Genomic DNA, 143,353 nt, shown 5'->3' on the forward strand with positions numbered 1-143,353 from the left:
AGAGGGAGAGAGAGAGGGAGAGGGAGTTTCGGGTGAATGAGCAGACGGGAAAACTGTTTTCACATGGAGTGTGCGCACACGCGCACACACACGCACACACACACACTCCAAGAGAGACACTCTTGGACAAGCTGAAAGACAAATACTAGACACCTTCACTCCCATACACAAACACACACAGGCAATGGCAGGTCAGTAGGTTGTGCCGAAGTGAATTATGAGCACTACTTGGCACATACAGCGTGGCTGAAGTGATGTTGGCATGGGTGTGCTAAGGCGGTCAGGTCAGACTGGAGCTATCTATAAAGAGCTATTTATCTGTCTGTGTGTGTGTGTGTGTGTGTGTGTGTGTGTGTGTGTGTGTGTGTGTTTACGCAAGAGAGAGAGTGAGAGAGAGAGAATACTACAGTAGCAAAGTATGCAGAGGCTTTTTATTGAGGTATAGGGATAGACTGACCAGATGTCTGATTAAAGCTAATCTCTCAGCAGAGACTTTAATGGCTTAATATGAGGAGCAGGCAGGCTCCAGTATGAGGCCTCTCGAGAGCCGTGTCTCAGACACACAGATGGAAAAGACCAGAAGACTGACCTTTCTGTTTCCATGCGGAACTCTTCCATCATTAACCAATATATTCGTGTCACAGATCCTATAGAACATGAGTGAACTGACTCTACCTGTGTACCTCTCTACACATAGCCTAAAAAATGTCTTATTCAATCATCAACTCTGCATCACACCACAGCACCGCATCTACTGTCTCTAGTTTTATAGCATCTCATTGCTTTCTTTTGAACATTAAGTTAAGTTATATTGAAAATTGGTTCTCTGCATTTTACTCATCTGGGTAGTGTACACACATTCATACACACACACACACACACACACACACACACTCAGAGTAGAGGGCTCACTAGGAGCACACCCACACTAGGAGCACACACACACCCAGAGCAGTGGGTAGCCCTTAATCCGGCGCCCGGGGAGCAGTTGGAGGTTAGGTGCCTTGCTCAAGGGCACCTCATCCGTTGATATGGATGTAGAGTGCTGTTCAATCACTCCCCCACCCACATTTTTCCTACCAGTTAGGGATCAAACCGGCCACCCTTCGGTCCCAAGTCGGATTCCCTAACCAGTAGGCCACAGATGCCCTATCTGTAGTTTCTTTTGTGCTAGTTAAGACATACACAAATCAGGACGTCTTCTGGTGTTACCCTCTATACAAATTGTCTGCAGATGTGTCCAAGTGCTCTTTAAGAAGATTTAGGAGGCACATCCTCTACTACCAGGGGCACGTGAACAGGTAAGCTTTGTAAACATAAACATGTGATGTGACCGCTTAAGCAGGATAGGATTAATTTGTATGGGATAGCAGGATAGGCTTTATCTGTGTGGGACATCAGCTACTGTAGGTGTCCTCGGATGACTGCATCTGTGTGTATTTGTGTGTGTGTGTGTGTGTGTGTGTGTTTACATGTGACATCTATTGTGAGTGGGTGCACATCTATTATCACATCTATTAACAGATACATCTATCTATCTAATCTAGTTATTAATCTTTTCAATTATCATGCTATATTACTTTATATTATGTTAATCTTGCCACTTGGCACTATGCATCCAAAAATTCATGTCAATATATCCACATTAAATTTCAATTTGAGAGAGAGAGACAGAGAGTGAGAGTGTGTGTGTGTGTGTGTGTGTGTGTGTGTGTGTGTAAAACACTCATAGGGTCTCCTCCCTTTGATGGATCACTGTGGTATACGGTTTGTGGGCGTGAACGAGAGCCGTCATGTTTATTTGTTATTATCTTGACCGTTTCCAAGTTACGATGTAAAAACTGAAAAAGAGAATGAGCGATAGATAAACAATGTGGAAAGACGAGGAAGGGGAGGAAGTCAGACTGGGCAGGGCACCTGTGTAATGTTTATAATTCTAAAGCAGGCTGGCTGAAACTTCAGCTGTTTGATGTTAATTTCATTCATTACAGACTTGGGTGTGAGGGTGTGTGTGTGTACACAGCAAATGAGAGGGAGCAAAGGTTTGTGTGAAAAGAGAGAGAGAGAGAGAGAAAGAGGAAAAAAAAGAGAAAGATAGACAGAGCGTGAAAAAAGAGACTCTTCCTTATCCAGGAATCCTAAATGACAGGATAGAATGGCCATGGCCGCCTGTTGCCCGGCGACAGACACCATGGATATAGCTGAAGGAGAGAGAGAAATGGGAGAGCGGGGGAGTAGAGGCAGCAGAGAAGAGGGGGAGAGAGAGGGAAGGAAAGAAGGTGGCAGAGGCTTAGGTTAACAGTGTACAGTACGTACCCAAAACTAAGGGGACAGAAAGGCAGACACTGAAAGAAAGACAGAGGCCAGACAAGGTTGATTTGCCAGATCCAGAATTTGAACACCCTACTTAAAACAGGATGAAAGTGAAACGATACTGGAGCGCTTGACCACCCACTCTTAACACAAACTTATTTGACTAAATGAGACACACAGGCGGTACTGCTCATGACAGAGCATCACACCTCCCTGCGCTTAATGTCTCTTATGTTCTTAAACCATCTGCCAACTGAATCACCAGCACATTTGACTAGAATTTGCATGGTGTGTTTACCAAATAGTATCCATCTGGCAGCCCAAAGGCTACGGTGGCCTGTTGGTACACACAACACCTACATGATTCCTACCCTCCATATGTGCCGGTTTTCCATTAACATGTATAAACAACTGTCATTTTCTTTCCCATTTGTACACACACACACACACACACACACACAACTGGCAAACACACAAGCAAGAACACATACAAGCAAACACAGGTCCATCCACCACGCACGCACGCACGCACGCACGCACGCACGCAAACCATCGACACAGGCAGCTTTAGACACGCACACACGTGCACACACACACACGCCAGGACCTGCTTGAATTAAACATGACTATGACAGCGGCGCTCTGCTGTCTGAATTCTAATTACTCCACCGGTATTGAGAGGGCAATCATGCACACACAGCTAAGGGCCACTTTCACAGCCACACACACGCACGCACGCGCACACACACACACACACACACACATACTCTCTCCCTCACACATACTCTCTCCCTCTCACACACACACACACACACACACACACAACCAGACACCTATAGATACAGAAAAACCACTCGATACACAAAAGGGTCACAAAATAAATACCACTACGGACTACATGACTACACTCTTCATTATCTATTTTAACTTTCTTTCTCTTTCACTATCTCCCTCGCTCATACACACACAAATAAAAACAAGCGCACACCCGAACCAAATAAATCGATATAAGATATCGATCTGATCTATAGCACTCGTGGCGGCACTGAAGTCCTCAGGCCTGCTAATGATTTGGGGCTAATGTTCTCTGTCAGTGACAATCACCAGCAACAAACATGTTAAAGCCCAGTCGCCCTGTGTGTGTGTGTGTGTGTGTGTGTGTGTGTGTGTGTGCGCGTGTCAGTCATCGGGGTGAGAGCCGTGGGTGGTAGAGGGGTATTCAAGCATTACACCAGTGCTTGGCTCGTTGCCACTCTGCAGGACAGAAAGCAGGGCCGAGGTCAGGCAAGGGACGGGAAGAGCGATGGAGGGAGAGGGCGAGAGAGAGAGAAAGAGGGAAGAGGAAGATGGAGAGAGAGAGAGAAAGAGGGAAGAGGAAGATGGAGAGAGAGAGAGAAAGAGGGAAGATGGAGAGAGACAACACAGAGGGAAGCCAGAAAGACAGACAGGCAGACACGCAGTGTGAGAAGAAGGAGACAAGTGGACACTAGTCAAGAGACAATGGGGACAGAGGTGTGTGTATGTATGTGGTGTTGGGGGGTGGGGGGTTACATGATGAGGAACAGATGACCAGACAGAAAGACAGAGGGGTGCTGGGGCGATGCCGGTAACAGTAAGTAAACGCAATCGAGTAGGAGTGGACATCCTCCCGTGAATGAATAATTAAACACAGTGGACTTTCACACCTCTAGTCAGAGATTTGGGGGAGAGAATGCTATCGCTAAAGCTAACAGTTAGCCGTCATTAGAGCATTCCTCAACACCGGACGCTGACAGTGACCTCAAACCCAGCAACCAAGGGATTCTTGAGCAGTTTATTTAGTTATTACAGCCTGGTATGACCATAAAACCCTTTTGTTTTCTCACCTGAAAATAGTTACTCATTGATGGAGCGGCTGTTCCATGACATCAGCCGGTAAAGGAGTCTCTGCAGTTTGTCATTACCATTCATTGCTCAAGCCAGTTCCATCACGTCAATGTTATACACCCAGTACCAAGTTTGACCTCCACCTATGGTATCTGTAGCCATCAATGTAAACTTGTTTAGGAAGACTGATGACCGGTGGTGAGCAGTCTGCCGGTCTCATGACCTGGTCAGTACAGTCACAGAGGCTGGGGATTCTTAATGGGAGTATGGTAAATCTGCTGCAGACCCACACAACAGAGACACACTTGTAACAGAAACACAATAGAGTACTATTGCGGAAGACTATTGTCTTTCAGAGCCACATGCTGTCTACATAAATTATACACAAAGTCGCCATGCCAAGTTTGTTTCCCTCATTCACAACTTGCTGAGTATCCACCAGCTCTGATGACGCCTCAGTAGTAGGCTATGTTGGGGAAGTCCTCAAATACAGCGGGACAACCCTTTTGGGAAAAACAAACAAACCAAAATCATAGTGGACATCTGTTTCAGAATAACTACAGTGCTATAATGGCTAAGGATTCGTGAGGGTGTGTGCCTTCACAGCCCCTCTGCGCGCGTGTGTGTGTGTGTGTGTGTGTGTGACTGACGCATCACCTAGCCTTTAACCAAGCCTACACACAACAAACACACACACGTGTTCGCTCTGGAAGAGCGGCCTGTGTACCCTTGCCCCATCGACATCGACAGCGCCCAAGAGCCCCCACGCCCAGAGCAAACAGGGCAATTATGACAGCAAGGTGCCAGAGAATCTCCCTGCAGTGCAAACAAAAGTCAGGTGATGAGTGTGACCAGCAACTTTACAAATGCTACACACTAATGACATATGGCCACAAACCTCTGGAAGTCCCAGAAACACACTATAAAAACAAAAACAAAACAAAAACACTATAACAAAAACAAATCTCCGGCACAATGTATGACTGATGTAAAACTTTTAATGTGTAAAAAATGTACAGATCAGAGACAGATTGTACTGGTACTGTTGACATAATTTAAATGCAAGTTAGCTTTAACCTGGTGTGCACATAGAATATTCTCATGCTCCAGAGTCAAACCATGTCTAATGCTTAACCATGATGTTCCACTTTTGTAAAACTGTACCAAGAACAACTACAGCAGCAAACTAGCCAATGGGATTTCCTTGCCTGTTTCAGTTTGAAAACCATTTTTAGTTACATAACCCCAATTTATGCTTTAACAGCTTAACCCAATAATCTAATTACAGAGAAATCTACGGTCTCAATTACAAATGACGGCAACTCTAAGGGGGTAACTCTCTATTTAACCAGAGGCCTGTGACGGATAAATGAGACACACACACACACACACATGCATGTACATTCACATAGATTCATGAATATACATGACTTAAGAGTTAGGCTTAAATTATGCCCACAAACACACAAAAGCACACATACACTCATATATGAACACACTCTATATGAAGGACTGTATGTGTGTACAGACATAAGCATGCAGACGCACAGATGCACGTACACACACACACACACACACACACATACACACACACAATCTGCTTTAGGCTCTAGCCCTTGCAACTGCTTGCCTGCCTGTATGGTTTCCTGCCTATAATGACAGATCAGCGTGCTTCCAAAAGCCTCAGACCAGACCACAACAAGCAGCTCCGCCCTTTCCATCTCTCCAGCGGCAGCCAAAGCCTATACTGCCTGGACAGCACAAGCACACAGACAATAGGGTGCCATCCAGAGTCATCCGTTATCAATCTGGATTCACTCCAAATTACATTAATCCACATTCATATTCACTCCACATTCATTCTCAATCTTAATCATAGTAATTCATATTCACTCCTAACCACATCAACACACTTCAAAATGCTTTTTCACTGCAGAATGTGGATGGAATTCCCTACTGTTCTGGCACAGAAAATCCACATTACAGGGTTTGCGTTTGTCTTATCAGAATGGCCCACGACATGCTGAGTTTGCGCCTGACGTATATAGTCCCCCTCCCCCTCCGATCCCATCACGGCAGAGCTCGAGGTGCACCACACAGCAAGTCACGAGCAAACACCAAGGAGCAAAGGACAATCTTGATTAGCCCAGCCCAGGCACAATGCTTCGGCTGGGAACAGGAGTGGGAAGAGGCGGCCTGGAGACTGGAGAATGAGAGGAACTTTAAACCTACTGCAGCCATGGCCACAGCTAAGGAGCTCAGAGGCCAGAGTAGTGGCGGCGGCATCAGCAGTGGCGGCGGCGTTCCAGTTTGGGCCCTAGAATTCCATGGAAAAAAAAAAAAAAAAACCTCCCTCCCCTCCCTCTCACAACCTCACTGGTCTGTCCCAGGAACTTTGTCAGAAACGGCTGGCCCACAAAAATGTGTGAGAAAGTTTAAAAGAGAGGGGGAAAGGAAAGGGAGTGAGAGGAGGGAGGGAGGGATGCAGAACGATGGAGAGAGACAGCATGATGCACACTTAGGCCACAAATATGAGAGGGAGAAAGATACAGAAAGAGAGGAGAAGAGAAAAGAAGAGAAAGAAACGAGAATGAACAGAAGAGAAGAGGGGTTACAGAGAAGAAGAAAAAAGGGACGTTTTTATGACTGTGAGTGGTAGCGATGGAAACCCGTGGTGAATATTTCTCCAGCTGCAAGTCTTCACCGTGTGCTGCTGCAAAGTGTCACACCGTTTGATGTGACTAAAAATCCCCTAGCAAACCCTTCCTCTTGCAAACAGGGGCCTCTGCAGCCCACAAACACCACTCCGAGACGTCACCCATCCCTCAGAGGCAGGGCCCATACACTCCGCCCAGGCGTATACAGGGCTGGAATTCCACACAAATTGCCCTTGATGCTTAAAAAAACCCAGTCCAACCTTTGCCACAGGGAGAACAAAACAAAACAAAACAAAACAAAACAAAACAAAAAAACAAGTCTGTGTGGAATGCAGGGACACAAGGAGGCATAGCTTATTCTCAGCCAATTGTGACAGTGTTATTAATTCAATTGGGTGTGCAAGGGACTAAAAAAAGCCACACAGGCTCTTTTCTCTTTCTCCCTTTCTTTCACACTTACATAAAAGTGCGCAAACACACACATACACACACAGGAGATCAACCCTAGCTGGCATCTGAGCAGGCGCCTCTCGTTAATGCCAGTGTGCATCTCCATGGTTGGCAGGAGAGTTCTTCTCCCCCTCTGGGTGTGACATGAGCGTTGGTTGGGGCGGGAGAGGCGGGGAAGGACGTCAGTAATGCCCAAAAGCTTTGGGGCAGAAGGATTAGGCCAAGCCAAGCAGTCCTCCCATGGCCCAGTGCTGCGTTTTTTGTTTCATAGCCATGAGCAACAAAACTGCCCTGTGCTGACTAAGCTTACTGTATTTATTGAATGAGGTTGGCACTATGCCTCATCATGTTTGGTTTATATTCGGCCTCTAAAAGATAAATAAATAAGTAAACAAAAGTGTCACAAGCTCTGGTGGTGGTGGGTGGGAATGGAGATGCTGATTGTTCTTTATTTTTCATGATCTATCCTTATCTGACAGAGGAACTGATACTAGTCCGCCGAGACGAGACTTGACATTTCTCAACATATGCCTCACCCAAAACACAACTTCCCTTTAACAACTGAAAATTACCCACTCATCTTCTCCTAGACTGCTTTGTGAGCAAGTGTTTGGCTGGTCACCTATTGTGGCAAGCCACAAAAGCCTTCCAAATCCTGCAAGCTCAAAACCTCCCATGTCTCTCTCAGTGTGCTCAGATCATGTGGCAGTTTCTGGCCACTCCTTGCTCTGTTCAGAATTACACATGACTACAGAATGCACATATCTCCTCTAATTGCCCCCACACCTGTGTCACATGACCACACCAGGACAACACCTCGTTCTCAGTCAAAGGAACAAAAAAATTATAACAAGAAAGTCTGCAGAATGTCAAATAGCCACAAGACAAACAGCAGTGAGAGAAAGTCAACAACAGAAACCATTTTAGAAGCAATTTCATGATAAACCGCAAGCTGTTATTACAACATTTTCAGAGAGCTGGCACTTGTAGCTGCCCTCCCTCCTTGAGCCTAAGCAGTCCGTCATGGGCTTTTAATCATTAGCAGCTATACACATTGTTTGGATCACAGGGTCACTTAACAACACTGAGAGGCGGGTAGGTGCCTAAAGCACGCTACTAAGCTCCTGTGGATGTGAGACCCCAGGGCGATGAGCCATGCCAGATCCGGGCCAGTCCTGTGCCTGATCTGGCCCCCAGAATCTGTGGATTGGTCAGGTTTTCCCAGCCAAATCCCCTGGATCAGGTAGCGGCTTGATGAGATTGCCCAATCAATGAGCCTCAAGTCCACCCTAACCCAGTAAGGCGGCAGCACAATGACACGCTTCGGCTGGACGGTGGTCCACAACGCTGCATACCTGTAATCTAATGAGACTCTGCGCAATCTCTGGCCTCTAACAAAGCTACTCACGGGCCAGGCAGCAACCCCAGCCATGAGCTTTGGGTGTTCTGCAATCTGCACTGCCAAGCATGACCTACATGCAGCTAAATATGTGAAATATCTCAACAAAACAAAATGAAAACAAAACAAAAACCTAACCAATGGCATTTCATCCAGAAGAAATGGGCTGTGTGTGCATTAACTAAAAAGCCTAAAAACCGGGTCAAGTTAGCCTTGCATGCTACATGAGCCGGTGGTTCAGCCGGAGTTATCACACATTTACGATGCACACAAAACAGATACAGATGGAAAGAATGTGAGCAGTTTGTGTTTTTTTAACTAAGCTTGCTTGTTTAAAGCTATAAACTCCTGCTATAAACAGTGAGGCTACTTTACCTTTTTGCCTGTGGATCCAGATTTGGACAGGCAGGAACGGCCAAGTGACAGATAGCCACCGATGACCTCGATCTCATCTACCGCCGGGTAGCGCTTCTTCAACAGCGTGCCCAGCTGGGCGTAGGGGGCCTGGGAGGCCCCAGCACCCGCCACAGGTGACCCAGCGGCTGAGTCCTGGGGATCAGGCGAGGCTACCTGTGGCTCCTGCTTGCGTTTTGGCACCACCGTGAAGGTGTTGCCCTTACGCTTCTGCACCACGGGGCTGGTGGTCGGCTGACCGGGAACGGGTGCCGGAGCAGGTGGTGTGGGCTCCACGTCCACATCGTCGATGTTGGTGACTGGAAGTTTCTCAGCAGGCAGTGGCGGCTCCTTCCGGGCAAGGGGTGGAGGAGATGGCTGGGCCACCGGTTCAGGTGGTGGACTGCTGGGCACGGGCTGACCGAGCAGGAGCTCCTTTTTGGCTGGCCTGGGACCCCTCTCAGACTCTCGCTTTTTGGAGACGGGCGGCGTCGGGGGCGGCACGACCCGACTGGTTGGCACTGCTGCTGCTAAAGTCGAGTTCAGGGGGGTAGGGAAGGTGGTCGGCTCGGAGGGCCGCTGGGAAGACGGTGGGGGGGACAGGACCGGGCTGGAGGGCGTGGTACTACCCGGGGAGGAGGCAGAGGAGACAGAGGAGCTGCGGCGAGTCTTGGGGATCACTGTGAAGGACTTGCGGGACTGCAGGCGCAGGTTGGCGAGAGCGCGGGCCTGCAGGTCGCCGGTGGGGACCAGGGAGAGGTCCGGCCTGGGGGCCGGGCGGAACTCGAAGGTGGGGGAGTCCGGCGGCTGGAGGGAACCGGGGCCGTCGTCTGAAAAGTCGGCACGTGCACGGACTGGAGAGCATGGCACCTTGGGAGGCTTGGAGGACCCATCTGTTTGATCCCATTCTCGCTCACGGATGGGCTTGGAGGAGCCGGCCCTGTCTGCCTCCTCTTTTGGGTTGATGGTGATCCGGCGACCACCACGGCTGGCCTCTAAGCTCCGGAGGAGGGCAGACACGGGATGAGGGGAAGCAGGAGGGCTCTCCACATCAGAAAGAGGAGGCTGTGCTTTTGTTTTGGAAGACTGAGAAATCTGTGGGCTAGACGGCACTGACCGGTCCAAGGTGTGTACGGGCGAGCCCGGCAGAGGGGACGTGATTGGCTTTGGCACCAGATCTGGCTTTGGTGAGGGTCGGGATCTTGGCCTCACGGAAGTAGAATCTAAGTCTAGGAGGTTCTCAGTGCTCCGCGACCTGGGTTGCAGTTTACCGTAGTTACGGTCGAATTTCTGCAGCATGCGACTCACCCTGCCCTGACCGTCGACAAGGTCGGCCAGTTCCGAACCGTGACCCACAGTGCTTAAGTTCTCCTCGCTTTTACTTAGTGCTGTATCATAAATAACTACCTCCTTTGCGCGTATCTCAGCAACCGGACTACCTCTCCTTTCTAACAGATCGTTAAGAGAGCTATAGCTACTTACACCGTTCTGCTGCAGTTTAGATGCATGTTTAATGCCGCTTCCCTCCGGAAAGTAATCAGGATCGGATTCTATAATGATGATGTTCTCTGCACGAATAGTCCGAATCCCAGGAACACTGCCATACAGTTCCAATATGTGTTGCATGGGACGTGAGCTTTCCCGGTCCAGTTGCTTCTTTCGCTCCTTCTCTAATTTAATAAAAGGGTTTTCCTCCAACGGACCTAAACTCTCCTGTAACACTAGGCTCTCTTCAGTTCCGTTGTCCCTTACCTTACTCTCCGCTGATTTCGGGTCGTAGGATTCTATGGCCGTCCACAGATCTTTTGTTTTCACCGGTGACTGCTCCGGGGATTTGGGGGTGCCGCTGCCACGCTTGCTACCGAAAAACTGACTGGCAGGGGTGATGGTATAGTTCCCGTTAGGATTAGCGCCGCTGGCATCGTCCTTATTTTTAGATCCGCTATTTCCTGTTACCTCGCCATTAACACGAGATGTGGCTGCGCTCGGTGAAGACTCGCCACCTGCTCCAGACCCGCTGCCTTTTGCTTTCCTCCGTTCGAGGATCTCTCGTTTCCAGGCCGGCATCCTCGGGCTCTCCTGCCCGGATTCTTGGCGGAGCACACGAACGTCGCCTCCGCCCGACATTGCAGGAGAAAAAGAGTATCTCCGGAGCCTGGGTTCTGATGTTCCAGGGCTGGAACGAAACGCAAAATCTGCTGCCTGACGCTGTACCTGCAGCACCGCTATCACACACACGCACACATCTTTCAATCGCCTTCTGTGTTCCCTGCGATATCGCCCTGTCTACGGACACTACCCCGCCCTCTGCACCTGTAAGCCTTCGACGTCACCCTTGAGTCGGAAGATCTGAGCCCCAAGAAGGCATCTCATTTGGTCATATGAATCTGAACTACACCCCCTCTTTACATATCAAACCACCCACCCAAGGAAGACACTCCCCTTTCTATTGTGAACCACAGAGAAAGACATGCCAATCAAATGACCTAGGCTCAACCCACTTTATATCAATTAACTCTTGCAGTGCTGATACATTTCTTATAATATTAGCTTGACTACGTTAGCCTACAGGCTTTCTGCGTTTCCATATTAGAAAACTAAAATGTAACAATACATTTTTACATTGCATTAAATCAGTTTCCTAATTACAAAACGTGTTCTGCAGTTATGTGAAAACAAAACATTCACAATTAATGTATTAATTCACATTAATTTGAAGACGACAGGTAAGGGAACTATATTCTATCAAAATTAGGCCATGTTCTTTCAAGTGCCAATAAGTCTTCATGACTTCTAAAATAGCCAGTGAATGAAATAATATAGCACTTTAGGACTGTTTACATACCTTAATTGTTTATTTGTAACAAAGACACAACCTAACGTGATTAGGCATGATAATTCCTAATGAGATTAGCCTACTACTGTATAAATACATATTGCATTTCCTGCCTACAGGAACAGCTTTTACAGCTGGGTCTTTATGAAAGATTTATGACGACGCTGTTCTTACGAGCACTGAATTCAAATGAACTACATTAACACTGTGCTAGAGGTAGTCGAGGAAACAGACTGCTGCGTTCCAAACAACTCGGAAGTCGGATGTTTCTTGAAATGTATCTGATGGATGTGCATTATAGCCTACGATAATGTTTCTTGGGAGAATAGGAGTTGTAGGCATGTTATCAAATAGCCTAGAACAAGATATCAGTAGCTACCTACTTCATGTACAAAGACAGAGATAGGCAACTAGGTTAAACTTTAGGGCCTAAAGAGATTGCTGTCCTTGCCCATTCCGATTGTTTGCATGGCCCTTAATTAGCCACGCATTTTTCCATGATGATGGGAAACGTGAACGGGAGATATGAGACAACTCAATTTATGGATAAGACACAAGATGGGCAAGGCAGTCACAGTCTGCACATTTGTGAGTTCTGTCCAAAGTTCAAAACATATAAAAGTACCAGTCAGGCAGTTCATCACCTTTTCTTTGCGTCATGTTGCTTTACTAACTCGACTACAACCGATGTGGTGGTATGGAGAGAACAGATGTCATTAACAAACAGAACATTAGCCTATGACTTAACAAATGGTCTTACTACAATTCATAAAACGTCAGTGAAATAGCTTACTTTAATTTAATTTCAAAACACAATGCATGCGGATGAAATCAATGAATATTCACACGCAAATAAAATCAGACTAGTCTTGTCCTTGAACCACCAACAGCCTTGAAACACCCAGAGGTCTGTATTCATCGACCCTATAGCGCCATCACGTGGACCAGTAGAAATCAACAGCCACACAGAATTTAATTAACAGGACAACTCATTTAATACTTAAATAATCGGTCCGTCGTCGATACTCAGTGATGCATGTACAATCCAGATGAGCACAAACAATAAAGCAAATGAAGAAATTGTACAAATAGCACAAACACTAAATAACCAAAGGCATTAATGTCACTTTATTTACAATTTATACAAACATTTAGGAAAGCACTTCATGAGAAGAGCACAATTAAATAATCATAAAGAAAAGTCCAATGAAAAGACTTTAGAATCTCACTTGGAAGTATAAGGACAAAAACAAATATAGAGCAACCAAATTGTACATTAAAAATACATTATCCAGCTCATATGAGTGACACGACAAACAAGTATACATGCATACATCTGTCCCATTCTTCTCAACCTCTTATGGCATTCACACCCGTGGGCCTTTTGCACCCCAAACAGTCAACTATGCTCTGACCATGAAAACCGAAGTGGCTGAATGGACTGTGTGTGTTCAGCATGAGGTTAAGCTCTCTCGGTGGCCAGTTTATCCCATTTGCTCAGGACTGGCTGTCTGTCTGTAGAGTTGACAATATGGGTAGGAGAGGACAAAAAGCCTGTGAGCCTGTACTGCATGACCCTGAAGTCCATTACATCCATTCCATTTACTCATCAGTACCTCATCATGTAGTGTTTGGGCGGAGAGGTGGACAAAGCCAGCTGAGTCCTTACTGGGTTGTTGACTAATTGGGCTGGCGGTAAATAGCCCTCAGACGGCTGGTAATGCCCTCGAGGGTCAGTTGACGCGGCAGGCGCGGATCATGAGCAGCTGCAGCAGGATGAAGATGGGCGAGACGATGAGGCCGAACCAGAGCTCCCGCGCCTGCTCCTGCTCTGCGAGCTTCTGGCACAGGAGCACCTCGCACACCAGCTTGAGACTGAGCACGGTGAGGACCCACAGGAGACGGAGCACTGCCAGACGCCGGTCGCCCTCCTGGTACAGGCGGATGGACACGATGGTGGTGAAGTAGGTGCTGAGGCCATCGGCGGCAAAGAGGGGCACGAAGACCAACCACCAGCTCACGCTCGGGGTGAACTTGTCGACGCGCAGCGCCACCAGCACACTGAAGACTAGAAAGGCACCCAGGTGCAGGAACAGCTCAAAGGTGGCGAAGCCCAACCACTGGACCAGCTCCCGCAGTGAGAACAGCATGACTACCGTGACCAAGGAACGTTTAGGTAGTAATTCTGGGCCAGTGCTGCCACTGGACTTAAGTGGTCAGAGGACTCAGTTTGCGGATTGAGATGGGTGCGGGTTAGTGAGCATTGGGAGCTTGAAATCTTTGAGCATCACTCAATAGGCGTAGTGCTGGTAACTCCCACAATCCGAATCATGATCAGAGAGGCTGATCTTCCGCCCCTTGTCCTGCGCCACCTGAATACAAATAAAGTAGCGTTATGACAAAGTAATAACACATTGAGAATACACTCAAAGCACAAAACGTTTAACGTTAGACTACTGTCGATTCCAGCTATCTGTTGTGTTTCAGGATCTACGTGGATATTTCATTAGTATTACTATCTTTTTATATTTATATTTCTTGTATTTAACTACATGTAATGAAAACATGAATACACCCTTTGATATGATTAGGATGATTCGGCGAGTCAGACAGCCATGGATTTCAGTACTGCGAAGGTTATTCTGACAGGAGTAACGTTAACTTATGTTAGCAAACGTTAAGCATCAAGATCTCCTTCTGCGTCTAGCTACCCCTTTTAGACAGACACTAAGTTAACTCAACAAATGAAAATTATTCACATACGTCAATAAAGTGTTAAGTTAGCTCCTACATACCTATTATGTGTCATGCTGGTGGTGGTGCGTTTAAGTGATGCAGTATCGATAGCTAACGTCAAAGGGCTAAACAGCTAGCTAGCTAGCTATCCTAGCAAGCTATCTCTTTCAAAATGTGAGTAAACATTTCTCATTAATTACCACAGTGAAAAAAGACATTATGGTACTCTACAACTGCACAAACTATGACAAAGACACTATGATATATAGAAAATCTAAACAACATATTCCAAAGAGTAGATAGTAGCCACTTATTTACCTTCCGTCTGTCGTCTCCACATTGTATTACCGCGAGACTGTCAGCAAACGTGAATTTCGTCCTACGGTGGCCGAGAAGAAGAAGCATGTTCTTCATTCGAAACACTTGATATCAAGGGTAGGAGTGACAGGACCACTTGTGTTGTGAGTAAGATTTTCTTTGTACATTTACGACGCACTCACATTTCAAATGATCTATGTATTTTTAACAATGCACGTTTAACTATGAAATAGTTTGGAGTCAATCATGATTTAGCAAGCAAGACAGTGAAACAACCTGAAAGTTACCTGTGATTAGCCAACACTGTTAGCCAAGATCAAATTCTGCAACAGATAATTTCACTGACGTTGTTAGCAGCCTAGCCACCAGACAGCGAGACTATATTGTAACTTTATAAAACTGTCACTGTTACATGCATGATCAACCTGACACAAAGTAACGCACGTATAACATCACGTAATGCCAGCTAGTGTATTCACTCTAGCAGAGTGTTGTGGAAGACTTGGATGAACGGCGTAACGTAACATTACGCTTTTGCGCGAGATTTAGAAGCTGTGTTAACGAGTATAATAGTTGCCCACTTTTGCTGTGTCTAGTTTTATTTTTAGTTTATTATTAGTTTATGTCACTTTGTACAATTTGTAAATATTTGAATTTTTAAAATGCGTATGTTGGAATGCCTAGACCAGGGGTTCTCAAAGTTTTGATTGGTGAGGGCCAATTCAGGAACCCAACATTAACTGAGGGGAAAAACTGGAAAAAATCCCATTTGTAATCATTTTAATGACCAGGTTGCATCTCTATAGTTTATATTTATTGCATTAAACACATTTTAATTCATAACTGAGGATAAACCTGGCAAAACTTGTGAAAATCGTAAGAAAAATTGCAATGCACACACAATCCCTGGGGTTCTCTACCCTCTATTTCTTTGAGATATAACTGTTCTGGTTGCAGTCCATTTCAAGTACAAACTTATTTAGAACAGTCTCAGTGTGCCTTGTCAGCATAGGCCTTATTCAAGGCCAATTCCAGCTACCAAAGCACCACAGGAAAACCTGACGGCCACTAAATGGAGATTCATACTTTTCAAAGCACACAGTACAGTTGTACAGTTTTACAGATGTTATCGCGGGCCGCTAAAAATGTTTCCGCGGGCCGCCATTGGCCCCCGGGCCGCACTTTGAGAACCTATGGCCTAGACGCTTTGAAAATGAATTTCTCTCATTCGTCAGTGTACGGATGCGCATGACGAAGTGACAGCTGGAAGCTTCCATTGTGATCTTTACGCATGCTTGCTTGTATTTGAGTAGAGGAATTTTTTGCATTGTGAGTCTTGTCAAAGCAACTTGCTCATTTTCCCTTGAACGTCTTTGATCATGTGTAGAAGTAAGAAGTAAGAATGGACATATATTACCTTCTCAAGTTGTTCCTAATGCTAAATATGTTTAAATAAAAAAAATCACAAATGTAGACCACCTACTCCTTTACCACTCTTAGACTTCCCACATATAGATGAGCAAGAATGAGGAAGTTAACAATAAATCCCTGCTCTGTTAAGGAAATGTCAACAGAGTTTTTCTAAGCAGCCCACTCTTTTCTCATTCCAGAACAATGATGCAGTCAGCAGAATCTCTCCTCCATAGTGGATACTTCCACCCTACGCTCAGATACTGGCAGACGTGTGCCTCGGACCTTAAACCTGACAACCTCATCTATCCCATCTTCGTCACGTAATGTTTCTTTGTTTAACAATGCCTGTAGAATAATTTCAGAATAAACAAGAGGTTACTTGTCAGTTTTCTTTATGTTAGTTAGATTATGTCAGCTGAGTTCTGGGGTCATGTTAGTGATGTGTCTTTATTCGTCACAGTGACAGTCCTGATGCAGTAGAGCCCATCGGCAGTCTTCCTGGACAGGCCAGGTGAGTTTCCGAAAGCTTTTGTGTCCAAAGAAAGTCGTCATACAAAGCACATCAACCTGTTTATCTCACAATCAAGTCCAGTTGGGGTTAAGTGCCAAAACTATCATCAAAACTGTTCTCAAAACAGTAATAATTACAGTTATAGAAACACAGTGTAGGGAGAAAACACAGAGTCCAGGGATGCCCTGTCACTGGCTGGAGTTCATTGATAAATAAGGCAAGGCAGGGTGGCCCCAATGTTAGCCTCCAAACCCTGATAAGAAGAAAAGCCGTTAATTTTTTGTCTTTTCCAACTGCCCACAATATTGTGTCATGCTGACATGAATGAAATAGTTTTATTACATGAATTTATTGAGTACTAACATATTTACATAGTCATTACAAATCCATAACTTCATATTAAAAATATATATACATTAGTGTTTCATACATGGAGTGACTAAAGGATTTAAATGCATATAAGTACACGATGTCCTTATCTCATCTGCTCAGATACGGTGTGAACAAACTAGAAGGAATGCTTCGCCCTCTTGTGGAGAAAGGCTTGAAGTGCGTGCTCATTTTTGGTGTGCCTGTAAAAGTGGACAAGGTGTGGTACTTATCGCATGCATGCACAAAGCACAACTTGCTTACAAAGTAGATTGTACTCCTGAGCTTGGCCCCATGGTAACTGACATGTTTCCCTCAGGATGATCGGGGTTCGGGTGCAGACACTGATGACACCCCAGCAGTTTTAGCTGTGAAGAAACTGAGGGCCACCTTCCCAAACCTGGTGTTAGCCTGTGATGTGTGCCTCTGCCCTTACACCTCACACGGCCATTGTGGTTAGTAGCTCCATTCTCCATTGCCCGTTTATGAACACTTTTGTCTCTGTTTTTTCCCCTGCAACCTCAATAAGACCTTGGTAATCCTATACGTATTAAGTCACTAAATAATACTTGCAGTGTGAGAGGTGGTATGAATAGAGCCATTCACTAAACAGCTACTTTTTGTTTACCCTCATTGATGATGTTTTATCCACTTGTTTCGTTGTAGCCGACCTTTGAGAGTCTCTCATTTCCCCCACAGGAATTCTGCGTGAAGATGGCACTTTGGACAATGGTGCCAGCTGTAATCGCCTGGCCGAAGTGGCGTTGGCCTACGCCCAAGCTGGTGAGTCACTCATTCTCTTTTTCTACGTTTACATTTATTAATTTAGCAGACACTTTTATCCAAAGTGACTTACAAAAATGAGGAATAACATGCAACCTACAACGCAGAGACCTTAGATATGCGAATTCATACTGCATTAATCAATACTATTACTAGAAGATGCAGATGGTACAAGTATTAGTCAAAGTGTAGATCGGTGAGACCGTGAGGGAGAAAAGGGAAGTGCATAGTAAGTGTGTGTTTTCTCAAGCCTGTGGTTGATGAACAACTTCCCTTTTCTGACCCTTTATGACCTCACTCTGTCTATCTCTGTTGATGTGTCTGATTGTGCCTCTCCCTCCTCACACAGGGTGCCATATAATCGCCCCCTCAGATATGATGGATGGACGCATTGCAGCCATCAAGCAAGCACTTATATCCAACGACCTCAGCAACAAAGTAGTGTCTAAACCAGGGTTGCAATCTGCCTTTTTGGGAATCACAAAAATCTCTAAGCAACTTACATGAGTTCTCCTCAAACCCTGAACTAAAGTTTCACAAATCTTTTTCAATTTTAAAGGTTTCAGTACTGAGCTACAGTGCCAAGTTTGCCTCCTGTTACTATGGCCCCTTCAGGTAATTGTTTGCACACAGCAAGCGGGCTTATCTTTGGATGTTGTCAGAGATCAAAGCGTTAGCCCCCTGTAATAGCCTGGTCTGAGATGCGCCGTTCTGGGTTTATGTACTCAGGGATGCAGCCCAGTCCAAGCCAGCATTTGGAGATCGGCGGTGCTATCAGCTGCCCCCTGGTGCCCGAGGCCTGGCACTGCGAGCATGTGTGAGTATTCATTACCAATTCATATGTATAGATGTATGATGATTGTGGATGGATGGATGATGATTAAGGCATTGCATATACAGCAATGTATTATAACAACATAAAACTGTGGTACAGTACAAAATAATTTTAGAACAAAAGTGTAATAATTTAGCACTTTTTGAGGTATGTTTTTTCCCATGAGCTACTACTTTTGGTATTCAAATTAATTTCAATAGAATATAGTCTATTGTAAAAAAAGCCTTCACAGTACAACATTGCCAACAATATTGCCCAAAGATGGCAGTTAAAACATTAGCAAGCATTTGTCAGTGCCTGGGCTGTGGTGTGCACAAGGTATTAAGCTTACTATCTTTAACCAAAGCTCTCTTATACTTCTTTAAATGAGGAAGAAGGTTTAAAGAACTTCAATAAAAATAAATGATTTTCCTCTTTCTCAGGAGCGTGACGTGAGGGAGGGGGCAGATATGCTGATGGTGAAGCCTGGCATGCCCTACCTCGACATGGTCAGGGAGGTGAAGGACAAGGTCTGTGTACTGCGCTCCATTACTAAAGAATCACTTCATTCTGATTCCTTTAGAATCCTACATACATACTATAAAAAAAGATTGGTTAATCAGAAAGAACCTTTTGTAGTGCTTCAAAGCAGTGGTTCTTAACTGGTTTGGCCTTGAGACCCTCAATTTCGTGACCCATATTTTTAAGCCTTAAAGCCAACTGATATGGTGAGCTATGTGGTAAGATGCGCAGAGTGCCTGTACTTGTTTGGAACATGATGATGTTAGGCACATTTGCAAAGTCCTCAAGGTCCCACATTAGATCTGATAGGGTAGCATTTTAAAGGAACACTCCACCCAATGTCAGTAGTAATTTATGTTCTTACCTTAACTTTCACGAGTTGAGTCATACCTCTCCCGTGTCGTACGTGTACGTGCACTCAAACGCTCTGGTGCGCGGCGCAAATGTGTTAGCATGTTGCTATGCTAGCGGGCTCAGACGTAGCCATAGAGGGAGGAAGATGCCAGTAATCAAAAACATCCACGTTTTCCCTACTTAAATACAGTTGCACGAGTAGTTGATAAAAATGTGTAAGGTCACACAACATGAAACGTGGCGATTTTCCAAGCGAATAAACAGGAGAACTACAATTGGGAGTACTACAAAATACTACACTTGGGAGTACTTCGGCCTAGCGTAGTAATATTAATTAACACCTAATTGTTATGCTATATTATAGTGATGAAAAGAAGCATTTCAACACCTTTATTTTTTGGAGTGTAGGAAATGACTCCAAACTCATTGTTGAAGGAAAACATCTTATTCATTCATGCCACTCATTTCACTTCCCTTTGGCGTTTCACCTGTGCAGCATCCCAATCATCCACTGGCGGTGTATAATGTGTCTGGGGAGTTTGCTATGTTGTGGCATGGAGCCCAGGCAGGGGCCTTTGACCTCAAAGCTGCTGTGATGGAGGCCATGACTGCCTTCCGACGTGCGGGTAAGACCAGGCTTTCTTCCAAGGATGGCTGTAGTTGATGATAAGCAGTCCCCCAGAAAGATAAGGCCAGTTTCCCATTCATGGAATATAACCTGTCATGAAATTCAGCATAATCTCCCATATGGGGATCCTATCAACATAACACACAAAAGTCCATGCGGGTGGGGTGGGGGTGGAGGTGGAGTAAATCACTGAGAACCATTCCAGGCATACAGAACAGAGTGAAGGAGGTACTTTGAAACCATACACTGTATATAGCGAGAGTTTGAGAAACTCTTGATTCAGTCTGCAACATACTGGAATACTGGCTTTTTACTGGAATAAAGATTGAATTCTGCATCAACCAAAGAAACATCCTTTTTCCTATGAACACCCATGTTTCTCTTACAAACTGAAAGAGAAATTCAATGGAGATCTCCATTGAGAAATGCTTTTAGTATATGACAAAGCTTAATCCATGTCCAGAAAACTGGTCCATAGAATATTTTTTTCCTTTTTTTTGGCCCGTAGTTTTTGGACATTATCGGTACTATTGAACAGAAACTTCGGTACTGGACAAAAATTATATAGGAGATGAATGACTACTACACATATTACTTAGAGCACTGCTAGGAACAATGCCCAAAATGCTAATAAAGGACATTTTCTCAGACAAATGTTCATTAATTTGTTCTCTTGTATCGTTTACAGGTGCTGATATCATCATTACCTACTACGCACCTCAGCTCCTCACCTGGTTGACAGAGTAGAAACAGAAAGGACCAAAGCTTGCATTTAACAGTCATTATATACATGCTAAAAAGAACGAACAAAGGGGGTTAAAAATCAACTGACGGTGACACATAATCTTCTGTCAGATATTGTTTTGGTGTCTTCAATGTCATATTTGCACTCTATATTGTTTTGCTTAATCATTTTTGTTCTTATTCTGTCATAGAATACTGTTATACAGTAGACACTGGAACAGTGTGTTGATCGTCAAAGTTCATATAGCACTACAAAAAAAGAGTGTGTAAGATTCACTGAGAATATATTGCCTGTGAAACATAGACATTAATTTGAAGGACAACCCATGGCATAGCCAAATGTTTCAGAGTAAATTGTGGGCTGTGGTTTATATATCTGTGGTTTTTAACATTCTTTTAATGCTTACTACTTATGTAAACTCCATTATATGTGTCAGCTTGATGCCTACAATGTTGTAAATCATTTCCAAGAAGAAGACATGGCAGAGTAGGATATCACAGGATAATCTGTTGATATTCAAGCACATATATTTTCCATTCTCATCGCTAGCACTACAACACCAAACAGAAATGTTCTATATTTATGGATACAGGCAACTATACTGGATAATATAGAAATAAAATTGCAGTGGCAACTGGGATTTGGTGTTTTTTTATTATTATTTATAGGTATATGACATCTGGGCTGTTTGAAACATCAGACATGTCCACCTCCTGTAGAGGGAGTTTATAGACAAGTCATCATTATAAACAGCTCAGATGAATGTGAGATGACACGACAAAGAGATGATGGAGAGTATCTTTAGTCTTTACTGTAGTTTATCCGAGATGGGTCTTTAGGAAGGGAGGTGGGTGAACATGAAGCACCACTGGGCACACAATACACCTCCTGACCTAAAGAGTAAGGCAATTATCATTAAAATGCTTCTTTCATGAATAAATCAGTGTTTAATTATAGATAAATGCATTCATTAATAGGCTAAAACTGTATGGTACAGTAACTGAATTTGTCTTAATAATACTGGTGCATGAGGAAACGATTATGATGAAATATTTTTACTGAAATAAATAGAATTTAAGTGAACTTACACTTGGGCTTACGTGATGTGCCATGTCAACCTGCCGAATTTCCCTTGTTGGAACAACCGAAACAAGCAGACAGCCGCTCACCAATGCATGACACGGCTAATTGGTACAAAACAAATCACAGAATAACTGCGTTCATCATTTTCAGTAGTGCAGAATGTATTAAGGCCTATGTAGCTGGATGCCAATTGAATAATAAAATCGTTTGTGTCGGACGCTGCGCTGGCGTTCGTTTCCTTCTTTGATCAAGTCGTAAAGTGATATGACCTGGATCAAATTTCCACAGGGTTGCACAGAAAGATTAAAGACGACAAAGGGAAGGCTATTCATAGGGCACATATTAATGCTGTTGTCTATTATATTAAGATGTCACACATTTCATAAAAAGAACGCAACTAAGAATTCACAGATATGAAAATTTGTAAAAATGGATTTGAGCAAAAACTTGCGGCTACTTACCACTGAATATAAGTCACAGCACCATGTCTAAATTCAAAAGACTGTTGTTTCTAAACGAAGAAACGAGATGACGGCTGTAAAATGGATGCTTTTCCTTAAGTTTCAGCTGTCCCCTTTTGCTCTCTTGACCGATTAAGACACTCACTGACCGATCGTCAACTGATAAACAGTGCGAATTCAACCAATCGTAACGTCATCAACCTAAATAATTATGCAACAAGTCCTAAGAGGTAATAGGTCAGTGATAAACAGAGGAGTTGTTAGGTAGGACGCGAAGCGAAGCTCGTGATTATAGGCTACCCTAGGCTTCTGTCATAACATATATATATATTACTCTTAGAAAATATGTTGCAAAATACAACCCCAAGACAGAAAAAGGTGGGACGTTGTATAAAATGTGAATAAAAACAGAATGTAACTATAGAAAATGTAATTTCGAGGAAATTACCAGTGCATGACAAAGCAGAAATACATTAACATAAAATGCAAAACAAACTTTTATTTGGAAACAGTTGTGGGCAGAGGAAACAGTTGGCGGGATCATAGTTGATGACAACTGACAGTTGCAATGGCTGAATAGTTAAATAGTTGAGTAGTTTAAATGGTTAAATTATTTAATAGGGAATTATTGTAGTGAGGACTTTTATTTTGAAAAGTTGTGGGAAGTGCATGTTGTGTGTGATGTCTGTATGCTACTGAGACCTTGAATTTCCCCTTGGGGATCAATAAAGTATCTATCTATCTATCTATCTATCTATCTAAGAGGAAACAGTTGGTGGGAGTCACAGTTGATGACAACTGACAGTTGCAATGGGTGAACAGTTAAATAGTTGGATAGTTTAAATTGTTACATTATTTAATACATGGATTTCTATGCAAGTCACGAAAACATGCATGCGCAACCAAGAGGCAGAAAGCACCATAGAACAGCATAGAGCAATGCAAAAAAGCAACAGAATAAAATTAGTTTTTGTGCTGAAAACTGCACCAATTTGAAATCACGATGGTTAGAGAATGTTAAATATGTTCAATATCCCTAACGGAATGCATGTCTTCGCCAAAAATTAAAAAATACGATGTTATATTAATAATGGCAAACTTTGACATATAGTCTGAAATGAGATGTTATTATCATTGAGACAACAGGGGTATACAAAAAAAATCAGATTGTAGCTTACAGCAGCCGACTATTTAGGTTAAATTTATAACGTTGTGGACGGCCACCAAGCTTCTGCCCCACGGCTGCGCGCGCATCTACTTTTGTTGGTAAACGGGAAACCCGTGTATAGGGAATTATTGTAGTGAGGACTTTTATTTTGAAACAGTTTTAGGCAGAGAAAACATTTGGCGGGAGTCATAGTTGATGACAACTGACAGTTGGAATGGCTGAACAGTTGAGCATTTTAAATTGATTATTTAATTAAATTGAATTAATTAATATTAATAGATGTGCATAGGTAGGCAATGGATGTTGATAGACAGATATTTTAATGGATGAAGTGAAGAAAAAGAAGTGAAAGAAAGTGGGGAAGAGAAAAGTGAGCTATCCAATTCAATGGAGAGACACAGAGAAGAGGTTCCATTGAAGTTGCTGCAGTCGGTGAGAGAGCTCTAAGTCGTTAATTGGCTCTGTGAGGGGGCCTAGTTGAGCAGCTGTTAGTTGATACAGGTGCAAATCAGTCTGATTAGCCCATTGTGATGTTATAGTGCCAATGCAAAGTCTATGGGGAAAAATAAGCTTGATTTATGTTAATATCTCAAAAAGTATAAAGTTTAGAAAAACGAAAAATACATTCCTCAAGTGTCCTTTTCAAGATCTACGTTACAAGGTTTGAACAGAGTTTTTTATGTTAAACAATTGAAGCTGAATTAGACGCAGAAATTTGGTGGGAAGAAGAAGAAGACGACTTTGGATAACAGAACAGTGCCTTTTCATGCACTGTAATAATTTGCAACTCTCTTAAACTCAAATTTAGTTGCAAAAAGGACACAGACAACATATCAAATGTTGAAAATGACAAATTTGAAAATTTCATGGAAAATATATGTTAATTTCGAATTTGATACCAGCAACATGTTTCAAAAAGTTGGGACGGGGTAACAAAATGCTGGAAAAGTTGTGTAATGATAAAGAAAACAAAAGGAGGAATATTTCACAACTAATTAGGGTAACTGGCAACACGATTGGGTATGAAAAAGAACATCCCAGAGAGTAAGGGTCCCTTAGAAGTAAAGGTGTAGGGGTATTCATCACTCTGTAAACCTGTGTGCACAAATGATGAAACAATGTAATTTTAATGTTTCATAAGATAAAATTGTGAAGTATTTTGGGAGTTTATCATCTACAGGACATAATATCATTAGAACATTCAGAGAATCCAGAGAAATCTTTGCAAACAAGGGAAAGAGATGAAAAACAAATTGGATGGCCGTGGTCTTTTGGACCTCAGATGGCACTGCATCAACACCAGACCTGTTTCCAGACCTGTCAATGTTGGGGCTCAGGAAAACATCTGATAACCATTGTCTATGTGCACAGTTTGATACCCAATTCAAAAACTACAGCCAAAATTGTAACAATCCAAACAGCCAACATTGTATTGAGACATGATACAGAAAATACCACCGTCTTATCTGGGCCTAAGCTTGTTTAAAATGACTGAGGTATGAAAGTAATTGTGGTGAATAATTACTTAATATTAATCTTAGACTGGCAAACTTCAGGAAAACTCAGGAATCAGGTTTATTCTGTTACAAGCAGAGAGGGTACAAAAAATGGTCTATGGTCTATGTAGCCTGGGCCATGGCCTTAGACCATTTTCTGTTGGATCACCCTCTCTCTCTCTTCCTCAGTTCTCCATCCTTCTAATCTTAGTCTGACAAAACATTGCAGTTTAGTTACTTTTGTATGGGTTAAACCAGAGACTTTCTAATGTGGAGACACAGCACTCAAAAAATACTCTATAGAAATGCATGGGGCTAGTTTGTCACGCCAATATGGCCGTTGTCTACACATATCCCACCCCTTCCTCGGCAAAACGTTGACATGTGAATACATTGAGCCAATCATATGGTGTGTTGTGAAGACATCGTGCCAATCATGTGTTGTGATCTCGCCACTGGAGCAAGATTGGTGTCGTGAAGCCTTGCGCAGGCGCAGTTCGACCCAAAGACTGTGCCCGATGAGTGCCCATAAAACGTTGGTATATGGCCGCCGAGTGGAGGGACTTGCCTAAAAGGACTTTGGTTAAACAAAGGAAGAATTTGGCGCCAAAACAAGCCCACATGGTTGGTTCTCCACTTGGCATCAGACACACCTACTCACACCTACTTCACACCTATCTGAAGAACATGAGGAGAGATATCTTATATATCAGAAATATCACTAAGAATGTTCCAAACATTCTCACAATTAAATCATTACAATCCTTGTACTGAGACTATTACAATGGTACCAAACATGAATATATTTACATTTCATGACACATGGATACAGTATATCAAGGTAACATCCTTTGTCTTGTGGATCTGATAGCCCTTAGAACCAGTACATTAGCATTTCATTGAGGGAGGGGAGGGTGTCTTTATTTTAAAACCAAGAAGGGCCACATGGCTAACTGAAACTAGTCTAGAAATTAAATTATTATTAATTTTAACCGTAAAATTATTGCTATCAGGTAACATGGAAAAGGTTCCTGTGGTTAGACCAATCAAAATGTGTTATTCTTTTTTGAAATCATGGACTCATCAGAGCTAAAGAGGAAAGGGCCTATCCAAGTATCCAACCTATCCAACTTGTTTTAGTGCTCAGTTCAAAACCCAACATCTGTGATGGTGTGGAGGAGCATTAGTGCCTACAGCATCTTGCACATTTGGCAAAGCACAGTCAATTCTGAATGACAGGTTTTGAGCAACATATATTGCCATCCAGGCAATGTCTTTTCCAGGGAAGACCTTGAATATTTCAGGTAAACAATGGCAATGGCAAAATGAATTCTGCACATATTTAAACAGTATTTCTCCATAGATTATAAGTCCAGGTGCTAAAATGGCCTATCTGCAGTCCAGGTTTGTCAAATTAGGTGCATGATGGAATGAAAAACATGACTTACAGTATGATACCCCATACTGTTGAGCAACTGAAATCCTATATCGGGGAGTAATGGGACAACATTGCACTCTCAAAACTCTAGCAATTGGTCTCCTCAGTTCCTAAACAATTTTGTTGAGGTGAGGTGAAGAGGTGAAGCAGCACAGTGGTAAACATTCTCCTGTCCCTACTTTTTTTGAAACATGTTGCTGGCATCAAATTCAAAATTAACATATATTTTCCATGAAATAGTCCAAATGTTCATTTTCAGTATATTGTCTGTCCTTTTTGCTGATACATATTGGTTTACGAGACTTGTATATTATTACATTCTGTTTTTATTTGCATTTTACACAATGTCCCAACTTTTTCTGTTTTGGGGTTGTATAGATATTGGTTTTTATTAAGCTGATTGTAGTAGTAGTCCCCCTAGGTGGCGATATAGGGCGCCCCCTATAGGCCATATATCAAGAATAGGTTGCATATATGCACTAAATGCTTACACATGTACTACTTTTTCTTGCATATGTACATGAAATGCTTGCGCACACACCACTTTTTCTTGCACATGCACATGAAAAGCTTGCACATACACTACGTTTTCTTCCACATGCCAATGAAAAGCTTGCACATAAAACAATTCTGTCTTGCACATCCCCATCAAAAACCCACACACATATTACTTTTACTTCGCACATACACCATTTTTGTCTTGCACATCGACGTAAATTGCACACACACATACTACTTTTACTTCACACATACACCACTTTTGTCTTGCACTTCCACGTAAAATGCACACGCATACTACTTTTACTTCGCACATACACCATTCTTGTCTTGCACGTCCATTTAAAATGCACACACACACACACAAAGTCTACTGTACTTTGCGCACACACACCAATTTTACTTTGCACGTAGGCCAACTGTTACACTTTTTCGACTGCGGCCAAGTTTCCGAAGGGAGGGGATCGTGCTCTGCATTCATGGTTCCCTCAATGAACTGTAGCTCCCCAGTGCAGCACTCATGCAGCCCCAGACCATGACACTCCCACCACCATGCTTGACTGTAGGCAAGACACACTTGTCTTTGTACTCCTCACCTGGTTCCCGCCACACACACTTGACACCATCTGAACCAAATAAGTTTATCTTGGTCTTATCAGACCACAGGACATGGTTCCAGTTATCCATGTCCTTAGTCTGCTTGTCTTCAGCAAACTGTTTGTGGGCTTTCTTGTGCATCATCTTTAGAAGAGGCTTCCTACTGGGGCAAGAAGAGGCCTGTTCTGAGTGGAACCTGTCCTGTTAAACCGCTGTATGGTCTTGGCCATCATGCTGTAGCACAGTTTCAGGTTGTTGGCAATCTTATTATAGCCTAGCCATCTTTATGAGCAACAATTGTTTTTTCAGAACCTCAGAGAGTTCTTTGCCATGAGGTGCCATGTTGAATTTCCAGTGATCAGTATGAGAATGTGAGAGTGATAAGACCAAAATGTTAACACACCTCCCCATTCACACCTGAGACCTTGTAACACTAACAAGTCACATGACACCGGGGAGGGGAAAATGACTAATTGGGCCCAATTTGGACATTTTCACTTTCACTTCAGGGGTGTACTTACTTGTGTTGCCAGCAGTTTAGACATTAATGGCTGCGTGTTGTGTTATTTTGAGGGGACAGTACATTTACACCGTTATACAAGCTGTACACTGATTACTTTACAAAGTGTCATCTCTTCAGTGTTGTCCCATGAAAAGATATAATAAAATATTTACAAAAATGTGAGGGGTGTACTCAGTTTTGTGAGATACTAACTAGTATCAAGCCTGAGAAACTGCCTCCGACTACAGGAGCTGCAGCACAGCACTCTTTGTGGACATATCTCCAGACCAGAGATTGGCTACTGCTATCACTGGATGTCCTTGAGTATGGATGGAAACAAGGACAACACGGTTATGCACCAGTCCCTACAACAGATCCTGATCCTGGACTACCTTCTGATGTTTGTCAGCTGTAACTGTGCAGGGGACTGTGACACTCTCAGGTGCTGCTGTAAAAAGCAAGGAGTCAAATGTATTTCTGCTTGTGGGAACTGTCATGGTAACTCTTGCCAGAACATCAACCAGCCAGATTAATGACAGGAGTGAGGGAGTGCATGGGAGTTGGATGAGGTTTGTTACATTTTAAACCGATTAAGGAAGTTTTGTTTTGTAATTGTTAAATAAAACCACTTGTTATGTATTTTTTTATGGACTTGGAGTCATTTTTACTCAAAACGAATGGCTGGGATATTCAGCACCGCTAAAACCCCCTGGTTAGACATCTCAAAAGCTATTGGGAGGTGACACCTATAGGAACACATAGTAAAAAAAGCTATTGGTAAGACTTTTTTTTTTGCAGATTGATGAAAGAAAAGCCTTACTTTCCCTAACCAATAAATAAAGTTGAATTAAAACAATTTAGGCCTGATGGAAAGTATTCTAAAACTAAGTCTAACGCACATGGTTAAAAATGTCTGTGACTGATTGGTCAGAGTTTAGATTTTAAGCCTATTGGGGGCAGGGTACTTCTCAAGTGGGCACCTGATTGCTATAGAAATCACATTAATGAACATATGAGAGATCCCTATATTGTTGGTCAGTGGACGTTCCATATCGTTTTTAGTAACAGTTATCTTTATAGGCCTATTCACCCCTTGCAGACACGTGACTTAAGTCACGTGACGGCTCCATGCTGGACGGCAAAAAGATGGGAGACGGACGGCAAATTACATTATGTCATAAAGATTATGATGAACTGAACACCATTACTATAACATCTTTGTAGTTCAATGTATTGCTGTTTGGGGTCTGATAGTCAAAGAAGATGCCAGTGGTGTTGTTAGATGAAATGGGTCATGATCGCAAATGTAAAGTTATTAAAACTGGTGGTAACAGCAAGGGGAGATAACGTTACGTTAGGCTACTGTAATTAACATTATGGTAAATGAACACCCATAAGTATTTCTGGACTAAAATATTGCAAAGCGATTTGGTTACTTTATTTGTCTTGCTTTTATCAGTTGTAACATAGTCAAAACGTTAAGAATGTCATATCAGAACATGAAATAATAACTAGCTGCCACACTTAGAAGCTAGCTATTCTAGCTAACGTTTATCGTAGCTCATAGTGCTAGGGCTAATGTAACTCGTCAGTTTGTACGTTGCCCAGCGAATAAACTTACTTCTTACATGTCTTAAGTTAAAGAATTGAAAGAAATAGGAAATTTAAAAAAAAACTTGAACGGTATTATCTGTTTACATTCAGATCTTGCCAAAGACTTTGCCTAAGTGCTATCTGCCGTCCTGTTCAGAGTTGCTATAGCAACCGCTGCTGTGCTTCATACACTGAGGAGATAAGCATGCAATTGTGGTTGAAATACTCCCGAAACACAAAGAAAACAAACCAAAATATATCTATGCAAGAACATGGGATGTTGTATTCCAAACAATAAGCCAACAGTCGTGGAAGGGCATTACTACGGTTAAATCTCACTATAATCTCCTAGCTGTGCAATATGTCCCATTACAACCCATTGATTTGATTCGTGTTCTTGCCGTCCACTAGGCTATTTTGCTGTGGCGCAAACAAAACGTGACGTCACTTGCAAGGGGTGAATAGGTCTTGGTGTGTACAGGCCTTTACTCTTGAAGAATGCTATTGAAATTGTCTCCTTAATTCCAAATGGAGACACAGTTGACTAGTAGATTCCAGTGTAGTTAAGAGCAGGTAAAAACTTGAGGCTGGCTTGCGAAAGAATAGTTCTTTATTCTGGATGTAACAACAGAGTTGTGGTAGTTCTGTTGTACGCACAGCACAGCACAGTGTTGCAAGGTGAAGCCAAGGTAATGAACTGAAGCAAAGATCTGGGAAACTCTTGGATAATTTATCATACCAGAATATACATTCATGTCTGGGGTCAAAGTGTGGGGGGGGGGGGGGGGGGTAATGATATAGCCTTATTCAATTAAGATGTCTCTTGTGGGGGAACAATTAGTTAGGTACACCATTTGCTATTGTAAGGTGACAACATTCTGTCTGCTTACAATAAACGTCCTGTCCCGCAGTATTAAACAAAGAACCAAAAGAATGACAGAAAACCACTAAAATCTAACACTCTGAAGTGCCAGACTTCCTTCTTTAATGGTCTCACCTTAATAAACCATCTGTATCTTTCTTCAGGACGGATTACATATCATTACTGATTGATCATCACAATACTTATAATCACTGACCACTGTTTTGTGAACCATGTCTCTGACTGTGGAGACAATGGAGAGTGGAGACCATTTCATGGTCCCAAAGACCCCTGTTGAAGGCAATGCCGAGATGCTAGTGGCAATAGGTACAGGAGATAACCAGGATGGGGATGCCCATAAACTGATACAGGATTTGGCTAAAAAGGGGGCTGACAAGCAAAGAGAGAAGAGAGGGAGAGAGAAGGAGAAGAAGAGTGAGAGACAGAGAGTGGCAAGTGGTTGGCGTGCCCAGTCGGTAAACTGTTTTGTATGTGGAGCAGTCGACCAAGATCAGGATCAACAGCTAGAGCAGGGACAAGTGAAGACTGGGCAGAAACCAGAGGAGAAGCAGAGTCAGAGAGATCAACTGGGCTCAAATGCTCCAAAGGAAGATAAAAAGAGAACTGAGAAGCAGAAGAAGCAGAGAGGGGAAGAGAGAGGACAAAGAGATGATAGTGTGTTTCCAATGGCAGCCATAATGACTGAGGTGGAGAGGTTGAGAGGAAAGAAGCCTATAAGGCCTCCCTGAAGAGGTTCCTGAAACTGCATAAGGATGACAGGAAACATAGAAAACCCTATAAGCGCATCCAGAGAAGCAGGAAGGTGGTGGAGGCCAACAAAGAGTGGAGCGCTCTTCCCAGGAAGTCAGAGGATGCAGACAGGAAAGTGGTGTTGAATGATGTGCATCTCTGTGATGAGTGGAACTTTGAGGAAGAGGCAGTGCCAAGCCAGAGACGCCTGAAGGTGATGAGACTACTGAGCAGTGGGTAGAGAAGGAGGAGCAGCTGAAAGGCAGGGAGTGTGCTGAAGAAGAAGCCTGCTGCTAGCCACTCAGATGTCCCCAAAGTTCTGCAGTTCCTCACCATTGCCATGGCTCTCTTTGTGTTTTTGTGGTGCTGCAGCCTAAAACACAGAGGATTCTGGCAAATCCACTTCCTGCGGGGTTGAGGGAAAAGGGGATGGGGGAGCTATTGAGCAAGTAAAATCTAATGAGAAACTTAGTACCAAAAGAAGACTGGGGAAAAGGAAGGGGAATGTGATAGTCAATTAAAGAAGAATCAAAAAAGGAACTAATATATTTTAGGATTTAAAAATCAAGACTGCATGTACTGAGAGATATCTGACCAAATATCAAGGCTCTGTAAAATGAAGGCAAAGCCAGCTAGCCTACAGACAGCTACAGAAAGAAAAAGAAGGAGGAATGTAGCAGAGGGGAAGAGGAGGAAAGCTGTGATGGAGGAGCAGAGGAGAGAAGGAGAAAGAGAAAAGAAGAGGAGGCACAGGAAAGTGCAGAGGAGGAGCAAGAGGAGGAGGAAAGAAGGAGAAGGAGAGGACACAGAGGATAGTGTCAGGTAAAAAGATAAATTACTGGCAATGTGAACTGGCCCTAGACTGGCGTAGACAGAATGTTCTTGGCTAGTCCAAAAAGTGTCAGTGTAGTGTAGAGAAAGTGAATAATTTAGTATGTATATATGTATATATACTCTTTTGATCCCGTGAGGGAAATTTGGTCTCTGCATTTATCCCAATCCGTGAATTAGTGAAACACACACAGCACACAGTGAACACACAGTAAGGTGAAGCACACACTGGAGCAGTGAGCTGCACTCGGGGACAGGGGCGTGCAGAGACCTTTGAAGGGGCAGGGGCATGGAACAAAATTTTCAGAAAACGTGTTAACTTTATTTAAAACTTAATTTTGATTACAACCCAATAGAGAATACATAGGCTACATGCAAATTATATCAAAATAAAACATCTTCCATCATTTAAATTCTAGCATTATGCTATTTCAATGATGATGGTGGGACAGGCTATTATATGGTTTAGCAATTTGCAAAGTAGTCTAATGTACTGATAAACATTTTATACATTTTCTTATTTATTTATTATGTATCAAGAAGAATGGGTGTAAATAGCAGACAGAACTAACACATTTTTCTCATTTCTCTCCTTGGTTCTGAAAATTCAATAGAAGTGCAAGTACTGTAGGCCTACTGTAGCCAGGGCACAGACAGATAGGTCTTTTCAGTTTTCATTAGGCTATTGTCTACACAGAGATCATAGGCTATAAGGCTACATCCTATTGATTAAATTCAAAGCTAATTTTAATAGCCTAGAAATCTAGACGCACCCTGGCAGCAAATATGTTATTGCCTAGTCTGGCTTGTCAGGCTATAATTTTAATGTTTATCACAGTGAACTAGCACCATTAGCAAGCTGGTGTCTTGCTGATTCACGTGTGAGTGTGGCCACTGAGTGAAATGACGCGTAATGTAGCCTACTGTAAACAGAGAAGGACGTGTGGAGTTGGGTTAGTTAAACAACTACAGTAGCCTATGTCGTCGGCTTATGACGATTTAGAAAAGGTTTGCCTACTCTGTTTTATTAACTAGGTCTACTAACCTAAGCTACTATAACATAGTAATCTAAATAAGAATATGTTATGAACCTTCAGCCTTAGATTTTCGAAGCTGCCAGGTTATTGAAATGGATGGACCATGACATGGTTAAAACGGGTTTAATAGCCTACTTCATTAAACATAAAACAACTTTAAACATTTTATTCTCTATCTCTTAGCTGAATACTATTGCATGTTCAGATAGGCTAACTGCCAAGTGACCTTACCGTGCTCCCAAACGTCTCCTGCAGCACTGTGCCTGCGTGCACCTTCTGAGAGTTCACTGAATGACGTCACGGATTGGTGGCCGCAAGGCATTTCAATTAACACAGAACATTTTTCTTTTTGTAAATTTCTAATTTCACAAACTATTAATGAGACATTTTAGCGAATATTCACGTTGGAACTAGCGGAAGTACTACACATTTTAAAACGTAAAAAACGGGTCTTGTCAAAAGGGCACTTGGACATCAAAGGGGCATAAGGGCAGGTGCTAGAGCCCCTGTAGCCCCTCTTCTCTGCACGTGCCTGCTCGGGGAGCAGTGAGGGGTTAGGTGCCTTGCTCAAGGGCACTTCAGCCGTGGATGTGGGCATAAGAGAGCTGTGCTCAACCACTTTCCCCGCCCACATTTTTCCTACTGGCCGGGCATCAAACCGGCAACCCTTCAGTCACAAGCCGAAGCCCTAACCAGTAGGCCACGGCAGCCCCTTTAGGGATCATTTTGAGACATTCTGACGTGTGAAACTACATTACTATAATAATGTTACTAAAATGATCCGTAATTACATGTTTTGCCAATTTCCTTATGTCTATCCTACATTGTGTGTGTGTGTGTGTGTGTGTGTGTGTGTGTGTGATGAAACAGGGACATACTGTAGAGGCAGCTGCCGTTCTTTGTGTCCATTTTCCCTTCACTGAAGGCTTTAACCCAGCAGGTATATTCATAAAATCACCAGCTTTTGCTCCTTGTCCCACTCCCACCCCAACATACCTCTCTTACTTTATGCATCCTTCTTGCTCCCACAGTCACCTAAAAAGTGGCAGGGAGGATAAATGGAGCCTCTTTATATAGAGGAAGGCAAACATGGGCAGTATTTTAATTAGATGTATTTAAAATATGTATTTAATTACTTTAGCAGATTACTTTAGCGGAACAAAATACTTTGAGGGATTGTATTTCAAATAGATAAATGCCTAAGAAAATTCTGTCATTTTTTTCTGAAATAAGCCAAAAAGTCATCACTCAGTTAAGTATATAACCTACCTATAACCATGGAAGTAGGGTATGTTTATAGTCCGGGAGCCAAAGGCTTTGAACCTGGTTTTGTCGGTTAAAGTTTCTTGTTGCCTAGGGGTTGCTTGAACTGTCAGGTGTGTCAAGTGCTACAAGACAAAAAAACAAAACAAAAAACAGATAAAGACATTAGGACTTAGACCTCAAATGACCATGACCTTTGACCCCATGACCTTGAGTACCTAATAGCTGAACCTCATTCTCACTACGGAACAGTTTTAAAACCAGTTAATGGATTTGACAAGGATTTATGTAAGGAATAACATCTGCTGAGTGTCCTGATATGCGGAAATAATGGAGGAGACAGAGGCAAAGACCTCCCGAATCCAAAACAGAGTGGAGTTTTCTCCACCAAATTCATTTTGTAAATTGGGACACCTAACAGGATGTTAACCTGTTTGTCCCCCATGTTGCCAGTCATGTATAGGCAATAGGCATGCATTTATAGCACAAAAAGGGAAATGCAGCTCAGTTTAAAAAGAAGCCGGTCTGTTCAATTTGTTGTACTACCTTCACTGGTTACGGAAAATGATGGTGGGTAGTTTGCTTTGTTACAGTTGATTCCACTGTTGCAAAGCTTGCTTGTTGTCAGTTCAATCATCGTTTACATTAAAATTGGATGGTGATTACATTTTTTAACCAGATCTACAATACTTCATAGGAGCCTCAGTGTACAGAATTAATAGCCCCCTACCAGCCAATCAGAAAATAGTATTTCTTGTCTCTTGGACCCTTGGGGATACATTTTTAATAATACACCTTGTAGGCCTACTGTAGTTTCTTTTAAAAGCTGGAATACCATGATTAGTGTGTCAGTATTTTTGTATTTTCAAATGACTAATTACTTGTATTTTAATTAAATATTTTTCTTCACATCAGTATTTTGTATTTTATTTTGTTACATTTCATGAGCCATTTGTAGTTTGTAACAAAATAGTTTTGGATGTATTTATGCCCACTTCTGGAGGAAGGTAGGCTTTATGGGCTGGGCTATGGAGGGTGTGGAATAACTTGCAAAAGACTGTGTAATTAGGCTACTCTGTGATTACCTATAATTATACACAATAAGAGCTTGCCTCATACTTTTACCCATTCCCTGCCTTGCACAACTGACAGACTGAGAAAGTCATTTGTCCCCAGGGCCATTGAACTGTTCAATGCCTCACTTAAGGGAAGAGGAGAGATAGACTTCTCTGCATAGTCTGTCTGCCTCTTCACCCCCTCCATGTTTGGTACTGTCTGTCCACTAGCCACTTGTACCACTGTCTTTATGCCTCACTGTTTGCGTGCTATATTAGCACATTAGCACATATGCATACCCCCCCCCCCCCCCCCCCCCCCCCCCGCTCCATGCCACAGCCGAACTGTGGCCACACTTATACATTTTCTTAAATAGTTAAATATATAGATATATAGACTTTACTTTACTTTATTCTGCATTGTTGACTTCATTTGCACTATCACCATGACCACTATCACCATTGCACTACCACCATGAAACTCATTCACACAGAGCACCTTAGAGCACCTTACCATACCTTACTATGCACAGAGAATCACAGGCTCAGTCCCTGCCTCAGTCATTGCAAGCGCCTCTGATTTATTAATCACCACTATGTGGATACTGTTTTTAGAATTGATGTAGATTAAGTGTTAGTTAGTATAATTTGTATTTTTGTAATTTGTATTTTAGTATATTTTTATATATTGTATTAAGTGTTAGTATAATTTGTATTTTAGTATATTTAGCATATTCTTTATCTTCTACTGTCCTTACTGCTTAGTTGTGTAACAGTTTCATTGTTCTCCACACAGCCAATGGCCTAATTGACCAAGTTTAGAGGTCTACTATCTGTCAGCTCGACTATTCATCTTTGCTCTCAGAATTTCACTTGATAAAGATGGTTATGGTTATGGTTTTGGGATTTTGCAAACGCCTTTGTCCAAAGCGACACACAAATACAAAAACAACATAATATTTAAACATTTAACAGGGAACAGATTAGAATGTTGGTCAAACTATAATAAGGAGAATAGCAATAATAAACAAAAATGTTGATTCAATCAATAGCCTAATATGAAGATAACCTTATATGAAGAGTTGGTGGTTATTATTATGATTATGATTCTTATTATTATTGGTAGAAGTAGTAGCCTAGGCTACTATTGCACTAGACTAGGCTATATTTTTGGCATACTTCATGACACATATAGGCCTATGATTGAACAAAAAAAGGTTATGTATGGATGAAGTTAATCCATTTATTATCTGGAAAGTTAAATAAAAAAAAGAACTAAAAATGTGAAGTAAATACAGTAAGTTCCACTATGATAACCATTTATTGAAGATACCATACCTTAAAATACCTTTAAGATAGGCTACCTGAAGACAGGCCTAGCACATCTCTGCTATCGACGAGCTGTAAATTGATTCGCACTGTCTGAATTAGGGAGAAGAATCGTCTCTGACCGGTGTAACAGTAACAGCTTGTTGTTGTCATTTTCCTGACGAGCTAGCCGATGCTAGCCTTTGTCGTATTTCAGTAAATATTGCTATTTGGCAGGTAAGTTTGCAACAGTTGATGATGGCTTTGGTGATATTAGAACAAAAACGTTGTGCTGACTACCATACCGGTGATGCACACCAAATTCGTTTTGTGGATATGGTTAGCTATTTGCCTAATCAGCTTAGCAAGATACCCAGTCGTGAACATTAGCCTAGCTAACCTTAGCTGTTCTGTTGGAAGTTTTGCAAGCTAACAAGACCGGTTCCATACGTTTAAATCTTGTCTGACATCAGGAGAATAATCAAGATATCAAAACTGCAAACTGTGATCTTTAGGGTGCCGTGGTTTATGAACTAGGTTATACGTGTCTACTATGTTGTCAATGAAAAAAAATCGTGGTATCTTTACTTGGACGTGTAACGTCACAGCTTTGTTTTCCTAACTAGCTAACTGGCTGTCGATGAAGCTAGCTATTCGAAAATAACATTTCATGTGCCAGCAAAATAATGTTGTACCCAAAAAGCAAACCGATTAGCAAGGGAGTGTCCGTTTAATTGTATTTACACGTCAGCAGGTATTTTAGACCATTGACATGAACATCAGCGTGACTTTTATGTTAGAAATATTTTATGATAACGTCAAGGGTCTGCTTGGAATGTTTTGCAAAGCTGGTTAGCTAGCTAGCCAGTTAGTTGAAGTAACCCGATATTGAGAGTACCATACCAATGCATTAACGTTAGACAGTTAATCGGGAAGAGCTCCAATTCGGCATTTGTTTTGCCTTGACATAAATGCTTGAAATGAAATGTGTGATTTGGGAATTTGTGCCAGCAATTATATCCTTTCCTTACATATCGGTGTTCTCTACCACATTTGTTTGACAGGACACCCATAGTAGGGAACATCAACCCATCGCTCAAATTAGCAGCGTGGTGTGGTCACAAGTTCGTGATGGCTCTCAGCTGTCATGGCTAAATCTAGGGAGTGGGATGGCTGCATTATACTTTTTGGGCGAAAATTTTTAGAGTCATAAAGAAAACAATTCATGTTTTTAATGTACACTAAACATTTTAAATAACATTTACAGACATAATGTTGCAGACTGCTTGAAATTAGTCTGTGTAAGCTTAAGTTCAAACCACTGGCAGCCTACAAAGAGACCACAACTTAGGATAGAACCTAGTATAGAACCCTTTCTTCTATAATCTTCTATACTCTTTGACACAACTAAATAGGATCGGTAAAAAAATATGATCAAAATGCATCTCTGTTTGACATCTGGCCTCACTATGAGCTTCTGTTGTTGTAAAGGCAGTAGTGCTTGGGTGACGTGCAACATACACATAACATATCAGGTCTGCTCTGTACAAATATCTTTTTATTTTTTTGATGTCCCAGGATGTCAGGATGGAGGACGTCCCTGCCCTGCCAGACAGCCTGGTGCTGGAAATTTTTCACCATCTTCCCCATAATGCAGTGCTGAAGGCTGGCCTGACCTGCCACCAGTGGTTGGCGGTCTCCCGGGATGAGTTCCTCTGGAGAGAGCTCTTCTACAGCTACTATCGCATCCCTCGGTCCGTGCCAAGGCATCCAGGTATAACCTACATCTTTATACCTTGGCTGGAGCTGTGCACTTCCAAAGGCGAGATGTTTACTGTTTATGCCATGAGAAAGATGTGTTTGCTTTTTTAAAATGATTATTATTATTATTATTATTGCAATCACACATTTTATAAGCTTTATTGTTTGTTTGTTTTTCTTTTCTTTTTGATCATGGTGCACTTTGAACTGCACTTATAGCAATGCTAAACAAATAATGATAATTCTTGTTATCTGCCTATAATTATTTTATTAGTAGTGGTCCTTTATTATGATGATGATGGATATCTTAGCTATTAGAAGGAGCAGTAGTGTAGGAGAAATCTCCAGCAGTGAGTGGTTCTGTATCCTGTATTCTAAATCATCTCCGTCTCTGCCCCCCACCACCCAGCGGCGGTGTCCTGGTACAGAGAGTTCAAGCGTCTGTACGACTGTATCCCGTGTGTGGAGGTGCAGACACTGAAGGAGCATCATGACCAGGTGCTGCACCTGGCCTTCTCCCACCGGGGCCACCGCTTTTCCTCCTGTTCCAAGGACTGCACTGTCAAGGTACGCCCCATCTGCTTTCATACGCAATTCATACTGACTGGTCAGTTGTTGTTATTTCAGCCTCTTATTCTGATTCGTTCTGTCCCTGTCCGTCTGCTGCCCACTGCAGCTTTGGGACACAGAGCGTCCGGACGGCACCATCGCACTGGTGCACAGCTCCAGCATGCGGGACTTCAACTGGGGCTACACGCAGTTCTCGCAGTTCAATGCTGACGACACCCTTCTGCTGGTGTCCGGGGTCTACCTAGGCCCCCACCACTCTTCCTCGGGGGAGATCGCCGTCATCAGCTTAGGTGGGTGCTCACTCTTGTTTGGTCCCTTTTTCTAGTCTTTCTGTCTCTGGTTATTGTCTTTAGTCAAGAGTGTAAACAACCTCTCTCACTCTCCCAGACCTCACAGCTCTCTCTGGCTTGTTCTTCTTTTCTTTATTTCCTTCTCTCACTCTCTCTCCCTTTCTATTCCTGTCTCGGTCACATTCGCAATACTGTTGGCCTCTATGGCTGAGGTGGGGCTCTATTTGATTATGTGTTCAGGCTCAGGACTTTACATCACATGACCACTGTAAATGAAATTAGTCAATTGCTTGATGTGAGGTAGACATTACCTTGTAAAATCAAGCATCAACAAATCAATGTAAGCAAACAAACACATATTCCTCATAAATGATGGTTAAAGGACTGTGCTGAATAGATTATTTCAGTTAAGATATTCAGTTTTCAAGGATGATTTAAAGCAGCACTATGCAAGTTTTTTACCTTAAAGGCGCAGTCAGGGATTTCACAGGAAGTTGTGTTTGTTTGTGTTTATGTTCATATTTAAATTTATTAGCAGATGCTTTTGTGCAAAAAACGTACGTTATATTTTAACCAAGGACCAAGGAAACATGCCAGAGAAGTAGCTCACATCAACCTCCAGTATTCCTAGAGAAATTCACGGTGTACTCACGGAATGGGAGCTAGTGGTCGTGAGGAGATGAATACTGAATGTGACAAAAAATGTTTTGGGCTTGAAATCGCGTAAAATCCCTGACTGCACCCTTAGTATAAAAGCTTTGAAGCCAATTTGATGGTAAACAAACTTAGGGGGTAGGGTAATTGTTCATCTAGCATAGCCATAGAGATATCCATAGAGCATAGCTGGTTAGCGACCCGCAGACAGAAAACCAGCCTTGGAACTTCAGGTCTTGTCGACCCGGATTCATCTTGCGAGAATCGTGAAACATTACCTTGTTGGTAGATATACAGGTAGCTCTTTGGAGATAGTCTTTGCCTGTTGCTAGTACTTTGGCTCTAAAACAAAAGCACATGCAGTGTATACAGAGGGAAGCACTCAAGCCTTGAGAAGTATTTACAACGACAAGGTAAAATATAAATATAAATTGCAACTCTAGGGGTAGCTCTAGAGTTGCCAAAAATACCCAAAACTACATTGGGCGACTTTAAGAAATAACGAATTAATCATTTGTAAATTTAAATTCTTTGTAGCAACAAGGTGTTGGGGATATATATAGAGTAGCCATTGAAAGTGTAGGTAATGCATTGATTTTATTGGCTGTTCTATGTGTGGCTGGTTACAGCATGTGTTATGTATCCTGTTGGTTGGTATGTTTAAATTGTAAATAACATTTCAGTAATCCTGCTGGTCACTGAATGTGCACACTATGCATTATACATTGTTTTATGCAAGTTAGTTCATATCTGTGTGTGTGTTTTGTTTGTAGAAAATTACACACTTCTGTCCCGAGTGCGGAATAAGCCCTATGATGTTTTTGGCTGCTGGCTGAATGAGACCCATCTAATTTCGGGCAATCTACACTGGATCGGTAACATGACCTCCTGCTCTGTGCTCTGGCTCAACAAAGCCTTCCAGGTCTGTTCTCTCTCTTTCTTTCCCTCTCTCACACTCACATTCACACTCACACTTACATTCACACACATTGCATAAGAGAGATGGACACAAAAGTACACATCCATATACAGTATATTGTATACACACAAAGATGCAGACACAGACACATCCTGTAGAGCCAGTCCTGTCCCATCAGATACGCATTGTTTGGAGAGTTGTTTCTGTTTCACATGCAGGCCACCCTCTCTGTGTAATCCATTAAAGGCTAAAACATTTGAAGCATGTTTGTGAGCAGTGTATTGTTTGGACTGGCTGCACTTCAGGCCGCCTGTATGACAGGCAAAGATGTAACTGTATATGTATGTATGTATAAGATGTATATTGCCAAATATTGACAGTAATTATGGCCTGTAGTCAAGGACAGTATTGACCTTTTAAGATATTTGCTGTATCACAAGAGAAACTTTGGTCTGATGCCTCCTTTTTTGAATGTGTACCTGCAATGTGTCATTCATCCACTAGAGGGATTCAGTCACCATGTTTATTGCTGATACTTGTAGTGTTATTACGCATGATTAGTTGCAATTAAATTACATATGATAGGGATATGGCATTTTGTTAGTTCCTTTGTGTGTGTAAGAATTTTTAGTGAAAAGTGTATAAATACCCTTATTTAAAAGGATTTTAAATAGAATTGTGCAGTATTGCTCTCTAGTGGTCAAATAGCTTACTACATGGACAGTAGTGTTCCTACTTATAAGTGGGTTAGTAGCTTGGGTGTATTATATATCCATGTAAGTTGCAGTAAGATTGTAGGTACCAGACAGATAACTATCTGACTATGAATAGTACCTAGGCCAAGTAAGTAAGGGACCAGAAATTGTTGAATGGCTTTGTGTTTTCCTTATATTTCTTATTTCCTCAGACTCCCCGACACAAAGACGCATATAGTTCAAACTCATACTGAAATGTAACTTTGTCTATTATAAAATATATAATAAATCTTTAACTTAACAAAACACTCCCACTCCTCGGACAGGATGTGGAGTCTGAGAACGTGAACGTGGTTAAGCGCCTCTTCAAGATCCAGAACATCAACGCCAGCACCATTCGCACGGTTATGGTGGCCCACTGCCGGCGCCACGACACGCCGGACCTTTTGCTGGACTATGAGGCCCAGTCACAGGCCCGCGCCCTGGCCCAGCAGGCTGGCCACAAGAACCAGCACCAGCCGCTGCTCTTTGACCTGGGCGGCACGGACAGCGAGGAGGAAGAGGAGGGGTGTGACGAGGAGGAAGACGAGCAGCAGCCGCATGGAGGTGTGAGGCCGCTGGCGGCTCACGTGCCCCAGCTAAAGCTTGCCCCACTGGAGCGCGTCATCCAGGTGAGGTTGGGGTGCGGGGAGCAGATGGCAGTGCACTTGCAGGGGCGTTACAAAGAAGGATGACCGATTGAAGTTTGTGTTCAACACTATTTGTAAAAGCAATAGGATGGGTATCACTTGCGCTTTAGCCCCTTGGTGCTCAAGGAACAGGATCATAGAATCAGCAACAGGCCCTTCGCCGCTGAACCCAGGGTATTTAATAGGTGCCAACTACCGTTTCAACGCACAGCGTCTTTCTCGGAGTCCCATTTTACTATTTGTAAAAGGTAAATATCTGGCAATTCGCTTGGTGTTATAATAGGAATGTAATAGAAATATGTTAATTGCACACCTAATGATGTGGGCAAATTATACTTTCTGGTGACTGTGTGTGTGTGTGTGTGTGTGTGTATGTGTATCAGTTATTGTTGCTTTTCTTTTGTATATACTATATACACTATGTGCTTTTGTGTCTCTTCCTTTTGCATATTTTTCAACTTTTATATTTTTTTCATCTTTCATTTTTATATTTTTTCATCTTTCTTTCCTCCTTGCCATTTCATTGCCTCACTCTTACACCCTGTTCTCTCATTTGGTTATTTCTCCTATTTCTCTTCTCTGGTCATTTATTCTCTGTCGCGCTGTGTGGTCATTTATTTTCTTTCCTCTTGTTTAGTCATTAACTCTCTCTCTCTCTCTCTCTCTCTCTCTCTCTCTCTCTCTCTCTCTCTCTCTCTCTCTCCTTCTCTCTTTCTCTCTCAGGGTCGGTGCAGTGGCGTGACTGAGGAGCGCGAGCTGGAGACTAAAGTGGCCATGTTGATGGGTCAGTCTCACACCAAAGCGTCCGATCCGTCTGCACTCTCCAACTGCGGCGCCGAGGGGTCCGAGGACAAGACCTACCTGCTCTTCACCACCGGCAGCCTTACCTACTCCCCCCACCAAATAGGTGTGTGTGTGTGTGTGTGTGTATGTATATAAATGTCCTTGTCAATACCCCTGACAAGTGTGTGTATGTGCATTTATGTACTGTATGTGCGAACATATTCTCATCTTCATGGATGTGTGTGTGCATGTGTTCTTATTTTGTTTTTGTTTTTATTTGCATGTTCAGGCTGTTACTTAACCTCACTATAACAATGTGGTAAATGCGTCTGCATTCGTATCTCTTCTACATGATCTAAAATCTGAAGTGGTTATTAGTTGGTTATTAGTATTAGATATTTAAATAAACACCTGAGAACTGAACTTCATTTGGCATATTTAAATGCTGCACTCTCCTTTCCTTGCCACAACATGATTGGTGGGCCTGTTGAAAAACCCTTAAAATATTTGTCCTTTCTGATAAAGATATGGGCACAGACATGGGTCCTGAAATTGTTCAGCGGTTGTTTACAGGGCCTTGGACAGGCGACTGATCTCATTCCAGAGTGTTTACTTGAAATTGTACCTGATATTGCAGAGAATTAAAAAAAATAAGATTGCATATTTATAACTTGAAATTGCGTATCAGAGCTTTAACCCATTCATACTTACTTAAGAAGTTAAGACCATTTTTGTTGTTGTTGTTGTTTGTATTAATGTCCTCTATTTTTGAAGGCATCAAACGCATCATGCCGGACCAGATGACCACCTGTGGGCCCGTTCTGGGCGAGGAGCGCAGCTCAGACGAGTTCTTCGACTCGCTTGATCACGTCATCGACATTCACGGCCACATCATTGGCATGGGCCTCTCCCCGGACCACAGGTGAGTCAGTTAGATGACCTTGGGGTCTTGGGTCTGTAATTTTCAGTTTTTAAATTACAACACTTACATGTGTAACGTGTCTGTTGACACTGAGAGAAACCACACATACTCCACTCTAACAAGAGAGACAGACACAAGCCAGAACAAATGTACCACAGCACTGGTTTCACATCCATGGAAAGACCAGGGGATATTCCAGAAAGGAGGTTTAACAAACTCTCTGTGTAACCCTGATCTCTGGGTTGATCAACCTGGGTTAGTTCAGTCTACACAGAGTTTGTTTACTCTGAGTACAGCGTGTGCCCAATGAATAGGAAAAGCCATCTTCAATGGAGCTCAGAAATGACAAGTCACCATGGCAACTGGTTAGAAAACTACTTCCTACGTCACTCCATTTAAGAAGTTATCCCTACGAGCACGGTGTACACAAAAAAGGAAAATGCAGGACAGTCATAGTATTAGGCTAAACTGGTTGTTGCAACAAATTATTACAATTGTTTGTGCTGTTAATTGTTTTATGAGCGCTATATTTCCTGACCAGTGAATTAAAAATGACTTCAAAAGCAGCACAAATTATTATTTTTTTTTATGGCATAAGCATCACAAACTGTAGCCTAATATTAGCCTACTATTTGTATAGGGTCTATTTTTAACCTAGGCTACTATGTTGCTGCACCTGTCAATGAGTTTAATAAAGTAGCCTTGATTCATTTTAAATAACATGTAATGGGCTTATAGGTGGAAAAAGTGGTGACATAGCCTATAGGCTACTAACCAACTGAATAAAATGATATGTTAATTACAAAATGATAACGTTTGATTGAGGTTAATATTTGTGATCTCAAAATCCTCCCTTGGCTTAGCCTAGGCTACGCAAATTAATTCGCCCTTGCGGGGCAATGACAGAGGAGAAAATGACAACCCATGTGTTCAATAACAGCTCAGCAGGAGGGAGGAGATATGGAGAAACACTGGGTTTGTTCCAGAAAACCTGCTAGGGAGCAGGATATGTACACATATTCACTGTGGTAACTGATCTAAAGTTTGAGTTAAGTTTCTTACTGGAACGGGAAACCCAGAGTATCCCTCTTCTCACGTTTAACAAACTCAGATTTTTTAACAAAACCTGCTCTCTGGAATAGGCCCCAGGGCTGATGAGTTGACTGTGCCATCTGTTGAAAGAAAACATTTCATGCAATAGATTTACAGTCATTGTTAACATGGAAACAAAAAACAATGGCACTGCCAATGGGGTGATACAATACAATAAGATCTTTCTATTTGGAGTCGCCCTGCCAAAACAATAACCTAGGGGGAAGTCTTAGGTCACCTTTGATTGTGTTATTGTAATGACGTGTCTGTCTGAGGTCATCGTGGTTTCTATTTTTAGCTCTCATTGACACTTCCTGTCTGGATTGTCAGACTGCAGTCTTAACATTTTGCTTCTTTACTAGCCAAAACATAAACAAATGTGTCACTGTTTTAGTGTGAGTAGTGTAGGTATGTGGTTTCAGCAGACCGCAATCAAGGGAAATACCCCACACACCCACTCATCATACTAAACGGCTAGTCTGTTAATTTTTAGGAGTGACCAGACTGTTGCAATGGGTCAGTGCAATGTCAAATGATGACAAAAAGGCAATTTGCTGCCAAATGTCTCAGATCTTTTATTTATATAATATATATATATATAACAGGTCAGATCTTTATCAGCTGAGCAATTCCTCAGTGCAGGAGGTTTTACATTGTCATGACGTCTACAGATAGTGATGTAGCCAAAGGGGATTTCAGGAGCATGGGATGGAGTGTTATAATTTGACTGGCTTGTTATGTAGTCAAATATCAAGATTTGTTTTGCCAGCATCATGGACTGTACCTTTTGGAAGTCGTCATAGGTTGATGCCATAGTGACTTGCTAACTAAACTAAAGCAAAGTCCTTTTAGGCAAGTCCCTCCACTCTGCGGCCATATTGCAACGCACTTTGGGCACTTATCAGGCATATATTTCGGGCAGAACTGCGTTGCAAGATCGCAACACATGATTGGCACAGTGTATTCACAACATACCACATGATTGGCATGATGTATTCACATGTTAACTTTAGGTGGTGGATGGGCCGGGATATGTGTAGACGACCATATTTGCGTTAGGAACTAACCCCATACATTTCTATGGGAGATTCTTTGAGTGCTGTGTCTCCTCAATAGAAAGTCTCTGACTGAAGTCCTTTGGTGGCCCTTCTCCCCTCTCAGGTACCTGTACGTGAACAGCAGAGCATGGCCGGCAAACTGCGTGATCTCTGACCCCATGTCTCCGCCCCCCATCGCCGAGGAGATTGACCTGCACGTCATCGACCTGAAGAGCCTGCGCGAGGAGAGGCGGAGCCTCAGGGCCCACCGCGCATTCACGCCCAACGACGAGTGCTTCTTCATCTTCCTGGATGTCAGCAGGGACTTCGTTGCCAGGTAACCTGGTCTTAACACTCCCTGTGTGCACTCTGGGGTCTCCCTAGCTGATTTCTGATAAGGGATTATTATCCATGTGTCAAATATGAATTAGTAGTTAGTTGTAGAAGTAGTATTTCTTATTTCATTTTATTTTATAGGCAACATTTTTGGCAATGTAAAGTTTAGCCTTACTTGGATGAAATGGTTTGCAGTATCATATTGTGTCAACCAATTGACTAAAGCCAAATGCCACATGATCCACCCTCCATTCTCATTCTTGATCGCTCTGGCTCTGCCTCCAGTGGTGCAGAGGACAAGCACGGCTACATCTGGGACCGCCATTACAACATCTGCCTGGCCAAGCTGCAGCACACAGACGTGGTGAACTCCGTGGCCTTCAGTCCGGCCGACCAGGAGCTGCTGCTCTCGGCCAGCGACGACTCCACCATCAAGGTGTGGCGCTCGCCCCGCATGGTGCGCCTGGCCCAGTCCCCGTCGCGGCCCACGCGGCCCCGCAACATCCTCGCGTCCCTGCTCAGCCGCCGGACCTCCAACCTTAACACCAACGGCAACGTCAACATCAACATCAATGGCAAGCCCTGACAGAGCAGGCAAGCGAGAGAGAGAGCTGAGGAAGGCTTTGGGAGAAGAGGATTCCCAACTCACACTCCAGGAGGGTTTGGGGGAGGAGGGGGCTGGTGACGACTTCTTGACTCCATCCACATTGCTGCCTTTAATTCACCCCCACCCCTTCCCTCTGTTGAGACCGATGCCTCCAACCTCAGTTTCTTGCAAAGGCCCATGGGAACTTGGAGGACTACTGCAGGTCGGAGCCCCCATGAGGCGCACTTAAAACAGCTTCGCTCTTACTGCCAGAGGGGGAGTAGGGGGGTGGTGGGAAACATCTGGCAAGGCTGGACTGATCTTATAGAAATGTCCGGCTCTTGAGGTGAAATTAACCTTAGGGCGTCCTGGTTGTCCTGTGAAAGACAGGAAGTACTTGCAAGACCTGCAAGGCCAAGGCATCGGAAGGATTTCACAGAGCGAAAGACAAAAAAAAATGGTGTTTTTATTTTACTGCAATGATTACAGAAAGAATAAATCAGGTGTTCTGTCTCAGAGACAGAATGGCGGAAAATGTTCTCAGTTGTAAGGAGAGAGGGTAAGAGATGACGCAACGATGAAGTGAGAAATTTGTGTGGCTGAGAAACGTGTGTGCCGGATCACTTTTGTGTCTTCACGTATGCAGGTTTTAAACCCTTCACAATCCAACAGTGTTGAACTCCACTAACGCGTGCACGTGTGCATGAATGTACATTATACTGTTACAGCTTCAGGTTTGTTTTACTTTTCGTCATTTTTGTTTTGAGTTGTTTATAATGCTCAAATTTGGGTCAACACAAAGAAACCACGCATAGGATAAGAGAGGAGGAACCCAGGATAAATATAGTGAGAAACTATAGACACCCCTTTCTGTTCTCATACAGTCATATGGCTAAGCCACGGAATGCATTAAAGGCAATCAATCCTATTAGCCTAGTCTGTCATCTTTTAGAAGTACCTCATGACCAATCATCTGGATAGGTTTGTTTTTGTTTTCATATTCAATCTGGACAAAGGAGAAACAATCAACAAACCTTATGCCATTTCAACCAACTTGTAGCGCATGACTGTTGAGTAGTGAAGCTCATCAGTCCATCTAGGGCACAACAAATCTTATGTTCATTGCTGTTAATAAGATAACCCCGCCCTGTTAAAAATGTTTTGGTCTTTGCCTGTGTTGTGAAATTTGCCCTTAAATCTGTAAAAGCATGCAATCATTTTCCTCGTTTGGTGGAGTGGAGGCTTGAAGGTAAACGTGAGGCCCTCTAGAAGATCATTGGTAATTACATACCAACTCTTTCAAATTTTAAGCAAAGTGAGATTTAAAAAAAAAAAAAAAACGGAAAAAAAAACTTAACTCACGTGTAGTGATTTGGTGTGAGTGACAATTGTGTATTTTCCCTATTTTGTTTTAATGTTAGAAAAATATGTGGCTTTCGGTGGATTTGGTGAACACCCCAAAATGGTTTGGTCAAGAAATTTCTCCCTGGTGCTTTCTGCATCTTTCCCCTTCTTTAAGTATTTGTTTCCTCTTTAGCATGTTTGTCTCACTCAACCCCCATTTTTTGGTCACTGTCCTATCCTGCGTACTGAGAAATAAAAAACCCGCCTGTGTGATGTTTAAAATACTTTTGAAATAAACTATTTCACTTTTATCTCATCCTGCGTGATGGCTCTGAAAACCACATGACAAAACACAAACAGAACACAAAAACAATATTCTGGACCATAAACCTAGAGTTGTGAGTTGTTTATTTCAAATCTTCATTGATACATGCAGGTGTAAATCATGTATGATGTTATACACTTCTCATCTTTAGATGTTCACAAATTCTGAGCTGGTCTGGGTTCATTCATGGTGGGAGTGTGCCGTTAGATTCTGCCGTCTTCTCTCCTTCCTGTCTCCTGTATCTGGTGTTCTCATGCATTGCATATTTGATATTGTCGATTATTGATATTGCACATATAATATCCAGTGTTTTATAACTGACATGCTATGGTTAGTCCCGCCCCTCACCCGAGGCCTGTCCGGTATGGTTAAACCTGCTAGGACGCAAGGTTGGATAAATTCTGCCATCATTGCTCCTTCCTGTCTCCTGTATCTGGTGTTCCCATGCATTGCATATTTGATATTATTGATATTGATTCTGTTGATATCTCCATTTCTCCAAGTAGCCTTTTTTACTGGAGTCGTGAGGAGTGCACATATAATATCCAGTGTTTTATAACCGACATGCTGTGGTTAGTCCTGCCCCTGACCCAAGGCCTGGCCGGTATGGTTAAACCTGCTAGGGGACGCCTACCCGGTGTAGCCCTCAGAGTCCACAAGGCACTCAAGCCTCTCCACCTCGCCAAGGTCACAGCATATAGAGTTCAACAGTCCCACCCACCGCTAATTCCGGAAGTAAGACTTCAATACAATTTCTCCTGTTGAGCTCTATAGAGAGGTGGCATATTCCACACCACATGCACGACTGCAAGCTCAGGTACATGCAGATGGAAATAAACATCCCCAACAACTAAGTTTTAGATGCAATACAATAGCATAGTGAACATTTTCAAAGGCTGTGAAAATGTGTCACATCTAGAATACATCATAAAATCATGAAAACTCACTCATACATACGTGTTTTCAGGTTTTTCACATACTGTAGTTTTCTGTGCCTATCACTGTGCCATCCCATGCACTGCTACCCTCTATGGTGAGTATAACCCAGAACTAGGGCTACAATACAAAAATATCCGACTTTTATAAAATTGTAATGTTGGCCCCAGCCGTGGCGCAACTGGCTGGGGCACCGTACGCCGGCGACCCGGGTTCGATTCCCGCCCCGTGTTCTTTTCCGGATCCCACCCCGACTCTCTCTCCCACTTACTTCCTGTCATTCTCTACTATCCTGTCAATTAAAGGCATAAAAGGGCAAAAAAATATACTTAAAAAAAAAATTGTAATGTCAGACAGACATCAATAATACATAGTATATTATTACTAAAGACATGCAGTACAATACACCGTAGATTAGCCTAGTTTAATTACATTGTATAAGTACAAATGCATGATATATCAGAAATGTATATTACCTTCTAGCAATTACTGTGATAAAAATCAAGTGAAGCAAAAATTATGTGTTATTATGCAACAAATAATTCTCTTATTTGCCCCTTGATACTGTGCTTTGCATGGGTACATCATAAACCAAATACGGTATCATTGTGTAGCAATCACATGATTATGTTATTAACGATAGAAAGAGGAATAGATAAAAGAATAAAATGCATAACAAACAAAGTACATAAAATGAAGCTGTTTTAAATGAAGTTACCACCCCCCCCCCCCCCCCTCCAAAAAAACTCAAAATGCTGTTCACACAGTCACACAGTAAACAGTGACATAAGCCCTCAGAAAGTACAGCCCCAGTATGATTAATAAAATTCCCATTATGGATTGATTCAGTGAGTAGTATCAAATGGTCACATGGTGGTTGCTATGCTATAAAAGCTTGTGACCACTCATGGGAACCACTGGCTACTCTTATGAAACAGCCCAAGCATCACTGGTTCATCAATATAGTTCAATAAATCAAACATTTTTATTCCATTTGATATAATATTATAATGTATATTTGATTATATAGGCAGCAAGTAAGTACTGAGCTACCATATACTGTAATAATATAGTATAATAATAATAATAATAATAATAATAATAATAATTATGTGGATGCACCAATCTGTGCAGATTGATACAGGGCAGCAGACAGCATATCCTGTTGTTTTGTATGCTTTGTTATAGTATTCAAAATCAGTATTCATTTTTGTCGCTTCCATAGCAGATATAATGGGGGTGAAAGCTAATTCACTTAGCTAAGAATCTTGGTGGTGATCATTTGGTCTGCACAGAAATGATTACATCATGGCTTTGTATAGCAATATTTTTTTTCACCCATTCTAGTTTTGATTGGCAGCAGCTTCGCTGCATTCAACACTATTTAATGATCTTACATAAGATGTATGTATAAACATATACACATATGTATACACAAATCCATATAAATAAGACTCATATGTATAATAATAATAATAATAATAATAATAATAATAATATTATATAGATATATTACATATTAAATGCCATAATATATGATGCAATTGTGTCTCTAAAGACCTGTTAGGTCTACTATGGCTTTGATGAAGATGGTGTCATCTTTCACATACGAGTTCTTGGCCGAGGCCAGCTTGGCCAGTGGGCAGAAGAGGGGACAGCCGCTGGCAATGTTCATCTCACTGATGGGCCGCTGGAAGGACGTGGAGCTGGTGTCTGGTCGGAAGGCGTCAATGATGTGCTCCCTGTTGTTCTGGTCCAGGAGCATGAGGGTCACCTGGCGGAGGAGGAGAGGACGAGAAGGAAGAGCAGATGGTCAGTTGAACATCAGTGAGTGGGTAGGGCATCACAATAGTTATTTTAATTTTAGTAACAATTTTAATAAATACAATTAGCTAATCACAAAGGCTGCAATTAATCGTGCAACTTACAAATCTATCTTGTAACATATGACTTTTATAGTCATGTCAGACAGTGAAGGTCACCTAACAGAAGTGCTGTGCTTCTTATGCACTAGGCATGCACACTAATCAGAAGTGGGCCTACTTAAAGTGAAATTTGGAATATTGAACTGAACCTTGACTTTGGTTTGATAAAATGATATTGCAAATCAAATTACAATCATAATATTTGTCAAGTAAGGGGCATTTCCAGAGGGCTGATCCATTTTCATTTTCATTCCAGCAGACTGAAAAAACCCTACAATGCACCCATATATGCACATGTATTATATGTTGTGTTGGTAACACAAAATACTTTATTTACATAGCAAGTAAATAATGTATGATCTGTGATGGGTTTAAGGTATCATCGCGTAGTTTGTTTTTAAAGAGGAAAATCTTGTTTGTATTTTGGGTGTACTGCAGGAATATACATGCAACACAACATGACCAGTGACACAATGTAGACTTAGACAAACCTTCTGACTGAACGGCCACTTGAGGAGGGCATCGTACTTGCCACGCATCACCACGAAGAACAGAGACAGGTGTGTTCCTCTACCTGTGCCGTCTCCATTCAGGTAGAGCCTTAGGCACATCTTATAGCCGTACTTACTGGAGTAGAATGCTGCACAACAAGAGAAGAAGAAGAAGATGAAAGGAAGACCACCATGGCAACAGAAATATGGAGTCTTCTGTCATTTTATTACATTAATTTGTAATGCCTCTCTTGGGCAAAAGAAAGACAAGCAAAAGAAAAGCAAAAGAAAAACAAACTCACAATTTCCATATGTTGCACAGTTGCATATGTATTAATGTATTTGCATTATGTTAAGTTGTATTTGCATTAAAGTATGTGAAACTGTTGCCTCACCTGGAGAAAACAGTGCTGGAGATCGTCCTGCAAGAGCATCTTGTCTGCGATGGCTGAAGTCTGCAATCTTCCAGACGAACACACCGTCAAACGTGCAGTACTGCAGTTCGCGAAGAGTCTGTTCCGTTTCTGACAACTTCAGGTCCCTCATGGTCAGCTGACGTTCCAGCTGACGAACCTGCACCAAAACACACACACACACACACACACACACACACACACACACACACACAGGACCACCCCAAAGCACCACAAGACACGGAGTGTATTCAAGAGTGCACACCCACACCCACGCACACACACAAACAAAGCAAAAATTTTGAGTTAATCAATTGTTCAATGTAGATATCCCTCCATTCCCACCATCTATAACCTGGGCGAACCCAGACGACCCTTTGGCAAATTTGAATTTGCTGTGCAGGTCCGTGTGGCAAAGAGGCCATTCACTTCCGTTTCCAATGTTCCTAAAACTCAGGCACCAATCACAACTGTTGAAGCTGGCTTAACATGATGACATCGAAGCAGTTTTTGAAAAATGCTGGTTTGTTATTCATTGCTTTGCATATGTCATCTCCTTCATTGCTCTGATTGGTTTTAGGTCTATCCAATTGCGTGCAGAGACATTTTGATCAGCCTCCGGTAGTGACGCCCCTTGAAAATGGAAGGTGAATGAACCTTGTCCAGACCCAATCTCAGTTTCAATTGGGATAAGGTCTGGTGCTTTCCAGGATACACCATCAATCCATCGTTCAGTTTAAAATATAATCACATGTGTGCACGTTGGTCCGAACAATCTTCTCTACGTATTGGCAAATGGAGGCAAAACCACTCTTATGAAGGACAAGATCTGTCTGTTAAGTCACCAATGGAGTGAAGTGGATGTATGAAGCACAAAGGAGCAGTGGGCCTTTAGAGGCACTCCTCCTATGGATGTCAAATCACTAAACCTGTGCATCAATGAAGGAAAATGACTTTAAAGCATGTGTGAAAAACTTCAGATTTTATTTCAAAAGCAGGGGATACACTGTTAGTGACGAGGCTGAATGGTTCAAAAATGGCTCAAACTTCATGACCAAAGATGTCACAAGGTGAACACAGGTGTGTTGGTACTGCACAGTTGCATAGTGAGCCTTGCTCTCTGTGTCCATGGTAAGCCTACGACAATTCATTTCAGCTGAATCAGCTGAAGTTAAGAAAAAATGTCCATATCTCAGTTGACACTGAATAAAACGGCATGAGTATGTTGTTGATTCGTTCACTATGTCTAAACTACGTTTGTCAGACTGCAGTGTATCCCCAGCATTCAATCGCAAGAAATCCTTTCGCTTTTTCCATACTCATGGAAGGAAAAAAAACTCTTCCTCCTTCTCCTCCTCCTCATCCTCCTCATGTCCCACCTCTTTGTTCTTCAGCCACGGTGTTTCATGCCAACGTCGTCATCTCACCAGCAAAACGAGAGGATACGAGATGCACTTCGAGATGGAAAGAGCATACTGTCACATCTCTTAACTCAAATATGCACATTCTTCTACCCTTACAATAAAGAAACTAAATTTGAATAGCAGAGATGTGTTTGAGGGAAAAATAAAGGGAACTGCATAAACAAGTAAGTCAAGTTTCTATAAGCAGCACAGTGCAACAATTTGCCTTTTTGTTGAGCTATGCTCTTATCAGCCAAACTAGTTTTAGCATGGGCTTCAAATTTATTTTCAATGGTATATGGACATGTGAAGCCATCCAGGACATGCACTATGCATTTTCACACCACAAAAATGAAAGAAAACCTTTCACAGCATGACATTGCTGACTACATTGCCGGGAGACACAGTTAGCATGTTAACAATCTATAAGGTTCTGGGTGGCATTTGCAAGCCTTTTATGAAGCTAGATCACTAGTTTTAGACCAAAAGTTACATAGTGCTGCTTTAAACATTATAATGTCTGCAGTTATCATTCAGGACCTCACTGTAACAACTGCAAGCATAGAGATCCCTAATCGACTGACATGGCATGGTATGAACCACCCCCAACCCATCCACACAAATGCATAGACAGTGACTCTACCTTGTTGTGAAGGGAGTCAATCTTTTCTTGGTCGAGTCGATGCTGGCGTGCATGGGCCTCTTGCGTCAGCGACGTTCTCTCCAGCTCTCGGTTCAGCACGCACACAATATTCTCCAGTGCGGTCACCTTCAGCTCAAGCCCCACTGTGCTCTTCCCTCCTCTCCCCAACCCTCCACTGGCCACCGACGTCCCTTCGTCTGCACCCTGGTAAAGACCCAGGCCGTTGCTACTCCTCCGTCCTTCTCGTCCACTGAGCCCGTTGCTGCAAGAGGCCTTTCCGCCGGCGATGGCGGCTGCTGCGCCTCCGACGGCCCCTTCCTCAGGCGCGCGGTACAGGCCCAGCCCACCGCAGTCCTCCTGGTACTCACCGACGCCATCACTCTGCACACTGTTCAACGACGTCAGGGCAGTCAGAGTGGTCAGGACTAGCCGCAAGTGATCCATTATGAAGGACTGCTCGTGGTCATGCTGCTTCCCATTGTCAATCTGTGGGAACCAAAGCCAGTTGAATGGGATATCAGACATGAGTATGTAAGGTTTGGATATACGCTATCCACAAATAGGCATAAAGAATTTAAGTGTTTAAGTGTTTAAGTCTTAATATTGATAATTTTCATGATGCACTATGCATGTTTCCTCTTTCACTCAACAAATTAAAATATTATGTAAGTAAGTAAGTAATCAATTAAAGTCATTGTTTAATTAGATTTCAAAACTGGTTGCAAAAAGTGCAACATATAGAAAACACCAGTTGAATACATGCATAGGGTGTATTCAACTGGTGCATCATGTTAGCGCAACCATGATGCACAAGAGGGCACTGCTGCAAAAGCAACCTTAAGCGAATCTGAAAATGAAACTAGACACTCATTTCAGTCCAGAACAGTGAAGAGTGAGGATCGTCACGAGGTACGTAGTCACTGTTGTACAATCAGCTAACCACTAACTAACCAGCTAACTGTGGTAAATGTTAAGGCTGATTAAAATGTTCTGCATGCTTTGAATACTTTTTTACTACACATGGCTTCAACCTTGTTTGCGTACTAGTTTAGCCTCCAGTGCTATTTGAACTTTCCATGTAATAACAGCAACGTCTCAGTACATTATAATTTTCTTACCACGCGGTAAGACAAATTACCAATAGGAAAACTACCAGACCAAAGTTACAGAACAAAATACTGGGATCAAAGTGACTCACAATTCCCAGTTTTTAAAGTTTATACACTTGCTTCACGCTTGTGGCAATGACTCACAAAGTACAGAAGCTCTATCGGCAATTCATGGGAGATTAATTGTTAGCTTATCATTAAAAGGGCTCTGCTAAGGCAGCTACAGAGAATCGCTATGCGTGAAATTGAGACCAAAGAGAGAATCGGTTAAGTCACATTTCGAGTCTCAACCGGTCCAAGTATTTCACAAAGTACAAGTCAGAACAAGGGCATGAGGGACACGGTATGTTTCCTTAACAAATAGAACATCAAGGTCTTATTCGTAATCTCGACAACACAAAATATTGTATGAAGGGTTTTACACCATAACCGGCTGAATTCCTTTTTTGGAATGATATCTCATTCATTCATCACATTAGAGAGTAAGAAAAGAAAAGTACAGACTATAGAAAATAAATAACAGACTATAGACTAACTTTGCTCTTGAAACAGACAACCTTGCAAAAATAGTATCAGTGGGGGGAATTTAGCGGTAAATTTGTGTTCGAAGAAACGGAACTAGAACCCGAAAACAGAACACTCTGTTCTACAATAGGATCTTTTGACATAACACACAGCTGTGGGGGAAGAAGGGGAAGCACAGATGTTCTAAATAACATTGAAACTGCCTTTGGCCACACTCATGCATAGTGCTCATGCATAAACGCTGGGACTTCCCTGTAATGGCTTACAGCCCATTGCATGTCTAACATAGATTAACAGACAACCACAGCTAAGAGTGAATCATCTTTAACAGATAGATAGGGCAGTCATTGTTAGTTGAGGACAATAGGGTTAGGTTAAAAAGTAGACCCTTTATTTACGCACCACTGCTTGGCAGCCAACTTTGTTGAACTGGCATGCTGTCTTGCTCTTGGCACACGTTTTAATATGTTCTGGAAACTGTAGAGAAAAGAAAAGAGAATGTAAGGAATGTAGGTTTCACTATGACAGACATGGACAGTGAGGGAAAGTGAAAATATCTTTAGGGGCTTGATAAAGCTAAGCCCAGAGGGAATTATATCCATTCCAATAAGTGCAGCTATCCATCAAGTGTGTCATTGTGAAAACAGAAGAGAAACTCAGTTAGAGTACTCTATTTACACAGTAACAAGTATAAGCCAATGCTATTCATGGATATTGTTTTAGAAGGGAGAGGGTTTGTTAATAGTTAACTAACACACAAACCTACAGGGATCGGTTATCTAGCGTCTTCCTCCCTCCTTTATTTGCACAAAACAAATATGTGCATGCAAATACACACACCCAATGAAGCACTGCTCTGTACACCCACATCTTTCACACACACGCACACACACGTCAGCAAGGCCACATAAATGGTTGGTGAAGGCCAACACAACTGACCTTTTCTCGTGGGATTTTTTTCTTTCCGCAGTCTTTGCACTGCATGGGGTACTTTATACAGATCTCATCATGAGCCTGTGGGCGAAACATGAGAATCACAAGATGAGAATCAGGTCTAACAAGATGTTTCACCATATTTCACTTACACCACATTCTGATTCATATCATTCCCAGAACCCCTTAGAGGCTAACTGACATGAAACCGACAAATGCCTGACAGATCTGCCCAAACTAGCTCAGAGTGATCTATGAAGTTCCATCCATGTAAACTTCAAACTTGGAAATTCAGTTGGCTGCCCAAGCTAGCCTTGCCCAGTTAGCTACCCAGCAAAAGTAATGCCGTGAGTTTGTTGACTTCAATAGAAATTCAGTTGGCCAAATACTTCCTGTTCCAGGGAAACATACTGATCTGCAATGTTGGTATTCCGCACCATACAGGATGAGTACTCACTCACTTCCTTCAATATCTCTAAGGTCATGTCCATATAAATGCCCCACCCCACACCCTGGATTGACTGATTTATTTATTTGTCAAAAAAAGAGAGGCTGTGTCAGTGCTGTGTGTATGTGTGTGTGTGTGTGTGTGTGTGTGTGTGGGGGGGGGGGGGGGGGGGTAGTTACCTTTATGTCTTTAAAGTTGAAGGAAACTTTGCAGTATTTGCAGTTGAGGGTTCTGGCCTCACACTCTCTCTCGTTGTGTCGGTCTTTCTCGCTGCGTAGGATGCATTGCTGGCATGCTTCACAAGTGATCCGCTCATAGTCACACTGGCCTTCATGCTGGCCCTGGAGACAAATATGCCAAAAATGTGTGATTTCACATGCATGCCATTTTGAAAAGGTAATTTCATGTGCACAAAATCATCGGATTTCACATAGTTTTTTGTTTGTGGATTTTCCCTTAATTCTTCTTCAGTTTTAACCACAAACTGTCCTGTTGTTGGCAGTTTCTTTGCAAGCACAGCAGTACTGGTCATAAATTACTTCTGCTTTCGGAGGTTAGGTAGAGTGGTCTGATAGCTTTTGTACTGTACCAGAGTTGAGTAGTGAATGAGTGCAAAGTCAGTATAGTGTGAGTTCAGAGTTGGGAAATGTTTGAGAGTGCTGAGGAGTGAATGTGTGCAAAGTCAGTATAGTGTGAGTTCAGAGTTCGGATGGCCTGGGGATAAAAACTTCTCCTGAGTCTCTCAGTTCTCAGACTCTCTCTACAGGTTGCCCGCTGATCATTAGTGGGGTGTAACTGTAGTTCTGCTGCTGCCTTCTGTAATCCACTACCATTTCCTTGGTTTTATTGATATTCAGTGTCAAGCTGTTAGATTGACACCACTGTGCCACCTCATCAACCTGATCCAAGTAGAACTGTTCATTGTTGTTACTAATCAGGCCCAAGATCACTGTGTCATCTGCGAACTTGATGATGGAGGTATGACTACTGTTGGCTTTGCAGTCATGTGTGTAGATGTTGTACAGCAGTGGACTCAAAACACAGCCTTGGGGAGCACCAGCGCTGATGGTTAATGAGTCAGATGTCAGACCCCCCACTCTAACCACTTGTGAACGGTTGGTGAGGAAGTCAAATATCCAGTGACACAGGGTGGTGTTCAGTCCTAAGGCCTTCATCTTTGTGACCAAGGTGAGAGGTACTATCGTGTTGAATGCTGAACTAAAGTCAATGAACAGCATCCTCACATAATTCCCATTCCCCTCCTCCAGGTGAGTTAAGGTGGTGTGCATGAGGTTTGAGATGGCATCCTCTGTAGACCTGTTGGCTCTGTAAGCAAATTGGAGGGGGTCGAAGGAGGCAGGGAGGGATGAGCAGATAATGTTTTTCACAAGCTTCTCAAAACACTTCATCACTGTAGACGTCAGGGCTACTGGGCGGTAGTCATTCAGACATGATGGACTTTTGTTTTTCGGTACTGGAACAATAACAGACTGCTTGAGGCAAGTAGGAACTGTCTCTTGAGCCAATGATGTGTTAAAGATATAAGTGAACACAGGAGCTAACTGAGCAGCGCAGGATTTCAAAACCCTGTTAGAAATTCCATCCGGTCCAGTAGCTTTTCTACAATTTACCCTCCTAAAGGCATTGCTCACATCGACCTCAGAGACACAGAAAGGTGCATCCTCATTTGCTTCACATGCTGCAGCTAGTCCAATATAGTCTGTGTTTTTCATGTCAAAGCGAGCATAAAAAGCATTAAGTTCATCAGGGAGGGCTTTACTCACATTCATCATAGAATTCATCATGAAGGAATGTTTTTAGCAATCTGCATACAACTGCATATGACTCTTCGATGAACAAACTTAATTGCAGTCTCTTTGTGCAACCCAATTCTTTTTTTATGCAATGTGCGTTTCACAATCACATGGTTGTGTAAAAGGTTCAGGATTACAGCAATGGAGGTCATTCATGAACTTTGTTTGCTATGTCCTTTAGTTTACAAGCAGAGGTAGGATGGTTCTCATCATAATGAATTCCTGGTTTCTGCTGGATGATTTGAAAGACCTGAGTATCTGGCTCTATTAAAAGGTACTTCTCACAAACCTAGTTTTTTGTGGTCTACAGAAAAGCACGACTATCCCCTTTAATTGTTATGATGGTGTAGTAAGGCTGCACACTGAAGCAGGGAGTTTCCAAGGGATCACAGAGGGATATGATACTAGGAAGATGGAGGGATATGTCCTTCCTTTTTGAATGCATTATGGTGAATGTTCTTCTAATCTTGTTCACGTGATGAATTTTGTATCTTCGGTGTCTAAATGGTGAGATTTTAACACACATGCTCTTCTCTACACCAAGTTGTCTATTCTCTGAATAACTAGGCAGGGAGGCGAAAGCAGACAAGCTTGTTTTTAAACAGAAAGCAGACAAGCCTGTTTTTAGCAGTTCTCTGAACCATGGCATTTATAGAGCACACAATAGGTTTCGTGACAACTTGTCGTTATATAAATGTCGTGTAGTTATTCACCTAGCACTCCTTTGTTTAACATTTGACTAGAAATGACAATACATTTGAATTATGTGGCATGAGGCATGGTCGGTGAATTTGAAGACAATTTTAGCAGTAAGGTTTTTCCCCTCGGATAGCAAGGGTTAATGCAGCTACCATACAACATTTTAAGTGGTTATTACAAAACCGAGGGAAGGCCTTTATCCCCCTCAAAGTATAGTTTTAGTGCCGGTTATGAGTTACCGGAATGAAAGAGCTAACTGCAGCTGCTTCAGCTGCTATGTAATTGTCTATTAAAATGTAAACTATGCAGTTTCAGGTATTTTTGGTGACTCTAGAGCTGTCCCTAGAGTCGCGATATATTTATATTTTACTTTGCCGTTGTAAATAGCCTACTTCTCATGGCTTGTTCCCCCTGTACACAATGGAAATCCTATTGTTGTGGAGGCAAAGGATTAACAACAGGCAAAAACTATCTCCAAAGAGCTATATCTACTGACAAGGTAATGTTTCACGATTATCGCGAAATGTCTTCGGGTCGGCATTTCTTTAAGTTGCATGGCTTGTTCTCTCGTTAGCAACTCACTTCGGCTATGCTAGGTGAACGATTCCCCTATTACAAGTTTGTTTACCATCAAATTGGCTTCGTAGAGTTTATATTGAGGTAAAAAATCTTGCACAGTGTACCTTTAAACTAAGGGCAAGAATTATGAGTATGGTGCTTATTAGTTGGTTGACAGTGAACTGCCCTGGCCTAGTTGTAGTTTTCTTCACACACATAGATCACACAAGGAACTGGTCAGGGCTGTAGTGAAGGCTAAATGCAAGTAGACACAGTTTATCCACCTCTAAAAATTCAGAAATAGAGTTTATCCACCTCTTTTTAGAATTTATCCACCTCTCAAAAGAGTTTATTCACCAATTGAAACTTTTAACATTCAAAAATCAACCTGTATTATCCACATTCACAATATGTACACTTATCAACACTCTCGGAACCATTTTATACAACTGGTATTGTTATAAACATTGGACAATAACCTCCATCATCAAACATGTTCTGAATGCCTTTTTTAAAAATCCAATACCGCATGGCGGATATTTAAAATACAATGCATTTCAATGCAGTGAATGCGCTACCTGTACTAAAACAACCTTGTATTGAATTGATGAATGAGCAAATGACTTATGGTTACTGCTTTTGTACTGTACCAGAGAGTTGAGACTTTGTTCTCTTGACCGTGAAAACATAGGGTTTAAAAACTTTGCATGGTCTGTCAGTTTCTTCCACTAAAGAATGTGAAATCAATCTTGCATGAAGGAATGTTTTTAGCAATCTGCATACAACTGCATATGACTCTTCGATGAACAAACTTAATTGCAGTCTCTTTGTGCAACCCAATTCTTTTTTTATGCAATGTGCGTTTCACAATCACATGGTTGTGTAAAAGGTTCAGGAATACAGCAACGGATGTAATTCAAGAACTTTGTTTGCTATGTCCTTTAGTCTAAAAGTAGCCTGATATACTAAACCTATCAATGACTACAGCTATAATATAACCCTTGAGCTTCACTGCTTTGATAAAATTCAAACTGAGCCACTGTATGGCTTTATGTTTCCTTCCTTGAGCTTGGGAGTTTCCATTTGCTTATCGGGGTATAGTTAAGTGGGCAGGGAATGTTCTAGATCAGAATGTCTGGCGCCAAGTTTTTTAATGACTAGGCAGTATGACTACGTTTTAATGGTTACAGAGAACAATGTCAAACAACCGCACTGTTGAAAATGTACACAGTTTGAACCTTTTTAAGTGTGCACACTAGAAACAGCATGAGGCCCTGGTTGGTTGAATCCTGCTGAGAATGGCAGTTAAAAGATTGCATGATCAGCCGGTCGGACCAACCTGACCTTGCAGTATACCGTTTTTGCTTTCAGAGTGGAAGTATTCTCTTTAGTTTACATTTTTTTTGCCTCTGGTTAGAGGAAGGATACAGAAAGCCATTTCCTGTTTTTGCATGCATTGCTTCTGCTCACAGCCCACTGAAACAGCAGAATTCTCTGAGCAAATTCAAACCATAACAACTCTGTCTACTTCCTTGCTCTCTCTCTCTCTCTCTCTCTCTCTCTCTCTCTCTCTCTCTCTCTGTGTGTGTCTGTGTTTCGGCGGACTTTTAGGGGATTTCCAAACCCAACGACTCAACTGTGTAATTTGATCTTTCACTTTCAATCCTCCTCTTCTTCCCCTCCCCCTTCCTCCCTCTTCATTCCATTTGCCTCTCCCAACACACTCTAATGTGGGCTGATTGACTCATGCACTTTTATGATTAAACACTCGGTCTCACACCACAGGCCTACTTTACACAGGAAATAACAGGGAGGTTTTGTATGGTGTGTGGCATGCAACTGAATGCTTCACTGTGAAACATAAATGACTGTATATAGCACGTATGGTCTGCCCACTCCCCGTAGCTACATGAGCAATGCACAAAAATCACAAACCACATTCCAGAAAACCAGCATCCACGTAACCAATCAACTGCTTGCCTCACCCCTAGACATTTTGAGGCACAAAAAAAGTCACACTTGGCGGGAAATATTTCAGTTGTAGTGGGTGATAGATGGGGTGGTGAACACACACAGCTTGTAACATAGCTTTACAAGCAGTAGCAGGACTTTTGGCAGGACATTCTGAAGCCGGTCTTTTACACCTCTGCTCTCTTAAAGTATAGATAATAGAATAGCCTAGCTCCGTATCTCACGGTTCCAGCAGCTTGACAAACTAGCTGCAGCCAAATTAGCAATGTTCAAAAGACTGTCTTTTCCTGCCACCTTTAGGAATGGACCTAGGCTAATATAATTTGTGTTTATTTGATTTTATTTTGTATTTATCCTTTATTAAACCAGAGTAGTCACATTGAGACAGAAGTCTCTTTTTCAAGTGAGCCCTAACCAAAAAAGGCAGCACCTATGCACAATGAACAAATTTCAATCGTTCAATCGTATACTTGTCATCAAATCAAGAAGGATAAATGGATACTTTATGATCTGACCTCTTACATGTTCTAAGAAAACAGAAGTGTCTATGATTCAACTGTATTCTGTAATCTGAGATGGAAATTTCTACATGCTAACATTTTCACATCTGTTCTCGTAACGCCTCTGGCTCTGCTTAACTGCAGGCTTGGTTGTTAACAACTAACATTTCGTGTGAGTGCATGCACATGACTGAAACTGGTAGGAAGGTCACAGTCAGTATTCATAAAGCAATAAGGTTAAAAGTTACATACTCAAAGTCAAAACTGTCTAGCTTATCTATACATTAAAGTGGAACTATGCAACTTTTTTGGCTTAAATTACCTTAATTGATCAGCTTCGGAGTCATTGGAATGGTTATTTGACTTATTTCGGGTTGAATGACGGCTGTCTCGCGTCCCCCTAGCGCCTCTGATCGGAAAAACCGCACATGCAAGTTTTGTGCCACCGGGCCGGTGGCACTGACAAACAAAAAGTCTTCAACCTCGCGATCATGAAAAGGCAGACTGACCGACTGAGTAGTATTGGAAAATACAGTATACACGCTAAAGCTGTAGGGGAAGCTCTGCAGAGAAATTTGCAAGCGTAAAACGAGCAAAAATGAAAAGCGAAAACGAAACCGGTGAAGAAATCGACAATCCTGCATAGTTTCCCTTTAATATAGCAGAGGTGTAAAAGTGCGGCTTCAGAATGTCCTGCCAAAAATCTCCTGCCTCCTTCGGACGTTTGGTTCTAGAGTGCTAATAGCTAAGTGCTATCTGCTACAGGATTCGGAAGTGGACTTTTTCCATGACACTTGTTTTGTGGAAAAAAAGGTTTTATTCGTGATTTAACGGAAAAGTACTACACTACCTAAAATACGAACATGTAAAAGCCGGTAAAAGCAGAGCCTTTGATTGGTAGCGATCGCTGTGGCCATGGAAAGGTTTATGCCACTGTTACCGCACCTGTCATCTCGTTACTCGCTGGAATCAAGATGGATACCAAGGCTGTCAAAACTGATGTGTGGCCGTCCGATAAAAACTGTTTTTTTTTTATTTACTAAATGGAAATGGTAAGAAGTTCTTAGAAGGAATCTTCTTGTGTGAGATTCAAATCTTAGCATGTTAAACTATTGTTAGGCTGCAATGCAAATGTTCGTAATGTGTAAGTTTGAAAAAGCTCATAGGATGAGAAGATCCATCACAACCTGCATTGTGTTGAACCCGCACGGTTCAGCCCTGCACACGCCCGGACTCGAACCCGCGAAACAGCAGCCACTCAGATCGGGAGTCGAGCATGCGGTCATTCGAGCTAAAAGCCCAGGCTACTAGCTTTCATGCCAGCAGCACTCAGGCGTCAGGAGTGAGGTTTACCAACGTTCCACCCGCACAGCTAAGCTAGCTGGCATCCGTTACATTTAGCTCAGTTAGCTCATTTTGAACAACTTTCCAGCAGTTCTAAAGATCAGGTGATCCAAAGCTGTGATCATGCTTAACATGCATTATGTGCTTAAGGAAGTTGGACAAAAAATCCCAAGGGTGTGAGGCTGGCCAATATGACAACTGAACACAAACGCTCATCTGATACAAAGGGACACCATTGCAATCTCTGGATACACACAAATCATGACAAAGCATTGTATGTGAGAAAGATCTTCACCTCAAACTCTTTCATGGTCCCAGCCCATGTGCAGTCTTCATTTGGGCACTTTGCTGGAAGACCATCAATCTCTCGGCGCGCCGCATTGTCTGGAAACGCCTGCAAACAAAGGAATGGTGTTATTATCTTTAAGGTATGATTACAGTAAATAAAACATATCTGTGTTCTGAGTCTAAGAAACTGTACAGCAGAAAATCCCCCACCCCCACATAGGATTTTGTGCTGAGGGGTAGAGAAATCTCATTATCGGAGACATCTACCATCTACAGCAAGATGTTCTTGCTGTCACGGCTAAAATAAAAACTTACTTCTTTTCCATTCAGCATGGACTGAGACTCTTCAAATATACCCTCCACACGACATGCTTCACAGGGTTTAGGGCCGGAGCTGCATAAAAACATATAGTCATGTATGGTGTCTGTGTTTTAAAGCCTTCCAGTTAGGAGCAGCAAAGACGGACAACCAAATTAATGCAAACTACATTTCTCTTGGCCAGATATATTATGCTTGAACTAGTCAACTAACAATTTTTAGGTGTGATTTAATGGAAAAATAAGCTTTGTAAAAAAAACTAATGATAATATGGCCCATTAATTTGAAGACATCAGTTTGCAAATGAACACATGCCACAAAAGCCCAAACGACAAAAAACAGCCAAAAATAATTCCACAATTTTGCAACACAGAAGGAAAAGTACTACAATTTGCAGTACAGAAATTCCAAGAGTTGAAATAGTTGTAATGAGGAAGCTTCACTGAAATATAGAGGAAATGTGTCAACATGACAACAAACACCGCATTTACAACCCCACAAAAATAGAATGATGTTCAGTGGTATGGTACACCTGCGTGCTAGAATGGTGCATACCTCTGCCAAGCTGTTTGGATCTTTAAAAGGTACACTATGCAAGATTTTCATCTTTACAAAGCCAATTTGATGGTAATGAACTTGCAATAGGCGAATCATTCACCAGCATAGCTATACCGCATCGATGTAACGAATCACTACTGAGAAAACCAGCCATGCAACTTCAGGAACGGCTGCCCGAAAAAATCGTGAAACATTACCTTGTCAGTATATAGCTCTGTGTTTTTGCCTGTTGTTAATCCTTCGCCTCCACAACAAAAGCATTTTCATTGTGTACAGGGGGGATAAGTCACGAGAAGTTTGCTATTTACAACAGCAGAGTAAAATATAAATATATTACGACTCTAGGAGGGAGCTCTACAGTCACCAAAAATACCTAAACCTGCATAGTGTACCTTTAACAGATCCTCCACCAAGGAGGTAATGTTTTCACATCTGTCCATTTTTGGTAGGTTTGTTAGCAAGACTATGCAAAGCCTACAGTCCCAATTCTTAAGAAACTTGGCCCAAAGAAGAACCCTTTACATTTTAGAAAAGTACATTTGTACATGTACTCCAGGAATCGTGTATATGGCAATGTTGGTGAAAGTAAAAGTCTCAGTAAGCCTGCGAGTCTGAATCAGTTCAAAATATAACAGGTTCTTCCTTCACCCATGCTTCAGTGAGCTGTGTGGATGCTGTCGTTTGTCACCATCGAACTGTTATGCATACGTAATAGGCATCATGAGATTAACTCATGGGCTCAGCAATACTCATTATCATTCAACATTTACAGCTGCATTCACAGGGCCAACTCTTTGCTCTTTGATACAAACAGGGCTTAGTCCACATCTGAAGAATGCAGAAATAGTTGTGGTTTTCCTTAGACCACAAGGAAGACAGACCATTCAAGCTTTTATCAGATTAGCAACTATCCAAACGCCAGTGTCACAGACTGCAAAACCACCGGTATATGAGTCATTCTGCACCAGCAAGCTAAGGGTTGTGCAAAAACACTCCTGATACAACGATTTGAAGAAAATAAATAAAGGGTCTACCACTGGGAACCAACACAAGGTGGCACATGGTCATAAGGGATTTTTCTGAGAAGCCTTGTCCCTCAACCAGATCTTATCAGACAGTTTCTATCTCCCATACCAGTTCTCCTATTCCTAGGAGATCAGAGACTACAGCATTGGTGAAGGCTATAGTGTGATATGCCATCCCCTGGAACTCACTACTTGGGCACAGTCAGCAGGAAAGTCCGATGGCAGATTGACCAGCCGGTACGGTACCGAAATCTTCCTACCTCACATTTTCACTTGGGCTTCAGCACAACACTTTTTATGAATCTCTGAATGGTTGAGCCAGAAAAAACAAAAAAAAAATTAACCACTATCAGTTTTGACGGATTGAAACGATAATCGTATTCTCATTGAATGCATAATTTGTATTGCATTTTGGACATCTATTATGGCACTTACACATTTGATCCAGCTGGTGGTGCTATATGCAATTTCACATTTTCTGGGGGTGTTTGAAAGGTTCTGTATGCCTTTTAAAAAGCTAGGTCACTAGTTTTGGAATCCGTAGTACTGCTTTAACACTGGTAGTGCTGCTTTAACACTGATATGATCATTTCTTAGCACCTAAAGTCCTAAAATGCCCTCGACCAAAAGCTACCTGGACCTCGGAAAACATGGCTACAACCAAAAAACCAAAATCGTGAGCTAGAATACGAATATGTGGACACGAAACACCACCTTCTGAAGCTGCCCTGTCTTTTGTCATTCCCAGTAAGTATACAAGTCCAAATGTACTCATCAACTGATCCTTCCAGAAAGACTTAAAAACAATTTTACACAACAATTTCTCTATTTTTTGTATTTCTATGCAACAGAACTTCCTCATACTTTAAATACACCCTGGGTCTTGATAATTGAGCGTGAAGGGCAGGTGAGGGGTTCAACCTTACATTTCACATCTGCCAAGATTTCCATCTCACTTCTGATACAGTGCAGGATTTAAATAATGCACTATATACTTTATTAACAAAGCAAAACAATTATCTAGTGTTTCAAAGCAAGGTCTTGCTCGGTTATAGGGTAATACCCTTGAACCAGTCCATGATAGCTTACTTGTTACAATTAGGAAAATGTTTGCGTGGTTATAGGGTAACTACACTTGAACCAGTCCATTGACTGAAGTAAGTTGCATACAGAGTTAATAGCTTGTTACAATTAGGAAAATTCTTTAAGGATAAAACTAAGAAAAAGTTGATTAGGTCACCCATCTATTTAGCTAAATGGAAATGTAAGTGTGCAACTGTGGCGTAGCACACTCACCAGAGAAATATATCCTGGCGAGTATCCTACTGAGGAGGAGGTCAAAAGACGAAGCCGTCACATAGTGCTGCATCAAAGTAAGTGAAAGGGTGGTAGTGAAGTGACTGAGCAACAAATGAAGCCAGCTACATGAACAGGATCAGTGGAGCAACTTCCAGCAAGCCCAGTGATTGTAGGACAACTCAGGTAGTTAGAAGGAAAGGAAAGGGTTGCAGACTGAGGAGTTGGGCAACATCCTTGGGTACCTGGTGAGCTGATTGAAGCAAAATACACAGTAACGATGGCCGCATTGTGCTTGAACTGGCTTTCTTAGGATGTTGTTACAATGCTGGCACTGGTACTTTTTCTCCATGTGTCCAGTGAGAACGGACCGACTGATCCCCGGCAACGAGGAGTCCAGCGAGGAGGGCAAAGAACTCCGTGCCATCATCATCCATGCATCCAGTGCTACAGAGGACCCTGCAAATGAAACAGACAAACAGAATGTGTTACTTATGTACTTGTGTGGGGGGGAGGGGGGAGATATTGTAAATATTGAAAATATTGTAAACAATGTAGCCTAATTGGCTAGCTCATCACAGTCAAGGGGGTAAGCGAACATTCGGAAACCGTCACTTTAACAGCGAGTAACTTTACATCTGAAGCGTTGTAAACCTTTAAAGGGACACCAGGCAACGTAAGTCGGTATATGGTTAAATGACTCATTACAGGGCGAATGAAGACTCTCTCGCCCGCCCCTACTGCCTGTAGGAAGAATATCCCGCTTGCAAGTTCGGTGTATCGTACCTTCAGTCTCACAAAGTCTCAGACATCGCGAAAAGCAGGATCAGTTTACATCCTACATCCCCAGCACAGAGGCAGGCTAACAAAATGCTAGCGATTCTTGCAAACCTGTGTATAATGGCAGAGTCGGCGAAGAAGCAGCGAAAACCCTTGACGGAAGATGCAAAGAAAAGAGCTTCAGACCGAGCGAGGGCTCGCACACGTATCGACACATACAGACGCTAGGGGGAGCTTCGTAGAGAAGAAACATCAGGCTTGCCTGGTTTCCCTCTAATTGAACTATTTCTATTTCCTGAGAAATTCAAGATTGTGTGATTGGCGTCATAACCTTGTACACAGTAAAATTGTAAGAGTTGAATTAACTCTTAGAGTGTTGATTTTAACTCTGCCACAGATAACATTATGGTCCCAGTCCACAGAGTGTCATTTCAACACTGCTCCCAGAGTAACATTTTCAGAGTTACATTAACTCCCTAGAGAGTAAAATATTTGCTCTGTTTAACACTATAGTACGTTAATGAAAATTAACTCTAGGGGCAAAACAACTCTTTGCAGTGTAAATTTCATATTACTCTTAATAGTGCACGGGGCAAGGAGAGGCAGTGTAAGGTAGGCCTTTGTCTTTGGTAAAGTTGCACATAATGTTAGCTCTACAATGAAAGAGCTATGAAGTTATTATTTCTTTATTTATGTTTGGACAACATAGTTGCATCAACCGGTTGTAATCTTCACATGTGTGTATCGATTTTTATGTGTTTTCGATTCACGGTGTATCGTTACATCCCTACTAATCTCTTTTAGACAAACAATGCGTCTTTTCTCCCCATGAATATTATGCAATCTCTACATAAAAATGCCTTTGGTATAGGCTACCTGTTGGGTGTTTCACCTACTGTAGTGAATGAGCATCCTACTTCACCTAACCTTTACAAACTGATATAATAATGTAAAAAAGTACATGAAGTAAGTTGTAGCCTAAATAATAAGTAAATAACAAGTAAGTTATAAAGGTAAAAAAAACAATGCATTCAGCATTCATGCTGTATACATTTACACATTATTCCAATTGCAGTTTTTAATATATTTACAGGCGCTGCAGATACATTTACACTTATATTTGTTCATTTGGCAGATGCTTTTATCCAAAGTGACTTACAGCAATAGAATAACATATAAGATAGTGCAGAGGAGACCTAGCTAGGAATTACCACTGTATCTGTCAATACTAGTACTAGAGGATAGGAGTGTCTACATTATAAGTATACTAGTCAAAGTGTGGTAGGAGGAGGAAGTGGTAGAAGGAGGAGGTAGGTGGATGGGGCCAGGGTAGGCTTCTGTGTCAACCAATGCTACTTATATTATGCTTAAGTTTGTGTGCTAATGTTCCAGACAGCATTTTTCAAGGCTGTGGTGAGTGTCAATCGGCAATTTGCACATATTACTGTGAGTGACACTGTATCATCCAAAAAAAAAACCCCCTGCTATTGTAACAAAAAGGTCCAGCAGAGGTTTGTAATAATACAAATGTAGTGAAGTGCTGAAGTCTGAGGTAGAGAAAGCATTATTGCTACATTACTATCCCTCAGGAACAAAGGCTAATTACTTTAGTTTTGCCTAAATTATTACAAATTACAAAACCAATTGAACTTTACATATATTAAGTTACAAAACCAATTGAACTTTACATATATTAAGTTACAAAACCAATTGAACTTTACATATATTAAGTTACAAAACCAATTGAACTTTACATATATTAAGTTACAAAACCAATTGAACTTTACATATATTAAGTTATTTTGGTGTTTCTCCATCATGGAATACCAGTTGGAGCAAACTTGATTAGCCTCTAAAGAATGATAAATTATAATAGGTAGCCAATAGGCTGTTTATCCCATGTTTCCTGAGGTTCTTTTTAAATGGTTTTTACAGGTTTAGCTTAATACACTATGTGACTTGCAACAATCTGCACTCAATTTACAATCCATTCAGAAGTAATGGACCAAATTGCATTCAAGTTTAAGAAGAGAACAAATATGTGCACACATTGTTTAAGGAGAGCAACATTTCACTCACACAAAGCCTCAGGTCTCAGTATCTACTGCCAGAGATAAAAATGCTATGTTGAACACCCTAGGGTTGATCAGATATATTCTTAAAGGAACACACCAACATTTTGGGAAATTAGCTTATTTACCATCTCACCGAGTTAGATAAGTTAAGTTAGATAAGATGATAATACATCTCATAACATGTAGGTCTAAATGGGAAAATGTTGGGGAGTTCTTTTTGCAAGTTTGGGTGCTATAGGCTAGTTGAAACTGCCCACCTCAATTAACTAGCCTATGCTAAGATATGCGGTGGGTGCTTCAGACTTGCTGTATGTACAGAGTTACCAGAGATTGTTAAGGCAGCAAGATACTTCGTTGTAGTTCATGTCTATGGGCGCGAAATGGGGATCGAATCCTGTCTGCATAAAGAAGCGTGTCGATGACGTATTGATGAGCGTACGTTGCAACCGGCCAACAGCAGCGGCATAAATAACCGGTGCACACCTGATATAAAGTTGATTTTCTCCAGACTGGAATGCTCAAAAATGCTAAAAATGTACCTGAAATGTTCAAAAGGGTTTGAGGATCATGAAAACGTGCCCAAAATTCACATTCTTAACTCTATAGAACCAAGACCTTAGCATATGTGGTAAAATTCTGAGCTACTGTATGCCCATAGACTTCAATGGAGCAGTCGCTGCCTCTGCTCTGCATAAAGGGGAATTGGCTCCTGATGAAATATCTTGCTCTGCCTTAACAATCTTTGGAGTTACTGCACGTACTGACACGAAAATGGTAGGCTATGGATCATAATATCTAACTCTAGGGGAGACAGTGAATATAAGCTAATTTCCCAAAATATCGGAGTGTTCCTTTAAGGCTTATTATATCTGAGTGACAGGGGCTATAGGCTATTATTTAAGGCTCGGTAAGTTTAAATTGAGTTTGTAGCCTAAATCTATGAAGTCCAACATGTTTTCACATGGATCACAATGCTATATCCAAGTGAATATTCAAGTGTTAACTACACTGACTTCCCTGCCATATTTTATAGCCGACAAGCGGCTGTAAAAGACGTGGCAAAAAGTTGCCCAATTCAGAATATGAACGTTGCGTAATAGTAGGCTACCATGTTTGCTGCTGGGCAACTAGGCTATCCAATACAACCAGCACTGTCTGATAGCTGCTCACAAACAAGTAATTTTTAAAAAGGTAAATAATTAGTCACTTCAATTCGTTTTAAGATGCAGGGATTAGGATATATCAGAAAATGACTACCAAGCTTAACAGTCAGGTCCTCAAAAATCCAGTTTGTTATTGGTTGCTCTTCTAAGCGTGGACATAGCCAAATTGCGACTGTCCGGCCAGCACTGCATGAACATGTCCTACTGTACGCTTAAATACGAAGACTTACACTTACCGAATGTTGCACAGACTCCCAAGCTTATATTGCTTGCAAAGTACGTCAACATATGTAGTAGCCCTGGCGCCACTCCCCGTTTCGTAACAGCCTGCTAAAGGTTATTAGTAGGTCGTCTACATGCTTTTTTACGATAAGAGAATAGCCATGGAGAATAGATTATTTTCGCTTTCTATTCAATGGCATATGCTAGGGATTCTCGCTAAACAGAAAGCTTCGTTTAGTGAGTGAGTAAGGGGTGAGGTGAAATAATCGGACTAAAACCAGCTAATGTAGCCTATACTTTAGTACTGTACGTAGGCTGATTCATGCTTCGTCGACTCCACGCAGTGACGCCGGGTGTCATGTCGAGTTGCCTGCTTTGTTATGTGCTACTGTAGCGCAAACCAATAGCATTTTTGATTAATTTGCCGTTGTTCTGTCAGCTAAAATGCTGCTACCAGTCACCCACTATCCAGTGTTTGATAGTGATGCATGACAGCAGTAAGGAACACATTTCAAAATGTCTTAGCTCAATTTCGATTGACATTAAAATACTGTGCGTTGGTAGCAGAATTACAGTAGTTGTACTTCTAACAGTGGATTATTGTGAGTTTTCTTTTTCACTGCGTTGCGCTTGGTTCAACACACAGGGCGAGTTGACAATCACAGTCCTTGTGGTCTGTCTCATCTCGACGACGATTATTTGGGGGTGCACACACAGGCGACGGCGGAGGGCTTGGAGTGGAGGGAATACGAGACGGAGAGGGCTACGCCGTCGATTCGACTCAAACATAGCCTGCGCATTGTGCGCATATGCAGCAGTGACACGGAAAAGCCCAGTCCGCAGAGAAGGACGCCGTTCTGCCTGCTCATGTTGTCCATATCAAGGTCCAGTTTGTGGCTAACGCTAGGTCACAACTGCAGATTAGCTGGAATATGTGGAGGTATGATGTGTTATGGAAACAGGCACGAGGGAGCTTTATTATTACTTTTTAGTCTCGCTTGTTTTGGTTGTTGGCACGCCAGACAACTAGCTGTTAGCTAACATCAACAACGATGCTGTATGAGTGTAACCTATTCTCCGGTAACTAAAAGTGTTGGCATCAGTTTATGTTAACTGGTATGTAACTTAGCTTAATGTAAAATGGGTCGGCTAACATTACCTGTTATGCTAACGTACCCAGTCATTTAGAAGATGCCTAGAGGCATTGCAAAGTTGATGTCACGTTGTAACCTTTACCATGATGGTTGTTACCATGAGGCAGTCACGGGAGCAGATGCTTTATTAGCAAAGTGTCACGATATGTTTGGGACTTTGGGTTTAGCTTTTAGACTGTACTCTAGTCAGTAAATATACTATGTCATTGATGATGATGTGTACGCTACTCTTGTGACAAAATGTCATGGGTTAAAGCAGTCATGATCACAGAATGACAGGGGTTTTAACAGCGTGCCCAGTTTAGCAGAGAGGGACAGAAACATTTAGCTCTGTAGTGACAATATGAGGTTTGGTATTCGTGTAGATATATTTGAATGAAAAGTAAAATATCTGACTAGCCTAGAAATCTAGACGCACCCTAGCGGCTGCAAATTAATTTGCTCAGCCTGTACGTCTAGTAGCAAACCATAGGAATTTCTATTGGCTGACGCCGTGGACGTCATCCAATCACAGCACTCTATTTTGTTAGACAGTCTTAAGGCGGGCTTAACAGGATGACGACAGTCCTGCAACGGTGAACAACAAGGAAGGTGGCTATGGCGAACAAAGAGCGGTTGTTTGAATCGGCGTTGGCATCAACTTTGGAGGAGTTGGACTTGTGCTTTTCTTTGAAAGTTGAGCAACACAATGCACTTAAGTCATTCCTTTCGAAGAAGGATGTATTTGCCGTTTTGCCGACCGGATACGGTAAAAGTTTGATATATCAACTTGCTCCGCTTTGTACTGATTGGTCGTAGCGCTGGCCTATTGCATGCCTAGGCAGTTTGAAAGACCATTCTCTGCCCGCCACTTGGATTAAGCGAGGTGAATGGGTCGATTCCAGACTATACATTTCAAGGATGGCCCGCCAGGCTAATATCTGACCACTCCATAGCATACAATTGCATTATGAATGAGAGCACTAAAAAGTTAATGTGCAGACTCAGTAGGTTTGCTAATACAAACTTGGGGGGTAGGGGGTGTCAAGAACACAGCTTTGTAAACGTCGCAAGAAATTAGGATCAAGTCAAGTCAAATTTATATAGCGCATTTCATACACAGGTAATTCAATGTGCTTTACGTAAACAAAAAAGCAGTGTCATAATAATATTGTAAGTTGACTGGGATCTTGCAACTTTGCTCTTCCTTCAGTGCCCTCCCGACAACACCATGGTACATTTCCTGAAAACCCTTATCACTGTTTATACCCAGGACACATTCCCACTAACCCCATTCAAAAAGCTCTCTTAGCAGTTGGATCTGGGGTTGCAGCTCTTCAGAACCCTTACAGACATGGTAAGAGTAGGCTACACAACAACACAATCACCACTTTTTCCATTGCTATATAGGTCTTACAATAAGTTGATAGCATATATGAAGTTAATTTATGTAAATAAAATTGAATATGGATACTCCTGACGGATCTGTTTGAATAATGTTATTAAACATGCGTTTTTGATCATCACCCCAATGTCAGACATTTCTCAGCTAGTGCTTGATACCAGTCTGTTAGCCAGACTTGTTCTTGACACAGCTCTAATAATAGTCAAATTAATGCTTCAGTGGTGTTTAGACATTAAGGATATTGACAGCACTGAGGAATTATATAATGTGAAACATTATTAACTCTCTTTGTTTGGATGCCCCCCCATTCGAAAGTCTTAAGTTTATTCATCTCTCATCATGAATAATTCCATTTCATTTTACCACACTGTCGGACACTGGTAGCTTGGTTTAAAGGTAATTTGGCTGTCTAAAATTATGTGTGATAAACCTTTATTTAATTTACTGTCAATCCAATCCATACTCAGGTTGTTTATCCCGACTATCACCACAGGTATTTTGACCGTGAGCAATTAATACCTGACTTACATATAGTATTTTCTCTGGAAAGTACCCAACTAATTTGCTCACCTCTATTCAAACTCTGTGGTTACCTGAGTTTGTTACACTGAATAATTTAGATTGTTATTATTTGGCTATGAAGATTAAGGGATTCTACCCAATTATTCATGTGAGAACAAAAGTGACTAATGACAGGATAGGCCCTACTGAACAAACACAGCTGTTGACATCTAGGGTTCTTTTTGTGACGTAGGCCTTTCAAACAGCTATCCTTTAGCTTGGATCATTGGTGTTCATTCATCACCTTTTGTGGTGGTGACCAGGTGTTTTACCAGAGGGCTGTGGACATTTGGATTGTTGTTGCTTTGAACGATGTCCATAACTCAAAATTTCAGACATGGTTGCAGTTCTTGGTGAAACCACAGGACACCTGGCCCTTATGAAGTTGCGTGATCGGATGAAGAATGACCCTGAAGGTTACACTATTCTCACGTAGGCCTCTGATTCTGACTGCTGAAAAGTAAACCATTAACAGGGAGACTATATGGGGCATGTAATTGAAGTGTTCTGTTTGCGCTGTGTCTGCTACAATTAGCTTGCACTGTAATCAATGAAACTGCCTACACCAGACGTGAAAGAGGCACGTACGTTCGAAAAAGTCTTTGTACGCTATTTTATTGTAACTATTTTTATGCTACGCTAACAGAACGCTTCAGTTACACACCCAGTGTAGCCTCAGTATAAGTCTTTACATTTAATTAGGCTAATCAATACGATTTACATTGTATACTAAATTATATATAGTACATGTTAGGCTTGCTGTCATTTTTCCAAGTATATTATTTATTATTATATTCTGTTATGTCTTTACAATGGAATCGTATATGGAAAGGTGAAAACGTCAAAGTAAACTGCTTCTTTCACCACCACTCACTAGGCTAAAAATATAATTACAACTGTCAGTCTACATAAAGAGATATACCTGTGTCCGTTTACATCTTTAAGTGGAAAGACGGCAAGCACTCAAGCATTCTAGCTCTGACTAGAACTGACATTTGACTTTATAGAAGTAGCACTTACTACACTAAATTGTCTACCTTGGTTGTTTCCCTTGTTGGAAGTCGCTTTGGTTAAAAAGTGTCAGCCAAATGTAATGTAATGTAATGTAATGATTATACAGCCAGTGCCACTGCAATAAAAAGTAACATGCAAACGATACTGAGAGCTTCGGCCTCCCATTCAATGCGACTGTAGTTTGGATTTTTTTATGTGTAGTTGATATCTCCAACCCTAGTCTGTAGTCGATTTTAATTTCCATTCTGATAAATTATTTTTCAGAGAGCGGCCACGTATCCGCCTATCTACTCTAGACTTGGCCCACATGGCTACCCTTCCAGATGGCTCATTTGGGAGGGAATACCTCCGTTTCCTAGAGGAAAATGTAAGTGGGTCGGGCAGAATATGAAGGTCCTAAGTAAGACATATACCGTGTAAAAATAATACAACTGCCAACTAAGGCCTCACACTTTTAACTTACCTTGTATTAAATTGTTGATAATACTACAGAGAAAGATTACCCTGGAAATCCAGAGTTCTCGTAAGAGCACAATTTGAATTTGCTCAGCGAGTCACTCCGTAAACATTGGTCGTAGTGGTATCCAATTGTGTGCAGTGATATTTTCAAATGCTTGGTGCCACCCCTCGAGTTGGGCCATTTTCATTACTCATAGCCAGACCCTAAGTCTTTCTAGATGTGAGTTTGGATTTTCAGGCTAGAGAAAGATAAGAAAGTATATTTATTAGTAAGTTAAACTTAGGACTTACATTGCACCCATGTCTCAAAACTATTTATTGGAATACCTGTATAAGCCCATTGCTCTCTATTTATTTCAGAGAGTAACACCAGACTCCCGAGCGGATGTGAAGTTTGTGGATAATGAGGAGTTGGCATATGTCATGCAGCGATACCGAGAAGTTCATGACCTTCTGCACACTTTACTAGGAATGCCCACCAACATGCTGGGTGAGATTGTATTATGATTAATCAAAAAAGACAAATTATATCAGATTAACATACAGTCACATGACAAAGTTAGCACACCCATGCTAAAGTTGACTAAAAAGAGGAATAAAAAAATCATCTTTTGGGAATTGATCGTAATGCCTTAATTAAAAAAATGAGTAAAACTAACCTTTAAGGACACCAATGTTCTTTGTGAATGAATAATGTATTGGAAATAAACAAATGTTTTTCCTTAAAATACAGGGGGCATAAGTAAGCACACCCCTATGTTAAATTCCCATAGAGACAAGCAGATTTTTATTTTTAAAGGCCATTTATTTCATGGATCCAGGATACTATGCATGTTCCCTTGGCCTTTGGAATTAAAATAGCCCCACATCATCACATACCCTTCACCATACCTAGAGATTGGCATGGTTTTATTTCAGTTAGCCTAATAGCTGGTTTTGCATTAAGAGATGATCTTATGGAAAGTACCCCATGAAAATTGATGTCCTTAAAGGTTGGATTTTTACTCATTTTTTTAATTAAGGCATTAAGATCAATTTCCAAAAGATTTTTTTATTCCTCTTTTTAGTCACTGTAGCATGGGTGTGCTAACTTTGTCACGTGACTATGTCTTAATGTAACCAGTGCATTTTCTGTAATGTAGCTGGGGTGGCAACAATCTAGTGTCAAAATGACAGTTTATTGTATGACTGTAAAGTAAATTCCCCCAACATATTAAGATGCCTGGTATCTTTGTGTGACCATAGATACATAACACATCTATTTGTGGCTGTCTGTCCTAACATGACTTAATTTCCTCAAGCTACTCTTCACATAGCAATGTAACAAAAACACATGTCAAACATTTACAGCACCTGCCCATATGTGTTTTTTCCTTTATGTGATGGATAGTGAACCACCATTTACATAGATTTTACCTGAATGAAGAATCTTTCATTTTCAATGATTAATTTTTACTTTCTTACTTTTGTGTAGTATACCTCTAAGTGTAGTTCTGTTACACCTAGATGTTATCTGGTTCTGCATAATAAAATTGAGTGCCATAGACCTTTCTAAATAAACATCAGTTATGATGTATGGGGAGGTGGGTAAATAGTGGGTATTTTTGTTGACCATCTCGCATCTGTCTCACAGGTGAGGTAGCGGTGAAGTGGTTTGAGGCGGCACAAACAGGCCTACCCATGTGCATTATGGGAGCAGCCCTAGGACCGCTGCGTCTGTCCTCAAGGTGCCTATCCCTTTACTTAAGCTTTTGGTTTTGTTTTATGTGGTCTGTGTGATACATTATACAGTTTATTTGATATATTACTCAGTACATTCTTTAAATAGTCAAAGCATGAGTATGGTTTTACTCATAGTTTTGGTATATACAAAGCATAAGTGTACTATTGCTCATAGCCTCATCTAAATCCCTTGTCTCGATGTTGATACTCCCCAGTGTCAGTTAAAATGAAATTCTAAAACGGATAGTTCCAGTCCTTGATTATGATTGGCTGAATCGTGTGCGATGCCATTGTAAAATCCAGCACAAACATACACCCTGACCAGGTTTCGTTCTATATTACTGCGCTACCATAACTTGATACAAAAGTTGAAGTTGCTGCGCCTCAACGTTGCTTGGCAACCTTTTAGATGGAGGAAATATATTTCTTGGTGGAAGAATGATTATCTGTGAATAAATCGTTACATTTCTTGTTGCTGTGCCATTATTTTATGAAATCTTGTCAGATATATGTAGTAACCGTTTTAGAAAAGCAATAAGCTACTCGAGTCCGTAGGTTACATTGGTTTTAGAACAGCTAAGGTGGGAGCATCGTGCCTAACAAAGTCTCTTTAATTAATTAACACAAAGCTAAATAGAAAAGCCAGACAAGGAACTGTATTGGGAGTTTTTCTTTTCAAATGCTGTAACCTGAAAACTTCCTTGCATTGTGAAACACATAGTGTATTGACTATTGTGTGTGTTCCCAATGCGGTTTTTGTTACATGACTCATATAATGTTCAGTTATCACTTTACACTTCACACACAGTCCGACTAAAAGACGTGCTGCTTTGTTTAATCACCATTTTTGGTCATACGGTCAGCGTCGCATGCTACTGCAGAGCAGGATACCTTTTATACACACTTCTCTGTGTGTGTGTGATGGATGCTACATATGTTAACTAGAGCTTCAAATAGAACTCCTCAGAAATGACCACAGACCATGTGTTATTTTATTTCAATAACACCAGATGTAGCTTATAGCTTATTCGCATGACTATGTTTTTTATAGGCCCTGACAGCTTCTCTCTTCCCCCTTTTTACTTCTTTCCATCTGCTTATGTCTGACTTCTTATTTTCATACTATCCCGGTTTTCCCACCTTTGTTTTAGTCCCTCCCTCCACCTTTGTTTATTTTCCTTCCTCCCTATATCCCTCCTTCCCATTTCATTCTCTTCTTTTTGTATCCTGCTCCCCTTCATTTCCTCATCACCCCCCTCTTTACCTCTCATCTCTCTCTCCCTTCATCTCATCCATGCCTTCTCTCTCTCTCTCTCTCCTCTCTCTGTGTCTTTCTTTCTATTCTTCCTTCTTTCTCTCTCCGTGTCTCTGTACCAGTCGTTTGCAGACGTTAGCTACATCTCTGGGCCCGTGGGCGCTACGTAGCGGTCGGAGGGCGCGATGCGTCCTCAGCATCTTCTATGAGCGCCGATGGGACCAGAGCCTAGAGGACCTCCGAAAAGAACTGGACATTGAGCCACCGCCCCTCATCATCTCAGCAACAAATAAGAAACCTGCAGCGAACTCTGAGCCAGCTTCATGAGCAAGAGCCTTATATGACATGTTTATATGTTGTATGACTGGTGATTATGACTAATGCACTGTATGATGTTTGAAGACTGATGTTAATAGTATGTATCAGTGTGATATGTACTGTATGAGTGATGAAGTTAGGTTCATTTTCATTGGTGGAGTTAACGGGCCAAAGAATATGGCAGTACAGTAGTAGAATGAATGCTCATCAATGATGTTGAAAGATGCTTCAAATGGGGAAAGAAGTAGATTCATGTGCTGGGAATTTCTTTCATTTGATTTTCATCCTGTGTCAACATCCTTTGTATGATTTGTGGGAGAGACAATTCCAGATAATTCCAGCTGAATCACTGTGTGAATAGAGACAGTGGGCTGACTCCCACTCGCCACATACAGTATCCTGAAATGCTGTCTCATTGTCACAAGTCTCCAGAATGAACCATGTCCTTGTGACAAGTCACACACTTGTGTTGTGCATGAGGTTGTTGTTGTTTTGAGATGCTGAGTCACAAGCTTGGCCCTCTGGATATCTGAAGAATATCTGAATAAAGAGCCTTATTTAAAAAGAATCTGAGTAATTCCTTCGTTCACATTTATAAATGTATATATTTCAGTGAGGTATTGTGTTCCTTGGACTGACATTTGCAATGATGAATGGGGGAATTCTTCACCCGTATTCATCAATGCAACAAAAACTTTGTTAGATTAGATTCGATTAGGCCACATTTGAGTCGTGTCGTATGGTAGAATATTCTGTCTGGCTACAGTGGGTATTTCCCACTAATGTTTAATCGTTAATGGAATGCTTTCTGGAAAAGTCTAATTTTGCTTTTGATTTAATGGAATTCTAGTTATGATTGACTTCCTTACTGAGAACCCTTTAGGAAGTAAAGATAAGGAATGTTGATGTGGGATGGAACAAGGAACTATGAAGAATGTTTCCCTTCAAGGAACTATTGATTGTTTTCAGATGACTTGGTTTTATTTCAGTTAGGTATGGTTGAAGGGTATGTGATGATGTGGGGCTATATTAATTAAAATAATTTTTAAAAAGTTGAAGTTGCTGCGCCTCAACGTTGCTTGGCAACCTTTTAGATAGAGGAAATATATTTCTTGGTGGAAGAATGATTATCTATGAATAAATCGTTACATTTCTTGTTGCTGTCCCATTATTTTATGAAATCTTGTCAGATATATGTAGTAACCGTTTTAGAAAAGCAATAAGCTACTCGAGTCCGTAGGTTACATTGGTTTTAGAACAGCTAAGGTGGGAGCATCGTGCCTAACAAAGTCTCTTTAATTAATTAACACAAAGCTAAATAGAAAAGCCAGACAAGGAACTGTATTGGGAGTTTTTCTTTTCAAATGCTGTAACCTGAAAACTTCCTTGCATTGTGAAACACATAGTGTATTGACTATTGTGTGTGTTCCCAATGCGGTTTTTGTTACATGACTCATATAATGTTCAGTTATCACTTTACACTTCACACACAGTCCGACTAAAAGACGTGCTGCTTTGTTTAATCACCATTTTTGGTCATACGGTCAGCGTCGCATGCTACTGCAGAGCAGGATACCTTTTATACACACTTCTCTGTGTGTGTGGGTGTGTGTGATGGATGCTACATATGTTAACTAGAGCTTCAAATAGAACTCCTCAGAAATGACCACAGACCATGTGTTATTTTATTTCAATAACACCAGATGTAGCTTATAGCTTATTCGCACGACTATGTTTTTTATAGGCCCTGACAGCTTCTCTCTTCCCCCTTTTTACTTCTTTCCATCTGCTTATGTCTGACTTCTTATTTTCATACTATCCCGGTTTTCCCACCTTTGTTTTATTCCCTCCTTCCACCTTTGTTTATTTTCCTTCCTCCCTATATCCCTCCTTCCCATTTCATTCTCTTCTTTTTGTATCCTGCTCCCCTTCATTTCCTCATCACCCCCCTCTTTACCTCTCATCTCTCTCTCCCTTCATCTCATCCATGCCTTCTCTCTCTCTCTCTCTCTCCTCTCTCTGTGTCTTTCTTTCTATTCTTCCTTCTTTCTCTCTCCGTGTCTCTGTACCAGTCGTTTGCAGACGTTAGCTACATCTCTGGGCCCGTGGGCGCTACGTAGCGGTCGGAGGGCGCGATGCGTCCTCAGCATCTTCTATGAGCGCCGATGGGACCAGAGCCTAGAGGACCTCCGAAAAGAACTGGACATTGAGCCACCGCCCCTCATCATCTCAGCAACAAATAAGAAACCTGCAGCGAACTCTGAGCCAGCTTCATGAGCAAGAGCCTTATATGACATGTTTATATGTTGTATGACTGGTGATTATGACTAATGCACTGTATGATGTTTGAAGACTGATGTAAATAGTATGTATCAGTGTGATATGTACTGTATGAGTGATGAAGTTAGGTTCATTTTCATTGGTGGAGTTAACGGGCCAAAGAATATGGCAGTACAGTAGTAGAATGAATGCTCATCAATGATGTTGAAAGATGCTTCAAATGGGGAAAGAAGTAGATTCATGTGCTGGGAATTTCTTTCATTTGATTTTCATCCTGTGTCAACATCCTTTGTATGATTTGTGGGAGAGACAATTCCAGATAATTCCAGCTGAATCACTGTGTGAATAGAGACAGTGGGCTGACTCCCACTCGCCACATACAGTATCCTGAAATGCTGTCTCATTGTCACAAGTCTCCAGAATGAACCATGTCCTTGTGACAAGTCACACACTTGTGTTGTGCATGAGGTTGTTGTTGTTTTGAGATGCTGAGTCACAAGCTTGGCCCTCTGGATATCTGAAGAATATCTGAATAAAGAGCCTTATTTAAAAAGAATCTGAGTAATTCCTTCGTTCACATTTATAAATGTATATATTTCAATGAGGTATTGTGTTCCTTGGACTGACATTTGCAATGATGAATGGGGGAATTCTTCACCCGTATTCATCAATGCAACAAAAACTTTGTTAGATTAGATTCGATTAGGCCACATGTGAGTCGTGTCGTATGGTAGAATATTCTGTCTGGCTACAGTGGGTATTTCCCACTAATGTTTAATCGTTAATGGAATGCTTTCTGGAAAAGTCTAATTTTGCTTTTGATTTAATGGAATTCTAGTTATGATTGACTTCCTTACTGAGAACCCTTTAGGAAGCAAAGAGCAGTAAAGATAAGGAATGTGGATGTGGGATGGAACAAGGAAATATGAAGAATGTTTCCCTTCAAGGAACTATTGATTGTTTTCAGATGACTTGGTTTTATTTCAGTTAGGTATGGTTGAAGGGTATGTGATGATGTGGGGCTATATTAATTAAAAGGCCAAAGGAACTTTATCAGGATGTATATCCTGGATCCATGAAATATGGTAACTGGCCTTTAAAAATCTGTCTGCCTCTATGGGAATTTAACATAGGGGTTCCTATACTTATGCACCCTGTATTTTAATGAAGAACATTTATGTATTTATGATACATTATTCATTCTCAAAGAAAATTGGGGTCCTTAAAGGTTGGATTTCCCTCATTTCTTTAAATAAAGCATTAAGATCAATTTACAAAATATGATTTTTTATTCCTCTTTTTAGTCAACTTTAGCATGGGTGCATGCCTAAACTTATGCACACCACTGTATTGTTATGTTTGTATTTAGCTTTTACGGTAGAGCTACAACATTAGGTTAACAATATTAATAGCAAAAATGAATGAACTGCTTTATTCTGGTTATTCTTTTGAAACACTATTCCAACATTGTTGCTGCAGTAGCCTCGGCTATGACAGCACTGGAAACATCAGCAGGCGTAGCCTACCCACTTCATTCTACTTTTAGTTCGGCTAAACACCCTTGTGTGTACTCAGGTGTGCCCACATCCGATTTCACATCAAAAATGCACTCAGGAAATCATGGTGGGATGGTGGTAGACATCACACATTAACATAGTAGCCTATAATGTGAAACATGTCCCAGCATGTCAAAAGAAAGCTGTAGCTGATATGCATGCCTGTGTGCTTACAGTGTACAATAAACACTATTCAGCACATCAGTCTTGCCAAGGGTGAAGCATTGGATGTGTTTGTGTGTGTGCACTTCACTAAAAGAGCTGACAGCGAAGACACAAAAGAACAGTGTTGTTCATGGTGGGTCAAGAGTTCAATACTGTAGGCAGACTGCTAGAGTCCACGTCCATCTGTTTAGTGGAGCAAAGATCCCTCCCTCAGTCTTTAAGCTTCATCTGGTAGTGATGGGGACGAGACCGCCTATGCTGAGTCAGAGTTAAGACCGTTTCTTTGAAGGGTTGAGACCAAAGATTCTAGAACAGAACAGCTCTGTTCTAGAATCTTTGGTTGAGACCGAGTCCGTTGGTTTTCAAATACAGTCGAGTCCAAGCCAAGACCGTGTCTTTGAGGAAGCAAGTCCGAGTCGAGACCGAGACCATAAAAACATGTTAGTTTTCATATTCATGATTTAACATCACCCCAGTTAATAAATAGTTACAGTAGCCCTACAGAGGGCAGTATCTTTGCTTTGCACCATGGGATGTCATTTTCAAATAATGCCCGTCAACATTGCATTTTATTATTATTGTTGTTATGTGTTATAAAAGAATGTATATAAAATGTATAAAAAAATGCGTTGGTCTCGAAGACTCGGTCGTACAAGTCCTTCTCCTCCCACTGTGATCCGAGACCGAGTTTTTGAAGGAACAAGTCAGAGTCAGAGAAAGCAGAAATCGGTCTTGAGACCGGACTCAAGTACTACATCACGATCTGGTCCTTAAGTGGCTTCTTCACCACTCAAGACGCATAGGTCATGACTCATCCGTGAGATTTGAAGTGGGTTAGTATTGGCTTAGTGGCTTTCTCTTACAGTGAAATGAAATTTGCTAATTTACCCAGTGGGGAAAACCACTTAAGCAGTAGGGATGACCCCGATTATCATCTCAGTTGTTGTTTTCAAGAAATTATGTCCTTCATAAAAGCAAAATCTTACTGTAGTTTCCAGGCCCGTCAATCTTGTTTCTCTTTCTCTGTCTGATATTCAATCATAATACACCACGTTTATTTCAAACAATTCTCTTTCTCTTTTATTAGGATCAATGCAGTGCACTGCTACAAGATGTTCTCTTTTCACTGTAAATATAAGCAGAACAAGTGTTTATATTATTTCCAGTGTCCTGAGTTCCCAGGGTAATTTGCTTCCAGGCAAGTTCCAATTGCCCATATTAGGCAAATAAAGAATTAGGGAGCTTATTTTTCAGGCCAAAGTGTTTAGAGCTGGGAAATATAGGACCCTGGGGACATAAGAGCCTGGGAGAGCATGCACTAGGACATAGGACAATTAGGCCCAATGCATATTTCCACACTCATAGATCAACAGAGGGTTTAGGGCTTTTTGAGCTCTTACTGTAAGTTGGTATTTCAGCAGACTTGACCAAAAGGATTTGCCAGCAAGCATTGTGATGTGAAACTTGGGTTTATCCATAGGGGAAGCACAGAACCTTAACAAATTACTCAACAGCATTAAACAGAAATAGTACGAAACGTGTTTTGGGGTAATTAATTTAATGTGTCACACCGTCCCGTTAATAGCATTTGGAGCTATTGAGCAAAAGCTAAATCTAAATGATGAAAAATGGATGTGTCTGAGCACCCTGAGTTATTTAAGCTGTTTGTGAATACTATCAAATAGAGTTTATCCACCTTTCAAAAGAGTTTATTCACCAATTGCCACTTTTAACATTAAAAAATCACACATTCATAATATGTACACTCATGAACACTATAGCAACCAATACCACTGGTATTGTTATAAACATTGAAAAATAACCTCCACCACCATAAAACGTTCTGAATGCATTTTTTAAAATCCGATACCGCATGGCACAGTCTTACCGTGATCGCAAATTCAGTTTACCCACCTCTTATTTCACCACTACACCCCTGCTCTTAAGGGCGTTTCCAGGAAACTTCTGTAGTCACAGCATGGTGGATTGTAGTCATAATATTCTGTCTATTTTTACTTTATTGAATCACTCTATATGTGCCACTGTGTGCGTAGTGGCCAGGATGGACCTAGTGTGAGGGCCTCCAGAGGCAATGGTTCCATCCCTATGGATTTTAATAGTCTCACAATATCTTCAGTGTGGCTCCAAGCACTATAGGGAGAGTATAGTGTTATTCCTTACCTTATATCTGCTCCTGTATTCCTATTTTTCTCCAACTCCAACCCCTAAACTTTATATTTTGTTGTCCAAGTGAGTAAGGTTCTGTTCAATGCTTGTTTATAAGTTGTGTTAATTATGTGCTAAGTTTGCTTTGGGAACAAATATAATTGAGTAAAAATGAACATGGCTCCATTGTCTCAGATTTTACACAACTTTGTTGAGTAACCGAGGAAATCTGAAGTTGTACATCCCCAGTTTAAAACACAAGACAGAAACAAGAATTCAGACAGACAGATCTTGGCAAATGGGAACAAGTCAAACAAGTGGTGATGGCATTGTGTCTTGAATTTCATGCCATGCATTGTACATTATATACCAAAAAAGCACCATGTAGCCTACTGTATATGTTAGTTATTTTCCGCTCATGCTAGTGAACGTCCACATTATGTTAGGTATATTATCAACATAACCAAGTAAAGGTCAAAGACCAGTATGACTTTTGTGTTTTGGAAATAAAATTTGCTTTGGAGTACACTGACAATTAGGGCCCTAATTTAAATGCAAAGTGCAAAGTCAAAGTGATTATCTTGAACTAAAGTTAGACTTTAAACTTTGAAGTAATTTAAATTATAGGGCCCTTAGTGTTAAGGACAGGCCCTGTAATATTCCAGTAGGTGACGGACTATCACCCCTTGCAGTGTGTGATCGTTTTATATTTTTTATCATTTCCTCCTCTTTGAAGAGAAGCCAAGACAACTCCTTCAGTCAAAAATAACAGTACTTACAGTAACAGTAAAGTACTTACACCCGGTGGAAAGTACAATGCAAGGCTTCTTATCTTACATCTTAATAAAGTGATGATTTCGCTATTTGCTCCACTTATATAAAACCTTGCACCCAGGGGTGTAGCAATTAAGGTGCGGTCTGGTGCATTATCCAAAAATCGCTATCTTATACCCTCTAAAAATCTTTACGCCACTGACCAAGAAAAACCTGGCCCTTCCGTTAGCCACCATGGGACCTATCTTTCGAAAAATTATGAACGGTAGTCAATGGAGAAAGATAAATTATTTTCTGGTCCTGATCGACATATGATGTTTGTCCATTTTTAATGTAAAGACATTTGCAGTTTGTTTTCGTAACTATTGAATTAGGCTACAACATTGTGAAAGATAATAATTCCAACAACTACAAACCCATTAGTCGCGCTAGTGACGTTAGCTCATTCACAGCCACACTGGATTGTACAAGCATACCAGCAACAGGGCTTCCCTTGCAGATGAAAAGGAACGGGACCAAAAAATAATTCTTATCCCTCCATTAAAGGTGCTCTAAGCGATGCCACGCGTTTTTTAGGCTAAAACATTTTATGTCACTTACTGCAAACATCACCTAACCAACTGCTAGCTGTCTGTGTTCTGAACACATTGTAAAAACATAACAAACTGTTCCAGCAAATCACAGACGAGATGTGCGTTAGGAGAGTTTCAATTGCACAGGAGCAGCACGGGAGGGAGGGGGAGGAAGTAGCGAGCTAGCTCTCTGTTTTGTTTGAAAGTCAACAGAAGTGACGTTACCCAGCATTGCTTAGAGCACCTTTAACCCCTGTTCATATTTTTTTGAAAGATAGGTCCCATGGACCGGAAGGGCGTGACTTCGGCTCTCTATAATAATAGATTTAGTGGAATCCCTGTATTCCATACACGGACGTATCGCATGCAAACAGATTCCATCAAATGCACCGCTGACTGTCAAAATACCTATGCGATGTTTGAAGTTGTGCTGCTTGCTGTTAAAGGGAATGACAGATATCACTCTCATTGGTTTAAAGCAACACTAAAGCACTTTTCCTGCTATTTGTTTATTTAGCACTGGCTTTGCAAATAACATGTCCACAGACACAGACACAGAGTATGTTGCACGATTTAATGAAAGTATGATGTATTGCGACATCAGATGCAAGTCAAATTTGTAGTTTCTTATGTCTCATTCCATCGAACTACAGATCCGCTACCTGATTACCACCTTATAGCCGATAGAGGGCCGCGATGCGAATGCAGAAGTGCCGTTCACCCTGTTCAGGCTTGTGCAAAATTCCGAATTTTAGAATGGATCTCCATTCAATTCACAAATTGGAATTTGAATTGAATTGGCTCCGCCCCACAGGAAGTTGAATTGGAATTGGAATTGGAATGACAGGAAGTGGAATTAAATTCATGGCAATTCAAAGCAACTCCACAGTCACACAACAGGAAGAATGTGTTGAATCTCACATGCATTCAGTTTTGGGAAAGTTACTTTGCACTATGAAATTGAATAGCTACAGTTCCGAAATAATACACTGTATTCTTACTTAAAATGTTTAGTTAGTATAACACAGTTTTTGTCTTTTGTTGATTATGTTGATTTTGGAGATTACTTGGCTAAAAGGAGTAATTTAATGTTAAGGTGGAAAAGTGAACATTATCATTTAAATCAAGTAAACTATACTTGAATTGCTTAAGTTTTGCTACACTGTAAAGTTAGTTAGTTAGTTAACCTTACTTAACCTGTTAGTTAACCTTAGTTTAAAAAAACATGCAATCCAATTGCCTTGAAATTACAGACTAATCTGGAATAGGAATTCCAAGTTGTGCAAACAAATGCTTACTTTGTGTAGTACACTTACACTAAGGAGAATTCCTATTTAACCTAACTTGGTCATCACAAGTAAAGTATATTGTGTATTAAACACAAGGTGTGCTAACTGATGTTACATTTCCCACAGTGCATTTCCAGAATGCCACCTCCCTGGCCCACATATTTGTAAAGATATCACATATTAATCCTTTCTGAAATTCAATCTTAAATTACAATAAAGTGACAGTGACACTAACGGTTATATATACTGTTGGTGTGTAATTTATGTGGATACATCGCACCATCAAGTAGATGACTATCCAAAACACTCTAATGCTGTGGGTAGAACATCAGCAACATCTTACATTTGTATTTAGGGTACTACCCTCTGAAAGTACTGCACAATGAAGTTGAGACCTCACTATGTACCACTAATATGTGGCACACACCTGGGTTTGTCCAGCAGGTCAGGGAAACCTTAATCTTTGATGTCCACAGTGAGTCAGGACTTGGCCTGATTTCTGCAGTTCAGTGTATCCATGATGTTGTGAAGGCTTCGGGGTTGATATTAATATCCTGACCAGAGAGGAGAGTGCCATTTAATGGACAGCCACTAACACCGTTCTAGTAGCAACATAAGTTGCAAGGACAGCACCCATAAAAATCCTAGTCAAACTCATTTAGCCTTAGTAACTTAGCAGAGATAGCTTCAGTAACTTAGCAGAGACAGGGTACTTGTTTGTATGGTTTCCAGATACAGATCTGTGTCTGTCTATAACTGTCAGCACTAGTTCTAATCACAGGTTTGGTCTGTTTTGGATAGTCATTGATGGGGTGATGTATCAATATGAATCACATATCAATTACACAACAACACTATATATAGCCTTTAGTGTCGCTGTCACTTTGTTATTGTAACTTAAGATTGAATTTCAGTAAAGATTAATATGTGATCCCTTTAACAATATGTAGGCCGGGTCTGTGGTATTCTGGAAATGCATTTTTGTCATATCAGTTAGCTGAACTGTGACATTAGTTAGCACAACTTCAATACACCTGTTGTGTTTAATAAACATAGAGTATACTTTACTTGTAATTGTAATGACCAAGTTAGTTGAAATAGCAATTATGTGTACTGTAAGTGCACTACACTAAGTGAGCATTTGTTTGCACAACTTGACATTACAGACAAATCTAGAATGGGAATTGCAAGGACAAACAGTTTGCAAACAGTTTGCAAGTAAGATTATAAACTAATTTTACAGTGTAGTACAAACTTCAGCAATTCAAGTATAGTTTACTTGATTGTTCACTTTTCTACCTCAAAATGAAGTAACACTCATTTTACTCAAGTAATCTCAACAAAAGACAAAACCTGAATTCTACTAACTAGAACATTTTAATAAAACTATTATGTTTTACAGTGTGGAAATATAATTTGTTACTGTTTTAAGTTACAAGTTGTGTGCTTAATGCTATCATATCTGGCATATACTGTGAGGCTTCATTGTTTAACACTACGCTTAAATAATGTATATGAATTTTTTCGAATTTCATTGAATTTCAATTCTACTTCCTTTAATTCAAATTCGAATTGTAATTCTACATCCTGTTTTTGACCTTAATTCAAATTCAATTCAAATTTAAGAATTGAATTGGAATTTAGGAGTCATTCTCAATTCAATTCTGAATTGTGCACAAGCCTGACCCTGTTACGAGTTGCTGAACCACTGAAACGATTTTGGAAACATTATATTAAGGTACAAAAAACTCTTTGGTGTTGCTTTAAAGGATGTTATGCCCAAGACAAGGCGATTTCCTAGGCCGGTATTGACTTGGGACTATGGTGAAGGACATGCAAAGCACTGCTACTTGGGTGCAGAGATTGTCCGTGGTGTGGCAAGTGAGACAAGATACTCATGTGTTGCGTGATATCTCTGCGGCCAAGTAGCAGTGCTTCGCACATAGGGTACACAGAGCCAGCTTTGTATGAAAGGAGATAACTCTATCCCACAATTCCATGCAGTAGCTTCATTTTAAAACGCATGTCAGTTCTCCTTATTCACCTGGTGGCCAGAACGAGGCTACAGGGTACACTTACCATCACACCTCAGTCCTGCAGATGGTGGTAATGCACTCCGTTTGGGAAAATGGTAAATCAAGAAAAGGAAAGGTCAAGGAAATGTGTGAATTATTTTATTACATTTGTAGTATTTAATTTCATTATAATTATCAATTCCAAGCAGCCCAACTAAATGAATATGAGCACGGCTGCTGTCTAAGGTCCTGTAGCCTCATAGCCACACCACCTTTTGGGCTGTATTTTGCACCCTGGCGCATGGCGTAAAACTCGTTTTCCACCCGGCGCAAAGTTTAATTCCTTATTTTGCACGTTTATTTTTTAAACAATGCGCCCAGGGGTGTGGCAATTAACAACTTAGGGAGTGGCCTGGCGCATTGTCTAAAAATCGCTATTGTACACCTGGTCAGAAGTCTATGGCGAGTTGTTTATATGCTATTTTAAGAGCGCATTGTCAACAGTCATATTGGCGGGTGCACAACGCACCGTCCTTCTATCATCCATGAACGCACACCAGCGCACGTCCATGCAAAACATTACAAATTGCACGATTACAATGGGAAACATAATTAGAATAAAGATATTATATATAATACTGTACATCTCATGATGAGTAGTTATTCACCATCATTTGCAAATTGGTAATGACGGTAAAAAGTGATTGGGGAGAGGCGAGAGACACGTATGGAGCACAGCTGAAGATGCACTGTCACGAGATATAAGCAACTCCTCTGCAGGATAAATGTTTTTTATTCAGTCATTTGAGCAACATTAGGGTAAATGTTGCTTTTTCCAGCCTATGTTTTTGATGGTAACCCATTGTCAGTCAATAGTGAAAGTAACTGCATATAACTGTCTTGTCGTTGACTGACACCATAGTGAAGTTAGTTCACCTATGGCAAGCGGTTTTAACATACCTTATGGCAAACCGCCTACACTGGGTAAACTCAGAGCCCGTTTACGGAGAGCCAGATCACTCCCTATTAACTCCATTGTACCTGCAATCTGCTGCAGTTCCGCTAGGGGCGATCACGAATAAGTGCAAAAACAATGGGGGTCTATGAAGATAGACGGCTAAATGTGTCTCTTTCAGCTTGTTGTCATTGAAAAAAATCGAAGATTGGATTGTGGTTTCTGCAAGATCAATATGGATTATCAAAAGTTGAATGAACGAGTACTTACATCCTTTCGATTTCTTACAGGTTGGGTCGTTGCCCACAACACACTAGCTTTCTGCTAATGAATGACGTCATTGACGCATTTGAAAGGCTTTTTAGAACAAATAAGTGACTCAAAAAATATAATACTCAGCGGTGTGTATTTTCTCTGTCCCCTCTTTCGCATGCAACATTCAAATTTCTGGGCAAAAAATTATATCCCGAGAAAAGTGGATTTGAGGGGTACAGCTCCATAGACCTCCATTCATCCTGCACTTATTCGTGAGCGCCCTCATGTGGAACCAGAAAAGGAACTGCAACCAGTTCAGAAACCGGAAGTTTCCCGAGAGTGGCGGTTCTCCCCTTATTAGACATTCTCTGGTAAACTTGAAAGCAGAGCTTACCATTGTGTGTGCATGCATGGCAAGCTGTTTTAACATTTAAATGTATTATTCGTAGGAACAATGAGATATTGATAGTAAATTGAATATAACAGTTCAATTTCATGTTCAAATTTGTCTTATCAATAAAAAAACAAAACAATTCATGCTTTAGACCATTTTAATTTAAAACATTTTAATAACAAAGTACCAGTTCAGGCACCGTTTCGGCACCGGCACCGTTTTAAAAGTATCGATTTAGCACCGGTATCGGATAAAACCTAAACGATACCCAACCCTATTTAGCAGACACTTTGAGTACCTGTATTCAGTTCTGTATTTTCTCCTTTAGCCTACTCCCCATTTCTAAAACCTATCGAATAATTATTTTCAGTGTGCCAATGAAATGACCTGATAACCTGCATGCTTCTTTAAGCAATGGAAGCGGCATGCAGAGACATTGAGGTGGGGTCAGTTTAAGGGTGGATATGGCACACAAGGTGATATTTTCTTCATTGCTTAGCCCAAGAGGATGTTGACGAGGACTTGTGGCCAGATCTGAACAGAAGGCAGGATCCATAATCCCCCTACCTCCGCAACACACACACACAAGAAAAAAAAACATTTTTTTATTTCATTTTTAGAAAGGATTGTTGAGTTTTGATTGCAGTGTTTCATTTTGGCATATATCTCCAAGTGCTATGTCTGGTGTGTAGAATTTTGACATAATGAGCAAAATTCAGCAAAAAGTGTGTTAGCAATAGGCAAAAACACGTCATTTTTTAGAGTGTGCACAAAAGCTGACAAAGAAGTTGTAGTGCAATTAAATGTGTCTTGTCTAGGTGCTGTAGCCTAGGTATTTTGTGTCATTGAAAGTTGCCTCTTGGGAGGAATGAATTCATTTTGTCTTTTCACAATTTTTCTGATACCAGAAAATGAGCACAGATCACGCAGTGATTTGACTACAAGATGTGTTGTTGAAGGCACAATTTGCTTTTGCTGCATGTTTGAAAAGTTTTGACAGTGTTAGAGTCTTTTGCCAGCAAAATTAGACCTGTGTGTGTTAATTGTTTTGAAAATGCACTGTAAAAAATGAAAAGTCAGGGCTGTCCAATTTATCAAACCGACGTCGCAATTACATGAAGCCGTCTAGTTTTGAATGAAACACATCCTTATTGTGTTCAAATAGTCATTCCAAAGTCATCTAAATATTGTGTTTAAAAAACAATATGATTTTAAGTGGGATCTGACCAAGGTGAAGTATCTGGGAGTGAATATACCTAACAATCTTGAAAATGTATATGCCTGTAACTGGGAAGCTGGAAAATGCGATAAAAAAGGACCTAAGTAGGCGGAAACTGATACCCTTCACATTGTTAGAAAAAAATAAGCATATTCAAAATGAACATCTTGCCACGTTTTTTATTCTTATTCCAGAATCTCCCACTTTTCGTACCACAATTATCATTCAAACAGTGGGACAGCTTATTGAGAAAATTTTTATGGAACGAAAAGAAACCAAGAGTAAAAATGAAAACAAAGAAAAGAATTGGGAGGCCTTACACTGCCAAATTTAACTAATTATTATAATGCTGCACAGATAAAAGCTATCCTAATTATCAACAACAAAAAGTGGAGCCCAAAATGGAAAAACATGGAAGGCGATCTAGTGGGGCAATGTAATATATGGCTTCCAAAGACTAAAAGAAAATTACACAATTTTACTGGGCATGTTTGAGAGAAATACCAAAAGATCCAGAGTTTCTCCCAAACAAGGAGAATAATGCTTTCAGCCTATGGGAAAGTAAAGATCTTCTACGATTCTATCAGATGTATGATGAACAAGGTTTTGAATCTTTTGAAAACATAGAAAGAAGATATCAATTGCCCAAGAGCCACTTTTACAGATACCTGCAAGTAAGAAGTTACGTAAACAAAAATATACAAAAAGCAACTTTAAATGAGATCCAACCCTTTGTAAGGGGAATATTAAGAGTAATTGAAAATGAAAGTATAAAGAATATAACCGGACAAATTTACAGAATATTGCAACAGAATGAAGAAAAGGTAACAAATTATATTAAAGAGAAGTGGGAGGATGAATTAAAAAAACTTATCTTGGATAAGGAATGGGAACAGAGCTTTAAAGGAATTTACACCTGAGGGAAACACCTGAAATCCATGTGCAGGAATTCGCTTGGAAAGTGAACACAAGATATTTTAGGACACCATCAACAATAAAATATAAAGAGTCTACCCCCAGTTGTTGGAGAAATTGTGGAAATAGCGATGCAGACCACACACACATTTTTTATACATGTGACAGATTAAAACCCTATTGGGGAAAGGTAATTGGGTCAATAAAGCAATTTTTGAGAGTAGATGTTCCAATTCAGCAGCATAACATAATACTTGGTATACTCCCTGACATAAGTTATGAACACATACACCTTTTCTGGGTTCTGAGAATTACTGCACTTAAACAAACAACAAGAAATTGGAAAATGCCTGATCCACCAAAGTTTAAGAAGTGGTTAGACTCTGTTGACGAAATGTATGAGATGGAAAAGGTGACATACAGTATCATTAAAATGATACTGTATGTCACCTTTTGATGTTTTTTTTTTTGCGTATTTATTTTGACTTTATTTCTAAACTAATGGTCTTGAATGAGAAGGTACTAACCTAATGGACAATTATTATTATTATTAGTAGTAGTATTATTATTACCATTATTATTATTATTTATTTTAGTTTTTTTATTTAAGTATTTCAAGTTTATCATTTACTCACAGGGTGGGGAAAGAAGAAGGACAGAAGGAGAAAAAGGGGTAAAAAATGTGTGTGATGATGACTGCAGACAGTAATTGTTAAATGTAACTACCATGCTTAACACAATAAAGTATAAAAAACAAATAGTCATTCCAATTGAGTGATCCACTTTTTCTATTTGAATCGAGTAAGGTAAGTGTATACTGGGGAAAAAAGGAAAATATGGTTTCTCACATTTAATAAACCACAAAACATGAAATTAAACAAACTCATGTTTTTCTTTCGAACACAATGTTATTACGTTGAACTGCCATATTTTGCCACAGCAATACATTTATGCAACAGAATCATGTCAGATCAATGTGAAGTACCTAAGTACTGAACCGTAAGGCAAATTACACATGGGATGCCTTGGTGTCACCATTTCATTCTGTTCCCATGAGCACACTGAGATAATCATGCAGCTAACAGTGTTGCCAAACGTTTTTACATGGGTTATGCTTACAGTAGAGACCTGTAGAATTTGGAGCCAAATTGTATATTAGTTCCCACTAATGCATTAGGTATTGAGCATGCACAAAGTGAGATATGTTTTCAATCTTAATGAATGCTTTTGAATACTGTGGCACAACATATTCTGCATGTTTCATTCATCTTTGTCTTAAATATCAAATGTATCTTCTTTTAACATTGATGTTTCAATGCTAAGTACACCTGGATGCCTACTCTCAGTATACATGCCACCTGTATAACACAATCACGTTGAAATTATATTTATGGCCTATTTTGTCAGACACCAAACAGGACGAGGACCACAATTGCGTCACGTTCAAAAGTTTATTTAAGGGTTGGGGGTTTCAGGGGTTCCGGGGGGGGTACAGGAGTTCCAAGAGTCTGCGTGTGTGTGTTCCCCCAGTAGCCGAACAGCGAAGGCAGGAGCTGGATGATCCGGGAAGTCCTGGGGGAAACACACACACAACAGCAATTGAAACGAAGCAGCAGTACAGTCAAGGACTAGGCGGTATTCGTAGAAGAGGGACGGAAGGCAGGTCAAGATTACCGGGGCTGGAGAACACAGAAGTAGTCGAGCGGGTCCGGGATCACAGGCAAAGAGTCAGAGGCGTTTTCAATAAACAGGCAGGTAACTGGTGCTGGTTGCAGACGATCTGACAAGTGTGGACTGAAAAGCAAGGCTTTATATAGAGGGCATGATGAGTGGTGAATGCAGTGCAGCTGGTAGGTAACGAGGGTGGGGCAGAGCAGAGCAGGAACAGGTGGAGGTCATCAGACTTCAATCAGCACGTGTTACCAGGCAGAGAGAGAGCTCATGACAGAACCCCCCCCCTAAGGGACGGCCCCAGAAGTCCCCAAGAGTGACACCACGTCGGGAGGGCGGAGGGGAGCCGGTGGAGGGCTAGAATTCCTCCGAGCGGTCCGAGTGAACATCCTCATCCTCGGAGGGAGCTGGAGGGTCGTGGACAGAAGACGGGACAGGTACCGAGACAGGGTCAGGGTCAGGCACATGACAGGAAGCCGGGCGGGCAGGACGGTTAGGGACCCCTCTGGGGCGGCCCCTACGGATTGCAGGTTGATCAGGATGCAGACGGTGGAAGTCGGCGATGAGTGTCCGGTCCACAATCCGACTGGCTGGCACCCAGGTTCTCTCCTCAGGTCCATAGCCCTCCCAGTCGACGAGATACTGGAGGCCCCTACCTCGCCGTCTGGACCGAAGCAGGCGTCGAACGGTGTACACCAGCCCACCGTCAACGAGGCGAGGAGGAGGAGGAGGAAGCGGCACGGGGACCAGCGGGCTTTCATGCGTCGGCTTGACTTTCGAAACATGGAAAGTAGGGTGCACCCTCATGGAGGTTGGCAACTGGAGCCGGACTGCGGTTGGGCTGATGACCCTCTGGATAGGGAACGGGCCGAGGAATCGAGGTGCCAGTTTACGCGATTCCACCCGCAGTGGGAGATCCTTGGCTGACAGCCACACCTTCTGGCCAACACGGTAGGCGGGTGCCGGCGATCTTCGGCGGTTAGCCCCAGTGGCATAGCTGACAGCTGACTTGAGTAGCGTGGCACGAGCTTGTGACCAGGTACGACGGCAACGGCGGGCATAGGCGAGGGCAGACGGGCAGGACACATCTCCTTCCTGGCTGGGGAACAGGGGGGGCTGGTAGCCATACACACACTGGAAAGGTGACATACCAGTGGCAGAGCAGGTGAGGGAGTTGTGAGCATACTCTATCCACATCAGTTGTTGTGCCCAAGCCTGGGGTTTGCGAGAAACCATGCACCGCAGCGCCTTCTCCAGCTCCTGGTTTGCCCGCTCGGATTGACCATTGGACTGGGGGTGGAACCCAGAGGTGAGACTCACTGTGGCCCCTAGAAGACGGCAGAACTCCTTCCAGAATGTAGAGGTAAATTGCGGGCCTCGGTCAGAGACAACATCCCTGGGCAGCCCGTGTAGACGGAAGACATGATCAAGAACAGCCTGGGCAGTCTCTCTGGCAGATGGCAGTTTAGGGAGGGGAATGAAGTGTGCCATCTTGCTAAACCGGTCAACCACAGTGAGAATGACAGTCATCCCACCTGATGGTGGGAGGCCAGTTACAAAGTCCAAGGAGACGTGGGACCAGGGTCGTGTGGGCACAGGCAAGGGCTGGAGTAAACCAGCGGGAGGCCGAGTGGAGGACTTGTTCTGATTGCAGGTGGGGCAGGCACGGACGAATTCTCGGACATCCCTTCTCAAAGACGACCACCAAAAGCGCTGGGCAAGGAGATGGCAGGTGCGGGCGGAGCCCGGGTGGCAGGCAAGGCGGGAGTTGTGTCCCCACTGTATGACCCGGGACCTCAAATTATCTGGGACGAAGAGACGACCGTCTGGGCATGCACTGGGACTGGGATGGTCACGGAGGGCCTCTTGAATTTCCTCCTCGATATCCCAGGTCAGGGCAGCTACGACGCAGGGATCGGGCAGAATTGATGCAGGTTCCTGGGAAGGGGCGTCATCCTTATGAAACTGACGGGAGAGAGCGTCCGGCTTGGTGTTCCGAGAACCTGGGCGGTATGACAGGGTGAAGTTGAATCTGGTGAAAAACAAGGCCCAGCGGGACTGTCTGGGGTTAAGACGTTTGGCATTGCGGATGTATTCGAGGTTTTTGTGATCGGTCCAGACCAGGAACGGAACTGTGGACCCCTCCAGCCAGTGACGCCACTCCTCCAGGGCAAGCTTGACAGCCAACAGCTCACGGTTTCCAACATCATAATTGCGCTCTGCAGGTGAAAGCCGGCGAGAGAAAAATGCACAGGGGTGCAACTTGTTGTCCTCCTCTGCCCGTTGAGAGAGTATGGCCCCGACTCCCACGTCTGAGGCATCCACCTCGACAACGAACTGCCGGTCTGAATCCGGCATCTGGAGGATGGGGGCAGTGGTGAACCGGGCCTTGAGGGTATGAAAGGCTGTGTTGGCCTCTGGGGTCCAGGAAAAGGGGTGTTTGATGCTGGTCAGAGCTGTGAGGGGAGCGGCGACGGAGCTGTAGTTCCGGATGAATTTCCGGTAGAAATTGGCAAAACCGAGGAATTGCTGCAGCTTCTTCCTATTCCCCGGAACTGGCCAGGAGGTAACTGCCGAGACCTTTGCGGGGTCCATCTGGATATTGCCTTCAGCGACGATGTATCCCAGGAATGACACAGTCTGAGCATGGAACTCGCATTTCTCCGCCTTGACATAGAGAGAGTTCTCCAGGAGCCGTCGAAGAACCAGCTGGACATGACGGGTGTGTTCGGACAGAGTTCTGGAGAAAATTAAGATGTCGTCCAGGTACACGAAGACGAATTTATTCAGCATGTCCCGCAGCACATCATTCACCAGCGCCTGGAATACCGCTGGGGCGTTGGTGAGGCCAAATGGCATTACCAGGTACTCATAATGGCCGGTGTGGGTGTTGAATGCTGTCTTCCACTCGTCACCCTCCCTTACTCGCACTAGGTGGTAAGCATTTCTAAGGTCCAGTTTGGTGAAAATAGTGGATCCCTGGAGCAATTCAAAAGCAGAGGTGAGTAAAGGCAGAGGGTACCGGTTCTTCACTGTGACATCATTCAGACCTCGATAATCAATGCAGGGGCGAAGAGAACCATCTTTCTTTCCCACAAAGAAGAACCCGGCACCAGCAGGAGAGGAAGACGGGCGGATGAGTCCAGCTGCCAGGGAGTCCCTGATGTAATCCTCCATAGTTTTTCTTTCAGGAGGGGATAGTGAGTAGAGGTGACCTTTGGGTGGAGCAGTCCCAGGGAGGAGATCAATGGCACAGTCGTACGGACGGTGTGGGGGCAGAGATGTGGCTTTGGTCTTGTTGAACACCTCTCGGAGGCCATGGTAACATTCAGGGACATTAGAAATGTCGTGGGCAATGCTGGGGGGTACTGAGCCGGGGGGCAGCGAGGCAGCACGCAAACAGGTCAGGTGGCAGGCATTTCCCCACTCTTTCACAGTTCCGGAGGCCCAATCGAGGTGAGGATTGTGGAGACGGAGCCAAGGGTAGCCCAGGATTAGGGGTTGGCCTGGAGAGCTGAGCAGGTGGAAGCGGATGGTCTCTCGGTGGTTTCCTGACACCATCATTGAGATGGGGGCTGTGATGCTGGTAACTGTGCCAATTGCGTGACCGTCCAGGGCCCGGGCTGGAACAGGAGTGGACAAGCGATGGCTTTCCAAGCCCAGCTGACGAGCAAGTCCTGTGTCAATAATGTTTGCTTCTGCGCCAGAGTCCACCAGGGCTGCCAGGGTGTGGGTGGAATCAGACAGGTGAAGACAGACTTGGATGAGGGGTTTACGGCTGATGGAGGGCTGAATGTTCATTGAGCTCATCCGGATTCCTCCTACATCTGGTGAGCTCCGGCTTTTGCTGGACAGGTGGCGACTCGATGACCATCACCACCACAGTACAGGCACAAGTTGGAGGTGATGCGTCGCTGGCGCTCTGCAGGGGTTAGGGAGGTGCGGCCGATCTCCATCGGTTCAGACTGGTCCGGCTGGCTAGATGGTGTGGCAGGTGCGGACAGAAAGGCAGTTGGGACACTCCGTGTGCTGGTGGATGGACTCTGGCGCCCTCTCTCATGACGGCGGGCCTGGATCCTGCGGTCGATGCGGACAGCCAGAGCAATGGCTTCATCAAGAGTGGGGGGTTGATCATGGGAAACCAGCTCGTCCTTTATGTAGTCCGCCAGGCTGTGGAGGAAAGCATCCACCAATGCTTCCATGTTCCAGGAGCTTCGACTTGCCACGGTTCGAAAGTCGATGGAGTAATCCGCAACAGTCCTTCTGCCTTGGCGAATACTCATCAGGATCCGAGATGCCTCGGCTATTGTGGATTCCAAATCGAATACCTTGAGCATCTCCTCTGCGAATAGGTTGAAGGTTGCACATGCTGGGGTCTGGCGCTCGAACTCCGCCGTTCCCCAGAGTCGAGCTCGGCCCGTCAGGTGAGTGATCACGTAACCGACCCTCGCCCCTTCAGTGGCAAAAGTCCTGGGTTGCAGGGTAAACTGGACACGGCAGCTCGTCAGGAACGCCCGTACCTGGGTTGGGTCGCCGCTGAACCGCTCTGGATTGCCGATCCTGGGTTCTGGGGCTCCGGCAGCCACGGTAGCAGTGGACTGGGCAGGAGACTCGGGTGCTGGGCCGGTGAGCAGGCTGGCTGGGGCTGGGCCGGTGGGAGCAGGCAGAGGAGAAAGGTTGGTGAGAAGTTGAATGATCATTGCAAGTTGTTGCTGTTGCTGCTGGAACTGCTGACGCTGGCTCAAGCCGGCTTGAAGTAGGGAGGCAATGTCAGCAGTGTTGCGGTTTACCTCTCTCTCTGTCTCTTCCAGGCGTTGCATGGCGGTGGGTGGTTCTGGTTCGGACGGAAGGCAGGTCAAGATTACCGGGGCTGGAGAACACAGAAGTAGTCGAGCGGGTCCGGGATCACAGGCAAAGAGTCAGAGGCGTTTTCAATAAACAGGCAGGTAACTGGTGCTGGTTGCAGACGATCTGACAAGTGTGGACTGAAAAGCAAGGCTTTATATAGAGGGCATGATGAGTGGTGAATGCAGTGCAGCTGGTAGGTAACGAGGGTGGGGCAGAGCAGAGCAGGAACAGGTGGAGGTCATCAGACTTCAATCAGCACGTGTTACCAGGCAGAGAGAGAGCTCATGACATATTTCATGTAAGCCTAATCAATTTCATTGAAATAACTTGATCAAATTGGGTTATCACAACATGAATCAATTTTGTAAACCGAAAGAGAAATGCTGGACTAATTCTAGACATTTCATTCATGTTCAACCGATGTACATGATAAAATCAAATAAATCCAGTGATTTCTTTTTTTCAGTGTGTGATGTCAGAGTTGACACATGCATTAGGCTAAAGCAATTGTGAAAAAACTGTAATGCTTGTGTTAACTCTGAGAAAACTATAACTATTGACCTGTTAATTACAGGTTTTCTCTTAAAGAATTGAATTTTAATGTGGACATGTTTAATTATTCAGTGTAATTTACAGTTTTTCTCAATCACTTTGGTGCATTTCTCAGATCAGAATTCTCATAACTTCTTGTTCAAACTCCATATCATCATCTCACTTGTGCACATTATAAACGCAATGTCTCATTGCTTCAAACAAACAGCAAATGTTTTAGTACGTCCATGCAACTGATTGTGTACAAATGTCTTTTGTCTGTTTTTTACATTTTCAAATGCTAATTTGTCGGTCAAAATGCACTAAATTGGTTCCATGCTGGAAAGTCCTAACCTGACTCTTCATTGCTTGATTCATTACACATAAAAGCGTTGAACTAGCTGTCATAGTAGTCATAGTGTGTCTAGATACATATGTGCCCTGATGTGAGCTGTGCTTGAAACATGAACTGACTATTTCTCATGTCTTCAGTACTGCTGCCATCTACTGGTTATCTCTTGTGCCAATATAAATAAAACAAAAGCATTGTTACAGCATTGTTACAGCATTGTGCAAAGGAAAAATTACCAGTGAACAGCAAAATAACCCTTGGTCAGAGTTGTGCACTAAGCCAGATTTACTGTATATAAACATCCTGGCATTCCTGTCTGTCACGTCACATATGCTAGACAGACTAGTTCAACACTTTTGCATAATGACTCACTCAAGCGATAAAATGAGGCCTATTTGTTTTATGGGGTAGGAATATTCAGCATGGGATCAGTATAGTGCATTTCCACCAACATGACATTAGCAATTGAAAATGTAACAGAGGACATTTGTACACAATCAAGTGCATGGGCGTGTAAGCATTTTCTGTTTAATTGAAAAAGTGAGAGTTGTGTTTATGATGTGTACAAGTGAGATGATGATATGGAGCTTGAACAAGCAGTTTTGAGAATTTCAATTCTGATCTGAGAAATGCACCAGTCTAGATTTTTTGACATTAATCATTCCAATGGTGTATTGCCAAAGTCCCTCCACTCAGCGGCCATATTGCAACACTTTTTGGGCACTTATCAGGCATCTATTTCTGAATAGTAGTGGATGAGATCTGATAGGGATTGGGCCAGACCATTTAAGGCAGTGGTTCTCAACCTTTTTTGAGCAAACGCCCCCCTGACCTTACTTTGATCCTCTGGCCTGTGGCCTGACAGGACATGAATGTCAGGAGCTATATAAAGATTTACCTATGCAGTACCTTACAGTGGTGCACAGCTCTGGCCAAGGGTTTTTTCCTGTTTTACTGTAAATTTGACATTTTTCCTTTTGCACAATGCTGAAAAAGCTTTTGTTTTCTTTATACTGCAACAATGTGTCAACAAATTGTATGAACAGTAGAAACATAGAAACAACTTAGAAACATAGCCAGTCTCTTGCAATCAACCCCCACCCCCGCCCCTCCCCCACACACACAATATTGTAGAACTTCGGAATTTTGAAATAGGTAATCCACACAGGAAATAGTGCTGCCTGTGCATTTTTCAAAATGTTCAGTGTTTTCTACAGAATAGCATTGGACAAAGGAGTCATGAGGATTATTTTTTTAATTATGATGGATTACCCCCCCCCCCCCCCACACACACACACACACACACACACCCTTCCAAATACTATAAAGTATCTATCTATCTATCTCATTATCTATATCTATATCATTCGTGTTTTGAATTTTATTCTATTAACCTTTCACTTTAGTTGCTATGATGACATCAGTAATGCCAGGTGACAGTGTTGTGCAATTTTGCCAAAAAAAAACTGGAATGACTAGGGATAATATCTCTGTTTAAAGAAATATCTCTGGTTAATCACCCAAAAAATGTACGCCACTTTTTTGGTCCAAAGTGAAAACAAGGCATACAAGGAATTATGTTGCATGAATGATCCATTTATTAATACAAAAGACGATCAGTTTGCTGGCCATGATCACATCACAAAGAACGATTCATTCCAAGGATGAATAAATCAGTTACATTCAATTTACAAATAAATGACAAAGTACAAGAGAGGAGGTTTAGAACAACAGGCATACAGACCGCAAAGAAATGCAGGATGTAAATCATAACTTGTCGAGCAGGTCATTGTGTGATTCAGTGGGATTGCTGTGAATACTAAAAGTTCACACATGTCCTCATGGTGCAGCTGGCTTTTTCACCTGGACATCTATGTGTTCATTGGGTTTAATCATACTCAAAATGAATGTAGCCTTGGAACAATTCAAGCCTTGGCTTGGGTCAGTCAGAGTCCGAGCATTGGGTCAGTTTTCAGTGGTATAGAGCTGGCGCTCTGTCTGTGCCTTCCTTGGTTTTCTGTTCAGCATTTCCCCTTTTTTTCTTGCATACATCACTTGAATTGGTTCTGGCCATTTAGATGAATTATCTTTCTACAAATAAGTTTTCTATTTTTTATTAACACTGTCGTCAATTTTACTTCCAATCGCCGCTCCAGCAACAGCCCCCACTGGGCCCCCACCCACAAACCCATCAACAGCCCCCACTGGGCCCCCACCCACAAACCCATCAACAGCCCCCACTGGGCCCCCACCCACAAACCCATCAACAGCCCCCACTGGGCCCCCACCCACAAACCCAGCAACAGCCCCCACTGGGCCCCCACCCACAAACCCATCAACAGCCCCCACTGGGCCCCCAACCACAAACCCAGCAACAGCCCCCACTGGGCCCCCACCCACAAACCCATCAACAGCCCCCACTGGGCCCCCACCCACAAACCCATCAACAGCCCCCACTGGGCCCCCAACCACAAACCCATCAACAGCCCCCACTGGGCCCCCAACCACAAACCCATCAACAGCCCCTGTTACGGCAAGAGCGCTGCTGCTGCTCTCCAGGGCTTTCATACCCCCTTCCTCATCTCCCCATGCAACTTGAATGATTCCTTTCACATGACCCACCACAGGAATTTTATTCCAGAAAGACATTTTGCATCAACCTGGAATATAAAAGATGACAACGAGGTGAACAAAGATGAACTTGGTTATTAGAGAATATTTCACAGCGAATAATTATTACTGTTAATTATATTCTGGTAACTTTCTGAAGGCCTGACAATTCTTTAAAGCTCCTATTTTCAAATTGTTGTCAAAAAGGTAAAGTCTGACAATAAGGTGCTGACCATATAGAAAGTATTCAAAAAATCATACATCAAGATGAGTAAATGACAAGGGAAGACATATAGTGTGTGACTTTGTTTGAACAAAACAAAAATTGGGCAGGATTCCCATGCATGGGCTAAATCTAGTCCTAAAGTAAATTTAAGTGAAGATCTCCACTGAAAAGGGCTTTTAGGTTAAATCATGTTTTATAAACCACTGAAAGAACACTTTAACATCAAGGAAACCTTGAGAGTGGAATAGAGGGAGCATCCTATTAGAAGGGCACACCTGTTGAGAGACCCCACAGTACAATTGCCTGGCTTCTACCACCTAACCAGAAAGCAGGCAAATGCTTAGGTCAGGTAACGGTGGCCAACCTGATGGGGCTACCGAGACAGTGCTATATTCAAAGTCCCCTCAAGACACAAGACATCCTTTCACTGCAGGTGTGCTGAGATGATATGCTACAATCCAAGAAGCAGGTGAGACATACTGTATAAACTGCCCACAAAACTGAACTTACAGATGTAGGAAAATAAACACAACATCAACAACTCCTCAACCCTTACATCACCTGTCTCACTGCAGTTGACTTACAATCCCTGCAATGCGCTTCAGGACCCTGGCCAATGATGTTGCCAAACATAATCTACTCAGTTTACATATCCTGGAAAACTTGTGGAATATCATTCATACTGAATGTCACCATCATGACATTGCAATGCTTATGCCTCCAGGCTGTTCGTGTGACCAGAATCCAAACTCCAAAAGGGACTGAAATTGAAAGAGGGGGTGTAAGGGCAAGTTAAGTCAAGTAAAGTGTTTATTTTTGCCATTTGCTCAAGTATAATGTACAGGCGCATTGGAATGCTTGTGCGGATCACTCAGTCAATAAGAAAAAAAAAACGCTCATTAATCATTTACTCGTTAAAAAATCCACTAATAAATAACAATAAGATTAATAAATACAAAAATGCACTAGTGCCAACTTGTCCCCATAAGGATTGCACAGAAAGATGAGGTGTGTGTGTGTGTGTGTGTGTGTGTGTGTGTGTGTGTGTGTGTGTGTGTGTGTTTGTGTGTGTGCGCATACGGTCTTAATGCTTAATGTGTCAAATCTGAGTCTGAGGCGGACAGGGTTTTTAAACCTGACAGTTTCATTGGCATAAATACTTGCTTTTGAGAACATTTTGAGCAAGATACACACTTTTGCATCAACCAAAACTCTGATATTGTTTGCACCTCCAAGTGACGTAAGCTTATGTGAAGGAATGGAGAGGTATCAGATTCAAATTTTGACTAGAATTGTGTATGACAATGTCAGGCTAGGAATATTCAGCATGGGACCAGTATAGTGTATTTTCACCAAGTGCATTTGCTGTTTGTTTATAGCAATGACAATTGTGTTTATGATGCATACAAATTGCAGTGTAAACAGAACAGTACAGCACAGGGATAAACAAAAGTACAAGTCTCACAAGTTATTCTTTGAGTCCAACTGTCCAAGTAACTAGTTTCTAGCCCTGGGATATGTTTGAGATATCGCATTTGCAAAACTTGGACCTATGGGTGAGCTATGCCTTAAGAAATATATTGCACTCAGGACATTAACTATAGCTTGGATTTGATCAGTAAAAATGAAAGATGATAATATCTCCTAAGTTGTCCACCATAAGTGACCTAAACATTATGTTTCAACCAATCATTGAAGTAGATGTATTTGAAATCACTGGTTGGATCACATTATTTAGGCGGTTACAGCTCCAAGAATAATTAAAAGGCAGGGGATTTTTCTTTTGATTTATAAAGTCCACAGATGGCCCTTGCTGAAACAATTGTAACTTATTATAACTCCAGCAATTTAGTCAAATCAAAAGTGAAACTGTAAGGTTTTTTTTTGGCACAATGCTCAAAAAGCCGTTGTTTTCTTTATACTGGAGGGTGTGTCTGTGGGGGTGTTTCCTGTATTCCTGCTTATTATAAGCATTGTAATCTTCATTATTGTTGATGATCTTTCAACCCTTCCGAATCCAAGTCTTCAGAGGTAGGCCCTCAAAAAAAATTGTATAGAGCCTTGTCTGATCTTTTGAACTGAAAAAAAAGACTAAAACAATCTTCATTGACTTGTTAGTTAGTTGCCGTGGAATGAATGAAATTACTGAATGAAATCAGTAATGCCAGGGTGACACTATATCTGTTTTGCCACAAAATTAAATGACTATTGAACAGATATTGTCTGTTTAAAAATGTCTCTGAATCACCCAAGCACTTCTTTGGTCCATAGTCCAAAACATTCTATTGAACATTTTCAACTGCTAATGTCATGGTGGTCAAAACACTACACGGCTGCCATGATTAGTCTGATCCCATAAAACAGGCCTTCTTTCATCACTGTCACTGTCATTGCCTGCAAAAGTGTTGAACTGGTTGGCATAATCTGTCAAGGATATGTGGCCTAACAGACATGAATGTCAGGAGTTATAGGAAGATTTACTTATGCAGTAGGTTATTTACAATATTGTGCAATGAGCCCGAGTACTGACGGGAGGGGGCCCATATCGGGAGTGTGAAAGTGGGCCCCGGGGCTGCACCGTCGGTAGCTACGCCCCTGCGATTAGCGGCCGTCTTGGGACAGGCGGGCGAGGTTGGTGACTCGAGTCTGTTCGGTGTGTCACATGGTTTCTTGGTGTTTTATGCCCCCAACGTTGTCTTCAAGGAAAGGCACTAGGGTTAGGCATGGGTTAAGGTTAGGGTTAGGGTTGGGGTTAGGTTTAGGATTAGGTGCCTTTAAGTCAGTGGTGGCAGCGCTGCCTGGAAGACAACGTTGGGGGCATGAAACACCATTGATCGTATCATGTGCCATCGTCAGTCACGTTCAAGTCAGCGTTCATTTTGACTGATTTGACATGTCGAATCGGCCAGCGGCAGTCGGACTCAATGACCCACATCATCGCATACCCTTCACCATACCTAGAGAGCTCAATGCAAACCAGCTAATAGGCTAACTGAAATAAAACCGTGCCAATCTGTAGGTATGGTGAAGGGTATGTGATGATGTGGGACTATTTTAATTCCAAAGGCCAAGGGAACTTTGTCAGGATGCATAGTATCCTGGATCCATGAAATAACTGGCCTTTAAAAATAAAAATCTGTCTGCCTCTATGGGAATTTAACATAGGGGTATGTATACTTATGAGCACCTGTATTTTAATGAAGAACATTTATTTATTTACAATATATTATTCATTCACAAAGAAAATTGGTGTCCTTAAAGGTTGGATTTTTGCTCATTTTTTAAATGAAGGCATTAAGATCAATTTCCAAAAGATGATTTTTTATTCCTCTTTGTAGTCAACTTTAGCATGTGTAGGCTAAGGGCATGTGATTAGACATTCTGACATACTGACGACATCCTGACACTAGCGGCGGTCATATAGGGATTGATTTTTTTTTTTTTCCCCGTCATCTACTTCCTGAATTTTTGGTAAACGATACTCGGGACACCGAACCACCGGGGCACATGAAATTTGGTGGGTATCACCCATAATCACTCATTTGTGATTTGCACCCCCCCGGTAAAAAATGAAAATGCAATATTATTCTGCTTTAATCGCCCCTATCTTCTAGCCTAGAAATCTAGACGCGCCCCTAGCTAGTCTAGCAACTCTCCGTTGGCTTGTGAGCTCCAGAAATCGAAACTTAATCAGGCATTGAAATCGTGTATAGAGTCGTTTGGTGGGCTTAACATAATGATTGATGGCAGAGTTGCAACGGTTTGGCTTGAATTCCCTGCTACTTGAAAACAAATATCCTATTGCGTCCTATTGCGTGCAGAGGGAATTTGAAAGACAACTGATTATCCCGCCCCTCGGACTGAGCACTGCGAACGGTGAGTGCCCAGACCCTACATTTTAATGTGGGTCTGGCTCGCCAGGCTACCTATCTTCAGTTAAGATGTTCAGAACTGCACCAAATTTTATGTGTATGATTGACCTGGCATTCTCTGGGGGTATGCCAAGTTTCGTAGAATTTCATCCATGGGGAGGGGGGTCTAAAAACAATTAGGTTATGTGTACATTTAGTGACTGTACACTCATTGGCCTGTAGATGGCGGTGCACACATATACACATGCACACACACACAGGCACCCACATACTATCGGTATTAGGACGGCCGATACATAATTACAAATTCAGTAGAGTTAAAAGAAAGCCAAAATAAATATTCATCATCATCATCATGGCTGCATTTCCAGTATTGGCGATAAGTAGTCGTTTGTCCACTAGATGGCGCATCGTTGCAGTGAGACGTAATTTTGTTGGAAGTTAAAAGTGGGTTGGAAAAACAATGGACGCTTACAAGGACTGTAGTTTACCGCAGAGAACGTCTAATAAGGATAGGACGATGTTCACATGAAATGTAATTCCCATTTCTTCTTGAAGCCGAAATAAATCTGAGGATGTTTATCGGACATGCTTGTTTTTTACTGCAGGTACGTTAATCTTATAATATCAATAAGGACCTAGGTAATGTTAGCGTTGGTTGAGTGATGGAGGCCAATTTGATTGATTGCATTTGTAGAAAACTATAAATGCGGTTATACCAAGCAAATTGATAGCAGCACTGTAATTGTATCTTTCGACTGTCATTTGTTGCACGTGCTACAAAAATCATTCTGTGCAATGGAAGATTTATCAACGTTACACCGGTTTGCCTATACATGCGTGAGACTAAGACGCCTGTTTATTTTGTTACTGCATGACTTTTTGTTTTTGGGAGAAAAAAAAATTTAAACCCTATTTTAGGGGAGCTTTGGGGTCCCTGATTATAGATCAACAATAAAATTTGACCCCCCCACCCCCCCTAATCAGATATTGATATGTTGCTTTGAGGCAACACTGTGCGTTAAAGGTAAAGAAATGTCAAGGTTTTCTAGAATAAGTAATATTAGTCAAACAAGGAAACTACACAATGTTATTCATTTTTTTTAACAATTTTAATCAATCCAGTGAACAAATAACACATTACAAACATATTGACTTTTTTGCATTTAGAATAACCAGAGCGTGGATATCTCAATCGGAAAATTAAACAATATCGGGTGCCTATGGACTAGGCTGGGTGAACCCAGCCTGATCTGCCCGCTATTTATTTTTTGATTTCTTAAAAGATTGAGCTTGGTCTGGTGAAAGCCAGACTAGCCATGGACCTCAGTTACACAATGCAAGGGAACATGAATCAGCCTATATTTGCACGAACAATAACGGACAACAGCTCTTCAACTTTGGCCCGTTAAAATGTGTATGAACAGTCTAGCGACGCATTTCATCAAGGCCCATTTGGACATGTCAGTTATTTGCACCACTGGTTAGATGTAAAACAGCATTTCGTTTCAGACTACTGTTAGGCTACTTAATTTGTGCAACAATAACGTTTCAGGCGCCTGTTTATTTTGTTACTGCATGACTTTTTGTTTTTGGGAGAAAAAAAATTTAAACCCTATTTTAGGGGAGCTTTGGGGTCCCTGATTATAGATCAACAATAAAATTTGACCCCCCCCACCCCCCCTAATCAGATATTGGTATGTTTCTTTGAGGCAACACTGTGCGTTAAAGGTAAAGAAATGTCAAGGTTTTCTAGAATAAGTAATATTAGTCAAACAAGGAAACTACACAATGTTATTCATTTTTTTAACAATTTTAATCAATCCAGTGAACAAATAACACATTACAAACATATTGACTATTAGAGAACAACTGGCCAACATTAAAAATAGGCATAATAAATCTATTTATGAGGTGACATTTCATCTGGTCCTCTTCACCTGCTCGCACTTCAGTCATACACCCTTTCCTAAACAGAGGAATAAGGAAACATAATTTTAACCACTTACATTGATACAAACAGTTATATTTGCTTTTATACACACATACGTACAGTATATGAACATACAATTGACCCCTGAGCTTTTTAAGTATCTTACGCACCTGATTCAGAGATCTGACTTGTTTATTCTGTGTGGAACTTCAGGAAGCAGTTGCGATTGGTAGTAAAGTATAGATGGACATTGCATTTCCGACACATAGCTTTTGGTGTACCATTACACCCTGGTACCCTGCATCGCCCCTTTTCGACTCGTATTGAGGCTGATTTTCTTCTGAACAAAAGAAAAGGAAGTACATATTAGAAACACACAATTCTGCACTCACCCATATGCATGCACAGACACCCACACACAAGCACGCGCACGCACACACACACACGCACGCCCATGCGCACACTCACATACACGCGCACACACGTGCACACACACACACACACACACACACACTTTTCCAAATGACCCCTTACTGACCCCTGAGCTAAAAAGTGTCCCTTAAACCTGACTCATTGACGAATTCCTCCTGGTCGTCCTCACTGTCACTCTCAAGCTCACTGTCATCACTGTCATTATTATTTATTAAATATTAATAAATTATTAAATATGAATATTTATATTATTAATATTTATATTGCATAATATAATACATTGGAATTTTAATTAAAAACACATTGATTATGGTCATTTAACCATACATAAACATCTCCAGACTTATACATACCAATGCATTATATGGCCGGAATAAATTTGGACTAACTGCACAGTATTGCCTTGAGGCAACGCAGGAAAAAATACAGTTTTCACATAAAAATAAACACAAAATAGGCATCCAATCGATCAAATAAGCTTCTCTGGATACTCATGCACATCCACATATTTTTTTTGGTGTTATGTTATTCAATTTAAATATGATAAAAGGTGAAAATATTCTTACCAATTTGTGCCTTGTGTCCCATGCGGCTTGACTTCCTGAAAGGACTCTGCTCCTCCCCCAAACAAAAGCTCACACCCACTTCAAATCATCATTTTATTGGACAGAGAGGTGTCTAGTGTTACTACATGAAAAAAATCTGACATATATTTTTAAAGGGCCAGTGTGGGGATTAAAAATGTATTTTGTTGCCTCAAAGCCACGGTATGCAGTAGAGGGTTAAGTGCGTGCAGGGTGTGAGAGGGGAATCGATGTGCTTTGATTCCAGCTTGGTAGTTGTAGTCTGTGAAATTAAAAAGCACGTGTGTGTAAAGTATTCAAACAATGACACCTTAATTTCATTATGGCTGCTGCTTTAGCAACACACCTTAAGCTACTGTGTAGTGGGTCCCATTTAGAAGTGGCTACTTCATTCGCGCTTTCCTTGACTCATGGAGCTGCGTGAATTTTATTACAACTTTTCGCCACGATATGGCAATTTAAGTCCGCTTGATACTGTAAGGCGTAAGCCATTAGTTTCCAAAGAAGATTTTATTTGTGTCGCCAGCATAGCCTATTGACAATTTATGTTGTAAATAGGCCTACCTTATAAGCCTACCTGTAGGGAAGCTAACAGCTTTCTATTAGGATCTAGTTTGTTAGTTACAGTTTTGTCATAACTCCCTGATGCATTTTTGCATTTAGAATAGCCAGAGCGTGGATATCTCAATCGGAAAATTAAACAATATCGGGTGCCTATGGACTAGGTCTGATCTGCCCGCTATTTATTTTTTGATTTCTTAAAAGATTGAGCTTGGTCTGGTGAAAGCCAGACTAGCCATGGACCTCAGTTACACAATGGAAGGGAACATGAATCAGCCTATATTTGCACGAACAATAACGGACAACAGCTCTTCAACTTTGGCCCGTTAAAATGTGTATGAACAGTCTAGCGACGCATTTCATCAAGGCCCATTTGGACATGTCAGTTATTTGCACCACTGGTTAGATGTAAAACAGCATTTCGTTTCAGACTACTGTTAGGCTACTTAATTTGTGCAACAATAACGTTTCAGGCGCCTGTTTATTTTGTTACTGCATGACTTTTTGTTTTTGGGAGAAAAAAAATTTAAACCCTATTTTAGGGGAGCTTTGGGGTCCCTGATTATAGATCAACAATAAAATTTGACCCCCCCCACCCCCCCTAATCAGATATTGGTATGTTTCTTTGAGGCAACACTGTGCGTTAAAGGTAAAGAAATGTCAAGGTTTTCTAGAATAAGTAATATTAGTCAAACAAGGAAACTACACAATGTTATTCATTTTTTTAACAATTTTAATCAATCCAGTGAACAAATAACACATTACAAACATATTGACTATTAGAGAACAACTGGCCAACATTAAAAATAGGCATAATAAATCTATTTATGAGGTGACATTTCATCTGGTCCTCTTCACCTGCTCGCACTTCAGTCATACACCCTTTCCTAAACAGAGGAATAAGGAAACATAATTTTAACCACTTACATTGATACAAACAGTTATATTTGCTTTTATACACACATACGTACAGTATATGAACATACAATTGACCCCTGAGCTTTTTAAGTATCTTACGCACCTGATTCAGAGATCTGACTTGTTTATTCTGTGTGGAACTTCAGGAAGCAGTTGCGATTGGTAGTAAAGTATAGATGGACATTGCATTTCCGACACATAGCTTTTGGTGTACCATTACACCCTGGTACCCTGCATCGCCCCTTTTCGACTCGTATTGAGGCTGATTTTCTTCTGAACAAAAGAAAAGGAAGTACATATTAGAAACACACAATTCTGCACTCACCCATATGCATGCACAGACACCCACACACAAGCACGCGCACGCACACACACACACGCACGCCCATGCGCACACTCACATACACGCGCACACACGTGCACACACACACACACACACACACACACACTTTTCCAAATGACCCCTTACTGACCCCTGAGCTAAAAAGTGTCCCTTAAACCTGACTCATTGACGAATTCCTCCTGGTCGTCCTCACTGTCACTCTCAAGCTCACTGTCATCACTGTCATTATTATTTATTAAATATTAATAAATTATTAAATATGAATATTTATATTATTAATATTTATATTGCATAATATAATACATTGGAATTTTAATTAAAAACACATTGATTATGGTCATTTAACCATACATAAACATCTCCAGACTTATACATACCAATGCATTATATGGCCGGAATAAATTTGGACTAACTGCACAGTATTGCCTTGAGGCAACGCAGGAAAAAATACAGTTTTCACATAAAAATAAACACAAAATAGGCATCCAATCGATCAAATAAGCTTCTCTGGATACTCATGCACATCCACATATTTTTTTTGGTGTTATGTTATTCAATTTAAATATGATAAAAGGTGAAAATATTCTTACCAATTTGTGCCTTGTGTCCCATGCGGCTTGACTTCCTGAAAGGACTCTGCTCCTCCCCCAAACAAAAGCTCACACCCACTTCAAATCATCATTTTATTGGACAGAGAGGTGTCTAGTGTTACTACATGAAAAAAATCTGACATATATTTTTAAAGGGCCAGTGTGGGGATTAAAAATGTATTTTGTTGCCTCAAAGCCACGGTATGCAGTAGAGGGTTAAGTGCGTGCAGGGTGTGAGAGGGGAATCGATGTGCTTTGATTCCAGCTTGGTAGTTGTAGTCTGTGAAATTAAAAAGCACGTGTGTGTAAAGTATTCAAACAATGACACCTTAATTTCATTATGGCTGCTGCTTTAGCAACACACCTTAAGCTACTGTGTAGTGGGTCCCATTTAGAAGTGGCTACTTCATTCGCGCTTTCCTTGACTCATGGAGCTGCGTGAATTTTATTACAACTTTTCGCCACGATATGGCAATTTAAGTCCGCTTGATACTGTAAGGCGTAAGCCATTAGTTTCCAAAGAAGATTTTATATATATCTCAATCGGAAAATTAAACAATATCGGGTGCCTATGGACTAGGTCTGATCTGCCCGCTATTTATTTTTTGATTTCTTAAAAGATTGAGCTTGGTCTGGTGAAAGCCAGACTAGCCATGGACCTCAGTTACACAATGGAAGGGAACATGAATCAGCCTATATTTGCACGAACAATAACGGACAACAGCTCTTCAACTTTGGCCCGTTAAAATGTGTATGAACAGTCTAGCGACGCATTTCATCAAGGCCCATTTGGACATGTCAGTTATTTACACCACTGGTTAGATGTAAAACAGCATTTCGTTTCAGACTACTGTTATTTAATTTGTGCATTAACAATAACGTTTCAGACTACTGTTACTTAATTTGTGCATTGACAATAAAGTATTACATGAACTAAAGATGACTAAAATCTTATGTAGAAGAAGAAACATTCACAAAAAATCCATCCATCCAAAAATGACTTTGTTTTTGATAGCTGTTGAAAACGGCATGGAACTGACAGAGATGTTTTTGTTTATAAATAAATAAATAAATAAATAACATTATGCTGATACCTTTTGCTTTTCCCAAACACAATGTAGCCTACAGGTGTAAGTGACCTTTCATCAATCCAGTTGCAATGGATGAACTGTGATGAACTGCCCTACTTGTGATTGTTTAGAGATTTTAAAGGTTTTATAACAATGCTACATCTTCTTTGGCTATTCTACAATCTATTCACCTTTTCAGCACCTGTAGGCTACTTTCTGTGCAGCCGCACACACACACTCAGGCATGCCAAACAAGCATACACAAAAGTTTCCAGAGTGGGGGATGGAGTAAAATATGGAGACAAATTGAAGTGTGATTTATTTTCGCGGAACGGATGTACAGGACTGAGCGGCGGTCATATTTTGTACCGCTATGCGGTACATCTAGTTGTTCTCTCTTTACTGTGATTTAATAAACTTTATAGACTTCAACCATATTTATTTCTTCTGGAATTAACAATGAAATTAGATTAATGTAGGAACTGAATAGTGATATAGTGTGAACACCCATAATGATACCCTTGGTACCATCAAATGGTAGCCTATAGCGATGTGGTCAGAATACACACCGGTATACCATGGTATGCCTTATCGGTGACTGCGTCATGGTCCGCCTGATCACAGAATTTATAGTTTTCCCACCTCTTTTTTTACCAAACACCCCTGAAGGAGACATGCCATAACCTGCAAATAGCAACTGCTGACCTGTTACATCTCATAGCCATAGGTTGAGAGGGAGTGTATTGTGTGTGTGTGAGCAACCTAAAAGTTACTACTTAATTTTTTGGTGTTTATGTCAATTTTGATCCAATTTGACCACTTTGCTATGTTGCAAGAACTGGTCCTGTTGTGCACCCTGGTTGTGATCCTTGAAAGTCCTAGATATCATTTCTGGGTTACAACCTTTTACAACATTCCATGTCTGTAAAACCATTTTGCCCCTTGGATACTCGGTGAGAAAGTACCATTATGAATCATTACAGGTTTCAAGCAGGTTTCAAGTGGAAAACTGCACAGTGCACACCGCAAATGAAGATCTGCGATGAAAGCACCACCAAAGTGCAAGTACCACCACTAATGTGAAAGAAAACTATAACAGTTTTTCTCAGTCGCTTTGGCATTCTTAGATCAGAATTGAAATTCTCAAAACTACCTGTTTAATCTTCACATCATTATGCAAATCAGAAAAGCAGTTTCTCATTTCTTTGAACAAGTTGCAAATGTTTTGGTACATCCATGCAAATGATTATGTACAATTCTCCCTCCAGATTACACTGTTATATTGACAACATGACTATTTGACTGTCTTATCTGTACACAATGACACAAGGACTTGTCATTCTGATGGCACTGACGTTTATTGACACAAATATTTAATTTTGAGAGAGAATTTTTAACAAGAAAGTGGCTTTTGCAGGTAATTTATTGTGTTTTGCTATTTGTACGAATTGTTTTGAGAAGTGCACTTACTGTTTTGCAAATGTCGAGGATGATTCGAGAAATGTAAGCGACTGAGAAAAACTGTATTATTATTGACCTGTGTTTCTGAACTAATGAGTTTATTATCTAATTAATTCAGAAAACAAGAATATTTTTCTGAATTAATGAGATAACTGAAGTGCAATTAACAAACTTATTTTCTCATAAAGAATTGTTAGAATTTTGATATGGACATGTATTCTTATGTAATATAACTTTTTCTTAGTCGCTTTGGTGCATTTATTTTATGGGGTAGGACTATTCAGCATGGAACATATAGTGCATTTTGACCAACATGACATTAGCATTTGAAAATGTAAAAAACAGCAGACACTTGTACACAATCAGGACATACTAAAGCCTTTGCTGTTCGTACAAATCAATGAGAATTGTGTTTATGAAGTGCACAAGTGAGATGATGATGGAGTTTGAACAAGCAGTTTTGAGAATTTCAATTTTGAGTTGAGAAATGCGCTGAAGCAACTGAGGAAAACTGTATTTGCAGTGTGCAGTTTTCTGCGTGAAACCTGTACTTACTCATAGTATGCTTTCTCATGCCTTAGTACTGCTGCCATCTACTGGTTTCTCATGGTACTGAGCTGTATTGCATTTCTCAAAACAATTAATGCAAACTGCACCACATAGTGTACCTGCAAAAGCATGCATCTTGCTCAAAATGCTTAGTCTGTGTCTCAAAAGCAAGTATTTATACCAATGGAACTGTCAGTGCAATCAAAATGACACGTCCTTATGCCATTGTTAATGTCGAGATAGTCAAACTGTTTTGTTTTGTTGTCAATATGACACTTTACTCTAAATTTCTGATGAACAATGCACAAGGCAGCACTATTTTCTGTGTAGCATAGCTATTTCAAAACTACATACACATTATTGTATGTGGGTGTTGATTGCAAAAGAGTAGAGATGTTTCAGAGTTTTTACTGTTGACAGACATTGTGACAGTATAAAGAAAACAAAGTCTTTTACAGCATTGTGCAAATGAAAAATAACCAATATACAGTAAACCACCCCTTGTTCAGAGTTGTGGACCACTGTACAACTTTCTATACATCCTGACGTTCCTATCTGTCAGGTCACATATATGTATATAGACAGACTATGACGACTATGACAGCTAGTTCAACACATTTAGTAATGACTCAAGCGATGAAATAAGGCCTTAAAGTTTTAAGGGGTATGACTATTCAGCAGGGGACCAGTATAGTGCATTTTGACCAACATGACATTAGAAATTGAAAATGTAAAAAACAACAGACGTTTGTACACAATCAAGTGCCTGGATGTACTAAAGCATTTGTTGTTTGTTCAAGGCAATGGGGGGCAGCCGTGGCCTACTGGTTAGCACTTCGGACCTGTAACCGGAGGGTTGCCGGTTCGAACCCCGACCAGTAGGCACGGCTGAAGTGCCCTTGAGCAAGACACCTCACTACTCCCCGAGCGCCGCTGTTGATGCAGGCAGCTCACTGCGCCGGGATTAGTGTGTGCTTCACCACACTGTGTTCTGTGTGTGTTTCACTAATTCACGGATTGGGATAAATGCAGAGACCAAATTTCCCTCACGGGATCAAAAGAGTATATATACTTATATATATATATATACAATAAAAATTATGTTTATGCACAAGTGAGATGATATGGAGTTTGAATTTCAATTCTGATCTGAGAAATGCACCAAAGCAACTGAGGAAAAATGTAAATAACATTGCATTTGCGCTTCCATACAAATTGTTACCACATAATACATACTTAGCTCTACACAATCATAACTACAGAGAATATTATAAGCAATACAATCAAAATAAATACTTTTAGGTAATTGATTAATGATGCAAAAAACAACATTAACAAAATATCAATCAGTTTACCAGACACAAACCAAAAAGACCAAATACACCTCTGCACATTGCAGATCACACATAGATTTACTGCACTTAGGATTTGGTGGTGCTTTCCTCACAGATCTTTATTTGCGGTGTGCAGTTTTCCACTTGAAACCTGTAATGACTCATAATGGTACCTTCTCATGCCTTCAAGCACTACTGACATCTGCTGGTTGTTATCTTTCATTTTCTTTTTTTTTGTTGTCTCATTGTACTGACACAAAAACTAAAAGTCTTAGTTTCTTAACTAATGCCATTATTAAATAACATGAAATAAATATACAAATCTATATTAAATGTCAAACAATTCTTTAAGAGATTTTTTTTTTAGAAAAAACGGTGAATCATTTTCTCAATGAATGCACTGCACTTTCATACAAATTGTTACTACATAATACATACTTAGTTCTACACAATCATAACTACACAGAATATAATAGGCAGTAGGCTATAATCAAAATAAATACTTTCAGGTGAGGTGATTGATGAATAATGCAAAAACAGCATTAATGAAATATCTACAACACTAATCAATCAATAATCAACATCCCAATCACATTGCATGATATAGCATATCCCAACATGATTATTCAGTAATCTCTGGATAACAGTAATGGCTTGAAGTAAAAAAAAGAGATAAAAAAAGAGAAAAACATGAATATTGTCAACATGCTCAACACACCTGTGGCTTTAGGGAAATAGTCTTCAGTGGAGTCATTCACTAGTGACTCTTGCAACTTAATTTATGAGAATCTGGATCTTCATATTTACATTGAAAGAGCTATTGGTCATGATTGATCATTAATCCAGAAATGCTGGGATGAGTCAGCCAGAGAGTATGAGAAGGACTGCCCGACTAAAAAGGCTGTATGTATGTTCATCTGTGTGTGTGTGTGTGTCTGTGTCTGATTAGGGGTGGAGGGTGCATTTACAGATAGGAGAGTTGAGAGGGACAGAGACCAGGTGGAAGAGAGAGATGGGGATGGGATCGGGTTATGTATGTGGTCAGGATGCTGCCACTTCTCCCCTCCAGTACCACAGCTCCCCTCCAGTAAAAGGTCACGATTATTGCACTGCAGCAGCAAAATAGTTATAAGCAGACCTTACGTTCTCTTTTTACCATATAAATTGAGCTACACCTTTGTCCATCTGCCCTGCTCTGGTCAATGCAACAGTGTGACGCTGCGGTCAGCAACGGCACAAGCTGGCAGCAAGGGGGCGGTGAAGTGGTGACTGACGGCATGCAGGACGCAGTAGGAGTCCGGGTCGTAGAACAGAAGTGTCTGGCTGGGCCAATCCACCAGTATCCCAACATGCCTGGGTCTGCGGATCACATGTAGAGATGTGTGGCGCCCGGCGTGGCAGAAGGTGAAGTCGCCCTCGTAGTGCGACAGCACCCAGGAGCGGTCGTTGTAGCCCAGCCGCGCACCGTTTCCCGAGCCCTTACGGTCCATGCTGGCATAGCACACTCCAACCTAAAGGGTAGACGGAGGAGAGTGAGAAAATATATAGAAGAGGAGAAGGAGGAAGATGATGATGTTACGTGGAAAAGCTTTTTCCTCATATCCCACATATTTTTCTAAAAATAGAACATTGGTTTTAAAAAGTGATGAAACAATCAACATGGATAATGTAAAAGGTCATGGAATGTGCAGTGACCAGAGAACAGTGAAGGTGAAAAACAGAGATAGAAAGAGAACAAAGACAAGAGACAAGACAGGACAGTGAAGCAATCCTGAAGTGCAAGAAGGAGAGACCTTGTAGGCAGCACTTTGGCCCACATCCAGCACCCAGCTGTGGGTCTCCGAGGAGATGGCCAGGGTGCCGAGAGCGTTCGGCCAGCAGTCAAAGCGGGCCGGGTCGTACGGAGGGGACTGGCGGGCGCGCTTAGGCAGGAAGGTGAGCGTGCACTCATCAGCAGACAGAGAGAGCATGGTGCTGACTGAACGCTCTTGGAAACGCAGGTTGGCAGGCCCATGAGCTGGACAGAGATTATAAAGAAGTTTCCGGTTATATTCATGAAAATAATATACCACACACCTTACAGAGTACTCACTAATGTGACTGTCATCCTTTGTTATCGTTTACTTATTTTTTACTTTTTTCATTTACATGCACAGGATGGCGCTGTTGTCACTCCCACATTTCTTTTGGGATTAATAAAGTATTTCTTAACTAATTGTATTTTTTTAACTTAAAATAATTTTCAAAGTCAAGTTCTGAGCCTGATCAACCCCAAAATCCATCCTGTTACATTTAGGCTTACTGCATATAGTACATTCTGTTAAATGCTTTTATTGTAGCTGTATGGTAAATGGTGATTTTCCTAAAAAAACTGTGGTTGAACTACAACACTTTGGTCTCTAAATTGATACTCTGACTGCATAACTCATACCAAAGACAGTTGTGTGATCGGCCAAATAGTGAAGAGGAAACATTATAGGAAAAAGAGAGGGAAAGTTAAGTGTCTGGGGGAAAATAATAAGGGAGGTGACAACTTATAGATGGCATGGAGTGATAGCACGAACAATGTGAACTGTTTTAAAGGTAAATTGGTGACACTTGGCCCCACAACAATGCACACTCTTAAATTTCATCCTTAACCCTCTGCTATCTAAGGTTAATGCAATGTGCTTGCATGTTATTTCTCTCATTATAATCTAGGGAAACACCTAAGAGGCCATATCCTGTTGGAAACAGAGGATGGGCAATAAAACACATTAGAGTTGTGGAAAGATGAGTGGAAAGCCCCTCATTATGACTGCCGCTAGCGAAACGGTCATATAGGGATTGTCAAAGTTTTTTTTTTCTTTTTTTTCCGTCATCTACTTCCTGAATTTTTGGTCAACGATACCCGGGACACCGAAACACCGGTGCACATGAAATTTGGTGGGTATGTAGCCCCACTAGACTTTTACGGAAAAATTTTGTTTCGTCCCCGGGGGCCACTCCCCCCCCCTCGTGCTGGGCCCCCCGAACCGCCAAAAAAGCAGTTTTTCCTAAATAACTACCTGAACCGTGGCACTGAGGATGAAGAATCTTTTATGGTATGTTGGTCTCAAGGGCCCACATCAACCTGGCCCATAATCACTCATTTGTGATTTGCACCCCCCCGGTAAAAAATGAAAATGCAATATTATTCTGCTTTAATCGCCCCTATCTTCAGTTAAGATGTTCAGAACTGCACCAAATTTTATGTGTATGATTGACCTGGCATTCTCTGGGGGTATGCCAAGTTTCGTACAATTTCATCCATGGGGGGGTGTCTAAAAAAAATTAGGTTATGTGTACATTTAGCGACTGTACACTCATTTGCCCCGTAGATGGCGGTGCACACATATACACATGCACACACACACAGGCACCCACATACTATCGGTATTAGAACGGCCGATACATAATTACAAATTCAGTAGGATTAAAAGAAAGCCAAAGAAATAAATATTCATCATCATCATCATGGCTGCATTCAGTATAGAGTGTCCCAGTGACTTCCGTTTTACTTCCGCTACAAGGGACCTATCTTTCAAAAAAATATAAACGAGAGTTAATGGAGAGATAACAATTATTTTTTGGTCCAGTTTAAATTGTGCCACGAATTTCACATATGATGTGTGTGAATTTAAAAGATAATTTTTCACGTCAAGAAAGTACTGTTGTTCGATAGACTTAAAAAGTTATGTTGGTTTTGTGCGAATCCGCTCAGTGGACTACATCTCTCGTCTCGAACGATGTAGGCTACGTCACCAACGTAATGAAACGATAAGATTAGCTGTTATGCTAGTTAACGGTTGCATCTTGCTGCCTGCTATGTCACTTAACAGTATCTAATGTACAGTCTATGGACGAATACAACTTACCTGATGTGTTTAATCCTCTGACTCATGGTATTTTCATCGGCAAGGAAAGCCCAATTAAGACCTGTTGCTGGTATGCTTGTACGATCTAGTGTGGCTGTGAATGAGCTAACGTCACTAGCGCGACTGATGGGTTTGTAGTCGTTGGAATTACGATCTTTCACAATGTTGTAATTCAATAGTTACGAAACAAACTACAAATTTCTTTACATGAAAAATTGTCTTTAAAATTGACAAACATCATATGGGTAATTCAAGGCACAAGTCAACCGGGACCAGAAAATCATTTATTTTTAGACTGGTGGTCATTATCATAGACTGGCGTTCAAAATTTTTTGAAAGATAGGTCCCATGGAGGCAAATGGAAGTGGCGTCACTGGGACACTCTATTGGCGATAAGTAGTCGTTTGTCCACTAGATGGCGCATCGTTGCAGTGAGACGTAATTTTGTTGGAAGTTAAAAGTGGGTTGGAAAAACAATGGTTCCTACAAGGACTGTAGTTTACCGCAGAGAACGTCTAATAAGGATAGGACGATGTTCACATGAAATGTAATTCCCATTTCTTCTTGAAGCCGAAATAAATCTGAGGATGTTTATCGGACATGCTTGTTTTTTACTGCAGGTACGTTAATCTTATAATATCAATAAGGACCTAGGTAATGTTACCGTTAGCGTTGGTTGAGTGATGGAGGCCAATTTGATTGATTGCATTTGTAGAAAACTATAAATGCGGTTATACCAAGCAAATTGATAGCAGCACTGTAATTGTATCTTTCGACTGTCATTTGTTGCACGTGCTACAAAAATCATTCTGTGCAATGAAAGATTTACCAACGTTACACCGGTCTGATACAGTTTTGCCTATACATGCATGAGACTGAGACGCCTGTTTATTTTGTTTTAAGTGCGTGCAGGGTGTAAGAGGGGAATCAATGTGCTTTGATTCTAGCTTGGTAGTTGTAGTCTGTGAAATTAAAAAGCATGTGTGTGTGTGAAGTACCCAAACAATGACACCTTCATTTCATTATGGCTGCTTTAGCAACACACCTTAAGCTACTGTGTAGTAGGTCCCATTTAGAAGTGGCTACTTCATTCATACTTTCCTTGACTCATGGAGCTGCGTGAATTTTATTACAACTTTTCGCCACGATATGGCAGTTTAAGTCCGCTTGATACTGTAAGGCGTAAGCCATTGGTTTCCAAAGGAGATTGTATTTGTGTCGCCAGCATAGCCTATTGACTTGAAAAAGATTGAGCTTGGTCTGGTGAAAGCCAGACTAGCCATGGACCTCAGTTACACAATGCAAGGGAACATGAATCAGCCTATATTTGCACGAACAATAATGGACAACAGCTCTTCAACTTTGGCCCGTTAAAATGTGTATGAACAGTCTAGCGACGCATTTCATCAAGGCCCATTTGGACATGTCAGTTATTTGCACCACTGGTTAGATGTAAAACAGCATTTCGTTTCAGACTACTGTTACTTAATTTGTGCATTAACAATAACGTTTCAGACTACTGTTACTTAATTTGTGCATTGACAATAAAGTATTACATGAACTAAAGATGACTAAAATCTTATGTAGAAGAAGAAACATTCACAAAAAATCCATCCATCCAAAAATGACCTTTGTTTTTGATAGCTGTTGAAAACGGCATGGAACTGACAGAGATGTTTTTGTTTATAAATAAATAAATAAATAAATAAATAAATAACATTATGCTGATACCTTTTGCTTTTCCCAAATACAATGTAGCCTACAGGTGTAAGTGACCTTTCATCAATCCAGTTGCAATGGATGAACTGTGATGAACTGCCCTACTTGTGATTGTTTAGAGATTTTAAAGGTTTTATAACAATGCTACATCTTCTTTGCGTGTGGCAAAGAAGAAGAAAGAAGTGTTTGCGGGGGGCATTTTCCAGCTCGCCATATAAGAGGTGAGAGTCTACATTCTTAAGATCTTAAGATTTGAGACCTCTTGACGTTTAAATTGGACTTGGCCTGAGACAAGTGAGGTCTATTTCTCAGCTGCGTCTATAGCTCATTCACATACTTTAAGTGCATTAATAATAATCAGCTAAAAACATGTGCATTTGCATGCATTTTCATCCACTGTGTTACGCAAACTTAGTTCTAAATAGCTGTGGCATTAAAACATGAGGCCGTCAGGGCAAAGTGAGTGATGAGAGAAGAGATGTGTCTTCAATGTATTTTGAAGACTATATTCTATAACAGTGTTTCTCAAAGTGTGGTCCGGGGACCACTGGTGGTCTGCAAGCTATCCCAAGTGGTCCGCGAGCAGACGTGGTAAAATATAATAGATGAGTTGTTTGCCATATTGAACCAACTTGTATGTAAATCCAAACAGTTCTGCAACGCTGCCTATATGTAAGCTATGCCAGTTTAAATCATATGAATCCTCTGACACAATAAGCAAGGTGCAAAAACAATAAGCAAGGTGGTTCAGTGAGTAAGCTTATTGTGTAATAAACTGTTGAAGTAGGTCTACTCTTTTTTTTTAGCTAGGTGGTCCGTGAGGTTTTTTTTATTGATTAAGTTGTCCTTGGTCTAAAAAAGTTTGAGAAACACTGTTCTATAAGATGGGTAACACTTGGCCTTGGCTCTGGCCCGTAATTGTTGAATCTTTTTTTTGTTTTATTGTTTTCTTTTCTTTAGTAACCTTATAATTTGCATGGATCATCCTTGCATTCATTTTCTAGTCGGAACAGAAACTTAGAAAGAGACAGAGAGAAAAAAATAAAAAATAAATACATAATAGTAATAAAGAAGGAATAAAGAAAAGAAAAAAGGGGGGAAATCCTACAAATCCTATGAAGTTCAGCGTTCCCAGCGCTCAGCGCCCTTGGCGTAAAAAAAACCCTCGGTGCTGATCGTTTTTCCTTGCAGCATTCAAAGCGCTGAAAGTTGAAATCTGTTCAACTTATAGAACAGCGCTGGGCTTGTCAATGTCACTTCTTTCTCGACGACCAATCAAAACTTCGAAACCTAGCGACAATAAACACTTGACCGAAGTGCTCTGAAAATGAGGTTGAGGGCGCTATCAGCGCAAAAAACGTGATTCGTGGACACAGGCCCTTAAAGTTTGAAAAAGTTTTTCATGCGTTCCGGTCCTTTCCTGGGTTCAGTGATCTGAAGTGGCCTAGGACCTGCTGCTGATACTGTATTCTGTATTCTTACAGTAAGAGAGGAGTCGTAGTACAATTAAAGATAGTAATGATAGTAATACTGCTAGTAGTAATGGTAGTAGTAATAGCTGTATTAATGTATTAAGGAAGTAGAAGCACTAGAATCAGAATTTAAGAAGAAATATCAGAAATATCACACCACAATGTTGGTGCGATGAGGAATGTAAAGGTATGCATACCAAGATAAATAGATAATAAATAGCCTACCTGGTAGGTAGATAGATCGATAGACAGATAGATAGATAAAGAATGAAAGTGTGTAAGAGAGAGAGAGGAGGAGGAGGACAGTAAAACAATCGGAGTAAGGGAGCACTTGATCACCATCAGTGGCATGTTTCATGTTAGCAGAGTGTTGGCGAAGATGGGCTATGCGCGGTACGCTGAGCTGTAGGCCTCTGACTAACCTGAGGGGCCCAGGAGAAGAGCACTGGCCCACAGGCCCTGCATGAGTCTGCTGTCGCTGCAGTCTGAGCTGAGATTCAGCTGCTCGGTGTCACGTGGCTCCCCCACCCCCTCGGCCTCCTCCACCCTTAAACACACACACATACAGTACACACGCACATTCGCGCACACACACACACACACACACACACACACACACACACACACACACACACACACATATACAGGGACACACAGGTAATTGGTCAGACAATGTCAGGTGACTTATTTTATCAATGAGTAACTTTTCACAAGCTCAGCATGTGACTTTTCCCTGATGGTGTTTCAATGACATACAGCATAAGATTGAACTAAAACATTCTGATCTATCTGACAAAAGTCCTTTAATGCTTTTAAAACATTAAATCAATGTAATGTATTCAGCAAAACAATCATTATTTACCTGTCATTTATTTGTTGACTGGATGTCTGGAAAACAAAACTGATATGATCAGTGACACCATTATCATAATTAATCTCATGATGTTCTGTATTGATTTCAAATAAATCATCTTTTAGCATTTTCACATACTGTACGGACAAACTACCATGGCATAAACATCAGTTTGTGCAGCTGTAGTAAACCTCTGAATAGCCGTTCAATATGTTCCTTCCTCTCTCCTCTGTCTCACAACCCAAATACAAATATCCTAATACAAACAATATGGCAACTTTAAAATCATACTCTACCCAGTCAAATTTACCATATACCCTAAGACCAATGTGAAAGACCATTATGAAATAGTCTTGCCAAATGTACTGCCCTCATTTCCCATTGTTAAACATTTAATTGTGGTTCACTTGCATTCCTTATGTTTCAATGGTAGAAGAGTATTATTTTGTAAAACAATCATTACATATTGTCATGCACACATGTTTGAGTACTAACACTGTGTTATATGTAAGGAATCATCTATCATCTTGGCAGTACATCTCTCTCTCTCTCTCTCTCTCTCTCTCTCTCTCTATCTCTCTCTCTCCAGATTCTGTTGTAGACCTTGCCTTTGTATTTGTCACTATATCATCTTGAATTTTGAATTGAATTGAATCACTCTATATATATCTTGAATTTCCCCTTGGGGATGAATAAAGTATCTATCTATCTATCTATCTATCTATCTATCTATCAAAAGATGTGCTTCCTTCTATTGTCCTAAGATCTATGAAGTGTCTTGACGTCTCACCACCAGCTCTGCGTCCTGTGAGTGTGTGAGCGTGTGCACCAGGTTGGTGCGCGTGCTCGAGAGCGAGGTGAGGGCCTGGCTCCAGTGAGCGCGCTGCGTGAGCAGACACTGCTCCACGCGCTCCTGCTCTCTCTGCACAGCCTCCAGGAGGCGCTGTTCCTCCTCATCCAGGGCCTCCCGCACCGCGCTGACCTGGGCCAGCACGCGCTCCCGCGCGGCACTCGCATCAGCCTACACACAGTCAGCAGAACCCAGAAAAAGTCAAACCAAAGCATAGATATACAATACATGCACACATACACATACACACACACACACACACACACACACACACACACACAGATTTAAGGAGGCTGTGATTAAAATATATTGTTTCTATTCTGCCATGGTAAGAAGCTGCGTTGTTGAATTCATTTGCTTTGGTGGGCAGTGGACATCATGGCCAAATTCCTGTCCGCTTTGTTGTGTAGATGCTCGATTAGAAGACATAACAATGAGCGTTTTAGCTCCAGTCTAATTGGCTGTTCAACTTCTCACAGAAATAGAGGGGTGAAAGTGACTATTGGTTATGAGTCTGCCTGCTCTGCCCCTATACCATGTCATGCCAAACTATACTCAGACTCGGTCTTTTACTGGCTATATTAGCATTTACGCACAAACTTTCTTTTGATCTTAATGTCTGTCAAAACCTAATTTTTACATTTCTAAGCATTTATTTTTTAACTTATTTATTTCTACAGTATTAAGATACAAAATTGGTATAGGTCATTTGTATTGCTGTTTACCTTTTCGTATTTCATATGAGACGCAGTTCACTATAGTGTTGTGAGTCTTTTTCTTTCACACAAACACACCCGGACAGAAATGTTGACAAACTAAAGACTTGTATTATGTTTATCACAAGGCTTTTTATTTGCATGCATTGCACTGGAATTAAAATCCACACAAATTCAAACACACCTAGTCTCAGTCATGAGACGCACACACAGACGCACACACACACACACACACACACACACACAGTTCCTACCTGTATAGCTTTCTCTTTGACAGACAAGGTTTGGCTGATAAAGCGCTCAATCCGTAATGCTTGCATCTGCATTTTCTCACAGATGTCCACAAGCTGATTCTGTACACATGAAACAAATGCAATTAATTCATTAATAGCTGAATTATTTATTCACTAATTTATGTGCCGCATGTTACATACCCTACATTGAAAAACAGAATGAAGATGAGGCACAATGCTGACAGAAATCCTCCTGATTACAAATACTTGTTAGAAGCAATGTTGTCCCTTGCTCCTGTTGTTCAATAAGATCTGTACAAGGACACTTTGATCTGACAGTGTGAGTGTGGGTCATCTATTGATACTGGAGTACAGTACACATTAGGCTACATATTTCCATGAGATTTGAAAATGATGTGTATTTTATATTAGGTCAAAGGCAGGAATGTTGGGGAGAGTATGCTTTACAGCTGAGTAATCCAAAGCATGAGTTCAACATGTCTTTCAAATATCAGCATGAACTTGTATTTCCAGTTTTTGCGTGCATATCCGAGTCATGACTGTGACATAAACTACCAATGATTTAACATCCATGATTGTGACATAAATGCATTTAATAGCCAACCTTCTGGCAATACCAGGAGTAAAAACATTTAATGATTACTGTTATTTTTATTAAACCTGTGTCAATGACAAACAAAATACAAATGTTGCAAAATGGTTATGGTTTAGAGAATTAAGATTAGTCTATATGGCAGGTAAACAAGCACCAAATACAAAAACCTGTTGCAATACATGTGCAGCCAATTAATAAGAAACATTGTGATAGAAATGTATGCCCCATCGTCCTCCCTCATTCATCCAAGCTTCATCAAAAGGATATTATGTGACTTCTGAAATTATAATGTTAAACATCACTCACCCTCACTGTTGTTGCTTGAGTGCCGAGTGGTGTCACCATATGACCCTGACACGGTCCCACAATGGCGCAGTGAGAACATATAAGCTTCCCCTCGGAACTACAAAACCAGTCCAACTCAGAGTCGTGGTCAACACAGGTCATTTGAGAAGGATCTGCGTCGGACTTTGGATTGTTGGTTGATGTTAAAGCAACAGCGTGTCCACTTTCGTCAACGTTATCCGTTCCTCCGTTTAACCGATGGTAAGAAGTGTCTTCGGGTTGTTTCGAGTCTGTTTTCCTCTGATGGCAGGCAGTACTCTCCCGGTCTTCCATGTCGGCCTCTGGCTCGTTATCATGTAAGGACACCACAGCTAAATCGCAAATTCCTCTGTCCTCAGTCATGCTATGGTGTGGGACAGGCCTATTCTTTTTAGATTGAACCGTCGATACAGTGTTCAGCTACTCAATAATTATGCGCCTTGATCATCGAAGATGTATCCACTTATGAACAATTGACGCAGTGCAGGTGTATAGGCTACCTGTGCCACAGGTGCACAACACGGAAGTTGAGCCCTGTAGGCAGTGTAAAGTGAGTTGATGAGCAGGTAACGCAGCACTGCCTTACCGCCAACATCCTGTAAACCGGGTTAAACCTGGAAATACTGATTCATCACAACCATAGCCTAGTCTATGATCACAACGTAATAATTGGAAAACGAAACGTAGTCCTAACTATTATTATTTGTAAAGCTAAAACATATTTAAATATCAACTCAACTTTCGAGTGTTTGAGTCCCATGATCCTTTGCAAGCACATTAAAATAATCAAACTGAGCTGTAGCCTATAAGTGTTTTCAATAGTTTTTGTTTTCTGCTATTCGACATGTATAGTTGTCATGGTGTGCAGTATTGGCTGCACTAAATACCAATGGGCTGTGTCTTTAGGGCACTTTGACTTGTGGAGAATGCAGTTAAAAAGTGAATGCTGGTAAATGGAGAATGGTCAAGGAGGAGACCTTGAATATAAATAATTGAGTTACTGGTACTCAAATTAAATATGTCTTATTATAGCAAATATGTAATTATATAATGTAATATATGTATAATATGTATTTTATAACAAATTCATTATCAATGTTAAGGCAAGTAGTATCTCCAAAGGTTTTGATTTAGTTTGACTGTTTGGGTTGTGTAAGGAAGTTTTATCCTCAGCTTAAGCCGCTCCTCTTTTTCCAGACTCTATTATCCAGGTAGCCTATTATATTACCACATGGTTTAGAGTCATGTCAAAAACATTCAGGAAATTGGTTTCTCAACCTTGACTACAAGCTTAACTTAAGCTTATCCTACACAATTTGAACTGAACGGACCTTATTAATTACTGTGAACAAATTACGTCCAATCTACGAATTACCAAAATCCAGGATCCAATCACAATCATGTGCAATCGTGTGCATTCAACAAAACCAGCTGGTTACTTCCCTAAGTTGTAAAACGAAGGATCTTTTAAAGGCGGACCCAAAGAGCAAAGTCAGATTGGCTAACAGGTTCAGGCTAAAAATATTGAGAGAGAAAAAAATCAGCATATATTATATCAGTCACATTTATTACATTGACTCATTCATGGGTTTTCTGTGTTTTCTTTATTTAGTTATTTTTACTATTTATTTCATTTCAAAACAGTAATGAAGATTAACAATATGAAATAGGCTTTGATTTTTGGCATTACTCAACCAGCTTTATATAGCCTAGACACTTGGAATGGTTCTCCAACAGTCTAAGGTGTTCCCAGCCTATGTTGAGCATGTTGACTGTTTTTCTTTGCTTTAAAAAGCATTCAGACAACTACCCCATGAGAATATGATAAAAAAGTGCACAGCTGAGGTATAAGTATAAATATACAGTATATATATATACTCTTTTGATCCCATGAGGGAAATTGCATGGTCTCTGCATTTATCCCAATCCGTGAATTAGTGAAACACACTCAGCACGCAGTGAACACACAGTGAAATGCAGCACACACTAATCCCGGCGCAGTGAGCTGCCTGCAACAACAGTGGCACTCGGGGAGCAGTGAGGGGTTAGGTGTATTCCTTAAGGGCACTTCAGCCGTGCCTACTGGTCGGGGTTCAAACCGGCAACCCTCTGGTTACAAGTACAAAGCACTAACCAGTAGGCCACGGCTGCACCCCAAAATGGTGAATTGTGGCTGTGAAGGATATAAAACATTAAACATAATTTGTTTTTCCAACACTTTTGTCAAAGTTGTGTTGTCTTCGTGGGGAGGGATAAATAAATAAATAAATAAATACACATACACACACACACACACACACACACACACACACACACACAAACACACACACACACACACAATGCACACGTGAAACTTTCTGGTGCCCAAAGACACTTTGGTTTTCTTTTGTCAGTGTGTTCTCACTCTGTAAGTTGCTGATTCCGTGCTGATTCTCACATTCTCAAAGTAAGCTGATTTTGCTTAGTGGAGACAAAACATAGAAAGACTTTGAATTATACAACAATCAGGGAGGTTGACTGCCAAACGGCAGTTTGTTTTTTCAATTCAAATATTAAGAGTGTAGGCTACACTTGTGTATTAAATCTAGTGCCACCACAAGTCTAGTAAACTACATCAATACACGCTCTATATGCACGTGCATCAATAGATCATGAACCAGGCTGTTACACTGACAACATTTTGTAATTCTGGCAGTTAAACACACCATTTTAATGCAGTTTGGGAGGGACAGAAATCGAATTTACATTAAGAACATATTGAATAAGAATATATTGAATATTGCAACCCCCCCCCCCCCCCCCACTCGAACTGAGTCTGCAGGTTCCTAAGGCAGTGGTTTTCAAAGTGGGGGCCACGAGGGGGTGCCAGGCTGGCCTCAGCAAGTTGGAAGGAAAAATAAAAGCAACAATAAATACATTTGAACATTTTAAAATATACCTATTACTATGAGGGTTGTTATAATGCCATTATAATAATTTGTCGCATATCTGAACATTATATTTTCCATGATAATGACTGGGAATAATAGTAGAGTGATAGCTTTCATATAGCAGAAAGCCCCAAATGCAATACACACTGTATGCTCCATCACAAAGTGCTTGTGGCTAAAATAGTTATTAGGATTAGCTTAATGTATTTTTACATTTGCGGTAGTATTGTCGATGGGTTTAATAACACATCAAGGGGGTGCTTGGCCAGAAGTGGTATTTGGGGCCAAAAAAGTTTGGGAACCCCTGCCCTATAGGGACAGTCCTCCACAATGTTTTGCGTGCAGTTTCAAGTGACATTGTCATTTTTTATGGACGAAGTAAAAATAGACAGGTCTGCTTAGCCTACATTTCACATATCCACAAGTGTAATAAAACATTAGCCTATGTATCATCAATGAAATTGTAGGCCTGCTGGAGAAACACTTGTGGTTGTCATTTTTATGGTAATAATTGGGAAATCGGAGTGAGAAACGTGAAGTATTTACAAAACATAGACGACGAGACTAGCTTACACAATAATTGTTACATTGTAAAGCCGGTGTAGCCATTTGGCAGTCATTCTTGTCACCCAAACCAGAGCCCTTCTCTGCCCAAACATTACTTTTCGCGCTAAAATTACCTTTTTTTCAACATACAGGAAGTAGTGGGATGATGTAGTTAAATGGGGCGGTAGTTAATGGAAATACGCGTTTCTTGATTGGACAAATAGGGCAGTGTTTGTACGTCAAATATCTAAAGTCAAACAACAATATTACTGATTGGACACATGTCTTTCTGTTCTAGTTTTCAATTGGACCATGTGTTAACATTCTTTGCTTCCGCCCCCTAACACCGACTCGTTTCCCCGTTTTCCAACGCCACTCAGCGGTGTCTGACGGAGGTTTGGAAGCGGGTGGGGAAGAGTCGAGCTTCGGCTGACCCTAATAAACCAAACTTAGAGCGACGTGGGGCTACGGGGTCGCCCTCACTTGTTCTTTTAAATAGTTGGGATATTGCCTCACCCGCCTTCTCATATCGCTTCACACTTACTCGCCCTCCTAATGTCGGATTTCAAGCTTGGGATTGTTCGACTTGGCCGTGTGGCCGGGAAGGTGAGCTGAATCCTGGGGCTGCCATGTGCGACAAGAAGGGGAGGGGATCGCAAAACCATTTACAAAATGGCTTGTTGAGGGCTCTCCGTGAAATCCTGCGGATACCTGTGGTTTTGAAATTGTTGTCTATGTAATTTTTCCGTTCACAGCGTCGAAGTCGTTGTCACGGAACATAAATTACCTTTGGGGAGCGCATAATTAGCTAGCCAGTCAGCTAGCTAACTAGCTAGTTTGCTGAATTTCGGTTTGTCGCACGAAGCCGCCTACCAGTAGTGCCTGCCCATTAGCTTGTTAGCCAGCAACGAGAACACCGTAACATTTGGCTTGCATTTATATCACCAAATGTCATGCGTTAGCCAGCCTACCTAACGTGACTTGATATATAATTTGTGCCAAGCTGATGTAGATGTTTGAAATAATCACCGTTCATTAACAATCTGATTAAGCTGAGCATCTCACTTCTAACGTCTATTAGCGTGCTAACTTTGTCAGCTAACTTAGCATTAAACACACCGAGATGGTTAGCTGAAAATATAATCGAAGCCGTCGACTGGAATCCCTTCCAACGTGACTCGAACCGGCGTGTTGTCAGTGACTAGAAAACAGTGGCTAAGTTGTATTGCTAACTAGACGTCATGTAACATTTTGAGAATCAGTTGATGCTCCATCACTGAGATACAGAATTAGGTTAACATTGGGTAAACGTCAAATCAAGTATAAGCACGAGTCATCAAGGTATCGCGGCCATTTGTCTGCGTTGTTATGTTAACCATTATGCAAATATCACCTGCGGGTTTTGTTTATGTCGCGAATAGGCAGTTGACAGTTGAGGTTAGCTGATTGATATTTTTCCATAATCTCGTTGTTGTGCTTGAGGCCTTTGGGCTGTGACACTAGAGGGCAGCCGATGAGCAGTGATATGTGGAAAAACTTCCCAACGTGAAGTTATTTCCAGATTTATTCTAACTACATGCAACCACATCACATGAGACCCACTCGGGATAATGTTGTAAAGTTATCTATTATCTGGTTAAGTCCATTTACTGTGTTGTGCTTGTCTTTGAATAGTGTGTGAGTTGCTATGTTTATCATCATTAAATGTATATTATTCTGTGTTTGTGATTATCTACGTGACAAAGGCATTTAGGTGAGTATAAGATTAAGTAATGTAGACTTCACTATAAGCGCACAATAACAGCTATAAACATGTTCTAGGAAGCCGACAGGGATCCTCTTGTTCAGCATTGTTGTTTTTTTTTTGTGTGTGAGCAAGCAGGGAGTGTATTAGTAGAATCTTGAAATGTACATTTCAATTGTATTTCTATATTTCTGTTTATAGACCAAATACACACTGATTGATGAGCAGGACATACCGTTGGTGGAAAATTATGCTTTTGAGGTAAGAGATGTGCAGATGCATTCATTTCATACACTATGGAAGTTATGATAATCATGCGGTGCAGTAACATTTAGTTTGTAGGCCTATTTATGTTTAACAAATACATCACAATCCCTATCAGCACATGGGTCGAGGGTGAATGTTGTTGAGCTTGAAGCATTTAAAAAGCATGCATCTGTTAGTATTTAACCTTTTTTTGTGGAGACAGAGCACATTTAAGTGACTTGGTTTTCCTTGTTTTACACCTGGTGCACATTTAAGCTGTATGTCCTGAATTCTGGTATTCAAGCATCTGTCTAGTATAATGTTTTTCATGAAGTAAAATATAATCATTATGCATATCATGATACATAAATACCACATTTAGTAAGCACTGAGACACTTAACTTTTTGATCAGTTAAGACAATAAATGGGTAATGTTGCTATTAATTGACTGACTGAAACATGGTTGATATATGGTTGTACTACCTTTGTAACACTGGCCAAATCTCGCCTAAGGTCTAAACCCTCAACTCTCAAAGACTTAATTGACCTCATCTAGTGAGTTTGAGAGGTTGTAAGGGCTCAAAATACTATTAACGGGAATGGGACACTTTTGACATAGCTGACACACCACATTGCATACTATTTTCATTTCATGAAGGATTTAAGCGTCTATGCTTAACCTAATTGCAAACCTGTTTTTCAAAACACAACACTACAGATTGTTGTTAATTATTTTAGGTATAGTCTGCAGAAATACCAACTTATGGAAAAGAGTTCTGTGAGCAAGCCCTCATGTATTTTACGATTTGACGGTGGGACGGCCCTAAGCCCTCAATAACTTGTCAGAGGGTCTGCAGTAGACATATTTTTTGCTTGGACATGGATCTAACTTGCACTCACCTTAAAGGTTAAATTGCTCCCCCGTTGATATGTCTTTGTCTGCAGAATGTTATTTCATAACAAGATAAGTGTCCATGTTATCAGTGTCTAACGTGGATGGAAGCTGGTTATCAAATGTTTTGTGACTCTTTATGGAGTAGTGTGGACAGTGCCTTAGATTCCTAGTCTTGCTGTAGTCAGCAGTAAGGCCTATAACATTGCTCAGACATAACTTTTGACTTTAAAGATGAACTATGCAAGTTTTTTTTATTAGCTTAATTTACCTTAATGTATAGAATTATTGGGAAAATAAGTCCCGAAAGGTCGAACCTGACCCAGACGCGCCAGCGGAGGGGTCTTGCTTCGCCCTGAAGGGACTTATTTTCCCAATAATGACCGGCGTTCTATACAGTATCCCGCTTATTATAGGCCTACGGCTACTTACCAAAACGAAAAAATAAACTCCGCGATGTCTCTTTACATTTATTTGTTACCGTTTCGTTTTGGCTTTTGCTGAGAAACAAATAGTTTGCAACACACGCTGAACTTGAATCAAACGTTCTTTAGAACACAACTGATCAACCGTCTGCCTTCACTTTTGAATGAGATCCATTGCCATTGATAGCGGTCATTATTTAGAGGTCCTTAGGCGAAAATAATGACCGGTAGAACTTTGGGAAATCCCATTCAAGTCAATGGAGCGTTCTACCTGCATTGTGAAGAGCTGTATAATAACTTAACAGCTTCAGAGGTTATGGTTATATGACTTTTTTCGGGTTGAATGGTGGCCGTCTCGCTTCCCCCTAGCGCCTGTGAGCTGAAAAACCACCCTTGCAACTGTGGGCCGGCGGGCCGACGGCCTCGGTGTCAGGAACTGTAATGAGTGCAACTAATTGCTAACGGCTAGAACAAGGTAGCGCTGGAGTTTCTCAGATATTCGTCATGACCGAGCCAGCGAAAAGAAGCAAAAACAGCGAAGAAATTGCCAATACTGCATAGTTTCTCTTTAAAAATAGTGCATCACCTCCTTGGATACATCTCAGTTTTTCTGCTCTAATTCCTACAGGCCCGAATGGAAGTAGATGCTGATGGTAATGGGGCTAAAATCTTCGCCTATGCCTTCGACATTGGCAAAGGCCGCTGGGCTGGTCGGCCGTTGCACGAGCTTCTCTGGTGAGTTCAATCGTCAGTGTTCACCATGGCTTTTACTCTTACAGGAGCACTGCAGAGTGCTTTTTATCTTCCTCTTCATCATTATTTTCATCATCCTTGTGTTAAGCTTAAGTGTAATTATGAATTCTATTCCCACAGGGAGAAGCACAGAGGTGGAATCGCTCCAAGTTTTCAAGTTGTTCACATAAACCAGGTCACTGTAGACAACCGTCTTGACAACCTACGCCTGGTGCCTGTGGGATGGACTCCCAAACCAGAGGAGCTGTCCAGCAAACAAAGGTAACTGGCCACTAACAGTCCTGAGAGTTCAGGATGTAGACACACCCTTGAACTGGAACTTAAAGAGTGACAACAAAGGTGATGTCATTGAAACAGTGGCCTTGTTAGTTATATACTACTGGCTGATATGTCCTAGATTTGCAGTATATTGAGCTGGATGCTTCTAGTAAAATGTTTTTTAATTATTTGAAAACATTGTTGTTTATTTAGTTTTAACACTGAGTTTGTAACACTATAAGAATGGTCATGTCAGTAAAGCTAATTGAATTGAAAAAAATATCCCTCTTCTACGTTTCTTTTCCAATCCTTCAACTCTGCCATACAAAAAAAAGAGAGACTGAAAGAGTAGTTAGGTGTCTTCGATTATATTGTGATTCCTTATCTTGGGTAGCATAATAAAGACTGCACCGTAGATTTGTATTAATCTGTGTGTGTGTGTGTGTGTGTGTGTGTTTCCTTCCTCCAGAGAGCAGTCCCTGTACTGGCTGGCCATCCAGCAGGTGCCTGCCGACCCCGTAGAGGAGCAGTACCTGGAGCTGAGTCGCACGCGCTACTACAACGCCAACGGCGAGCTGGTGGAGGAGGAGGAGTGCTCATGCACCTACTACGAGTGTCACTACCCACCCTGCTCGCTCATCGAAAAGAGAGTACGTCTGCTTACCGTCCACTGTTGCCCAACTGTCACAAATACATTTTTCTTCAGTATTTACAACACTAGATCGTAGGGGTGTAAAGCTACACGTACAGATGTGTACGGAATTTACATGGTGCAGTCTTTAACAGTAATCAACAGTAAGCGGAATTTACATGGTGCAGTCTTTAACAGTTATCGACAGTAAGCTTTTTTGCTTGCACACCATGTTTCAAAATCAAGTTCAAAAAGAAGCATATTAAGTGGACGACCATATGACCGATTAGTTAATTCATGTCCAAAATAATTTGAACCCTTTTTAAAATACTGTTCCCGCTGCACATCAACAATACGGTCAGGGAATTTTAGGTTAGCAGTACCTACAGACTTACTGTACAGAACATTAACCGACCAGTGACTTCAAAACCTGGTGTACACACAAACTGTAATTTTATTGTATTTTATTTTTTTTGTGTGTGTGTGTACATCACACCTACTAGATTGACTAATGACTAGACTATGTTAGAGTAGATGCTAGCAGCCAGTTTCCCGTACATGGATTAAGCCTTGTCCTAGACACAAAGCTTTTTTTCAGTGGAGATTTTCATTGACATTTTCTTAGCCTGGGACATGGCATAATTAATGTACAGCGAACGGTCCTTGTGTTACAGTCTGTTGTTCACAAACTACTATTTCAGATGTGTAATGATGGTGAAATAAGTAATCTCTTTCTGAAGAGGGTACATTACCAGGATAACTTTTTTCATGTAATGTTCTATTCCAGGCACACAGTCATGAAGTAATTTTGGTAACACTTTACTTGACCGTATCGACATACTGTAAGAGTGACATGACACAGTCATGAACACATAACACTGTCATGACCCACAAACCCTGACCCTAATCCTAACCTCAAACCCTAACCCTAATCCTAACCCTAACTTGTTATGACAAAAACCGAATGTCACTTAATAACAGAAGTGTTATGTCATAAACGTTTATGACTTTTTCATGACAGTGTCATGTCACTCTTATGTCGATACTGTCAAGTAAAGTGTAACTGTCATTTTTCTAAGTTTATAATTTTTGTAAAATGTCATTTTGTAGATATGCATGCAAAGGCTATGAAAATGCCACAACCTTAGAGGGTCATCCAGCTGTAATTGTAACAATTGAGGGTTTAAATTTTTGTTCTTTGTGAAAATCTCAAACTTCCTCCTCTCTCTCTTGCCCCCCAGCTGAGGGAGTTCAACATCTGCGGGCGCTGCCAGGTGGCACGCTACTGTGGTTCCCAATGCCAGCAGAGGGATTGGCCAGCCCACAAGAAACAGTGCCGCGAACGCAAGCGAGTCCTGGCCCTAGAGTCAGAACCGGAGCGGTGATCCTTTCGGCCCAACCCACAGTCCAAGCTGAGGGATTGGAAAAGGAGGGCAGAAGGGGATATTTCTTTGGGAGGGTGGGGGGGGGGGGGGTGAGATCTATGAATTGATGAATTGAGGAGGGGGCGGGATATCTGCTGATGGACAAAGTTGACCGGGGGTGGGTGAAGTTGGTAGGTAACATGGGCTGAGTTAAAAAAAAAAAAGAAAAAAGGAAAAGTATACTTCCCTGAACTGTCAAACACCTGTGGCTTGCCTAGCCATTAGGGGAACATGGGAAAATCATTTCTTTCTTTTTTTTTTTTATTTGAAATTTTTTTGGTGACATTTTTTCCTTTTGAAAAGGGCAACCTCAAAGCTCTACCTGCTGCTATGGATGTGTGTTTTTGGGTTTGAAGGAAAAGAAGACGAAGAGAAAAAAAAAAAATCTAAAGAGAGAAGTCACACTGAACTCTTTTTCTTCGATGGGACTGCATTTTAAGTGTCGACGGTCAACGTGAACTCACTCCTCATCCGTTTTCCTTCCCCCCCCCCCCTTCTCGCTCACCTGCCCCGGCTCGACCCACCACCCCACCTCCCGCTTCATGTCAGCTGCCCGCGCTGGCTTTGAGGGACTCTATCTGCTGTAACTCCGATGCTATGGATCACGGACCTCTTCACTGTACCACCCCCTTCTCCTTGTTGGAATGCAGGCGCACATAACTCGCATTAATCACCTCCCAGTCATACACCTGCCAAGAGCGCCCATGCTCGCGTCTGGCCCTTCACACTACCAGTATTGTGTGTGTGTGTGTGTGTGTGTGTGTGTGAGAGGGAGAGAGAGAGAGAGAGAGAGATATAGATAGTCTGTGTGTGTGTGTATATATGTGTGTACACGTGTGTGCATGTGTACGAGATGCCCTTGTTGACTGAAGGACATGTATGAAGTGGTTATTGTAAATGGAGGGTGTTATTTTTTTGTATTTTATTTTTCTTTCTTTTATTTGTTTTATATATTTTTGGGGGGGAGGGGGGGGTAGGGTGTTGTCTTTTGGGTTTGCTCACTTGTCAAGATGTTTAGTTCCCTCTATCATGAAATCCAGATGCATTTATTCTGCGTATGCTGCCGCAGTGTCCAGTTGACCGTTTCAGCTGATTGTCCTCATCCACTTGTCTCCCAGTCTCGCATTTGAGGGATGTCCTGGGAAAAACTTGAAAAATCCACATACCTAAGTTGACTCAGAAATGGATTTGTGCTTTTTTTTTTTTTTCCCTTTCTTTTTTAATACGAGAAAGGAACTTATTTGGATTTCAGTTTTGTTTTATTTGTGTCTGTCCATACCCCACAACACACTTTTTTAACGTCATCAACTTATGGTAATTTATTCTAATAATAATAATAAATTTCACTTCACAGATCCCCCACCTGTTTGTGTAAAGGACTTGCACACATGCCCGAAGCGTGTCTTCCGTAAACGCCGAAGGTCGATCAAGGTCCAGCCCTGACAAACTCCGACACCTAAGCGTATTAGCAGCAGAGATACATGTGACAAGTTGTTTCATTTGTTCTTTTTTTGCTTATGATTTTTACTTCTTATTTATCTGGATTGGGTGAAGCACTGTGCACTGAGTATTCTCACACTTATCTGTGTTTAGGGGGAGAGATGTCAGAGTGAGGGCTGTCTGGGAAATATTTTTTTTCTAAGAATATTACAGTACAAGAATACATAGAGTAAAGAATATGTGAATGGGCATAAAGGTGGTAATAACTGACCATCTCTCATCACTGTAAATTAATAAAATGAATTAAACAAAGAAAAATGGTTTGCTTTCTTTGCGTAGTATGCCAACTTTAGCGTAATAACCCTGGCCGACAGTTTAATATTTAGCTACTCAAATTGAATGATTAACCTTTACCCATGCATCACCATAGAGACAACGGGCTGGTCTCTTCTCCCACCGCTCGCTTTGCTGGACTAAAGCCTAAGTCGTGGCCAGTAGGAGCGCCGAGCCATCGGCAGGGCACATTTGCACATTGTATGTATTTAGTGCATAGCAAGTAGCCATTGATGCTGGATGCAATTAAGTTCCATGCCTAGACAAGTCTATAGCTTATTAGTATTTGTGTTGCAACAAATTTGGCTCCACCGTAGCGCAAATGATAGCCTACAAATGATGTTGCCATCGAATGGGATTTCCCGGATTTCTTCTGATATGAAACGTTGCGATCTCTTCAAATGAATATAATCGGGACATGCATTAATCTGGTAACAGTTAAACATTTATTTTAAGGTTAATTTCATTTATGTCGATTTTATAAGCTTGTAGTATCCTATATTTACTGTAATGAAAACATTGTTATGTTTGTTTGCAGTGCGTAATCCTTTGGTACTCCGTTTCAAAACACGTTCATGGCCTGCAGCCCGGCGCCTTGTGACAAAAACAATGTGTTGGACTATCTCCTGTGTTCTGAGCCCACACATGTGCGGATTGCAGTGGAAGTTTTGATACTCTTGACTCAGGAGAGTAAGCGGTGTCTGGTGGAGAGTATTCTTCGGGCAGAGAGGAAAAATGATTGTATTCGTGTGCTTACACATATTCTGTGCTCAGCGGATCACTGGTGGGTATCAGTGAAAAATATGTCTTTGAAAAATACTTAACATTTTATTTTGTCTTTATGATATCTTGTTAATAGGTTACATCAACAAGAAAAGGCAAACATCAAAAGCGCTATTAGGAACTTTAGGAACAAGGATACCACGTCTTCCAATACAGTAGACTAGCCTAGACAACTGTTGTGTGGGAGGCTATTCAATTAGGTGACATTTATGAGTAAACCTGTTGCATAAGGTTTTAAACAAAGAGGGCAGATGGATGAAATTATTACATTATGGTGCCAAAACGCATTAGGCCAGCAGAATGTAATTTCTCTGAGACCAAACATTATAATTGATATGAGTGCCAGAGTGCATTAACAAATAGCATTTCATTTTTCTCCCTTAATGGAGTCTAATTGCATAAAGGAGTTTTTCCACCCCAGTCAATAATAATGGTAGAGATACTTATCTTTATTGAAAAAGGTAAGTTGATTTCAGAACAGGGAGACAGATCAGGAAGATGTGTTTACACTGTAAAGCTATCCAATTGGGAGCATGTATGTGTGTCTCCATGGTAGCATGGGCTAGCAGCTGAACTATGGCCAGGGCTATCACTATGCATGGTGCCTCTGCTACAGTTTGCATGTAAGAGACTTAGGGGCCCATAGCACAGTTAAGCATCCTGGTTTCACAGTTGAATAGTTGCATTGTTTGATTAATAAAAAAAGTCTGGTGGATTGTTCCAAATGGTTAAGGTATTGCAAGAATCACACTGCTGTGGCAAAATTGAATGATATTTCGATAAGGTGATTTTTAAAAAAAAAATAAAATATATATTTATGCAGGCTATGCAGCAGCGCAGCCTACTTGTTTGGGGTTCTGATGGAGAGTGAGACTATTCGGCAGACTCTGAAAAAATGTAGTCATGAGAGCAATGGCAGTTTGGTGGCTGTCTTGGGACAGCTCCTGACCAAAGATGATCCAGACATCGTCATGAATTCTGCAGGGGCCATAGCCTCTTTGGTAATGTAAATAAAATCATATATCACTGAATGTTTACTTGAGTGCATGCATGAGAGATCTCTGTAAAGTGGAAAATAAGCTTTCCCTCAGCAGTGGCTGACTTATCCTAAGGTTCCAGAGTTCTGATGCTCACCTTCATTTTTTTAATGTGACTCTACTACAACCCCCTCTTCCTATCTCCTCCCTCCCTCTGTGTGATCTGATGATGCCTGTTTACCAGGTGGAGAGCTCCGAGGGCCGTCAGTGGCTACTGGGCCAGCCGGAGGTGTTGGGCCAGGTCCTGGAGAGCCTGTCTCACCTCCTGGGCCACGCCAGGGAGAGTATGGTCAACTCAGCTGCTCTGATTCTCGCCCAGCTGTCCTTGTGCGAGGAGGCCTGCCATAGCCTGTTGAGCCAGCCCTCGGCCACCAGGACCCTGAGTCGACTGGCACAGTGCCTGGCACACAGCGACACAGGTGAGTGTGTATACA

General features: G+C 41.4%; 9 protein-coding genes and 2 long non-coding RNA genes across 21 annotated transcripts in view; 6 read left to right on the forward strand and 5 right to left on the reverse strand.

Annotated features, from left to right (window-relative positions):
• Positions 1-11,426, reverse strand: part of tprn (taperin) — an 18,554-nt gene extending 7,128 nt beyond the window's left edge. Inside the window, exon 1 of the mRNA XM_042059684.1 lies at positions 9,061-11,426. Within this exon, the coding sequence (XP_041915618.1) occupies positions 9,061-11,205 (2,145 nt within the window). The 5' untranslated portion in view covers positions 11,206-11,426. The remainder of the gene's footprint in view (positions 1-9,060) is intronic.
• A 1,257-nt stretch (positions 11,427-12,683) lies between these two features.
• On the reverse strand, positions 12,684-15,044 carry tmem203 (transmembrane protein 203). 2 transcript variants are annotated; one of them, XM_042059762.1, is made up of 2 exons: positions 14,969-15,044; positions 12,684-14,286 (listed from the first exon to the last, which is right to left on the reverse strand). In XM_042059762.1, exon 2 carries the CDS (start codon positions 14,062-14,064, stop codon positions 13,648-13,650), a length of 417 nt encoding a protein of 138 aa, XP_041915696.1. In that variant the 5' UTR covers positions 14,065-14,286; positions 14,969-15,044; the 3' UTR covers positions 12,684-13,647. The 2 variants fall into 2 exon arrangements, with proteins under 2 accessions (XP_041915696.1, XP_041915697.1); XM_042059763.1 differs by lacking the exon at positions 14,969-15,044 and adding an exon at positions 14,710-14,928.
• Positions 15,031-21,747, forward strand: alad (aminolevulinate dehydratase). 2 transcript variants are annotated; one of them, XM_042059740.1, is made up of 13 exons: positions 15,059-15,111; positions 16,204-16,297; positions 16,579-16,701; positions 16,842-16,892; positions 17,385-17,481; positions 17,581-17,716; positions 17,961-18,044; positions 18,394-18,482; positions 18,604-18,659; positions 18,774-18,861; positions 19,302-19,388; positions 20,231-20,360; positions 21,051-21,747. In XM_042059740.1, exons 3-13 carry the CDS (start codon positions 16,583-16,585, stop codon positions 21,107-21,109), a joined length of 996 nt encoding a protein of 331 aa, XP_041915674.1. In that variant the 5' UTR covers positions 15,059-15,111; positions 16,204-16,297; positions 16,579-16,582; the 3' UTR covers positions 21,110-21,747. The 2 variants fall into 2 exon arrangements, with proteins under 2 accessions (XP_041915673.1, XP_041915674.1); XM_042059739.1 differs by lacking the exon at positions 16,204-16,297 and having other exon boundaries at positions 15,031-15,111.
• Positions 21,743-22,906, reverse strand: LOC121680395. Its single transcript, XR_006021676.1, has 3 exons — positions 22,652-22,906; positions 22,196-22,291; positions 21,743-22,000 (listed from the first exon to the last, which is right to left on the reverse strand). It is a non-coding gene; the product is annotated as an uncharacterized LOC121680395 (long non-coding RNA).
• A 14,245-nt stretch (positions 22,907-37,151) lies between these two features.
• On the forward strand, positions 37,152-49,043 carry fbxw5 (F-box and WD repeat domain containing 5). Its single transcript, XM_042059706.1, has 10 exons — positions 37,152-37,286; positions 38,628-38,823; positions 39,220-39,377; positions 39,487-39,670; positions 41,098-41,246; positions 42,265-42,609; positions 43,351-43,534; positions 44,185-44,332; positions 46,586-46,798; positions 47,083-49,043. The coding sequence occupies exons 2-10, from the start codon at positions 38,637-38,639 to the stop codon at positions 47,381-47,383; spliced, it is 1,869 nt and encodes a 622-aa protein (XP_041915640.1). The 5' UTR covers positions 37,152-37,286; positions 38,628-38,636; the 3' UTR covers positions 47,384-49,043.
• Positions 49,044-49,118: 75 nt separating this feature from the next.
• traf2b (Tnf receptor-associated factor 2b) lies at positions 49,119-72,790 on the reverse strand. 5 transcript variants are annotated; one of them, XM_042059712.1, is made up of 12 exons: positions 72,363-72,485; positions 68,496-68,709; positions 68,251-68,317; positions 65,368-65,446; positions 65,060-65,158; positions 58,058-58,219; positions 57,437-57,511; positions 56,900-56,974; positions 54,864-55,349; positions 52,800-52,977; positions 52,405-52,553; positions 49,119-51,762 (listed from the first exon to the last, which is right to left on the reverse strand). In XM_042059712.1, exons 4-12 carry the CDS (start codon positions 65,383-65,385, stop codon positions 51,541-51,543), a joined length of 1,464 nt encoding a protein of 487 aa, XP_041915646.1. In that variant the 5' UTR covers positions 65,386-65,446; positions 68,251-68,317; positions 68,496-68,709; positions 72,363-72,485; the 3' UTR covers positions 49,119-51,540. The 5 variants fall into 5 exon arrangements, with proteins under 5 accessions (XP_041915646.1, XP_041915642.1, XP_041915643.1 ...); XM_042059708.1 differs by lacking the exons at positions 68,251-68,317; positions 72,363-72,485 and adding an exon at positions 72,499-72,790; XM_042059709.1 differs by lacking the exons at positions 68,251-68,317; positions 72,363-72,485 and adding an exon at positions 72,505-72,789.
• LOC121680403 lies at positions 68,773-86,700 on the forward strand. Its single transcript, XR_006021685.1, has 2 exons — positions 68,773-68,930; positions 86,643-86,700. It is a non-coding gene; the product is annotated as an uncharacterized LOC121680403 (long non-coding RNA).
• coq4 (coenzyme Q4 homolog (S. cerevisiae)) lies at positions 72,864-80,925 on the forward strand. Of its 3 annotated transcripts, XM_042059735.1 has the most exons (8): positions 72,873-72,987; positions 73,137-73,430; positions 74,837-74,980; positions 75,925-76,021; positions 76,868-76,970; positions 77,423-77,552; positions 78,696-78,789; positions 80,162-80,925. In XM_042059735.1, the coding sequence occupies exons 1-8, from the start codon at positions 72,975-72,977 to the stop codon at positions 80,364-80,366; spliced, it is 1,080 nt and encodes a 359-aa protein (XP_041915669.1). In that variant the 5' UTR covers positions 72,873-72,974; the 3' UTR covers positions 80,367-80,925. The 3 variants fall into 3 exon arrangements, with proteins under 3 accessions (XP_041915670.1, XP_041915669.1, XP_041915671.1); XM_042059736.1 differs by lacking the exon at positions 74,837-74,980 and having other exon boundaries at positions 72,864-72,987; XM_042059737.1 differs by lacking the exon at positions 73,137-73,430 and having other exon boundaries at positions 72,881-72,987.
• A 31,858-nt stretch (positions 86,701-118,558) lies between the features above and the next one.
• bspry (B-box and SPRY domain containing) lies at positions 118,559-130,287 on the reverse strand. The gene is made up of 7 exons (XM_042059725.1): positions 129,459-130,287; positions 128,558-128,656; positions 127,528-127,758; positions 126,747-126,772; positions 126,307-126,431; positions 120,591-120,814; positions 118,559-120,308 (listed from the first exon to the last, which is right to left on the reverse strand). The coding sequence occupies exons 1-7, from the start codon at positions 129,837-129,839 to the stop codon at positions 119,997-119,999; spliced, it is 1,398 nt and encodes a 465-aa protein (XP_041915659.1). The 5' UTR covers positions 129,840-130,287; the 3' UTR covers positions 118,559-119,996.
• A 3,018-nt stretch (positions 130,288-133,305) lies between these two features.
• On the forward strand, positions 133,306-139,354 carry zmynd19 (zinc finger, MYND-type containing 19). The gene is made up of 6 exons (XM_042059753.1): positions 133,306-133,558; positions 134,898-134,957; positions 136,889-136,995; positions 137,134-137,274; positions 137,741-137,921; positions 139,144-139,354. The coding sequence occupies exons 1-6, from the start codon at positions 133,508-133,510 to the stop codon at positions 139,285-139,287; spliced, it is 684 nt and encodes a 227-aa protein (XP_041915687.1). The 5' UTR covers positions 133,306-133,507; the 3' UTR covers positions 139,288-139,354.
• Positions 139,355-139,403: 49 nt separating this feature from the next.
• Positions 139,404-143,353, forward strand: part of LOC121680347 — an 11,894-nt gene continuing 7,944 nt past the window's right edge. For 2 of the 3 annotated variants that reach the window (XM_042059681.1, XM_042059682.1), the window contains exons 1-4: positions 139,404-141,530; positions 141,638-141,883; positions 142,706-142,883; positions 143,104-143,338. In XM_042059681.1, coding sequence (XP_041915615.1) covers positions 141,675-141,883; positions 142,706-142,883; positions 143,104-143,338 — 622 coding nt within the window. In that variant the 5' untranslated portion in view covers positions 139,404-141,530; positions 141,638-141,674. Of the gene's footprint in view, positions 141,531-141,637; positions 141,884-142,705; positions 142,889-143,103; positions 143,339-143,353 lie in introns of all 3 variants that reach the window. The other variant, XM_042059683.1, reaches the window with a different exon arrangement.

The sequence above is a fragment of the Alosa sapidissima genome, chromosome 13 (genome assembly GCF_018492685.1).
Source record: "Alosa sapidissima isolate fAloSap1 chromosome 13, fAloSap1.pri, whole genome shotgun sequence".
NCBI classification, from domain to species: Eukaryota; Metazoa; Chordata; class Actinopteri; order Clupeiformes; family Clupeidae; genus Alosa; species Alosa sapidissima.

What these genes read in the sequence shown, in the direction of transcription:
- tmem203 (XM_042059762.1), bottom strand. Translation starts at nt 14,064, where the DNA reads ATGCTGTTCTCACTGCGGGAGCTGGTCCAGTGGTTGGGCTTCGCCACC.
- alad (XM_042059739.1), top strand. Translation starts at nt 16,583, where the DNA reads ATGATGCAGTCAGCAGAATCTCTCCTCCATAGTGGATACTTCCACCCT. An exon ending in TGCCTGTAAAAGTGGACAAG is followed by an intron (nt 17,482 to 17,580) that starts GTGTGGTACTTA and finishes TGTTTCCCTCAG; the next exon opens with GATGATCGGGGTTCGGGTGC. An exon ending in CACCTCACACGGCCATTGTG is followed by an intron (nt 17,717 to 17,960) that starts GTTAGTAGCTCC and finishes TTTCCCCCACAG; the next exon opens with GAATTCTGCGTGAAGATGGC.
- fbxw5 (XM_042059706.1), top strand. Translation starts at nt 38,637, where the DNA reads ATGGAGGACGTCCCTGCCCTGCCAGACAGCCTGGTGCTGGAAATTTTT. An exon ending in CCAAGGACTGCACTGTCAAG is followed by an intron (nt 39,378 to 39,486) that starts GTACGCCCCATC and finishes TGCCCACTGCAG; the next exon opens with CTTTGGGACACAGAGCGTCC. An exon ending in GGCTCAACAAAGCCTTCCAG is followed by an intron (nt 41,247 to 42,264) that starts GTCTGTTCTCTC and finishes CTCCTCGGACAG; the next exon opens with GATGTGGAGTCTGAGAACGT.
- traf2b (XM_042059708.1), bottom strand. Translation starts at nt 72,556, where the DNA reads ATGTTGACGTACTTTGCAAGCAATATAAGCTTGGGAGTCTGTGCAACA. An exon ending in AAAAAATCCCACGAGAAAAG is followed by an intron (nt 56,975 to 57,436) that starts GTCAGTTGTGTT and finishes TTTTCTCTACAG; the next exon opens with TTTCCAGAACATATTAAAAC. An exon ending in TCCAGCACTGTTTTCTCCAG is followed by an intron (nt 52,554 to 52,799) that starts GTGAGGCAACAG and finishes CTTGTTGTGCAG; the next exon opens with CATTCTACTCCAGTAAGTAC.
- coq4 (XM_042059735.1), top strand. An exon ending in ATTAGCTGGAATATGTGGAG is followed by an intron (nt 73,431 to 74,836) that starts GTATGATGTGTT and finishes CTCTTCCTTCAG; the next exon opens with TGCCCTCCCGACAACACCAT. An exon ending in CCGCTGCGTCTGTCCTCAAG is followed by an intron (nt 78,790 to 80,161) that starts GTGCCTATCCCT and finishes TCTCTGTACCAG; the next exon opens with TCGTTTGCAGACGTTAGCTA.
- bspry (XM_042059725.1), bottom strand. Translation starts at nt 129,839, where the DNA reads ATGACTGAGGACAGAGGAATTTGCGATTTAGCTGTGGTGTCCTTACAT. An exon ending in CTCAAGCAACAACAGTGAGG is followed by an intron (nt 128,657 to 129,458) that starts GTGAGTGATGTT and finishes TCATGTGTACAG; the next exon opens with AATCAGCTTGTGGACATCTG. An exon ending in TCTTCTCCTGGGCCCCTCAG is followed by an intron (nt 120,815 to 126,306) that starts GTTAGTCAGAGG and finishes ATCTCTGTCCAG; the next exon opens with CTCATGGGCCTGCCAACCTG.
- zmynd19 (XM_042059753.1), top strand. Translation starts at nt 133,508, where the DNA reads ATGTCGGATTTCAAGCTTGGGATTGTTCGACTTGGCCGTGTGGCCGGG. An exon ending in TTGGCCGTGTGGCCGGGAAG is followed by an intron (nt 133,559 to 134,897) that starts GTGAGCTGAATC and finishes TTCTGTTTATAG; the next exon opens with ACCAAATACACACTGATTGA. An exon ending in CCGTTGCACGAGCTTCTCTG is followed by an intron (nt 136,996 to 137,133) that starts GTGAGTTCAATC and finishes CTATTCCCACAG; the next exon opens with GGAGAAGCACAGAGGTGGAA.